General features: G+C 42.6%; 1 long non-coding RNA gene across 4 annotated transcripts; it reads right to left on the bottom strand.

Moving 5' to 3' along the window:
- Positions 1-32,467: 32,467 nt before the first annotated feature.
- LOC108383571 (uncharacterized) lies at positions 32,468-132,264 on the bottom strand. 4 transcript variants are annotated; one of them, XR_005058212.2, is made up of 8 exons: positions 132,187-132,264; positions 56,496-56,697; positions 42,132-42,271; positions 40,695-41,069; positions 35,792-37,433; positions 35,431-35,528; positions 35,047-35,161; positions 32,468-34,243 (listed from the first exon to the last, which is right to left on the bottom strand). It is a non-coding gene; the product is annotated as an uncharacterized lncRNA (long non-coding RNA). The 4 variants fall into 4 exon arrangements; XR_001849803.3 differs by lacking the exon at positions 35,431-35,528; XR_001849805.3 differs by lacking the exon at positions 35,431-35,528 and having other exon boundaries at positions 35,797-37,433.
- Positions 132,265-144,179: the final 11,915 nt, after the last annotated feature.

The raw sequence follows: 144,179 nt of genomic DNA, 5'->3' as shown, positions 1-144,179 counted from the left end.
TTTTTTAAAAACTGTTTGAACATACATCTTGCAAATAGCAGGGACCACACTGTGCCACCCCCAACCCCCCACCCACAGGATTCTCTAAGTACTTAACTATTTTCCTGGTGACTTGAGGCTTTTCTTGCCTTCCCCATCTTTTACCAGTATCTCCCTGCATAGTGCTTTCTTTCTAACCAGCACTCACTGAGCTTTTTCTTTGGGTTTTTCCAAAATCCCACCCATACAAGGAAATTCTGTGTAGTATAAGGATGTGAATATGGGGGTGATGCTGAAGAGCAGGCCTGGAAGTGCTACAGTGCTGGCAGCACGTGAAAGTGAACAGCAGCTACGCCCCTCACCCAGGTAAATGAGGACTCTGTGTGAATTAGAACAAAAGCTTATCTTCCTTGAGAACTGTATCATCATCTGCTGGGAAATTGTTTACTAACTATGTGAACCAGGAGGTCGATCTCTCTCCCTGGGGCTGTGCAGTGCACAATTGACACAACGGGATGAAGCAGCCATTCCTGCCACTGGGAGCTTCTCATTGGCCATTGCTTTTACTTAGGGCTCAGTCTTGCATCTTCATGACTTGTTGTCTCTCTCTCTCTACCCTCACCCCCATCTGTGTCTTCTGTTCGTCTCCCTTAGATCCTTCTATTCTGACACAGTGGAATCTGTGGCGCTAACCACCATGACATCACAGAGAAATAGTGTAGAAGTACAGGGTTGTTTTAGTTCTCTAGGTTATCGTGGTTAACTCATTAACAGGATGAAATCGTTTAGAATGGACACAACTCTAGAGTATGTTTGTTCCTTCTATTGATACTTCGTAGCTTCAAAGTAGTTTCAAAGATATTGTTTTCCTATATCCTCCTCAGAACCTTCAAAATAGATATTATCTGCCCTTGGGCCAGGTAGAAAACAGATTATTTTTCTCATGGATATTCATTTAACAAATGGCTTTTGAGCATCCACTCTGAGCTGGGCATTTTGCTAAGCACGCACTAAGAATCCTGATATTGGGTCACAATCTAATATATCCTAAAAAACAAAACAAACATAGCGTTATATATTCTGCTCTAAATGTTCCATTGGAAAATATTTAGTGGGCATCTACTATATGCCAGGTTCATAATACGAAATCTGTTAAAGGAGAGTTAGGAGGTGCTATGGCGATTGTAACAGAGAGCTAACCAAGTCTTTTTTAAAAAAAAAAAAAGTAATGTGGCCTGGAGGGATAGAAAGTTAATATAAAAAGCTGGAAGCTGAAATCCTCAGGGAATTGATAGCACATTACTACAATGGGCCATTTCAGGAGTGGGATGGATGGGAGAGAAAAGTAGATAATCAAATATTAAAATAAATAATTTATGTGCTGCTATTTCATAATAAAGTAAGAATTACACATTTCTTGAAGGAATCTCAAAATAAAGAAAGCAAAGGACCTAGAATAGATCAGGAAGAATCTTGTATTCTACACTAAAATATTCCAGGCCACACAACCTCCCAGTGGGGGATGGGGACCCGTGGAAGACATCGCCGGAGGAGCAGGGAGACTGGGTTTGTACATCGTGCCCATTGGCCAGGTCTGCATCCTGCCTTGGCTTTGTTTTTTTGTCCCGTGCCATTCTTGTAGCATGACTCAATGTTTCCACATATTTCCCCAAAACATGAGGGAGAAATGTAGGTTTTTGTCTATATTTGTATGATGTAGATATTTCAACATCTCTACAGGAACTGAAGGTTTTGTGTGTGAGACTAGAGGGAGTCACGTTGGAGAGTGCACAAACCTCACTCCCCAAATCCCCATTCCCCCGTGCCCTTCCTTTGGTTGCCAACAGGTCCCCATCTCTCTCTGGAGCCTCTCCCTGCAAAGCCCTTAATTTCCTCTGACACTAGGTCTTTACTCAGCCCTTTTAAATATAATAATAATAATGTGGCATGATTATTCAGGAATCATGCTCCCGCTCTCCTCTATCTCAGCTACTCTTCCGCTTTCTCATGCAGAACAGTTCAGCACTATCCTAACCCATCCATTGCATCACCACACACACACACACACACACACACACACACACACACACACACGCACACAGAAACAACATCCCACCCTGTCAATATCAATACCTTTATACACCTTGAAAAGCATCAGGGAAGACTAATGATATTTTTTAAATGTCAGTATTATTTCTGATGTATCTTTAAACTCTCACTTTGGATGCAGTATGACCAACAGATTGGGCTGCGGATAGAGACTAAACACGGAGAGACCAGTAAGGAAGGGATTGCATTAGCACTGGAGAAATACATGGAGATCTGAGCCAGCGGCTGCTGAGATCGAGGGAGGTCGGGGCAGCCATGACAGCGATTAGGAGGTAGAATCAAGCGGACTTTGCCACTAATTCAGCCTATTGCATTCACGGAAGCTAGCAGTGATTTTCCCTCTGGTAGGATAGGATTCCTTAGGATTCGGGAGAAGCAACAGTGTGGTAGGAAATGAACTGAGATGCTGCTAGGGGGATCCTCCTCTCAACTCCCACCTCAGCCATATTGGATGTATAGGAAGGATAATACATTCTGAGACTGATGTTTGAAAATACTGGATCCCACGCGTCTGAATAGGTGCTGGCCTCTAAGTCACCATGGGCAACTGTCACTTGTTCCAACAATGCCATCATTGTTGAAATCCTTTCTGAGCTCCTCTCTGGCATGTGCATTTGGAGCCAGGATATGAGACACCCAATTGTCTAGCCTTGCAATTTGATGGTGACTTTTTATTTTTCCTCTGGATTTAGCCACCATGAACACCCAAATTGCCTTCCAGACATCAAGACCCACCCTTCGGCTGAGGAAAATAAACTGGGATATGAGGCTGGAAGAGCTGCCGCTGAGGCTCATGGGTGGGAAAATGACCACAGCCAGCATGCAGTCTGGTGAAGAGATGCCAGAGCCAGTCCTGCCTGCCTCTTCACCTCCAACTTCCTGAGCCCCACACATCATCAGCGGGTGACCCGGGCACCTGCCCCAGGTGTGACACTTCATTCCTGGGATGAAAGAAACAAAGGGATTCAAAGAGAAGAGGAAAGGACAAGGAGCCTGGAAATGAGCTTTCCTTAAAAGCGCCTCTGCTGATTTTCAGCATAATGAGCCTGAATATGTGTTTCCCTTTAGTAGACTCATTGCTCATCTCCAGGGTCTGCTCAGACCAGAGAAAGGTGAGCATTTTAGAACAGTCCAGGGTCAGTGGGAACACCAGGTAGGTTCAGTTGGGGCTGCACAGACATTCTTGCTTGTTAAAAAGAGAAAAGAAAAGAGTGTCAGAAACCGTAGGCTATTAATGAGTAAGTACATGTAATTCCAGGGGGGAAATCCCAGGGCAAAATACCTTTGAAACCGAAATCAGTCAAAGGGAGAAATAAAGTGCAAGAAATCTATGCATTGCCTACAAGCAGTCATCTACTTTTGCTAGCCCACGTCTCTCATGACTGGGCTGCAGAAGAAGGGACCCCACTCAACTTCCTCAGTCCAAATATACCCTCACTCACCACCCTGTAATTAACTATTGATATAGAAATAGACTACTTCTCTCCATCCCTGGGAAACACCTATTGATATGGAGATGCACTCAGGCCAGGCGAGAGATTCTGGAAATATTGCAACTTTACCCACAGTGTATCAGATTTATGTGAAGTGACTAGTATGATGCCAAACAACAAAATTTGTTCAATTGTATCATATAAATGATCAGGAAAATCATGGGGATTTGTTGTTGTTTAGTCTGTTGTTTCCCAGTGGAAAAACAGTTCATAAAGCACCATATGCTGACTACAGGTCCTACTGCTTCCAGGCAGCTGCTGATTCCAGATGATAGCCTTTTATTCATTTAACATAGATGTAAAAGTGCTTACCATGTCCCAAATACTGTTGTAAGTACCATACAAATACTAATTCACTTAAACCTGATACCAATCTTGTGAGTTACGTACTCTTATTTTTAATCTCTGTTTTACCGATGAGAAAACTGAGAGGCCCAGCCAGTTTGAATAACTCAACCTAAGGTCACTCAGGTCATAAACAGTAGGGATTGTGTTCCTCAGGGCCAAGAGTCGCTGCCTTCTGAAAGTCAGCTCTGGTAGCCTTTTCATTTCTAGTGCCCCAGCCGTCAGCCTGCAATCCTTTTTCACCCAGGGGCTTTCTGCCACGGGCCAAGGACAAGGCTGGGCCTCTGGGCTCCCTGAATAGAACAGGCAAAACTAAACTAAAACAATAAAATATAGTTTATTAGAGCGGACAATATCATGGTGATCATTAGCTCAGGCACTGTCCAATGCTTTTTTCTTTTAATAAACCTTACTTTTAGAATAGTTTTAAGTCTATAGAAAAATTGTAAAGCTAGTGCAGAGAGATCCCATATATCCACACACAGTTCCCCCTATTTTTAACATCTTACATCAGGATGGTACATTTGACACAAGCAAGGAACCATTGTTCATAAGTCATTACTAACTAAAATTCATATTTTATTCAGATTTCCTTATTTTGTTACCTAATGTCCTTCTTCTGTCCCGGGATCTCTCGGCTAGTCCCCTAGGGATGGTGGCGTGAGTGCTCTGGGACTTCCCCCAGCCTCTGCTACTCTCGCCCTTGAACAAGGTCTCCATTCTGCTACCAATGTTCCTGATTATTAAGGATCTTTTGTTATTTTGATAAAATGTGACTTCACGAAGACTTCGGCTTTATAAACTGTTTCTGATGCGAGCTTTGACATCCTAAAGTTAAACTGAACACTGATAGTTTCTTTTAATTTTAATTTCTGCTGTAACATTCTCAGTGCCCCAGGAAACAATTTGAGTGCTTTTGAATGGTCAGGGGAGAAGTTATGGATTCATATAAAGAGGTGTTGACACATAATACAGAGATATCTACCTTAAGGTATTTTTCTCTATATTCATCTGGATGCTGTGTGTGTGTGTGTGTGTGTGTGTGTGTGTGTGTGTGTGTGTGCGCGCGCGCGCGCACACACGCACAAGCTCTGGCTCGAGGAAATCAAGGGGTCCAGAGCCATGAATATCAGCCTTATTTGTTTCCATTATTAGAAAGACAGCTCAGTCAGAGCAGGAACTTTGGTTTTGTTTGCCACTTTATCCCTGGTGCTTAGAACAATGCCTGGCATACAGCAGAAACTAAAAAAATGAATTATGAACAAGTAAATCCTAAGAGGCCCATGAAGCACTTGCAAGAAGTGCCACACACCTAACTCTTCCATTTTACAGATTAGGACTTGAGGACCCAAAAAAGAGAGGATTAACTTGCCCAGGGTCCCTCAACATCAATGGCAGACTGAGGCCGAGAATTCTGGGTCTCCCATTTCCCAGTCCTGGCCTCTCAATAGGAATGGATGTCAGCTTTTGCCTCTAGGTGACATTGTGAAGGTCATTTTCAAAAGGTTACCTCATTAAACTGAAGGTAGAAAGCTCAGCCATGCTTCAAAATGTTACCCCAATAAACTGAGGCTGTGGTCCCACTAGGGGGGGGACACGATGAAGACCTGTTTCCTAGTGACTGGGGAAGTCAAGAGGAAGGGCAAATTCTAGGAGACTTTGCGAAAGACGCTTGTTGAATAATTCAATGTGGTGCTTAAAGGGTCAAAAGGGAAAAAGTCAAAGTGATTTCAAGGAGTTGTATTTATCGTTGTATCTTCCATAACAGTACTTAGCACATACAGTTTACCCTTGAACAACACAGAGGTTAGGGGTACCAACTCCCCTGTGCAGTAAAAAATCCTTCCATAACTTTGACTTTCCCAGAAACTTAACTACTAATAACTTACTGTTGACCAGAAGCCTTACTGATAATAGAAACAATCAATTATTGTATATTTGGTGTGTTACATGCATTATGTACTATATTCTTACAACAAAGTGAGCTGGAAGAAATGAAATGTTTTTTAAGTTGTTATAAATCTCCAAAATAATCTTCCAATATATTTATTTTTTAAAAATCCATGTATAAATGGACCTGCACAGTTGAAACCTATAGTGTCCAAGGGTCAACTGTAGTGGGTACACCACAAATATTTATTACCAGTCATAGGAAGGAGGAATTTCAGAAGAATCACAATTTATGGTTGTTCTAATGAGTCAGACTTTCTGTGTATAATGGGTAAGGGAACAAATTGGGGCCAAATACACCTGGGTCTAGTCTCATCTTCCTTACTTGGCAGCCAGGTGATGATCTTGGGCAGAAAGCTAGTCTGTCCAAAACTTAATTTCCCCATCACTAAACTAGACATAATATACAAAGGAGAGGGGGAGACTATATACAATTATGTGTCTAATGTGCTCACTTAGTTCAATGCTTGGCCCATGTGCAGTGCCTAACCTTTGTTTATCTCACTGGCTTCTGGCTTCTTTTGCAACCCATGCCTTTCATTTCAGGATCTGCAATATTCAGTTTTTAGTTCCTATCCCCTCCCCTCTTCTCTAGGGAGTCTAGAGAGAGAGGGCTCCTGCTGTTGAACTTGGGTCCTCATCTCTTAATTTGGGATCCATTTGGTAGTGCTGTCACTCTGCTGAGCTGGCAGCTTTCTCATGAGAGCCTGGACACCTTATAAATGTGTGAATCACTTCAGTTCTGCTGAAAAGAGTCATGGGAGCAACTCAGGAATCCAGATGTGAATTAGAGACCAAGGGTGGGGCGGCTCTTAGTGCTTCCAAGAGGGGACAATTTGCCCCATTTCCATGCATACCTCCAGTGTTTTGTTAACATCTCACCTTTGATAATGGCGTTGATTTCAGAGAAATAACTAACATCTTAACTCTCATCTCTGGGCTCAGAAGAGGTGGGAGGGCCTTGGTGATCCAGCTTCAGATGAAGAGAGAAGCCTGTGTTTGCTCATAGGAATGGCCCACATTTGCCCTTCACAGAATCATATGCTGTTCCCGTCTGAGGCCTGCCAGCTTCAGAGGTTAAGTCTCCCAGACTAAAGGAAAGCGGGGGCTGCAAGAATTTTGGACAGTGTCCAGGGCTGCCTGGGCAAGCCAACCCAAATAATTCAGGCAAGCAAAAAATTTGCTTAGACCTGAGCTGGCTGTCTAGACGGTCATGATTGCACATAGGTATGACCTTGCACTTCATTTGGCCTGTGTTGAACTTGTTTAAAGGTGCCTGTCAATGAGTGTCTCAGTTTAGGTTCCTATAGAAACATGTTCAGAATGAAGCATTTCAGTGCAATTAATTTACTTAGGGACATGATCTGAGAGCATATACTTTTAGGGAAATGAAGAAGTGAGATAGAGAAGAGAAAGAAGCTAAGAAAGAATATGCTGTTCAGCTGGTTACCACTGAGGGCAAGGAACTCAGTCTTCTGGGTGACTATTGACTTCATGGTAGAAATGCCACAGAATCACAACCCAAAGAGAGGGAAGGAAGCTGGGGTGTGTATACATCGTCAAATCTTCCCTGTTTTGGGTTGTAGGTACAGTTGGCCTGTCAGGAAAGCAAAACAAGCTCCATCCTCTTAGACCAAGAGTCACAGGCATGCTTGGTAAATAACTTTCAGCATGTGAAGGAGAAGGCCAAGGGCGCATAGGCAGGACATGGTCAGTGTCTACAGCCAGTGAGTCAAAATACAAAGAACATCTAAACCATTGACCACTGAGGCCCTATCCCACGCCTCCTACAGACTGTTGAATTATGGTCATTGAGAGAGAGAAGTTAGAACATAGGCAGATGATTTTTCCCTCTACAAGGAATCCCTTCCAAGTAATAACTACATGTATTGAGCACTTACAATGCACCTGGCACTTAAATCATCTCATTTCACGTTTAGAACAACACTAGGAGGTGAGAACTGTTAATATGATCACTCCTGTTGCATGGATGAAGTCACAGAAACTCATAGAGTCCAGGGGCTTGCCTAAGATCATATACTCAGGATGGAATGAGGCCAAGCTTTGAATGTGGGCCATTTAACTCAAGAGCTCTCTCTCAGTGCCTTCCTGCTGATGTCCCCAAGTAGCCCCATGTCAGGGCTCCCTCAGGCCCAGGGCAGCATGTTCTGCTCACAGAACTGCTTGTAAACAAGCCTGTTGGCTGGTTCTTACGTTGAGGAATGGTTTGCCTATTTGCATCTTGTTCCTTTCAGGCTGCAGGGAAGACGGAAGGCGATTGGCATTTGTAGGTCTGCTGCTGAGCACTTCCTCATACCAGCTCTTCTGCAATGCTCAGAGCAACCCTGGGGGTTTGTCAGGATCCCCCTCACTACAGGTGAAGAACTAAGCAGGGTTTGAGAAATGAAGTGACTTGTCCACACCCCAGCACTGAAGAGGCAATGGAGTGAGGCAGAGGGAACGTGGGCTTGCCGGGGCAGCTGCCTATCAAAATTCAGGTCAGGCGCCCCTCCTCCTGACCAGGTGGAAGGAGAACTTCCCTCCATTCTGAGCCACACATACTTTCTACCAGAGCACCCGAGATGTTTTATTGCACACCAATTGATATACCAATGTGTTCTCCCACTGGGAGTCCTCTGACAACCTTTGAAATGCCAATTTAAATACTTACGTGTTGAACAAATGTATCTGAATGATATATGAATAAATGGATGAGCAGAGCCTAGGTTCCAATCGTGGAACTGCCTTTTTTCTAATGAAAGCTTTGAACTCAGAGAAGCCTGCACTCGCTTGCCCTGGAATGCCCCTCCCCACCCAGCAAGCCCAGAGCCCCAGGCTGGTCCTTGCCCAGCAGGGGGCTCCACTAGGCTACCCCACCGCTCCTCCTTCTGCCACCCTCTTGGTGGGATCTCCCTCCTTCCTCTACCACCTTTAAAATGCTCTTTGTTTTTTGTCTTATTCCCTCAAGGTTTAGAAAACTAACTGAAGCTTCTTTCACAAATCTATTCCTACTAAAATGTTGATGGCTGCTATGGGCCCAGGGTACTGTCTTCGTATGGGAATTTATATGTTAACAATGAACACCTACACACCCATGCCTAATTAGCTCAGCAGAATAATAAATAAAATAACAATTACTTCTATAATTTCTACTGTATGCCAGGTACCACTTCAAGTGCTTAACAAGGTTAATCCTCACACTAATTCTATAAAGTCCGTTGTTAGAATAGACTCTCAACTTTCTATCAAATGTCTTCCCACGTGCCTGGACTAGTGTCTGAAATCTTATAATCTGATGTTCTTCAATCAGTGAATCCCTACCACAGAGCATGGAATATAGCAGGTGCTTGGGTTCCCCAGAAGTGGGCTCTAGATAAGGATTGGAGTGGAGGTGGGTCATTTGGGAGGGAGGTGCAGAAACACTGCTAGGAGCTGAGGAGGCACAGAGGGAAGGGAAGGCAGCCTGCACAAGGCTGTGTTATCAGACCAGCTAAGTTGTGCACACTGAACCTAATCCCATGGAGGAACACTGGGAAATGGTGCAGGAAATGTGCCTTAGTGCTATCCCACCCCAAGAGTGAGGCTGCTGAGGTATATAGTAAATCTCCCATCCATCATTGGTGGGGCACTCCTTCCAGGGAGCATTAATTCTTTATCACTTCATCTGTCAGTGAGTGCAGGCCAAACGGTTTTGGAGAAGTCCCTCAGGTAGATGCAGGTATTGGCAGAAGAACTTGGCCTGAGTGCATCAAAGTGGTAAGGTCCAAAGGATATGGGCAGGCACCACCAGCATCTGCTATAGTGTTCAGTAAGTATTTGTTGAATGAATTAATAAATAAATGAAAGAGATGATGGTGGTGATGAGAGCAAAGATACCCTAATTTTCCTTGGTTTGGTATGACTCTTAGGCCTGCTTGCCATTTTAGTGATTTTCTCATCATTCAGGTCACTCTACTGCAGAACGCCCAGGAGGTCTGATCTTGTCAGTAGCAAGAGAGAAAGGTGCATTACAAGGGTCCTGAGAACATGGACAGAGTTTTGGTTTCACATTGTTCAAACCCCGTATGACATTTCCCATCATACCTCTGAAGCTTTCACCATAGAATGCCAGGGCCTTTGCAGTAGCTATCAGGAAAGCAAAAAGACCTCAAAGGGGAGATGTCACCAATTTTTCACTTTCTCTTTAGTGAACCCAAACATAATTCCCACCTTGGTAGCACAAGGCCAGTGGAAACTATGTGCAGTGCATGTTTGGATTAAATTCTTTGTTGATTTCTCTTGATTTATAGGTTAAAACCCAGCCAGTGCAAGTGTTTCTCCACCCTACCACTTTCTGCCTTGAACTAAGTGTTAAATATTTTGTCAAACTCTGATTTTCGTTATTTTTAGTCTCATAAAAATGATTGAAATTTAAAAATCCCCGCACAAGATTAGAAAGTAGTTTTTCTGGTCTTGTTTCCAGTAATATTTCACATTTCTGAATTAACACAGCTCCAAGTCCCAAGAATCACATGATCTCAAGGCTCTTAAACACAGATTTCTCGTATTTATTTTTCATAATATGTCAAACCAGAAAATAGCACTTTAGATTCACAAGCAACACATATGGGGATGGCTCAAGGGTCAAAGTCAAGAAACAACTGCGATATAATCCTCTCTGGAAAAAACTACCTACCCTGGGAAAGATACATCTTTCTTTCCCCCTCTTCCTTTTCTACTCCACCTCCTCATCCTTCTTTATCTTTTTCTTTCTTTAGTTTCCAAGTGGAACTGTTTTTGGGAAAGACCTAAGATGCCTTGAATTCCAAGCTCATGTCTCAGACAGAATTTAAAAGTTGCTGAAAAGAAGAGCCCAAGACAACTTCTGTTGTTTTGCTAAAACTGAGCAGGTTTCAGCTTCTCCTGATGGGATTGTGCCCCAGGCACTACCACTAGCTCTACAAACCATAAACTAAGACCGCTGCCTGGCCGCTTTGAGGTCCTCATGTTGGGAACCAGCACGCAAAGGGGTGGGTGCTGTACTGGCCAGGTTGATTGACCCTATCAAGGGGAAATTGAGTCACTAATACACACTGAGGGCAGGGAAGAATGTCTGGAATTCAGGCAAACTTTGGGACATCTTTTAGTAATACCATGCCCTGTGATAAAAATTAGTGGAAAACTACAATTCAGTGAAGACAAGACTACTAGTAAAATTAGAGTTTAGATCATTCCATTAAACGAGGGACTATGACCAGCTGTGGGGCTTCCTGAGAACAGAGCAAATACAGAAAGCATAATGGAAGGAGGAAATTATAAATACCAGCTATGATAATATGACCAGTTGCAGAAATGACAACTATAATAGCTATGAGCATTTATTCTTTTCTGTGATATGTTTGTATCTGTATGTATATATGTGTATGTGGTTATAAGTATTGTTTTTCTTTCTTTTTCCTCTTATCCTATTCATTTACTATGTAATATAAGATGTGATAAAAATGGTAAGCTTTATATTTTGATATTTAAGTTACAAGAAATTAAAGAGAGAGTATGATACAGGTTGTAGAGAAAGCGAATGTAACCCAGGGATGAATAAGTGTTTACTATCTTGGAGAAAGGTAGCCTGTTTTCACTTGCATGATGGGTAATTGCATTATGTTAGAAGAAAGCACGATCACACATTGTCTTTGTTTGGAAATTAAATACAGAAATAAAAAGAGATGTATTTAAGTTGGTAAGTGTTACATTGTTCTGAATCATTCCATTGTCAACTTGGTGAACTAAAAACTTTCTTAAAACTCCCTTCTCTTCTTTTCTCTAATCTGCACGGTTCTAGGTTAGAGTTGGCCAAGAGGAACTTGTTCAATATTTTGAAGGTGGAAGTAAATCAGAGGCCACTACTCTCAGCAGCTATGCCTTGAGTATTCAGATATGGTGCTGGAGAGATGCAGAGATCCTCAGCGGGTCCTAGCTTGTCTGCTCTTCTTTGCTCTGAGTTCAGCTTATATTCTTGATCGCTGACCTACTGACCCATTTTCAGCTGTGGACGCAGAGATTCAGTAGCACAAAGGGATCAACTTCCCATAGACTCCTAGAACTCCGCCTTTGCTGTCCACTGCAAAGGCTGCAGGTACCCGGCTTCTCACAGCTCCTCGCAAGTGTCAGCATGTCCACTCACACCTGTGCTTCCTGGTCAGTGGCTCTTTCTTTGATTTGTTTATTCCTCTTTTCATACCTTCAGTTTCCCAGTCTCTCTCACACCTGTGGAAGGTCTAATTCCCATGATAAACCCCATTTTCCCATAATATTCTTTGTTACTGTGCATCCCTGATTGAACCCTGACTGATACAACCTACAATCTAGATAGAGATACAAAAGTTATTTCCATGAAAACAGTTGTCTCTCCAAACAAGGAGAATAGTGAGGCTCTCAAGTTTGCAGTGCAGGATCACAGGTGTTGGCTGTGGAAGTGCAGGAAAGATCAGCATTCAGCTGGGACTGACAAGGCAGCTAAACATGAATGGGATCCCTCAAGTCTTCCACTAAAAAAAAATCAATTCTCTTAAACATTATTTTCACCAAAGTTTCCCATTACTATTTATCTCTTACCTTCCCACTGGCAGTTTTGGTATATTAAAATATGCCACTGTGGCCAGCATGTGCCAGGCAAAGACATGATTCAGTAGTTAAGCTGTGGACTTCAAAGCCAGGTGTCCTGGAATTACACCCAAAGGAAACACGTAAATGGACAGTGAACTCGGGGCCACCTGCATCTGAAGACTTTCTCCATCCACCCCCATGGCAGCCCCTCCAGCACCTGAAGATGATACCCAGACTCTCTACCTTATTCTAGTTTGCAGTAGACTTTCAAGCAATTCCAAAGCTGTGAAATTCTCCTTCATTACTGGCCATCTTATAATTCTGTAGTGAAATGTTACCAACCTTTTTGTGGCATATTCTACCAATCACTGGCAAAGAACTTGGGTTCCTCATGATAGAAATAAAAAGCCAACTTTTTAGCAAAGGACTCTATAGGCTTTCAGGCATTCCATTGCCATATTGATCATTTACTATGTTTTCAGGATGTTAATGTTGTGATAGTGATATTGGGAGCACATTTTGCTGCTCTGACTTTTAACACAAGGAAGTAGAAATAGAAATTCTGTGTCCAGTTGTAAATAGTCTTGAGCACATGGCATGTGTGTGTCCTGCTGAGACTTAAATGAGTCCTATAACTAGTGTCATACTTGCAGTCAGCAGACAATTAATTATTAGTACTTATTCTGAAATAGAAGCCTGCATCATACTGTGTATCAGTGATTGCTTCATCCCTTGGGGTTGCACATTCCATTTTTGAGAACCCTGACTCATGTGAAGAGATCTCATCCTCTGAGGGGGCTTTTGAGGCAAGTGGGTGGGAGGATGAACAGAGGCAGATATCCTTTATATACTTGCTTATCCTTTAAGTTCTTTGATTGCAGACAACAGAAACAAATTTGGTCCAAAGCAAAAAAGGAGTTTGGAGGAAAAATAAGAAGCAGTTCAGAGAACAATGGTTCAGCAGGGGAAGTAGGAACGGTGCATTAAGGGAGTGGATACAAATGGGCAGCATCTTCAGAGAATCAGTCTGCCTGATTGAACCAGTCAGCTCCCATCTTGTGAGCCGCTCTGCTCAAGACGCAGATCCAGGGAGAAGGGATTGGCCCTGCTTGAGTTTCAGGCTACCGGAGGCAGAGGAAAGTGGGGATCTTGATTGCGTCAGGCCCTTACGGCTACAAGCATTGGGAGAGAGATGGTTTCCCACCGAGAAATCAGGACTTCCTTACATGATAATGAGATCACTGCATCATGAAAAGATTTGCCCACCGACACTGCCTGTACAGGTAATTTGAGCAGAAGATAGGGTGGTCCAAGAACAAACCCTTATTCTCAGTGTTATGTTTCGGTTTCCGCTTTCCCAACTCAGCACCCTTGGTTCTGGGGGATTATCTGGACCCAGATGGTATTTGTTTTTCCAGAGCCCCTGCCATTCAGAGTCTGACATAGGCCACACTGGAAAGTTAAGAAAGGGAAGCCAAATGACTATTGGGACAAATTTTTCCAGACAGCTCTATCTAGATCCCAGTTACAGGGAGTCTGACAAGTCCCATTATCCAGGCAGAGAAATCACCCCAGGGAAGTTTTCTAAGGCTGCTTAATTTCTTTGTTGGCCAACCACCACTCAAATCTCAATCCCAAATCCCTTCCCTCCAGTCAATGCATTTTTTGGCCCCAATCCGGGCCCCCACTTACATGGTTCCTAATATCTGGAAGAACCTCACAGCCAAGCCAATGAGTCAGTTTTCTGAGTGTCTTCAGATCCCTAGAGATTTACTTCCAGAAGCTTCCAACAATGCCCTTAAGATATATTCATGTCTGAACACCTCATTAAATGTACATAGATTCATTTATCTGCCTTTGTCCTGTCTCCCATTTTAGACAAGAGGCGTCCCGAGGAGAAGGGTCACATCTGGTTCCCCCTCTTGGCTCTCCTCCTGTGTCTAGCAGTGTGCACATGCAGTCAGCACGGTCACCAGCTCACGTAAATAACGTGGTGCAAAGGCAACATATTGGGAGGCAGAGAATCACAATAGAGTCCCAGTTTTACAGTTCGCTAGCTGAGTGACCACAGGCAAGCCATTCAACCTCACCAACCCTCAGTGCCTTCATCTTTTAAAAGGTGGCCACAATTCAATCCATGTTTATGCCATAAGGTTGCTGTGCTCAATTAAGAAAGTGATTTATATCTTGGCCATAGACATGCCACATGGTTATTAGGTCACCCCACCGTGCCAGAGATGGTCCCAAGGAAAACCCGAGATGTTCCCCCAGCCCTGGTGAAACTGTCATTCTGATTCTTCCAGGACCGTGTCATGTTCCACCTGTTGGGAAATAGATTAGCTATGAGGCCATGGAGCAGAGCCTGCCATTTCAATTCCAGCACAGCACTAAGTTGCACAGCAAGTAAGGCCTGCTGAGCGCCAGCGGCGATGAAACCCTTTATTGAAGGACATTAAAGAGTGAGGCCCTTCCTTTCTCAGTGGTATTTCTCCAGCGTCTCTTTTTCTATCTGCCCCTGCCACGAAGACACTTGTTCACACTCGGCCTGCTTCCTGCCTGGATCCCTGCCACCTTCTACTGCCTGGCTTTTTATCTCTTGCCTGCTGACCCCACTTAAGTGCCGGCCGGCCCAGGAGGCCACTGCTCTATTCAGTTGGAATGGACTTCTGCACCGCCTGCCTTTTCTGTTTGGAGGAATAGAGATCTTCTTAAAAATTGCCTTTCCTATCATCCCCTTGTTCCCTTCTCCTCCTTTCTACCCCAGGGCAGCATTGTTTGCTTCTCCTCCTAAAACTGCCTGCTGAAATCAAAGGCTCAAAGCAGCTGCTTTACCTCCTGTTTTGTTTTTTCTTTTGGTTGTGTTTAACATAAATCAATTTCTCTGTCTCTAGAAACTAAAAGCCACATCTAACCAAAAGCCCAGCACTGAAAGATGATTTTTGAAGTTTTGGCTGCAAGTCCTAGGAGATTCACATGAAAAGGAGCTCTCCTACAGACATATGCGGGCGAGCCCCCACCACTCAGTAATGCACCCCCAGCGCCGAGTACTGTGATCTCTTGGTGAAAAGCTATGCAGGAGTTTCGCTCCCAGCTTTTCTCCTAAACCTGAACCGAAATTCCTTTCTTTCTGACCATCTGGTCTCCTCGTTTAACTTAGCCAAGCACAGCTTGACAACCCTCCCCCACTGTGATGGCAGGAAGGGAAGAAAAGGAGACCTGAAATCAGCCCGATACAGTCTCAGACTTCAATTCCATGCTACTTAAGGTGAAATAAACCATCAAAGTGATATATTAGGGAACTATATGAGCAAAGCCATGTCCATTCAAAGCTAAAGGCAGGGAAGAAATGGATTTAGAATAAATAGTTATGGTGCTTTGGGAAGAAATGACTGGAAATTCTCTCCTACTGGGCCTTACTTCAAATTAATAATGGCCAACAGCATCTGCGTTACTCTGCACAGTCACCAGAATGCTTTTACAAATGGGAGGACATCAAAGAACAGCAGAATACTAATTTATATTTGACTCTCTCTATTTTCAGAGCCCTTTTAGATTGGATACCTCCATTCATCCTTTCTTGAATTTTGAAAGACAGGTCACATCAGGATTTATCCATCAACATTCATTAATTCAACTTATGTTTATTGGGTGGCTATGGGGAATGCCTGGCACTATTCTGGGTCCTAAAGATAGAGAGCGTTGAATAAAATAGATGGAGTCCCCTGATCTCAGTGAGCTTTTGTTCTAATAGGAGAAAAAGACAATAGGCAAATGTGAACAGATACAGAATATATCAGATGGGATACAGTGGGGATAAAAGCAGAACACAAAAATAAAGCAAGGTGGGGGAATGGAGAGTCTTAGGGGAGGGGTGCACTGTTTTCTGTAGGGTGGTCTCAGATGACAGTGATATCTGAGCAGAGACCTAAGGAACTGAGGGGCTGAGATGAGAGATGCCTGGGGGAAGAGGCTTCCAAGGGCCCAGAGGGAACATTAAGCAGGAATGTGCTCAGCCTGTTAGGAAACCAGCAAGGAGGCCAGTGAGGCTGAAGCAACATCAGCAAGGCAGAGCGTGGTTGGAAATGAGGTCAGAGAGATAAGAGAAACAAGACATATAAGGCCCTGTCAGACACTGCAGAGGCTTGGGCTTCTAGCCTCAGTGACTGGGAAGCCTTTCCATAATTTGAAGCAGAATAACATGATCTGACTTACATGGCAAAAGGGTTACTCTTGCAGAGACTGCACACCATCCCCCAGTATCCATTACCCCTTCTTGCATAATAATGGAAAACCCAAATATTTAGCTGGGTACATGGCATCCCAGAATAAGGACTGTATTTCCCAGGTTCTCCTGCAGGTAGGCATAGCCACATGATTAAGTTTTGCCAATGGACACTAAGCAGAAGTACGGTGTGGTGTTTCAAAAAAATCATGCCTAGAAGATAGGCAGTTTACACTTGTTGACCCTTTTCTTCTTTGCTCCGTCCTTCATCCTCTGTCTGGAATATAAATGTGATGGCTGGAGTGCTAGCTGCCACATTGGATCATGAGGACAAGGGCTACTCTTCTGGATGGGATAGTGGTGAGCTGGTCCCCAAGGACTTTACAGAGTAGATCCATACCTGCCTATACAGGCTGCCTCCAGACATTTATTTTGTCTTTCTTTCTGGCAGCTGAGTCTAGTTCTAACTGATACAATCTTTCTGGCCACTATGTGGAGAATAAACTACAAAGAGAACAAGGGCAAAAACAGGGATAATCTCTGTATCATAAATGAGAACCGTGAGGCTTGAAGAAGCCCAGTGAAGAACATCTGGATTATGGCTAAAAGTATTGGCTTTTCAAGTCAGGACACCTGCCTGTATTTAAATCCTACCTACAACGCTTTCTAGCCATATAATGTTGGGTAAGTTCCTTAGCATTTGTAAGCTTTGATTTCTTCATCTGTAGTGTGGGGATGATAACAGTATTAACTAAAATAGTGGGAGAAGACTTAACATGGCCTGGCACAGAACCGGGTTCCTCTCCTGCTGGTTCCCTGTCCCTCATTCTCTGCTCTCTACCTTCCTGCACCTCCTGGGGACACCCAGGCAATAGCAATCCTTCCAAGCTTAGTGTACATTACACACCATTAAGACGAAATACTTTCGTTAGTAAGAGAGGAAGAGAGAAGGGGGTGGGGAGAAAAAGCAGCCTTAGCACATGGATAGGGTGGACTTTCAAGTTCTCAGGGGCTCTTCATTCACAGGAGAAAAATGTCCACAGTGGTCCTGGATGTGCCAAAAGATCTAAGCAAAGAAGGCCAGCATCGCCCTTCAGCCTGAGGTCTGGTGGTATTTTCAGGCTTCTGAGCTGTGCCCTTTCTGACCCCCTTCATTTCGCTCTCCTTCTCTATCACCTCTTCTCTTTCCTCTTCCAAAATGAAAATAGGAATAAATAGCAAAAAGCTTGGTAAACCATCTGGTTATCAGGGTGTTTTTCCCTGAAGGGACTGACTTTTTTACTGGTCTGGCAGGATGTTTTGAGACTGTGTGGAGAACACCCTGCATTTTTCTTCATTAATCTGAGTGCTGGCTGGGCTTTGGAATGCAAAGCCACACACACATGCTTCCTTTTTGGTAGCAGATTCTCTTCCCAATTCTGTTTTGCTTAGGCTAATATTAAAATGAATTGGCTTCCTCTGACAACAGTAAGTGTAATAATACCAGGAAATGAATGAGAATCACACAATAATAAAAATAGAGCTGGAGGGGAAACAACAAGACTCTTCGAGAACATTGTGCTGCTATACTTTTCAATTTCATTCCCTTCAGGTCCATCCCATCCCAGTTCATCCATCTATCCATCCACTCATAAATTCAGAAAACCATGAATTGATGCAGGAAAGTATGTTTATAACGGGTGAAGCTTGATGGAGAGCCTGAAAAATTCAACTTTTCTTCTTATATGAGAAGTTTGTGAAACATCAAATACCAAAAATTAGTTTAGACAAAGATATGCATGTCAGTTTTTGTATAAAGCATGACCTGTATTGTGCCTGATACAACTCTTTTGTGAGAACGGTTGAGTCAAAATAACACACTTAACGTTAATTATATTCTACCCTGAGGGCTCTGGTGAGTCCTGTAGAAAAGCAACCGGGCTCAGTATGTCTAACCTAGTGAAGCCCAAGTTCATTTGACCATGGAACTTTCTCCTTTTTTTAATCAAATACTTCTGAATTTTGGAATTAGGATTATGGAATATAAATCTTTCAAGGTTTTAGTTCTCCAGGAAATGTTCTACTTACGTTCTGAATGTTGCATCGTGGCATTTAATCTTAATATAATGCTGCTTAATTCTGTTAGCTGGTTGTTTAGGCCCCCCTAAAGGGCTTATTCTCTTAATAGTAGTATATTCTGTTCTTCAGTATACTTAATTCACCAGAAATTGGGAACATAAAATGCCTTAGCTTTTCAAGCTGATGACCATCATCTTGACTTTATCTGGTTGGCTGTGCAATCAGGAGGAGAGAAAGGGGTTATCTGTGCTCCAAAGCACTTTCTTCCTTTCCTCTCTGGGCAGGAAGTCCTTGGTCTCATTTCTAACACAAGATGACTCTGAGGCCAGTTCCCTTCAATCCACACATAGCCCCTCTTTGTTAAGGAGAGAGAGAGAACCAGTAACTCTGTCCTCACTAACCTGTATCTGGGGAAAGGGAGATCCAGTGTAAATCCAAAAAGGACTCACATCCAAAAAGGGTAAATGGATGGGTAAAGAATCTAACCTGTGTGTGTATTAAATGAGGTGATAGAAGACAAGGCCTAGGTCAGAGTTCAGGGAAAGCTGGTTTGAACATGCTCAGTTAGCCCAGGTTGATTCTGTAGACTTGGTACCCAGCAAGCAACAATCGATGAGCATATTTGATTAATGACAATTGCCAAAAGGGATCATGCACAGTACCAAAGCCAACGAAGACCAAAAAGGGGCAGCCCATGGACACAAAGGCTTTTTATTAGGTGAGACATCTATTGTGATCTCTGCTGCCAATTAGGTTGACATTAGACTCAGCCAACACTTATCGAGAGCAGAGATGCCATTGAGAGGAGACATTAACACCTTTACCTCTAACTATAAATCAGGGGCTACTCTGGTTGTCCAAGAGCATCTACAAAAACTTCTTGCCCTGCTTTTCCAGCAAGGGGCTCTCCTCTGAAGGAGGCACAGCCTGAGTAGCTGTGTAAATACCCTTCACTGGGGGCTCAGAGACAGCTTCCAAGACAAAGGTAATAAGCTCCATGGAAAGTTTTATGCCAACACGTTTGTGTTTTTTTCTTTCTAAAATGATGTACACATATAGTTGAAAATTTAGAATGCTACAGATATCAAAGGGAAGAGAATAAAAACCACCAGAATGTCATAATCCTAATATATCTCCTTCTAACCTTTCTTCTCTGCATTTGCCTTTTATTTTTAGAGTTGAAATTATGCTATTCCTGGTATTAGAGTATTTGTCTCTTTCCATTGCAGCCACTCTAGTCGCCTGGAGATTCTCCCAAAACTCCAGGCATGCTTGTACCTCAGGGCCTTTGCACCTGCTGTTCTCTCTTCATGGAATGTTCTTCCACTGGATACTCCAAGGACCAGCTCCCTCACCTTGTTCATTTCATTGATTAGATGTCCCTTCTTCCATGAGCACTTCCTGACCACACAAACTGAAATAATTACTTCCCTTTGTCATTCTTCCATTCCCTTGCTCTGCTTTATTTTCTTTCAATGTGCTACATTACCTGATACCATATTATAGAGTTGTTTATTATGGGTGTTCTCACTGAAGTTAAGCTCCAAGAAGGCAGATGTTTTGTTTTGTTCACCATTGGATCTCCACCACCTAGAACAGTGCTTGGCCTACAGCAAGTGCTCGATAAATATATATTAAATGAGTGAATAGATTTTGTTTTGTAACTTGCTTTCTTTCCCTTTGGGAATATTGTAAAAGCCCTCAAGGTCACTAAAAATTTTTCAGCAAACCATCTTTTAGGACTGCATCATATTCCACATAATGGCTCCATTATAATGGGCTGAATCAGTCTCCTATGGTTGACTATTTAGGTCAAGCAGTGCCCCTCTCCCTGGCCCTACCCCCCATTTTTAAATATATGTTGGGCATTGAAAGTATTTAAATGATTTATCTATGCTGGACAAAACTTGACCTTAAAAACCTAACTGGAGGCTTGAACTGGGGGAAGCAATCATCAATAAGCTCTTGACCAAAGAAGGAATTATACTCCTCTGCTAGCAAAGGTGAGGAAGATGGGAATACTGCCTATCCAGCAGGATGGGTCCCATCAGCCTTGGGGGTCAGTGACATGACCATCAACTCCCACGTGGTTTTACACAAGAACTTACATCTGGCAGTGAAGAAGAAAGTACACAGAGATGAGTTGGTGTTATAGACCGAGTTGTGCCTCCCCTGCCAAATTCATATGATGGAGACCTAACCTCATAATTTGACTGTATTTGGAGACAGAGTCTTTAAAGAGTAATCAAAGTAAAATGAGGTCATGAGGATGGGCCCTCATAATCCAGTGTGACTGGTGTCCTTATAACCAGAGGACATTGCACACAAAAAGAGACACCGGGGATGTCCCCAGAAGGAAGAGGGCACAGCAAAAAGGTGGCCTCAACAAGACAGAAGCCTCCAAAGGGATAAAACCTGTCAGTATCTTGATCTCGGACTTCCAGCCTCTAGGACTGTGAGAAAATAAAATAAATTTCTGTCGGTGAAGCCACCTAGTCTGTGGTATTTTGCTATGGCAACCCCAGGAAATAAATACAATAGATAAATGCAATGATGTTAAAATGCCCCTGAAAAGATGCTGGGGGCTTCCTAAACATGCTTTGTATTGCATATTAAAAGTCAGAGTTTTCTATGCAAGCATTTCTGAAATTAAAATAGAAGCCATCAGGGACATATGAATCAATAGTCACTTGCCTGACATACAACTTCTTCTTGTGTGCTTCGTCTTAAAAAAATTCAGTAACAAAAATTAATGCTTACGTCTCAAAGAAATTAATGTGAATTTCAAGACTGCTGATTTCTGTGCCCCTCAGGGTATATTTCATTTCCCCTTTTCTTTATCCACCCATTTAGTCTTTAATTAATCAATCTGTTTAATATTTAGTGAGTATTCAGTATTGGCCTGTTCCTGGGGATACAACAGTGAGTGAGACAGATACCTTCCTGCTATCATGAAACTGAAAACTACTGAGGGAAAGAGTTAAAATAACAGGCAATTAGAATATGATACTTCCTCCTGGCAGAGTAAGGCTTCATCTCCTTAGTCAGAGGTTGGCAAACTTTTTCTGCAAAGGGTTGGAGAATAAATAGTGCCAGCTTTGTGGGGTACATTTCTCTTATCTCAACTATTCAACTTGTAAAGTGAAAGCAGGCAGAGACAATATATAAACAATGAGCATTACTGTGTTCCAATAAAACTTTATTAAAACAGGATGCAGGCCAAATTTGACCCGGGGGCCATAGTTTGCTGACACCTACCCTAAGTTCTATACTGGATGACTGCTTGACCACATTTTCAGCCCAACACACTACCACTTTGCATACATGTCCTGTCACGTGAGGTGTGTCCAGTAAAGTATGAATATCCTTAGGCTTTGAAGCATACACAAGAGAACAAATGATCTTGTACAATCTGTCTGAGACCCCAAACTATACAGAACATGGACTCACAAATTCCAGATGGCTCTGCCATAAATACAAGGTCTGGTACCTGGGCTTATGACACAGCCCCTCCCTTCCCGCAATTCTTCAGAACATGGACACCACCCTTTCATACAATTCAAGCCAGCGATGCCTGGCAGTCGTACCTAATGTTTGGGGCTGGGCTGGCAGCCTCCAAATATAACTGTCCTCCATTAGGGCTTATGCATGCTTCCTATCCAAGTTTCCAAAGCCTTCACTCTCAAAACAGTACTTCTCAGAAATCATAGTTTGTGGCCTAACTGCTTGTACCACACCCTGAAGTAAAACTTCCAGACCACATTAAAACATGGGTGTGCACCGCTTCCCAAAATTTCTATGGAGAGTTGATCCACCTGTGTACAGATGTGACATAAGGTCTTCAATCTTATAATTACAGGCTCTCCAAAACTCTCACGTTCTTGTATAAAACAGAACAAGGTTCAGAATCACTGGATGCTGGGTCCTAATCATGAGTTGGGACATTAAGAACATCATTCCACACAACAAAGTTGCCACATCAGAATCAAGGACAAAATGTAAAACACAGAGAACAAATGATTTTTTTTATGATTGAGGAGTTCTTTCATGCATTCAACAAATATTGAGTCACTGCTTGCTATGAACCAGGGACTGTTCTACGTATTGGATGAGACAAAAATCACTGCCCTCATGGCGATTACAGTTTACAACCAGAAAAGTTTCCCTGATAGAGGAAACTTTTGGACTGGGCGGAGTCTTTACATTCACAAGGCTTCAGGCGTTGCCTTCACATCACTGTCTATGTCAATGGCACCCCCTGTGGTTATGACATGTACAACCTGTGGCATCTTACATGGCAACGATGACTTGATTCTTCAAGAACTAGGTTTTTAGTAGGTACAAAAGTAGAAGGAGGGTAGTTCAGGTAGAGGGAGATAGTATGTGCAAAGATTTCAACAATCACTTACTTAGTGACTACTGTGTATTGACTGTAAGCCCTGGGCTACTGAAAAGTAAATTCTTATTACCTGCATCATAAATCCATATCACTCCTTCAGCCATAAATTTAAAAAATAGTTACTGAGCACTTACCATGATCCAGACTTTGCTGTAAAACATGGGTATGTAGCAATGAACAATCAGAAGTGGTGTTCAAATTCGTGGAATTCGCAATCCAAAGACCTCTTGAATAATCGCAAGAATGAGGTGCATTTCAAAAGTAAAATGCCAGTTCTTAGGAGCATTTATAACTGGGAGGACATACCTAGTTTGGGATGGGAGAGAGTGAAAAGAAGGGGATAAAGTATGAGAGAGAGGAATCGATTTAGAGTATTAGGAAATCAAATGTAAAACAAAATCAGAAGCCAAACAAACCAGGAGCATCTTCATTGAAAATGGACAGCTCAAAAAAAAAAGAGATTTAATACATTGCCTTCTTGCTATTCCCAAATATTAGGTCGTCATGGAAATGGGTCAGGGAGAGAGTTGACCTTAGCATGCATTCTGTGGACACATGACCTTGTTTTTCTAGATCACAGTGTGGGCATCAATACACAAATTACTAAGGGAACAGATCTAAGAAGAGCAATAGTCCATGCTTCCACCCCCAGTCAGAGGAACACAACAATTCTTAAAAGTCTAGTCTCTTCTTCTCTTGGTAACGTCCAGCAGAGGACCCCCCACAAACAATCTCTGTAAGGAGGGGATGAGAGTGGTCCATTGATAAACCTGGGAGCTGGAGACAAGACATGATGTGCTAATGCAGAAACTGTGGACTGGGGCTGATTTTTGAGTTCAGGCTTCTCTGACGATGTCTGACATATGATCCAGAAGCCAGCAGAAGGAACCGCATTTCATTTATCTCGGAAAATGAACCTCAAAGTACAGTGCCCCTCAAGAGGTTCCAGAGTCAACATGAGCAAGCAACAGTGGCTTGGGTCAGAGGAGAAGTCCAGCCATCTTAGAGCAGTTCTCAGACTCTGGCATATACCAGCATCACCAGCAGGGCTTGTGAAAACAGTGTTGCCAGACTCTGCCCCCAGAGCATCTAAGCCAGGAAGTCTGGGATGGAGGCAGAGAATTTGCAGTTCTTACAAGTTCCCTGGTGGCGCTGATGCTGCTGGGCGCATTTCCAGAACCGCTTTTCCTGCATATATCCTGAGGCTTTTCAGGATCTGGGCCCAAGTCTCTTGCCGGTACTTGCTCGCCATTGTTGGATTCATGCACATCATGCATGCACCTGATCAGAAAACAGGTTTTTTTCACACAGCCAAGACATACATGAGGTCTCTCCCCTGTTTACCATCTTCCCTTCACCCTTAATTCCTTTTCTCTGTCTCATGAAATCTTTCAAAGACCAGCTTGGATACTGCTTTCTCCATCAAGCTTTCTCTGATCTCCCAACTCCAAAATGAAACTTCTAAGTTCATCTAGTGTTCTGTGCACTAATCTCTGGTAGATCATGATCTCTCTAAAGTTAGATACCTTGTCATCCAGGCATTCATTCAATAAACAGGTATGAGGTGCCAGTGGGGTGCATGTGCCTGGTCTCCGCTGGGAGCTAAGGTTGCAGTGGGAATGATGTGAGCTCCACACCTCCAGGAGCTTATTTCATGGGGAGAAAGACAAGGAAACTGGTAACTACAATACACAGTGATCAGTACTGAAAGTTAGTTAGGAGAGCACTTGGGAAAGACACTCAACCCAGTGTTGGCTGGTTCAGAGAGACTTTCCAGAAGAAATGATTCCTTTCTGACATGGAAGGATGGGTGAGATTTAATGAAAAGAGGAGTAGGAAGAGAAAAATAGGGAAAAGAGAAAGGCTGATACAAACCAGAGATGAGAGTCAAATCTGAAGAGAGGAGGGATGAGAAATAAATCCGGGGGAAGCCAGGGTTGGGTTGTAAAGATCCTTAAATAACAAGGCTAGCAGTTTTGATCCAATCTGGAGATAGAAACCATGTGATAGGTTAAACAAGGGAAATTAGAGGCCATAAGCTGATACCTGACCTACCATATCCGAAAATTCTAAATGAATGATCCCTTTCTTTTCTCAATATATGTCCAAGAAGGAAAAGCAGCTCTTTCCATGAATAATTATCTTTTGAGTTTATCTATTGCATCTACTTATACACACAACAAAAACACCTCCACCACATTGAGCACCGAGTTCAGAGCTTATTTACAGCTAAAGCCATATTCCAGGCTCAGGACTGGGCAAAGACGGACTGGAAGTTCCTCAAGCCAAGCCTCAAGGAAATTCGTCCAACAATTCCAATTCCAATGAAATCCCAAATCTAAAAAAGGCAATTCGTGCAGTGCCCATTATGGTTTTATTATGGAAGTTTCTGTACAGCTGTGGTCAGGGTCCTCCCTGTGCTCATGAAGTGATGAATCAGAGAACAAGGGAGCCTGCATTAGTCCAGAAGCCTGACCATATGTTTCTGTGTGATACTTAAGACCTTTCATGTAAAATGTACATTAAATTTAGACATTATATATATATTTGTATATAGAAGGTTTTGTGGAATAGTGAATAACCTCCCCTTGTGTATGTCATAAAGGTTTAAAAGAAAACTGAAATTAACTCAGTTCTGCCCCTTTAGAATACTTGTTGGTTATAATAGAAATCTAGTGATTAAAAAAAAATTGAATCAGAGACTGTAGCAAATAGTGCAGTTCCCTTATCTGGCTGGGAAAGAAAGTAAAAGGTTGTGAGTAGAAGGAATAAATCACAGAACACCTTGCTTAGAACCACTAAAGCTTTGACAGAATCTTTGGAAGCCTCCTTTTACACTTTTGAACTGCCTCCAACTTCCCGATTGTCTTACTTTCCTTATCCTGCACTTAGTCCCTAAATATGGCATAGCTGCAAGTCCCAGCATCAGCTTTCTCATCCAATACCCTTCTTCCTCTCTCATGTCAAAACACTGATGTCTTCAGCTGTGGGGCATGAATTCCCAGCTTTGGAACGCCAGTTCCGTACTTTCAGCTGCTGATTTATTGCAATGAGCCGTACTTCCCATCCTCCACTTCCCCTCTCAAAGGATCACGCCTCCCCTAGCAAGTTAACTGGTTAGTTTGCTTTTCTCCAAGTCTCTGTTCTCGGCACATGGAGTTCCCTAAATCTCGTTCTTGTAGACTACTATTTACCCTTCAAAAAAAAAAATATCATGCCTCTACATCCTTTGCCATGTGATTATGCAGGACATCCCCTAGAGGGGCTAGATTACATTTCCCCACCACCTTGAGCTTAGGCTGTGCCACGTGACTTGTTTTGGCCACTGAAATGCTAGTGGCCACGAAACAAGGAGTTTTAAATGAGCCTCTTGGGCTTCGGCCATCAGAGGAAACGAGAATACGTTATGTGGCTGCTGGTCCCAGAATGAGCCGCCTGGAGCGGACTTGATCCTTACCTGTGGCCTGGGGCCAGGTGGGGCTGGTGGGAGAGATGACCCAGTGCATCCGCGTAGATACACACTCATAATCCTGACTATGGGGTTGTTTTCATAGATATATTCACATGTCGAAACGTATCAAATTTTACACTTTAAATATTTGCAGTTTACTGTATGCCGATTATACCCCCAAATGAAATGTCTCCATTTTTAAATGATCAGTGATTACACAAAATTTCAAAATTAATAATAGGGTTTTGTCCTATGCCTGAGGGATCCATTGCAATTGTTCTTCATCTGAGTTCCAGATTCAGTTGGTTTCTTTTCATGACTTTACTTACAAAATCAGAAATATGCTAAAAAAATTTTTGTACCTATTGACTTGACGAGTTACCCATGATATACTTTTGAGTAATAAAAAGCAAGGATTGAAGTAAAATGTATGGTAAAATGTCAGCCTTTTGTTAAGAATAAGAAAGAAAAGAACATATGTGTCTTTATTGACATACTAGTTTACGTGTCTGAGCAGAGAGGAAGGTGGTTGGGCCTGGCAGCAAGCATCTAATAATTTGGCGTATCTAGTTGATAAGGGTATCTTATCTAAATGCTGGAAATGGCCTTTTTCAACTTGGGAGATATTTATCAGTCAGTGAATTCCTAAAGCACCCATTTTGTTGCTGTCTGCTCTCAAAAATATTTTTTCATGATATGTTGGAGCATCTGGATGTGGTTTGAAAATATGACCAGTAATATGTCATCGATGATTATCTTCCACACATGAAGAAAATCACCAAGCACTGGGAATGAACCAAATTCCCAGTGACGGAAGTGCCTGTACTAGTTTGGTTTTCTTGAGAAATCCTAATATCTTATTTAATCCTTGACATTAAAAGTCATGGCATTTTAAAACTGATATGGAGTATACATTGTTGAGATAGTCCACTTGAGCAAGCCACTTGAAATATTTTTAAAAGGGTATTTGAGTGTCACGGAAGAATGTTTCTTTCCTTCTCATCCTTCATTTGAGAAAAAACTTACAAGAGCACATTCCCCCTCAAGGGCCAGCATACTGTAGTGCCAAAAAGCCGAATGTTATACGTGCTGCTCAGTTAATAACAAAAAGCTAAAAAGGACATACACTCATTAGATAGGCTTTGCTTGGACTTGCAGTGATTACCATTTCTTTCAACCCTGACTCAGGAGCAGGTAGCAGTGTGTCAGGGTCACCTTGTTGCACAATTTTGGAGGGTAACAGTGCCATTGTCTTCCTCCAGCACAAAGTCAATACTGTTTCGTGGAGTTGTCCCTACTAGTTCTCTTTAAATCCAGCAGTGTGTGGGCCAGCACTGGGTGTGGGCTTTTTTATTCACATAGTAATGCCATCACTACTGATTTTAACCACCTTTTGCAGCCTGCACATGAATCATAAAATAACTGCTAACTGCACGGAAAATGTCTTCTCCCATTGCAGGGGCTTTAAGCAATTAAATGGAACGAGGCGTTGTCCTGCGTTTTCCCCTCATATGTGTCCTACATAAAGGCTAAGAGCTAATTCATTCTCTGCATATAATAGATTCATCCAAACATAAAGCAATAGGGACCTCTTTTCTTGTGTCTTAGCATGAATAGTAGGTCCAAAAATGTCATTGGATGAAGGAATCCAGCCAAGCCTTGTCCCGATTTCTTCCAGGGGACAGTATCTTTTAACTCGAGGCCAGTCTTATAATGGTCTTGGCCACAATGTGACTGAGCTGTTTTGCTCCAAGGAGTATGAATTTGAAGGATACTTTAAGAGCTTTGGTCTGTCTCTTCACTGTCCTATCTAATTCGCCAATTTTGTATTGGAAAGCATTATGTTGTCCTTGTCCTGGAGAAACTCAAATGTTTAACAGTTGTACCACTTGGTTTTGTTTAAAATTAAGTGAAAATGTTGACTTTATATGCATACTCTACAAAATTTCAGAATAGATAATACCCTGGGTGTTAGTCATACAATTGAACTTTCAGATACTCACACATTCATGCATTATTAGTTCATTCATTTTGGAAGTCAGGTTTCTGTAGGTATAATTTCCTTATAGTAAAATACACCTTCAGATATACATTTTGATTCTGCTGTGCACACATTTGAGGGAGAGAGAGGCTGTCGAAAACATACCACGTTAGCACACATAGCCCCTTATCCCAACACATACATGTTCACATGCATACTGAGTCCTGTTTCTTGTTTATAACATTATTTTGAGCTGCAGTAACTACACACCTATTTTCATCACCAACATTACACTCGGCAAATCACTTTTGAGCCATTGATCTATTTATAAGAACTGTAGACATAAATCCACATAATAAAGATGGAAAAACGAAAATCAGGCAAATGTCAAAAGTAACACACAAATAAGGCAAAAAAAACCCCACTAGTCCAGTTAAGTGAACATCAGCAAAAATAACCTTTAAAAATATAATGGAATCCCTGTTGAAAACCACAATTATTTTCACATTTTAAACTTGTGAAAAAATATGCATAAATCTAGGTCATTTTTTCCTTGGAAACATCAAATCACTTCTAACTGCTGGTAGGACAGCACTTCAAGAAACACAATCATCAAATGCCAACCATGTTGAATGAATGAGTGAACTGAATTAAAAGATTCGGAGAAACAAGTTGCCAGGTTAATTCATGTCATAGTCCCAGTGAATGAACACAATCTTTCAAGAATTGAAAGATCAAGAATTTTCTATCCAAATGGAGTAGGCCATTGCAAACTGATGGAAGGGCTAACACATATCAGTAGAGAGTTACCAGTAAGGACACAAATATGGGATACGAGAAACTCCTTATTCTGAGCTAACTATTTAGGCAGGTTTTAAGAACTCTTCCGGATCATTCTTAACGGTTGAGTAAAACAGCAAAAAGAATGGCTAGTTAGGAAGGAATATGTACATTTTTCTTACCTTAAGTGACAGAAAACAGTTGCCCTGTGAATTCTCTATTTCAGGCCACAAAATCTAGATGGACTTTTTGAGCAATGAGGCAGGGTCTTTTCAAGTGTACGAACATCCGTTTGTGGATGTCTTCCCAATGGGTTTCAGCCTCGGGCAAGTTCACTTTTGATTTGGTGATACCAAAAATGACAACGGAATGTTCTTGGGGTGAAAAGGTTTATACCCAACTTTATTCCCACGGTGGCAGGTCAAGCGCTAGAATCCTGTTCACTCAGAGTGAGTCTGCATGCAGCAAGCCGGTCTCTGCCCACACAGCCATCTCAGTCTCTGTCCCAGGCGCTACCACCACTCCAGCCTCTGCTCTCCTGCAGCTGTGCAGCCCAGGACACTGGGCAGAGCTCTTTATATAGAGTCAATAATAAACATATTGCCCACACGTGTGCAGTGGGCCAGCCGACCAGGGTCAGATGAGAATCCTGGCCATAGGATTTCATTTTCTCTACAGTGAACTTTTAGGTTGCTTCTATGTCTGTTTTTTCTTTTAATCTGATTACAGTTTGCAAAACACTGATTTATACTTTTTTATTAGCAACACTCACTGTCCGTGATTACTTGGAAGAGACAGTGCAACTATAGATATTTATTTCACAATCTGGTGCACTCTGTTTGACTTGGGATTTTTTTTCACCCACTCTGCAAGATTCAACCTCAGTACAAGTGAGGAGGTTATTTTGTTTCATCACCAAAACTCAGTTTCCTTGGGGTGCCCCTGAAGCAGCTTCCTAGGTCCTTAGCCTTGACTTTAGAGGCTTCAGACTGGCATTGTTCTAGAATGATTTCACCTGCAATGGTAGAAAGTTTAATTCACTGCAAAACAAATCGAGGCTGTTTTCCTGACATAACAGGAAGTCCACAGATAGGTGGTGATGGAGGTCAGTTCAGTGGGTCTACAATGCTGGGGCTCATTGCCCTCTGATTTTCTTGGTCTCAAGATTACAGCATGGCTGCTGCACCTCCAGGCAAATGTCATATTCAATAATGGCTGGAGACAGATGGGAAATGGGGGAATGCCAGCTCTACCTGTCACTTTTTAAAAAAGAAATCAAGAGCTTCCCAAGCACCAACTTGTCTCTTTGCTGGCTTCCACTTCTAACCCTTTGCTCCAAATTGTGTCTCATGGCCTTACCTGATGCAAGGGATGCGGGGAGATGAAGTGCTTAGCTTTCTAGTCTCTTCAGAGAGGAAGATCAGGAGAAGGGGCCTAGGAAAGTGTGTTTGGAGAGTCCAACTATAATGTCTACCAGGCTATCTACCACCATTATGTTGTTCTAAGGAAAGAAGAAAGAACACAACAGAATGGAAGGGAAAAGGAAAGAAAACAAGAGGGGAGAGACAAGAGAAAGAAATGGAAAGAAAAGGAAAAAGAGAAGAAAAGAGGGTTAAAGTTTAGTCCTGGCTCTGCCACTTCCTTGCTATTGGAAAGCTACAACTTTGGGGAAGTTATTTAATGTATCAGTGCCTCAGTTTTCTCATCTGTGAAGTGAAGATAGCAATAAAAACTATCCCATAGAGAAGCTGCAGAAGTAAAATATGCTTTATTCAAAGAGCTAAGACCAACACCTGGCATATAGCAATCATTCAAGGCCACTACCACCACCCACTGCTATTTCTACTCCTGCTCATAATAATTCTGCTATAGATCATCATCATTATTGCTGTATGTGAAAATATTTCCACTCAGGTAAGGCAGTCTATAAGCCACAAAATTTACAGACCTTTATAAATTCTCCCATCTCTTCCCTTTTAATCATTTGGTGACAGGACATTGTTGCAAACATTTAAAGAATTGCCTTTAACCTTGGGGTTTCAGTCATTCACTTGATGAACAATGATTTATGGAACACCTGCCCTGTGCCAGGCACTGTGCTGAATACTGAGAATATTATGGTCTCCAAAAATAGACAAGAGTCCCTGTCCATATAACATGTACGATCTAATTGTTGAGACAGTCATTAAATAATCATAAACATGACAGCATCCTTAAAACTGTGGTCAATTTTAAACACTGGGGTTTTCCTCTCTTAAGAACACCGATGTCTTTAAAAAGTCCATAAGTTGAGTAACTTTCAGACATCTGCAAAAGTCACTCTGAAACTCTGAAACAACTTGAAACTCTGCCTACTTTTGCATTAAGGGCGTTTTGAAAATTAATTCCTATACTTTGTTAGGAATGTATTTCTTTGTATGAGAACTCTATTTCTTGCAACTGGAAATTAATGTAAGATGTTGGCTGCCCTGGAATGGAACAACCAACTGTCTGAAATCATTTTGTGGTTTGATACTTCATTATTAGCCAGAGGAGTCTCCCCCATTCCCCTGCCCCCCAACCTCCTGCCACTGCAAATAGCAATTAGTTCAAGTAGAAAAGATTACAGCCAGGTGCACTGTTTGAAGTTTGGGATGTTTTTTTTCTCTTTTAGTTGTGGTGGGGATGGGAGTGGGGGTGGGTGTCAGGGAGGAGAAACCCTTTTTGTTAAGTATTTGCAGTCTGTGGGCAACCTGGTAATTCAACAGGCATCTGTGGAATCTTAGGGCATTGGGACCTTTTGTGTTTAACCATGGAGCTCTAACCTCAAGGGCGTTTGCTGTGGGTTGAAATGGGAGTTGTGAGGCTTATTCACTGATGTGCAAAATGACATGATCCTCTTAAGAGCTGGAATGAATTTCCTTAGATGAAAAGCAGGGACACAGTTGAGCTTAATATTTATAAAGCAATCCCAGAAACTGAATTATCTTTTTATCAACATATAAGATGTGACAGATAAATCTGTTTACCATCCCAAAAAAAGTATGCTTTTTTTATTACTTTTTTTTTTAAAAAGTATGTTTGCATGATCACCTTTTTACATCCCCAAAAAGAAGATGGACAGACACCTGTAGCCTCTTTTCTGGTTTTATTATTATTGTTGCTGTTGAGTTCTTTAGAATTCTTGGTACAAAAATTTACAGAAGTTTGAAACTTATCATTGAATTGAAAGAAATATATTGAATGATATTAGAGAGGTTTTCCCCCAGGATTCTAAAATTCTTCCAGGGTGTTATTTATTACATTGGTCCCCCAAACTCCACAGGCAGGACAGAGTGACCTCAAGCAATGAATCCTGAGCACAGAATGAAACGTGGGGTCAGTAGGCTCCGAATGGCTCTGCACAGAGCTAACTGGGGGCCTCAGTCTTCTTATTTATCAGGAAATGGAAACATCATCAGGCTTGCTTTGGTCTTGGCATCGTGAGAATGAAACAGAGGCAGTATCTGTTTTTCTCTAAAACAAAGCTCCTACTGCCCAGCTACCAGGAGAGCAATAGAACATCCCCTCCTGTGGAGCCACATATCCTTAGGCCTCCTTCTCTGGATTGAAATCTTTAGGGACAAGGTCTTACTGGTTTCTTGTTCAACCATAAATTTTGATCAGATGAAAAAGGCTTAAAAAAAAGTAGAAGGCAAGGTGATATAAAGAAATGTTTAGAAAAGTATGAAATCCACAACTTCCACATTGGCGACAAAGCACAAATTCATTCAAAACAGATGGTCACCCTCATAGGAACAGGATCTGCCCTCAGACGGTCCTTGGGTGCAAACCCAGCTCCGCCTCCTCAATTTCCTCACCTGGAAAGGGGACAATAATATCTAACTCACAGGGATGTTGTGAAAGTTAATTGAAATACTGTGTGTAAAACTTCTACACTCATTAGGAATAGGTTTAGCTGCCTATAACAAAAAGTCCGAAATAAGAACATCTTAATGGCACAAGGATTCATTTCCACATGAAAAAGATTTCAGGAGATAGCTGACTACAGCTGATACGTTGGTCTCGTGAAGTCCCAGGGAGCAAGGAGCTGCTATCTGTTGGTTCTGGCATCTTAGAGAGAGATTGCATCCTTCAAGGGACTCTCATGGTCCAAGATGGCTCCATTGTGAGTGTCAGAAATAGGGGAAAGGGCTTTCCTCATGTTGCCCATCTTTTAAGAAGCCAACATCTTTGTTCCAGGCCATTGGTTAGAGATGGGACATGTGGCCACACCCAAACCAGCAGAGACTGTGAAACATAGACTTGCCCATCATTACCGCAAAGAAATAAGGGTTCTATTTGTAAGGAAAGAGAACTTGGATGTTAGCAGGCAGCTGGCCGTCTCTGCCTTAGGACCTGGTGCAAAGCAAGTGGCCAGTTAATGAATAAGATTGCTGCTGCTGTCAGAGATGCATCAATAAAAAAGTCACTTTAGAATGCACCCTATTCTTCTGTACAACCACTAAAGCAGGAGGAGAGCTGCCTTCAGACACCCCCATATCAGAGCCCATACGTGCCTCCCGGTTAGTACTGCCCTGCCAAAGTTGCCACCAGCGAAGAGTATAGATCAACTATTTCAAAGCTGTTTTTGTAAAATTGCTTCAATCCTTAGACTTGGTTATTATTCAACTATTAAACGCATACTTATTTAGCACCTAAATGCAATGCTAAGTGATGAGGATATAAAAATGCAGGACCCACTTCCCCAAGATATCACAGACCCGCAGCGGACGTAGGCAGTAGAATATCACAAAAGTGTCAACAGAAGTAAACACCAGGGGCCCAGTAGCACGCTGGCACTGGAGGGACCGCAGAGAAGATAGGTCCTTGGGGGGGCAGAGGATGAACTCCAGAAGAGACGGCTGAGCTGGTCCTGAAAGACAAGTTGTGCAAATACAGAAGGGAGGGAGAAAGAGCCCAGAGGTGGAGGAGCAGTGAGCCCACACACTGTCCCCAGAAAACAGGAACTATGTTAATATTCTCCTCCTCCTTTAAGATCTGATTAACTCCCTGCTTTTTAATTAATCCCCTCCACTCTAAATATTTCCCCAACATAATCCTCTCCTCGTTATCCCCTCTGTCATTGTTTTGGTCTAAGCCTTCCTAAGCCCTCACCTAAAGTCAGCCATTAGCTTTCCAACTGCCTTCCCTGTTTCTCCCGTCCCCTCGCCCTAATCCGCTCCAAGCCCTGTCCCTGAGGGGTCTTCCGTAAAGAGAAGCGGATGACTTTTCTCCTCCGCTTAACCTGAGGTTGCGGTGAACAGCCCAAATCCTTCCCTTGGAAGAGAAATGAAGTCCCGGCCCCTCTCCCAGGCTCATCGCTCCCTGCTCCCATCTTTGCCCTTGAGGTTCCACCCCAGTTGCCTCTCTTGCTCCCAAGGTCAGCGTCTAATCCATCCCCAAACCCTGTCGGAACATATCCTCGCTCTGTCCACTTTCCCCATTTCGGCTCCTGCTGCCCTTGTCTAAGCCATCATCTTCGCCAGCCTGGAACATTCTGCTGGCCTCTTCTCTGGTCTTGCTGTTTCCTCTTTTGCCCTCTACAGTTCAGGCTTCACACAGCAGTAAATAAGCTCACACCATCTCTCTGATGTTCCATCTTATTTGGAATCCAAAGTGCTCACATGGGGGCTACAGGACCCCACACACTCTGTCCTCTGGTTCTCTCTTCCTCACCTCTTATATCCAGATCGCATCCTTGGTGTTCCTTTAACGCGGGTGAGAAAGCTTCTCTTCACAAGCTTTGCATGTGCTTCTTCCTCTGTCAGGAATTCCCTTCCTGCCCTCTGCACTGGAATATAAACATCATAAGGGCACTTATTTGCTTTTATCTCTATACCCCTCGCATACAGAACACTTTCAGCACAAACTAGGTGGTCAGAAATATTTAATGAACTAACAAAAAAAGTTGCATGTTTTGCTTTTTTTGTTTGATGCTTTATTCCAGGCAATGTGGGAAAAGTCAGACCTGGTGAGTTTGAATCCCTGACTGTCTTTAACAATGTAACTTTTGGCAAGTCATCTGAACTCTATTTCTATATATACAAAATGGTAACATACTCAGAAATATTATGAGATTAAATCATATGGTGTTAATCTCTTGCTCTTGGAAATCTGAATTGATGCAGTCTGGTGATCCTGTGACATTCGGCAGCATCCTAAAAGCACAGAAATGTGATTTCTCTGTTGAGCCAGATAGAAAGTTTGGATTATTAAATCTACACAGCTGGTTCCAAAAACAATATAACTGAGGTTTCTTATTCTTTAAGAGTTTCATTTTCTTCTAGGAATTTCTTTTTCTTCTAGAAAAAAAAATGAATTTTTTCTTCCAATTCATCTCTACTTTGTAACAAAAATACATTATGAACAATACACCGGTAGGAAAACTACATATTTTTAATATTCTTTCTTGTGTCTTTACCTGACCTTGGCCATTATGCTTTATGCCCCTCAATGGGAAGGAAAGGAGTGCTCATAGACTTTCTTCTCTTGTCACATGTATTTTACTCATTCACTCCATTCTGATCAACACATATTCAGAAGTTTCTGCAATGAGTAGAGATATGATTGCAGCGATCCTAGGTCCTAGCTTACACCTGTTGTCCCACTGCCATGATTAATAGTGTCCCTTTCACTCTCAAACATGTCTTGGTTTGGACCATAAATTATGTTGTCACCTGACATAGCCCATGTCTAAAGGCACACTGTGACCAGAATAGATTTCTAGGGCCTGTTGCATTTCTTTTCTTTTTGTCTTGCTTTCTTACTTAGATCTGGCAATGGTTTTGAAATAACACTTTCTAAGTGTTCCTTTGCTTATATTGCAAATTGAACTTCAGGGCTTTTTTTTATTCTTATAATATGTGATGTCCCCCATCCTGCTTTCTTCTAAATCTTTTCCCCAATACAACTTTCTCATTAGCTCATTACCTGTAGCAACGTTACATAGAAATAAACCTCATTCAGACAAAGGCTCATGTTTACTGACCTGATTTTTCCCTCTGAGTAACCAATTCCTGACTCTACTAGTCCAGGAATGGTCCACTTGGACTAAGGCATGAAAGTGCACAGAGAGGGTCTCAGAGAACTGGCAAAGAGGGTGGCATATGTGGAAGGCATAGCATTGTGCATCAACTTTCATATTAATACGTCTATTCCAAAAAGAATATGTTAGGTCAGCTTAACAATGATAGGTACACAGACTGTCCAAGCTGAAAGAAGGATTGGATATCAGTGACTCCCACCTCACCATCTTAAAGATAGAGGAGAAACACAATGATTAACCACAAACAATTATGCTCTGATGGGAGAGAGGGCTAGATCAGTTAGTGTTGGGATGGCAAATGCTGTTTGCTTGAGTACAACTCCATTCTACAACTCCGTTCCAGTGGCTGCTTAGTTCATATTTTGGAAGGAGCCATGAGGCAGAGTCTGGTCTCAGTCAGAAAGAGAGGCATGGTTGATTAGTGCTGTCTGCCTTGGGCATAGGAAGGAAAAGTGGATGCCCCGAGATCCATGCATTAGCTGACCCTGTTCCAGGGCAAGGGGTTCTGCAGAGAGATTAATGCCATATTAACTGGTGCTAGATCAGCAGGGGCAACTCTCCATTTTATCATTGGCACAGCTATGGCCTCAAAAGGAGAAGTAACTTCACTAAAGTTCTTCAACTTTACTAGTGGCCTGGCCATTAGTAGCCAAGGACCTGGCCCATTAAAAGAGCAAAAAAAAAGAAAGTACAAAGAGAAAGAAAGAATGGCGAGGGCACACTGCCTCTACTTCCCAATTTTGCTGCAGGTTATCTCCCTATATAAGAAAGCAAAAATAAGACGAGGCAAAGCAACAAACAAACATGAAGGAGGCTCATTTTTAATGGGCCAAACAGACATTTCTAAGTTCAAAAGCCATGGGCAACAACCGATAGTCCCTTAATAAGGAAGACTTAACTTAAAACAGCTGGTGACAGCCTTGCGTTGAACACAATCAACATTTTTCCTCCAGGGATGAACATCAGGACCGTACAAGTCAGGCAGCATCCAGGGAATATGTCCTCTGCTTGGAATTTTCTGGGAGGGGTTAGAATGAACGGTAACAGCTGTGAGTGGCTTCAGAGAACTCCCTGCAGTCTTGCTGCTGAATTCAGTTGTGTGACCTGAGTGACTGCATTTCTGTTTAAAAGCAGTTTTGTGCTAGCTTTGCTACTGAACGCAATTAGCCTCGTTCATGAATTTATTTTTGCTGTGTCCCCTGCTTCCTGGAAATAAACCACATTGAGTTACATGCACACGATGGAGGAGGCATTGGGGAATGAACACCTGTACTGTCACTTCTGTCTACCCTCAAGTCTGGTGTTTTCCAAAGCTAACCATCACAAATACAAGGTAGCTTAAAAAGGAAAGGGCGCATGTGATGAAGCATTATGTACACTGCCTGATTTACAGTAAAAAGACCTGTTTGAGGACCATGCTTAGAATCAAGACTTACTTTCCACCAGGTTTAAACACCAGTGTAACTTTTTAGTCTGGCTCAGTAATCCATAGGCATTTTCTAGGCCTCAAAGTGTCTAAAACTGTGTATCTTTAATAAAACACAGTACTGTGTGTCTTTAAAAAGACAACAGGGAGCATCTGCCACATGTCTGGAGCCAGTATTTAGTTAATTCCAAATGAAAGCTCCATTTGAATACTGGAGGTGCCTTTTCAATTATTCAGTGTCTGATGACTCCCCTCAATTAAACTCTTGTTTGAGTGGCACATTGCCCTCTGATGATGTACCTAGCTCCAGGCAAGTGGCAGATGGCTGCCTACTGTCCTCTTAAAGACACCCAGAACCAATGTATTTTTATAGGTCACCACCAATGTCAGAAGCAAAGTCAAGAAATAGGTAGTCCTAGGAGCCCACTTGTGTCTACCCCTGGGATCGTCCAACCCTCTCCTGAACATTCCTACCTTTCTGCTCCACAGGCACCTAAAACTCAGCCTGGCTCTAACTGGGCCATTTATCTCTTCCCTCATCCCCAAACCTGTTCCTGGAGTAATTTTTATGCAGATGAACCATGCCTTCATTTTACCAGTTGGGGGGAAAATTGACTTTCCTATGGCCAGGATCCTCACCCGAAACTACACTACTTGATGGTGTAACCCGCCTACTGCTAGGCTACTGCTTCCATATCTGTAGGCAATGAGCTGTTACTGACTGAGTCACTATATAAAGAGCTCTCCACAGTGCTCTGGGCAGAGGCCCAGATGAAGGAGGGTTACAGACCTGCAGACTGTTAGATGCAGATGTAATTCTAGTGCTCCACCTATGGCTGGGAGAACAAAGCCGGGTAATAAACCCTTCTACCCCAAGAAAGTTCCATTGTCATTCCTCAGTCTCCCTGAATCCATGGTGAACTTGCCTGGGGCTGAAACCCATTGGCAAGACACCAGTCGACTTAATTTGAACTGTCTGAAACTTCCTCCTCCTGTCTCTTAAACCCACAGCCAATTGATCGCTGAGTCTTGTTGAGTCTCCCTCGGAAACCTCTCAAATTTTACTCGCACATCTCCGCAATCACTGCCTTGTGCACACCCTGCTTTTTCTCATCTGAGCTGTTGAAGTTACTTCTTTATTGTTCTCCTTAATTCCTCTCTCCTTCCCTCCCATGCATTCTCACACCAGTCTGAGGGACCATCCCAGCCTGCAAGAATCCTTAAATTTATTTTATCTGTACTTTCAATGACTTCAATGTTTCTCAGCAAGTTCAGTGTCCTGAGCAAGACCTTTCACCTCAACCTGCCACCCACTATTCCTCATCCGTGCCCCATCGTCCACCCCAACATCACTCCCTAACTCTGTACCTGCTGGCCAGCTATTGCACAACTTGAGGCATGTGCATATGCATTATTTCTATTTGGTATGTTTCCCCATTTGAAAAATTCGTATTTATCTTTCAAGACACAGATCTTGTGAAGTATTTGTAGACTCCTTTGAGCAGGTTTATTTGTTCTCTCCTGCGGAACCCAAGATCTATGGCCATCCCTCAATCTCACCCTTGAAATTCAAAGCTTTCAAGTCTGTTTTCCCCACTATAGGGTGAGATCCTAAAAATATGGGGCAATATCGAATAGACATTCACATCCCTGGTGAATGGTGCCTTTAGTGCTGTTGAATAAATCTATCAAACATCCATCATTCAACAAATACTCTAAGTGCCTGCCATATGATAGTCATTCAACTCAATACTTGGAACCCAGTGGTGAACAGAAGCAGATACAACCCCTTTCCTTGTGAAGCTTGCAGTCAATTGCAGAAACAGATGTTTATCAAGCAAACACAGCAATACCTATACAATTCAAACTGTCCTAAGCATTATGAAGGAAGATTCGTGGCATTGAGAATGAGGTCTGACCTAGCCAGGGAAGTCAGGCAAAGACGTGAGCTGAGCTATGCTCTATGAATAGCTGTTACTTGGATGAAGAGGTGAGGGAAGACCAAGCAGAAGAAACAGTGTGTGCAAAGTCCCTGTGGCAAAGGGCAGTCTGGAAAATACAAGAAACTGAAAGATGGATGTAGTGGCTGGAGTAGAGAGAACAAGGTGAGCTTGTTGGGATATGAGCTGGAGAAGTAGGCAGGGTCCCTAAAAGGCAGCCTCATGATAGGCCTTTAGATGTGATTGTTTATGTTGCTAATTACATCACATAAAATAGAAGGCCTATGTTACTTTGTGGCTTTTTACCTGTTTGGAATATTTATATTTCAACCACAATATGAAATCAGTTTTCATTGATTCTGCTCCTATATGGCATCTGTACATATATAATTTGAAGAGAAACCTGTTCCTTTTAAGAGAAGATATCGATGTAATTTTGCTCTGTTGTTCAGATTATGTCCGTATTGCTTTTCATTTTAGCCACATTACATTTTTTTAAAAGGTGATTTCACAAGGAGAGCTCTCTCAAATTTTAAATGAGGGGAAACCAAATTAAGCCTTGCTGAAAGATCTTTGTCCTATGTAGCCTCTAAATAGGAATGTCAAGGAAGAAAGGAGAGTTGGGCTTTCACATGAACAGGCAAAGAGGTCCAAAGAAAGAGAAAGAAAAGTCAAACTCTTCCATGCTTATCTGCTCCATCTACTTCTTGCCTATAATGTACATTGTGGGTTAATTCCTGGGAGGTAGAAAAAAAAGATTCATCTTGCATTAAAGTTAAACCTTGTGGAGAATAAGTAAAACTCCAAGCAGATTCCAAAGCAATGTACATGGAAAGAGCAGAAGCCTCCTAAAAATGCTGCACACTGATGTTTGAGCCTCTAGGAGGCCTGAACTCAGAGGCTTTGGACTCACAGAGCTGAAGAGCCAATGAGAAAGAAGTCCAGATTTAAATGGATCGTCCAGTCCTGCAATTAAATTGGGAAAATGAAGCTGTTCCATGCCTTTTGCTCCCTTTGATCCTTGTTATTTTTGTGACTAATGTGTAACTGGAGCTGCTTTCCCAGGCAGGAGCCTCGCGGGGCGGCTGCTGGATAGCGCCAGCCGGTGTCCCGTGGTCAGCCTGCAGGAGCTCAGGGCAGGGAGTGGCGGGCCAGTCCCAGCAAAAAGGAGGCCTGAAGAGATGCGCCGGCACCGACAAGCCTTCCTCTGTTTACAGTTTCTTCTGGCACATTTTTCCATGCACGCTCTCCTTCTCAAGGCCTCTCAGTGGGAACTGGTAGTTTTTTCCTTGACAGGAAGGGATGGGAGCATTTTAGTGACAGTGCAGAAAACTGTCTCAAATCACCAAGATGACTGCTGATGGCTCATTAGTTTAAATTTCTCTCCCTTTGGTACCTCATCCACTTTGATTCCTCACCACTCCCCACCTCCTCTATGTGTGCTACACACACACACACACACACACACACACACACACACACACACACTGAGCATGAGCAGGCACGCACACAGCTGGAAGTTCAGGGGATCCTTCTAGACTAAGGACGCTCAGTCACACTGAAAAGAACAATCTATTCACTAACACACCCTTTTTCCCATTTCCCGAGGGGGTTTCCCTTGCTGATTCAATAGAACACCTTCCTGTGACATTCTGTGGCAATACCATTTGGGACTTTGAAAGGATAAAACACAGTGTGACACAATTCAAACAGCACTTTTGTCTTCCCACCTTTACTTCTTGGGTGGGCTCAAAGCTGAGAACTACCACGGGAGGTATTGAGATAGCACGAGACCTTTGCCATGCCCCAAATGTGTCCAGGCGAAGCCTGGGAAGTCTCAGACTTGAGGCTGGGTTTGGGTTCTGAGTCTGGGCCTTGAATGCTCGCTCTCAGCCACGAGCTGAGACTGTATGGAGGCCAAGTGACTGGAGAAGCAGCTGTGTGACTCTCTCTGCCTTACTAGAGAAGTGGTCAGCATAGACTAAGCTGACCTCCAGGCCAGCAGTCTGATTAATTAAAGCTGAAGAGTTCATATTAACTCAGTGTTTCTCAAAGTGAGGTTCAGGGAACTCGACCACCAGAAGAGAAGTGTTAGCATTTCATATTTCCAGACCCTCACTCTGTACCTGTTCAGGGTTTCCAGTCCCTTTAGATTTTTTCCCACAGACGCAGCTGCCCATGTCCCCCACCACCCTCCACATAAAAGGGCCAGACTTGTCTGTTCTACCCGCAGTGCATCTCACCAGCAGAGAACGCACTGGTTGGGGGCTGGCTTCGGGGATAAAGAGCTCTGCCTAGGAACCTGGCCATCCAGCTGGGAGGAGAGAAGGGTGTCAGAGACTGAACTCACCTCTAGAGGGCGCCAGCCCTGATGACTGCAGAGTGCACTTCGCGTTTCTCCTGCCTCTGCAGTTTCTAGCTGGGAAATCCTATGCAAGTTCGTCTTGTGTGCTTCAGTTTTCTCAGGAAAGTGGGTACTGATATTTGTGCCTGCCTCAAAAAAGACATTATTATGACAATTAATTTCTTAGAGTCCTGAGATTGGTGGGAAGATCCGGTCCTCAGAGATAGGTGTTGTGAACAGTGGATATGAAGTTACACAAAAGTCTTCCACAAGCTGGGGCTGCATTAGGGAAAGGGAATACCTGGTGTTATTAAATATATAAGTCAAAATAAGTCAAATACGGTTCATGAGCTCTGAGCTCCCCTCCATCTTATCTCCCACCGTCCTTTTTTTTCTCTGTCCCATCAAATGAGGCTTCTTCTGTTCCTCGAATCCAACAAAATTGCTGATCCTCATGAGGAAATGAAGGCTGGAAGTGGATGTTCCGAGGTCAGGAAGATGGCATGCAGGCCTCCTTCCTCTGTCCTGGGCGTGGGACATTGAGCGGTCACTCATATGGCCATTCTTGGCAAAGGGTGGGATGAAGTGGGGAGAGGCAAGACGTAAGCGTTCCTTCCAGCAGATGCTCAAGACCCAAGGGAGGCCATGAGTGGAACAATGAGGGCTTAACTCTGGCTAGGCACACGCGGCTTACGCCCAACTCTGCTACAGACCAATTATATGAACTTAGTTCATATTCTGAAACTCTAAGCCTGTTTTCTCATCTTTAAAATGATCCTAAATAATATCTACCTTATAATTGTTATGAGGAGTAACAGAGATAAGACATGTGAAGCAAAAACACTGTCTTGTGCAGGTAAGTGTTCTTCCCCTATGAATTATTGTGATTGGGTTTTAAGGGCCACATTCCTCAGCATATGGCTTTAGGGTCAGGGCAAGGCCTCTCTCTTGATTTATTTTATGTTTTCCTGTTTGTTCCCCTTTCTGACTTTTACTCCCCTCTCTCCCTTCTCCTCCTTCCTGGGATTTCATATATATCCTTAGATTTTTATGTGTGTTTGAAAACCAAAGCTTTATTTTGGGTGTATGTTAAATTTTAATATCCTTGAATGGTATTGTGCCATAAATCGTTTTCTATCTTTTGCACTCAACACTGAGATTTTTAGAGCTATCCATAGTACTGTTTGCCAATGCTTCTCAATTTTATTATATAACAAAATCACTTGGGGAGCTTTTGAAAAATACCAATATCTGGATCTCAAATCCAGCGATTCTGATTTAATTTTTCTAGGGTAGGAGCCGAACCTCAGGTCATTCTCAAGGGCAGCCAAGAGTCAGAACCACTGCTGCCTATAAAACCAGCTCGCTGGCCAGGACTTCTCAGGCAGTGAGGGGACCATGGTCCCACCTTTTTCTGGCCTCAGCAAGTCCCAACAGTAAAATCAAGTAATAATGACCCTAAAGGTAGTGGCAACAGGGAAAAGAGGAGAGGAAAAGGGCAACTTGCAGCCTAAAAGGTATATCAGGAAGGGTAGAATCAGCCCTACATCTCACCATCTTTGTAGGAATCATAAAGTGATATGTGGTTGATTGGTCTGTTGCATGCAGCGCATGCAACAAGATGGCAGGGAGCCCAGCTTTTGAAATATTGTGTTGCATATGGCCCCCAGAACACCAGAACAGTGTTCACGCATCGTATTTTCTCTTGGAAGGCCCAACAGCACTCACAAATGGTTATTCCAGTCACCATCACTGAAACAGCTATTAGCTGGGTGCTACATTCTTTCCATACATGAAGTATTCCAGAGAATAACCTCTTACCTGGCATTACTTGGCACTAAGAGTTAGTTGGCTCATTGGAAAAGACATGGCTAAATCTGGGAATCATTAAAAAGGGATGCATACATATGTTAAGCATTTTATTTTAACCTAAAACACATCAATGCACATTCATGAACCAGATTTTTGATGTAGAGCCAAGGCATTTCTTTGCCTTGAAGTTCTCTGATTGGAGTTCCAACATTATCTTTAACATCAACTACACCCATTACATACATTTTAGGATTTCTAGTTTCTATTTTCTTATGGTAGAGCAGAACATAATTGCTCTTCTAAAGAAGCCTAGGAGCAAAATTCCATTTAAAAAATATATTTCAGGAATTTGTCATTGAAATTTTAAGTGTATAGACAAGTTGAAAGCATGGCATAATAAACACCAAAATATCCACTGCCTAGATTTAAAACTTGTTAATTTATTGTCATATTTGCCTTACTTTTCATAATATATTTAGATCTATGTCTACATCCATTTATCTATTATCTCTCTATATTTATTTTTGCCAAATATTTAAAATTAAATTGCAGACAATATAATACTTCCCCCTAAATACACAGCATGAACCTCCTGAGGATGAGAACATGGTGCTATATCATTTCGCACTGTGAGAAATACTGATAACTTCATACTAACATCTGATATCCAGCCTTCAAATTTCCCTAGCTTCACAAGATTGTCACATGAAGGTTGTTTTTTTTTCAACCAACATCAAGTCCTGGTTCATCCATTGCATTTGGTGTTTTATTTTTTGCCTCTCCTTTGTTTTGCTGTGCTTTTTTCCTCCTTGATAGAAACTTTTTAAAGAATTCAGGCCGTTTTTTCCCATATCTGATATTCTGGATTTATCTGAGGGTTTGTTGATGGTATCATGTCTTCTCATTACCTTGCATTATTATAAAATGGAAGTTAGGTTTAAAAGCTTGAATAGATTCAGATTGAATATTTTGAGCATGAGTCTTCACCAGTGCGGCTGTGTTCTTCATATGGCATCATATCTTCTGCAGGCATTTTTAGTAAACAGATGTAAGCGTTTATCTTGGGTACATACCTGTAAGTGGAATTGCTAAGGGTATATATACAACTGTTGAGTTTTACCTAGTGGTTATACTAGTTTACAACTCCTAACTTCTAATGGCTTTGCATCTTCATCATTTAAAATTGTCATTCTAGTAGATTTGTGATGGTATTGGATTGTGATTTTAATTTGCTGTCCTCTGCTGATCATGAGAACTTCTTCATATGCGTATTGATTATTTACATATGAAATGCTTAATTCTTTTACCCATGTTTAATTTGGCTTGTTGTATTTAAAAAATGATTTGTAAATTTGGATACTAATCCTTTATTAGTTGTACATATTTAAAACATCTCCCACTCTGTGGTTTGCATTTACCCTCCCTGAATGGTGCCCTTAGAGGAACATAAGTTCTTAACTTTAATATATTCCAGTTTATCAGCCAATTCCATTACATTTATGATTTTATATCCTGTTTCAGTAATCTCTGTTTACCCCAAGATCATGAATATATTCTCTATGTTATCACAGAGAAACTTTTTAAAATGCATTTTCTATCACATTAAGATGCACAGTCCATCTGGAATTAATTTTTTTGAGTATGGTGTGACACCATAATATAATTTTGCCACTTGATCAGAACATTTTATTGAAAAGATCTTCCTCTTTCCACTGCTTTACTATTCCCCTTGTCATAAATCAAGTATTCATATGTGCTTGGGTTTCTATCTGGATTTTATTTTGCTCCACTGTTTTGACCATTCTTGTGCCAATAATACCATGATGTTTTAATTACTATAGCTATATAGCTCTTAATATCCAGTAGTATATAAGATTCAAACTTGTTCTTCCTCCTCAAGATTGCCTTTGTTACTGGGAGGCTTTTACATTTATGTATCAATTTTAAAAATTAACTTGGTAATATCCAAAATATGCTACTAGACCTTGATTAAGATTGTACTGAATCTATAGAGCAATTTGGGGAGAAACCATGTGGTATATTTATCTCTTTATTTAAATCTTAATATTTAATTTCTCTTAATGTTTTGTAGTTTGTTTAAATTACTAATTGTAACTTATTATTTGTATATTATTTTGTATTTTCTACATACACAATCATATCATGCATGAATAACAGTAATTTCCTCCTTTCCATTTCTTAATCATTTATTCCTTTTTCTTGCCTTATTGCAAATGCTAGGTCTACCAATACAATGCTGAATGGTGGTAATATAATAGTGATATACAATGGTGATCTCCAGCATTTCTTCCTCAATCCCAAACCTAGGAAGAAAGTTTTTTAAAGTTTATCATTACATATAAAGCTTACTATAAGTCTGTATTGATATTTATCAAATTAAGGAAGTTCTATTTCTAATTTTACCATGATTGTTTTAAGTCTTGTATGGATTTTTGAATTTTATCAAATATTTTTCTACATTTATCGATATGATTATCTACCTGATTTCTCTTCTCTTTTCTATTAATGTACTGAATTATGTTGGTGATTTTCTAAAGTTAATCTTTGTTGTATTTTGTTGGGGAAAAAAACCTGACGTCATGACATATACCTTTTCAAATATATCTTGCTTGTGCATATTTTAAGATATCATCATGTATATTCATGAAAAAGATTGAATTCTCTCTGTAATATCCTTGTCAGCTATCAAGGTTTGCAGGCCTAATCAAAGCTGAGAAGTATCCCTTCTGCTATGATTCTCTGAGAAAGTTTATCTAAGATTAATGTTATTTCTTCCTGAAGTGTTTGGAAGAACTCATCAGTAAAAATCTCTGTACCTGGACTTTTCTTCATAGGAAGATGTAAATTATGAATTTATTCTTTTTAATAGCTATAGAATTCTTTAAATCTTTTTACCTTCTTGTGTTTTTCCAAGAATTTGTCCATTTTATCTCAGTTGACAAATTAATCAATAAAAAAATATTTACGATGACCTATAACTATCTTTTTAATGTCTGTTCCCTTCTTTATACTGGTTATTTGTACTTTCTTTCTCTTTTAATTATTTTCTTTTAGGGGTTATCAATTCTATTAACAGGAAACAAAATTTGGTTTTGCTGATTTTCTTTTGAATGTTTATTCTATTTCATTAATTTCTTCCCTTATCTTTATTATTTCCTTCCTTCTACTTTCTTTGGATTTAATTTGTTGGTCTTTTACACCCTTTTTGACAGATATTCAACCATTGATTTTTGTTTTTTCTTATTTTATAGTATATGTATTTGAGTCTCTAACTTTCCTGTCTTCTCCACTTTATCAACATCCCATGTTTTGTTTTCTTAAAGAGAAGTTTAGGGAGTACTTTTCATGGTGAAAATGTTCTCAGAGCTTTACTTCCCAAGGCCCAACATCCCCTGAGGCTCTACTGCAGAGTTCCACTAGTCTTCTCTGTTCCCTCTCCTACATTAACAGGAGAATGTCTTCATGCAAATCTGTTTTCTGGATATAACTGGCCCAGTCTTTTCCTGTCTAAGATTTTGAAAGTTAGTAGGAGAAACAACCAATGAACAAAGGAGGGAAAGGTAGGTATCTCGTACATTATCATTCAATTTAAACCATTTTTTCATTCTCAAACTCATTTTTAAAAACTTTGACCATGAATTATTTAGAAGTGTACCCAGGGCCGCATTTCTGGGTATCTTTAAATTTCTAGCTTAGTTCTATTATGTTCAGAAAGCATTCTCTGGGTAATTTTAATTCTTTCAAATTTGTTGAGTCATGCTTTGTAGCGAGTAAATAGTAATCATTCTATGTGCATTTGAAAAGAAAGTATGTTCTTTGGCTTTGAGGTACAGTATTCTATATATGATGGTTGTTAATATTCAAATCTATATCTTACTGACTTTTTCTTTGGTCTTCTATCAATTATTATAAGAGATATGTTAAAATCTCCAACTATGATTGTGTATCAATCTATTTCTCCTAGTTCTGATAATTTTTGCTTTAGTTTTGATACTTTGTTATTAAAGTTAGAATTATAAATTTCAGATAAAGGGAAGCTTTTATTATTACAAAATGTCCCTTTTATTTCTAGTAATGTTTTTTTGCCTTAAAGTCTACTTTAGGTTTGTGGGTAAAATTGCAGTATTTCCAGGATCTCTTGCCTGACTTTAGTGCATCTCCATACAATACGTGTTTCTCAAGGGTGGAGAGAAGTAGTCATCTCCATATCAATAGGTAATTACAAGGGCAAGCAAGTCTGGACTGGAGAGGTTGGGTGGGGCCTTTTCTTCTGCAGCCTGGTCACAAGAGACATGGGGGAGCAGAAGTGGACTGCTTATAAGAAATAAATGGTTTCTCCCACTTTATTTCTCCCTTTGAATGATTTCAGTTTCAAAGGTATTTTGCCCCAGGATTTTCCCTGGAGAGTTACAAGGTTGGTGTTCAGATGGTTTACATTTTTTACTTTCAAACTGTCTGAATTTTTGCAAGCAGTCTGACAATTTTTGTGTTTTAATTTATTAATTTATCTACCAATGTAGTCTACTTACATTTTGTGTGATTACTTAAAAGTCAATTGATTTCTATTTCTCACAAAAATATTCCTTTTTACCTCCATTCTTGATTACTTTTGCATTTATCAACAATGTGTTAATATTAGTTTTCCTCTATGAACTTTAAAGAAATAATTTTCTGTATAAATTTACTGAATTCCTAATTATAATATCAGCAAGAAAGAAACTACTGAGGACCAGCACGAGTTAAGGAGCAATTACTTGGCAATTTCTTTAAAAACATACCCATCAGTTTACATAGTTACCATGTGTGTATGTGTGTCTGTGTTAAGAATTACTCTCTAAGCAAATTTCAAGTATACAATACATTATTATAAACTATAGTTACCATGCTGTGCATTAGGTCTCCAGAACATATTCATTTCATAACTGCAAGCTTGTACTCTTTGACAGTATTTCCCCCAAACTGCCTTTGGTAACTCTCACCGTCTTACTCTCTATTTTTATGAGTTTGATTTTTTTCTTTTTTTTATGTTTCTTAGATTCCATATATAAGTGAGATCATGCAGTATTTATCTTTCTGTGTATGGCTTATTTTATTTGCATAATATTCATTGAGTTCATTCATATTGTTGCAAATGCAGGATTTCCTTCTTTTTTAAGGCTGAATAATATTCCCTTGCATTGAATAACACACTACACTTTCTTTATCCATTCATCTGTCAATGGACACTTAATCTGTTTCCACATTTTGGCCATTGTGAATAATGCTGCTATGAACATGGGAATGTAGATAGCTCTTCCAGATAGTGATTTCATTGCCTTTGGAAATATACCCAGAAGTAGGATTGCTGGATCATACGGTAATTCTATTTTTAATTTTTTGAGGAACTTCCATGCTTATATTGTTTTCCATAATGGCTGTACCAATTTTTAGTTCCACCAACAGTATACAAGGATTTTCTTTTGTCCACATCCTTACTAAACTTGCTATCTTTTTTTTTTTACTTTTAATAATAGCCATTATGTTGTACGGTAATATCTATCTTATTGTGGTTTTGATTTGCATTTCTCTGATGATTAGTATTTTGAGCATCTTTTCATATACCTGTAGCCATGTGTATGACTCCTTTGGAAATATATCTGTTCAGTTTAGGTCCTTTGGCCATTTCTTAATTAGGCTGTTTGGGTTTTTTTACTATTGAGTTGTTTATGTTTCTTATATACATAGGCATTAACCTCTTATCAGATACATGAGTTGCAAATATTTTCTCCTATTCTTCAGGTTGCCTTTTTCTTTTATTGACAGTTTCCTTTGCTGTGCAGCAATGTTTTAGTTTGATGTAATTTAGTTGGCTTTTGCTGCCTATGCTTTAGATGTCAAACCCAAAACATCATTACCAAGACCAATGTCAAGGACCTTTTCCCATCTGCTTTCTTCTAGCAGTTTTATGGTTTTAGGTCTTACATTTAAGTTTTTAATCTACCTTGAGTCAACTTTTGTATATGCTGTAAGATAAGGGCCCAATTTCATTCTTCTGCATGTGGCTATCCAGTTTTCCTAGCACCATCTATTGAAGAGGCAATCCTTTCCTAATGGTGTCTTCTTACTACCTTTGTCAAAAATTAATTGACTATATATGTGTGAGAGTTTATTTCTTGGCTCTCTATTTGGTTCCACTGATCCATGTTTGTCACGAGACAAGAAGGAAGGCAGTCCCAGGACAGAAAGGCACATCATTTTGGAGTCAGTGCAGACTGGCTCTGAGAAACCATGCTAGCAACTCTCTCTGGTGTTCTCGCCTTAAAGAAAATAGGAGATTAGGTGTACAAACAGTCATAGCAATAGAGGACTTCTACTCAGGCTGCAACAGGGTATCTTAATGCCCCCACCAAAGTGGTTTTATAGAAGGTCAAACCGGGAACCAAGATTTTCATCTTTGCTGGCCAGTCTTTCTCCCTTCTCCCCTTCAACACATGGGGGAGATTTGAGGGATGGCTGGGGATGGAGAGCAGAGAAAGGACACGATAAACAGACTGGAGCAAAAATACATCCCTTCTTCCCACCCTCCCTCTCTTCTACCCGTTCTCCCTTCCTTCCTTTAGTCATTCCCTTCCTTCCTCAACTAAAAAAATCAGTTATTCAAGACAAAGGTGATATTGTATATTTCTTATCAAAACAACATGAGATCTTTTTCATTAATTATTACCTCTTCTTAAAAATCATTGAACCCCTATGGGCAAGAATAATAATCATCAGTTCCAAGGCAAAGTCTTGGGCCCTCTTACTTGACCATCCAGTTGTACATGCAAGATAAAAATGATTCTCCCCATTTTACAGAGGAGGAAATGGCAATCTGGGAAAGTAAAGCAGCCTACCCCATATTTGAAACCTAGAGCTGCCTGAATGCAAAGGGATCTTGTCTTAGACATTTCTGCATACTCCATAGCACTTAGCACAGGAGTGCTCCATACAGTGATAAAAGCTTCATAAAACCCTACTCTCGTGAAATCTTCCCAATTTCATAAGTAGATTTGCTGAGTGATGGCTACTGCTTAAGGTGTAGGTCTGAATAGGAAGCTGCAATGGGCGAGAGAGGGTCAGAGTGAGAGAAACCCAGGGGTCCTATCTTCCTAATCTCTAGGAATCATAATAGCTATTGAATCATAAGGGTTGTGGAGCCTGAGCCTGCATCAGCTCATCTCCCCTCCGAGCAGTCCATTTTGAAAGGAGCAGCTATCTCCATTTCACAAACAGAAGCCAAGACCCAGGGACTTTCACTAACTTGCTGAAGTCACACAGTCAGTATCAGAGGCCGACTTAAGCCCAAGAGTTTGGGCCAGGACTTAATCTCTTACCCCAAGGTTAACACTTACTTCACCTGTAAGCATGCACCAAGTACAGGCTGCAGCCCCTCACGGGCACGACCTGACTCAAAATGCTGAAACAGCCCTAAAAAATCAGTACTGCTTCAACCATTTTACAGCTGAAAATGAAGGCTCAACAAGGTGAACTGAGGAGCTGAAGGTCCTGAGTCAGCAAGTGGCAGAACCGAGATTTGAAAGAGGTCTGTCATCTGAACGTGACGTTTAAACCACTTGAATACCCTACTTCCCTGCGTGCAGAGATTACTCTGGAGTTGGATGTTGCCCAAGTGCCTGAGACCTGGTTAATTTGCAAGGAACCAGAGATCATGACATTTTCCTTGAAATAATTGTTTGTTTGTTTTATAGGATCCTGGTGTGGAGTCCTAGGATCTGACTGCACCCTGGCGGTTCGGGAAGAGGGCCACTTGCTCAGCTTCGCACAGCATGGTTTGCATGACTACCCCCATTTAGGACATATCATTGTCCCTTCATTTAAGCCTGAAGGCAGTTAGGGTTAGTGGAAAGTACATAGGATTTAGAGTCAGTCACCTGAAATTAAGAACAAAGCCACATTGCTTTAAGTCTCTGCTGTAGAGCACATTAGATGGAATCTTGAATTATAGAACGAGAGGGCAGATCCCCCCCTCACAATTTACCCCACTGCCACGTTGCCTCTCTGTGACTCAATTTCTTCATCTTAAAAAGGAAATGATAATATCAGTGTGCTTGTCTCCTGGTTGTGAAAATGTAGGGAAATCATGTGTGCAAAGCTCTTGGAACAATTCTGACCCAGGGGAAGTACTGCACTGATTTCCCCTCCGGCCTTTGGATGGTACCTGGAAACTAGTACCAGCATTTCTGAAATGCAGGAATTGGCTAGAGTCTATTTCCTCCTTTACAAAAAAGCAGCTATGACTACCTACCTCTTGCAACTGGTTTTTGAGGATTGCCTCAATTCACAGATATAAAAGCACCTGGGACCTTACCTGGCATAGTGGGTACCCAAGAAGCATTATTACCCATTTATGATTCAAGGCTCACCTGACTTTTCAGCAGAATGTAGCCTCAGGAAGCCTGCCTGGCATAACAATGTAGGTCAAAATGCTGTGTAAGCAGTGAAATACCACCACCCACCCTTGCCTCCATCAGGAGCACGTCCCTTCCCTGTGCTTCCTCAGCCTCCAGCCACTCCGTCTCTCCCTTTCCGGTTGGAGGCAGCCTTCTACTACCCTCTGCCTCCTGGCTTCACCCATCCCTGTTATTTTCCAGCAGTCCCAGCATCCCACTCCTTCCCTGCGTAGATCCTGTCCCCACAGACATCTGTTCTGCCCTCCAGGCCCAAGGCAGCCTCCTGCTCCTCTCCCTTGCCCTCCGGGAGGCTGACAGGAAACCCTTCCCTCCACCCTCCACCCTTTTCCCTTCAGTAACACCCTGTGCACATGGGAATTATTTCTCTTGGCAGCAGGTGTCCAGCTGTCAAAGAGACTAATCAGTGTTAGCCAGAAGGAGGCAGGAGGGGAGGCAGAGAAACGAGACCCAAATGGAAAAGGCCCCCATCCAGGAACTCCAAGCAACGGAGGTGTGCATAGAATTCACTGAACCCAGAAGTCAAAGATCTTTATCTGAGGATCCAGACTCCCCCAGACACCCACTCTTGACTCAAACAAGTACCAACAAGCCCCTCTCAAAGCACAAGTAGGGGGCAAGAAGGTGCTAAAGGAGAGAGTAAGGGAAGATGCGAAAATGAAAGGTCACCTGCTCTGCAGACTCATTTCTAACTACTTTTGCATTTGCATTCAGTGCTTTCAAAGTATAACATAGGACTGTCACAAAGATCAGAGTAGTCAAAAACTAGGGACTGGAACGGTGCCTGGCACATGGTAAACACCATGTAGGTATTTGTTAATTGTAGTGTTTTATCATAAGTAATGATAAGAATGCATCAAAATTTCCAGGAATAGAGAGCATAGATTTTTGGGATCAGAGACCTTGCTCAAATTCCACCCTGGCTACTTCCTGGTTGAGCGATGTTTTTGAGCCTCGGTTCTCTAATCCATTAAATTATACCAATATATTTTCTTTGCTGCTGCAATCAGAATTCTATCTCCCAGAATTCATATGTTGAAGCCCTAACCCCCAATATGACTGTATTTGCAGCTGGGACTTTTAGGAGTTAAGGCTCCATGAGGTCATAAGGTAGATCCCTGATCAGACAGGATATACTGGTGGCCTTATAATAAGATGGAGAGAGATGGCACCAAGAAAAGGCCATGCCAGGGCATAGCAAAAAGGTGGCAGTCTGCAAGCCAGGACAAAGGCCTTCATAGATCCCAACCGTGCTGGCATGCTGATCTCCAGAATGGTGAGAAAACAAACGTCTGTTGTTTAAGCCATCCAGCCTATGACATTTTGTTATGGCCGTGTAAGCAGACTAACACACTTGCCTTGTCTTGAATGGCAACTGGGAGGTCTATCTTCTCTCTCTGTTTCTAAGTGGAGGAAATAAAATGAGAGATGAGAACAGGTGACATAATCTGCTATGGTGATAATCCTTTCCAGAACTCAGAGTTTGCAAGAGCCCATGGCAGCTTCCAGGGCACCACCCATCTTTAGCTAGTCAAGGAGGTGAGCAGAAAAAGAGGGCAGGCTGTCAGAGAGATGGGTCAAACAGGGACAGTGGGAATGAGGTGTTGCCTCAGTTTCTGAAAAGAACTCCAGCTTTAGAGTCAGAGGATCTGGTTCAAACCCAGCCCTGCTGTTTACTAGTTATGTGTCTTTGGGCAAATTATTTCATTTTCTTGAGAATCTACATTTTGGGGGAAATCAAATGAGGAAGCACATATAAGCCTGGAGAATTAGCTAAGACCCTTCTGTGTCAAGGGGACAGAAATAAACTCAAACAAGATTAAAGAAAAGAAGGGGCTGCATGGGCACAAGGCGTAGTCAGATCTCCCAGGCGGCAGGCTCTCTCCACCTCCTGGAATGCTCTTTCCTCTTGGCTCTAACTTAAGTCTTTCTCCCCTCCTTCCTTGAGTTCATTTTCCTTCACCCCTTTTTTCCACGTCAGCCTTCAGTTGTTGCCTCCATTGAATTTATTCAACTTCCTTTGCTAAGCTCTGTTTACTTTGAAAACTCATGTTTTCTTTCCACAATTCTTCTGCAGCTCCCCGCCTCCCACCATACATTTGGTTCCATGGAAAAGACAAACCACGGAAATAAAAACCTCATAAAACCTTGACCAGGACTTTGACAGAGTGACTTAGAAGTTTTGAACCCTAATCTCCAGTCATTTCCAAAGTTTATTCTTCCAGAAGGTCAAGCTACATATAATGGATGTGTATTTTGAATCCAAATTCCTGAGGGAACCAGTGACTAACATTTAAACATCATCTTCTTGAGAAGTTTCTAGAAGGAGAATCAGATCCAAGCTAAAAGATATGACATTCCACTTCCCACCCCAGATTCCGCTCTGGAAACTTGACTTCAGTCTCCCTGGTGAGTTTTTCTCACTTCTCTCCCTTCCTATTCTATGCCCTATGTGATCCAGACCCCAAACATACACTCATGCAAAAGACCCTGGGTCTCTAGCTACACAGAGCTATTGTGGGTTCTGGAAACATACCGTGCACTCTCATCTCCTTCTCCAGCAAAAAAACTGATCATCCTTTAATTCCTGGTTCAAGCAAAGGGTATCCAATGCATCTTCCAGGAGATTTGTCACTGTTCTCTCATCTCATGACACGTTGCCTCCACATACCAACCACACTGTGGCCATTTGTTTCAGTGTCTACAGTTTTTCTCTGATTATGAACCCTTCAAGGTTAGAAACTATCTTGGTCACATAGTTCCCACAGCACCTAGTATGGTTCCTGGCACATAGTAGGTGTTCAGTGAATGTGTGAAAAATGAAAGAGTGTTATATCCAGGAGGTCATTACATTATCTAAGACCTGCTGGTAAAGCCATCTTATTCCATTTATCTACTGCTACATTATAAAACTCCCTAATACATACTAACTTAAAACAGCAACAATCATTGTCACAGTGTCTGTGAGCAAGGAATTCAGGAAATATGTGGCTAGCAAGTTCTGATGCAGGGTCTCTCACTTGGCTGCAGTCTGACAGTGGTTAAAGCTAGGGCAGTGTGGGGCTGGAGCAGATGGGGTTGGGAGGCTGGAGCATGGTGGGGTTCTCTCCATGTGTTCTCTGCTCTGTCTAGTTTGGGCTTCCTCCCAACATGGCACCTCAAGGCAGTTAAACTGCTTGCATGGATACGGGAGCCTTCAACATGAATCACTAGACTTTGACTTGGACAAAGTCCTGGAAGGTCCACTGTACTCTACTGTCCAAAACAGTCCCCAGAACCCATCCAGTTTGAAGGAGACATAGACCCCACTTTCCATAGGAAAAGTAACAAAAAATTGCAAATGCACTTTAACACTATTACACTTAAGCACAATGTGCGTAGAATAAGGACAGCAGTGGAAACACTGTGGAACTGAATCAAGTCTAGAGTTTAGCTGAGAGTAATGCACCAGTGCTAATTTCCTCGTTGTGACAAATGCACCACCGTGATGTAAGGGAGTAGAGGAAACCGAGGGATGGGTCTATGAGAACACTCTGGAATCTCTTTGCAACTTTTTCATTATTCAAAAATAAAAAGCTGAATTAAAAAAAAATGTTACATGCCTCCTTCTCCTCACTCTAAGAGCTAGTAGAGAGAGAGTCATGAGTCTTAAAGAAGCTCATGTGCATGTGGTAACTAAGAATCAAATCTAGTAATCCTCTCCAGCCTGGTCAAGCAGTATTAGCCACACCTTCTACAGTCATACTGTCCACAATGTTCTATAATCATCCACTTGAATGCCCGTCTCCCTTATTGGATCTTATGCTCCCTGAAGGATTTTTCTTTTTATCCCCAGTGCCCAGCACAGTTTTAAAATAATACAGGAGGTGCGACCATATAAAAATGCCAGTTTTGTAGCTCAAAACTGTTGAATAGTGGCAATTGATCTCTGAGCAAAATTGAATGAAATGAACTTTCTTTATATTGGTCCATGCTTTTCTCAAAAGGAGTAACAGAGTCCAGCATTCCTGAAGGAAGAATTATTTCAGAACAATGAGTGTTGGCCCACATTTTTCACCGGGAGCTCCACAAAGACCTGGGAATTCCTTACCCACTGGCTTCTTGAGACCTCCCTAACTTCTTGCTTCCAGAGCCAATGCCTTCGCTGGGCTGAGAAAGTCTGCCTTGCTAGGCCGACAGCCAGCAGGCGCGGGGCCTCCAGATGCAGACATGAACGTGCAGGGTGGGGTCCACGACAGCACAGCATCCAGGCCCAGCTGGAAGGCAGCCACGGGCGCCGCTGGAGCAGGAGGCTGCAGGAAGTGGAGGAAGGAGGAAGTTATCTTGTTGGCAAGTCCCACCCCTCTTCCATTTCCCAGGAGGTCAAGCAGATGTCATCAGATGATTTTTTTCCATCCCTGAATGGAAGCTCTAATTGGATTCTAACAAGAGACAGTGGGGGTTACATTTGTGCCACTTTCTTTCTTTCTTTCTCTCTTTTGAAACATAGACGTAGGAGCGACGGCGGCTGACCTGGTACTGAGCTGGGCTGAGCATCACTCCCCCAATGGTCACCAGCAGGACCAAGGCAATTGGACAGGCTCGTGTCACATGACTTTGTCCAGGACAGGATTGAGACCTGGCCTCAGACCCATCTGAGGAGAGAAGGTGGGCAGAGGGGCTTGGTGGCCAAGAGTTCTGCCAGCATGATGGCTTCCAACCGGTGGCTGAGTCAGAGCCAGACATGTGTTTCCTGTTTCTCTGTTTATGAATGATCCTTCCCTGAGCAGAACAGCTGGGGCATTTTGCTCTCCATCCTTTGACTATGGCTGGGCTTTCCAATTTCTTGTTCTCCATAGTTGAACACACAAAGCAATAAAATATACCATTTTCTGTGGTATTTAGTTAATGATGCAGTATCTGGCAGTCTCTCCTCCTTCACCAAAGCCATCCTTGGGAAAAGCTCCCATTCAAACTCTAGAAGTTGTTTTTAACAGGCGAGTCCTAAGACTTAGACATTTTGGGGGCAATCTGGTTCTTATTTTAACTGAAACTAGTTTATTCCCCTAAAAACAAAAGAATGCCAACAATTCAGCAGTCTTTTGCTCTACTATGTCACCAGCCAGAGTCTTGGTGTGGCTTTGGGAGATGAGAAATAGAGAGAGGTCCTGGTGGTTGTGCAAGGCATCTGTTTTTAATTGGTCTTTCTTTATTCTATGCAACCATGCAGCCAGGAGTTTGCTGAGAGCCAGTGTACATCACAACAGAGAGCCTTTGGGGCCAGACATGATAACAGAGGTGTAAGCCACATTCCAATGAGAACCAGGATGTGGTTGATACACAGCTAGCGGGGGAGACGGCCTTTTTTATTAAACACCAGGAATGCAATACTGCATCAAGGGCCTACTTGCAAAAGAATCTTCTTGAAAAGCATCCCTAGAGTCTATCCTGCTCAGCAGACTATAGCACCAAGGAGAATTGGAAATACCACACTCAGGGATTAACCTCATGGCCACTTAAAAAAGAACAGGATGCCCCAAAACTCCTGGATTGCATTACAAACCCAAACTGTGTCTGTCCTTTGTTGTTGTATCTCAGTTTTTTGGAGGCTTTTGAAAGTCTTTATTTTTCTAGACAGAAGAATTTTTATTATTTTAGGCCATCTCTAGAGATGACCCATTATGACTCATTTAAGTTAGCCTCATCCTAACTTTCTCCAACATTTTTCCTCCCCTCCTCTTCTCTCCCTTCTCCTCTCATTTCCCTCATTCAGTTGGTCAACATGGAATTATGTAGCATTCAATTATGTGCCTGATTATCTTGGGGCACCCAGGGATATAGCAATGTATCTGTCAGAATGGGCTATGTTATGTTGCAGTAACAAATAATCCCAAGAACTTAATGTCTCAAAACAACAAAGGCTTATTCTCCTCATGCTTCTTATCCATTGAGGATTGCAAGAAGTTATGCAAAAGCAGGAAAACAAAGAATATGTATTGATTATATCCTCTATACTGACAGAGTATTGCTTCTTCTGTACACATTATCCCATTTCATTTTCACAACTGCCCTACAAGATGGGCAACTGAGGCACAGACACAAATTATAACTTAACTTGAGATCTGTCACATAATAGATGCTCTGTAAAAATCAGCTGCTACTATTATCACTGTTAGTAGTATTATTATTGCTGAGGAGGAGAGCTAAGTAAGGTGTGTTCCAAAAAAGTAAGGGTATCCCCTCAAGCAGAGAGCCTTCAACTCTTAGAAGGCCAGGACTCCTTTGAGACTCTGATGAATACCATAGACCCATTCTCTAGAAACATTTACATGTACACAAAGTTTTCACAAATCTTCAAATTTACAGACACACCAAAGCCCATCCATGGATTCCAGCATAATAAATACTAATGATGACCATGTAATGCTAACTACATGCCAAGCTCTAAACAGTTCACAAAAACTATCATTTAATCCTTAAAGCAACTGTAAGAGGTTGCTGCTATTATTTCCTCCTCTGTAGATAAGGAAAGTGAGACCAAAAAGTTTAATAACTTGCCCAAATTCCCACTCAAGTCTGAGAGTGAGTGACATTGCTGGGACTTGAACCCAGCAGGCTCTAGAGGAAGTATACCAACCCACCACACCCCACAGCCTGGAGGGTACCGAGCATCCCTCCTGCATTCAAAGGAGAGACTTGCTCTTTTAAGAGCAGACTATCTGACCAATCAAACAAAAGCATGGGCCACCTGCTCCTCTTTCCTGGCACCTGCAGACCAAGGTCCTTTCCCAGCATGACGATGAAAGTAAAAACCCTTTGATTCTATGGCCATCCTGACTGAGTAATAACCAGTTCCAGAGATGTTACTGAGGCCCATGAAAATCCTTGGAAATAATGAGCTGCCTCACCCAAGCAGAAACTCTTTCCTCTACCAATCTCCTCATCCCCTCTCCTGAAGGGTGTGCAAACATTCCTGCTCACCCCAGAGTATCGGGTTTCTTTACGGCTGAGGCTCTCACCACACTACACCCTCAGGTATGCCACCAGTTCTTCTCCATCAAGCCCCGTGGCAGACAAGAGAGGACAGGCCGAGAACTGCGGGAAGGTCCCAACCAGCAGAGACAGGTAGCACGCCCACAATTAATTACACACACTTATTGCAGAGCTGGTAAGCAAATCAATGTCATTGATGATTTATTCCCTAATTTGCTTTGAGTACGCACCTCATAAATCAATAATAGAAAATGGCATTAAAGCATTGGTGTTAACTGTCAGCAGAAGGCAGTGTACCAATTCTTTTAATTAAAAAAATGTGTGTGGTGAATATGTCCATGTGTTATATTAGATATGGTACATTTTAAAATTGCCTTTTCACATCAAAAGAAATGCTAGGAGTTGGGAAGAGGACAAAGAACTGTAAATTCACAGTAAGTGGCGAGAGTGCCAGGGTTCCTGGGTAATGTATGGTAACTTGATATGTAGCCCCATCCAAGGGCATTCTGGGGATGGAGGTAATGTCCTCTGGGCCCAGGCCAGGCTGAATGAATCCAGAATAAAAGCCATTGCTGATACTCCATCAGAAAGACATAGACAACAATGAGATGTGGCATTGTATCCTTTTTGGTTCTTTCTGGAGGTATATAAGGACTATGGAAATTAAGTGGCCATCCAAAATTAAGATAGTCAAGATAAGCCATGCTTTCCCTCTCCTCCAATATTCTGAGGATTAAATAACATTTTTAGATAAAGAATCAACAAAAATTAATATGAAAAATCACCCTATTTGCCTGGGTGAAAGAAGAGCAGAAGCCATTACAATACAGCATGAATTTCCATTTCAGTCTTGCCTGAAAACACCAGCTGTTGTTGAAGTGGATGGCACATAGAGGAAATACACTTTCACACTTGACCTTAACCAAAAGGCAAGAAGTGATAAGAAATACAATAATGAAAGAGGAACCTGTTACTTGTGTGTAGGCACATTCAAGTCTCCAGGAGAATACAGACTAGCCAATCAGTGCTTTTAGGCTAAAAGTAATCAGGCTTCCATGAAGGAGAAGCTGTGGGTGAGAGGCATTGTAGCTGACTAGACAGGTGTACAGTCGAGTCAGGTAGACATGGGGTGAAGGCCTGGCTCACCTAAAACCTAGCTGTGTGAACTGGAGAAGAGAACTTTCATCTCCCAGTGTCTCCATTTTTGCATTTGTGAAAAAGGCATATGAATACATACGACTTACAGAATGGCTGTAGCATTACAAGAGATGATGCATGTAAATCAATTAGCACAGCCCTTGGTCCATGGCAATGATCAGTCAATCATCAAAAACAAAATAAAATACAGCAAAACAAACATACAAAAAGCAAAGGTGGGGGCTGGGTAGGGAGACTAGATGCACATTATAAAGCCACACAGTGAGTAATGAATGGGTGTGCCTGCCTGAAGGTAGAGCAATTTACTGGAGCTGTTGGGTTGAAAGAAGGAAGAAAGAGGCTGGGGGAGAGAATAAAATTCCTGAGTAAAGGGCTGTATGACCTTGGGGTGGTCACTCTCCACCCGGAGTTTCAATTCATAAGCAATAAAATGGAACCTTTAGGCTGGAGGATCTCTGGGTCCCCTCCACCTCTGCAGGTCTAGGAGTGTTAGTCAGAGATCACAGGGGGCTGAGGATTCTTCCTGACTTCCAGGGTATAATATATTTAATTCTGTCCTTGCATTTGAATCAGTGTTAGTCACCCATTTCTTCAACTAGACTCCTTTCCAAAATCTCATTCCTCAAACTAGGAATAGGAATAAAAATGGGCTAGGAGGCCAGTGGAGACACACTGTTCCCATGTGGGAATAGTTGCTGGATTTGTTTTTTTGCTGCTCAGGGTTGTAGAAATGAGACCCTAATGAATATTCAACAGCTAGCTACAATTCACTCGCAGAGGCCTGCAAGCGCACCTTGTGGTGTTGAGGATGCCAGGGAGAGGCAGGCAGGCAAGAGAAAGATCTGGCCAAGTCCTCTCAAATAACCACTCTGTCTCTATTAACTCCTTTTTCACACCCCTCTCTTGCCTGAATGCCCTTACCCTTGATCTATCTCTCCCTGCAGAAACTCTTCCATAGTTCTTTTAGGCTCTGCAGGAAATGGAACCCCCTCTCCCCAACCCCTGGCCCCACAAGTCATTTATGCTTCTTTCATTCAGTTAGATGCAGCCTCGACAGCACAGTGTACCTCTCTGCTGGCATTCATTGAATTCTTGTTTGCATTGCAATCCCTGCCCCAGTGCATTCTGTAGATTTATCCAGTGCCTGCTCCATGGCAAACCTAGAGCTCATGATATTTCCCTGCAGAGTAGAGTGGCTAAGAACTTTGAAAAGGGACAAACTGGTTCTATCATGCCTAAATGATGATCTTGAGCAAGTTAACTAATTCCTCATGCAGTTTTATCTGTAAAAATGGATATAATAGTACCCCCAATTTGGATCAGATACCCTGTTAATGCTCTCATAGTATATACTTTTTTCCTTTGTGGCATATAATCACAAATGTAGTTAATTCATTGGTTAGGCAGTTAACACTTTAACATATATCTTCTCTGTTGGAATACAAGCTCCATATGCATTATTTACTACCTTATTTCAAGTTTCCAGAAGCTAGCTGAATGAGCAAAGGAATGAATGAATGAATGCATGAATATAGGAATGAATGAATTATTTATTTGTCATATTCTCCTACTAGACGATTAGTGCCTTGAGGAAAGATTGCATCTTTCTCATCTTTACATCCCTTACAGTACCTTACATGGAATAGGTGTTGAACACTAAACAGAATTGAATTGAAGGGCCAGCTCTGTGGAGGGGCAGGTACACCCTTGGGAGCAGTGAGAACTCTCCCCATAAATGCTGTGTCCTTCTGAGGTAGACCAGTTGTCTCCCTGCTGTTTTTACCTTAGCTTCTCCATCTGTGAAAGCAGAGTAATTGGCCCATGACATGCAAACACTATATCACCAGACCTCAGGCTGTTAGCTTTGAACCTGGAGCAAAGCTTCTCTGGTTCCCATGACCTCATCAGACAAAATCACAGGGCAGGGTAGACTGCACCCTGACTTTAGTTCACTGGCATGAACACAGCAGACATCAAGGCTTGGACTGTCCTTGCTATTCAGTGAGTTGCAACCTCAGCCATACTCATAGGGTTTTACAAAAGGGATTTGTGTTGATTTAACCTATAGGTCATTGCTTTAAGTAAACCCACCTCAGACATACTGGATCTGAGAATCTGGATTTAAAGTACATGGATTTTAAAGTTGGGGTTCTTTTAGAAATTTTGGATGTGTCGTATCTAAGCATTTGGAAATAAGTTGGTATTTATTTTTCTTTTACATAACTGAATAAAGCACTGAACCTGAAACCTGCAAAAAATCTCAAAAATCATGTATATACAAAGTTATAAATATATGGTGGTAGATACATTTTCATTGAAATATGTTCTCTTTACCCACTCAATGTCAAGCATGGTGCTGTGTGTGCTAAAGAGTACAAATACAAACATAAACATAAAACACACCCATTCCCAGTGATCTGAGAGATCAGCAGGGGAAATGGTATCATAATAACCCGTATCAATTAACATGTCTTTGAAGGCAAGTAACAGAAAATGCTAATTCATACTGGCTTCAGTAATTTGGTAATATAGCAGCAAATCCAATGGTGGAATAGGTTTTAGAGTTAAGGAGTTTGTGGCTCACAATATCATGAAGAAGCCAGATCCTTTCCATTTCTCTGCTCTGCATCTTCGTGTTACCTTCCTTCTCAGTTTATGAAGTTATTTAATTCCTCTGTGTCAGTTCCAGATACAACATCTAGACATGACAATTTCCAGAGGCAAAAACAAGACTCTCTTTTCTGTTGTCTTCTTTGAAAAAGAAAGGATACCTTTCCATAAACTGCCTCCTCCCATCTCATTGTCCAGACCTGGGTCACATTACCATCCCTACCCCAACCATTGGTAAAGTGGGTCTGAGACCGCCATGGTAAGGCCTTATTCCTCAGGCATGGATGTGGTCGGTGTTCCCAGAAACATGTGAAGGAGGTAGACATTGAAACATAATTAAGGCTCTGTAACTCAGGGAAAAGGGAGGCTAGATGGCAGGAGGGCTATCACAGCATCTGCTAGAATATTTAATACTAACTTAGCATTTGATGGTATTTAACTCCTTTTCATACAGATTATTGCTTGAATATTAACTCCATGAGCCCAGAGATCTTTTGTATGTTGTGTTCTAGGATCTACCAGAAACATCTAGAAAGCACCTCACCCATAGTAAATACTTAAGAAATATTTGTGGAATGAATGAAATATTGACTACAATATTGCACTCTTGTGGAAACAAAAGTTGAAAGTGGTATGTGGATTTTCCAATCATCTAGCTATAAAATGTCAAAAGAAGGAATTGAACTTGTATTTGCTGGACTTTGAATCCAGTGTTTATTTGAATCACTGTAGCTTGGCTGCCTTATTTATTAGAGAGGCAAAGCATTCTTGAATTTCCAAGGACATAGGTATTAATTCTTATAAGGAAAGTTAGAAGACTTCATGGAGAAGACATGTATAATTTCTATATGGAGTTCTAAATACACACAATCACCCAGATAATAACAAATAAGTCTTTCTAGTTTGGATCAGATCCAAAATTCTAACTTTCCATGCAATAATTACAAGGAGTGAGGGGTTAGAACACTGGCAGGAGGTGAGGTCCGAGGTCCCCAGAGCATGCTGATCAAGGCTCATAGACTTGGCAGGCATGGCCTGTGGCAGGGAGGTAGAGGAACGTGGCTGCCCCCTCAAACCAGCCTCCCTGAATTCCATCCAGGGGAGAAGGCGCATGCACAAAGGCCACCGTACAATACCTGCACAAATGAAATTACTCCCAGCTCAGCATCTGAGAGAAGCCATGTGACACAGTGGTTACAAGGCCAGACTGGGGACTCAGAAAGGCCTGTGACAGAATTCAGGTTCTGTCATGTACTTGCCATTACGCACTTTGTCCATGGGCAAATTATGTAATCTCAGTCTGTTTTTTCATCTTAAAATGTTATTATCATACCTACCTCATACTGCTGTGAAGACTAAGCGAATCACGCATGTAATGCAATTAAAACAGTGGCTGGTATGCAGTGGGTGCTCAATTAGAGATCACTGGGCAGTTACTACCATTATTACTGCTATGACTCACTGGTATTTATTCAGCGTAGCAGACACATTCACTAGGCTTGGCTTTTCCCAAGCCAGGCTAACTGTTCAAGACTGCAAAGCGTCTTCCCAGAAACATAAACCGTTTGCTCTTGTGGAAAAGTCGACGGCGTCCCTGAGCGGCAGTCTGGCAGCCGCACGAGGTGGTTGAGAAGCTGGCATAACTGTGGGAATGAACAGAGGTGGGGAAGGGGAAGGAACAAACACCGGCTCTGACAGCCCTGCGATGCTGCCTGGGACCCCACCCTCTTAGCACTCCGAGAGCAGACTTCTCCCTGCATGTTCTCTGAGGAGCCAAACAGGACTCATCCGGACAACACATCCTGTGGTTTGGGCCAGGATGGAGGCAAAGCAGTGGGGAGCACTGTAGGGCCTGGGGTGAGTGCGGCTGACCTTAGGGAGGGAGAACTACAGGCCGCCTGACTGCCAAGCCCTCTTGCCTCCCTCCACTGTCTCCAGGCAGGGGTAAAGGGGGCCCATTTGTCTTTCTTAAACTGGGTCCAAGGAGCCTCACCCTAATGGAGAGGGGATGACTGTGTACCTGGAGCAACTGGGGCATCAGGCCAGAGGGGAGGGACGGTGGGCAGGCATGAATGATACAGAAGGGATGCTGCAGGGGTGCAGTTTGGCAACATGTTAGGGCAACATGGAGTCAGACGGGCATCTTGTGCTACTACCTGGTCCCAGGCCCTTCCTTTCTGACTGAAACAAGGAAAAGCAACATGTTTTATTGCTACTGCACTGCTTAGTTCAAAAGCGTATTTCTTGGGCTGTCTGTTATCAGGAACCTACTGTGCCTCATGTCAGTCTCCTGGACTCTCCCCCTGACTCCTGTGCCTGCTACATAAAGGTTCAGCCCTCCCCAGGTCCCGAGCCAATTCTGACCTCTGGCGGTTACCTTTTAATGAATTTTAACAAATATCTGAGACCTCCTGACACAGACTGGCACAGGGCTAGGCAGCAGGAAGGCTAGGTGCAGGCAACAGCTCCACGTCATGCCTCAGCCTGGTCTCACTCCTAAGAGCTGCACTGGCTCCACAGACACATGCCCTCCAGTTCAACGGGCTTCATATTAGGCTCTAATTTCAACCTTAGCACTACCACTGGCCAGCGGGATGACCTCAGGCAGGGAATGTATTCTCTCAGAAACTGATTTCCCATCCACAAAATGGGGATCGTTCCTGTCCTGCCCACTTCAGGAATCCTTGAGACGACAGTCATGGAAAACTTTAAAGAAATTAAACATCACACAAAACCCAGACACCAAGAAGGGCTCAAAACTCCTCAGCGGACATGAATAGCAAATATGGGAGGCTTAAGGCACAATGCGATGCTCCTCACCCCCAAGAGGCATCCACGGTGGGGTTCTAGGAGCCCACAGGTCCTTCTCGGCTTTATTCCAAAGTGTTGATTAAATTTCTTGGCCACACATAAGCTACGAAAACCAAAGCAAGTAGCCCCAAACACCCACACAACTTCCTTCCTGTCTCTCCTCAAGTGACTTGTTTTTACTGGAACCTGGTTTCCTCTTCCTGTCTGGGAAACTCTGTTTACAAAACCTAGCTTGGTAAGGAAAGCAAAAAGAAAGCTCCTTCCACCAACCAGCCTTGGAGTTTCAACGGAATACCCTTAGAACCTGAACCAAAATAGGCTGTGATTCATCGTTTATGCTTGGGGATCCCAATCCCCATTTATCTTCCCAGGAGAATACATCCTGTATGATTATCGGTAAGAAGCAAGCAGTAGGGATGCTTCTGCAGGGAAAAAAATAGGGAAAAAGTCCTTCTGGGAAAATCCATCCTCAGCACACGTACTTAGAATTCCTAAGCTCCCAGGCAGGCCGTTCTCCACCAACTTGTCCCTGCCCAGCATTTTAGTGTCCTCCCCACCATGTCTGCTCATCCAAGTCAGAAATCCCTTCATCACTAACCTTCCATCTCACATCAGCAAATTCCTGGCTATGTGACACTAGACACAGTCTTGCAAACTTTAGTTTCCTGACCTGTAACATGGCTAATCACGGCAGTGCTAGCCTATGTTGACAGAGCACTTTGTGTTTGCCACATATTAATTCATTTCATCCTCCAAAGAATCCTATGAGGGGGAAAGTATTAGCATCTTCTGATTACAGCAGTGGACACTGAGTCGCATAAAGGCAAGTAATTTGCCCAAGATAATACACAAGGGACAGAGCCACTACTGAATTCCCGGGCGTCTGGCCCATGGTTTTAACCAATACACTACAGCCAGCTACCGAATTCTTAAGCCTGCCTTGAGGGTTGAAAGAAAAAACTGGACAGTAGTAAGCATTTAATAAATACTGTTGAACTATTGGACTAAATCATAGGCCAAAACACCTGTTACAGTTGCCTGATTCATAGCAGACTTTTCAGTTAGGTTGGTTCCGCCCCCTTCTGACATCTTCCCAGGCAACCACCCTCGGCCATCATCTTCCCCTCAGGAAACTCAGAATGTACTGTTTGAAGGTTACTCTTGACAGTTATACTGGTCAGTAAATTTTTCCTCAAAATAGAGTCTTCTGACCTGATTGTTTATAGGTCATAACGCATGATCAAAACCGAAAGTTTCTGTGATGAATGCCCTTGTACTGTTCACCATGTAAGAATTTATTCACTATGTAAGAATTCGTTCACCATGTAAGAACTTGTTCGTTATGCTTCAGAAGATTGGAGACTGATGAGAATTAGGCTTGGGATGGATTAATGATTGTACATTGAGTGTTGACCCCCCTATACTGAATTTTATTGTTGTTAATAACCATTTGATCAATAAATATGAGAGATGCCCTCTCAAAAAAAAAAAAAAATGAAACTTTCCCAATAAAAGATAAAATATTTCTAAAAAAAAAAAAAATACTACATCTAATATGATTGGCAAAGGTGAAAATGTATATTTAACCACTAATAAATAGCAGACAATTTGAATGTAAAAAAAAAAAATAGAGTCTTCTGAGTAATCAAATCATTGCTGTGGGATCTGCCATGTTCTAGAGGGTACTTTAGTTCAAAGGCACTCAGTCATGGACACAAGCACCATCAGTGCAATGTGGAGTTTCTGTAACAGTTTCTAAGAAACCATGATTCTTGGGGAGAAATCATGGACTCCCAACAGAGTAATAACACCCCTGCCCTTACCCATCATCCTCTCCCCTCACTTTTCACCAAGGGAAGACGAGAGAGCTGTCTAACGATGGGGCTAAAAGGGCATGCTGATCTGGGGATTCTCTTTTCTGCCTGTGGAAAGAGAGCTGTGGTCCCCTGGCAACCTGGGGAAAGAGAGCTGTGGTTATCCAGCTCTGCCAGTGACTGTGAGGATAAGTATCTAATTCAGGGGGGGCATTGAGCTCCTGCTGTTTCTCTGTATCTAGGCAGAGCCAGTCCAAGTTGTATCAGTCATAAAAATCTTTGTTGACTTCTGTGGCAGACATCAGTGTTGTTCACCAAGCATTTCCTCTTCTCTCCCTCCTGGACAGAGGCTTGGAGGACACTTCCTGGACCTCTTGTCATCATCCAGGTCATGTGACTGGTTGTGGCCAATATTTTGGAAATGGAAGTTTTGGGTCAAATATGGGGTAAGGATTTAAAAGTCAATGCAGACTTCTGGTTTCTGGTCTGACATGCCAAGAGCTTAGAAGTCTGTAGTCTGTCCTAACAATAAGTAAAAATCTGAACATCCTGACAAATCAACAACTCTTCCTAGACCTTTCAGAGACGGGAACTCCCAGGCAAACTGCTGCCCCTGCAATTGGGGAACAAACGGGTGGAGATGGAGAATAACCATTTGCTGGAGCAGAAACATCCATGGGAAACAGCTGAACCCTGACACATTGCTGGAGGCTCAGTGTGGACATCCCTGGGAGAGAAAAACTCCAGGGGAACCCAGTCAGAGCAACGTCCTCACACTCTGATGAGTTTTATCTCCAGGGATTCTGCCAGGCCCTCCCAGTAAATATTGAAGAAAATATTCATGTTTTCAGCAGGGAGAGGAAAGAAGAAGCCACTTTGAATATGCAGAGCATTTGGTTCTTCTTAACTAGGTCCACCCTCGGGCAACACCATTTCCCAGCGCCTACCCTGCTGTGTTTAAACCAAAGCCTAGTGTACCTGGGCAGGTGAAATCCCAACCGGAGCACCATGTCCTTTGATAGGTCATATTTTGTATCCTTATTTGCAAGCACTATTTGTCTATTTTAATATAAAGGGCTGTTTTTTATTTAATAAGGAAATATAAAGCTTAACTGAGTGGAAAAGAATGCTTCCTCTGACCAATTCATTCTTCTTAGCCATAGAAGTCTAATTATCCAAACGAGAGGTACTAATTTCACTACCACCTACTTTCTCCCTGCACTGATAGAATGTGCAATGTACAAGCCTCTGAGTGTTCACAAACCTGGGAAAAGAGAAAGGAAAAGCAAAATGAACCTTGCTTTAGCTTCCTTAGTGTCCATCCACCTTTATGCTGTCAAAAGCTTTCAGATTGTTTTGTGGAGAATGAACTGTGCCCTACTCATAAGCTCTGGGCTCCTGGAGGGCCACCCCAGCCTCTCCTACCACCCCCCCTCCGAGCTCCAGGGGTGGGCAGATGACCTCAACCTGACTTTCTGATCAATTACCCAGCTTCACAGCACAGTTGTTTGTTCTGTACCTGATTTATTCTGCTTTTTATGTTTTATTAGAGCTAGGGCAATGTAACTTAATTCTGGGACCTTCTGTGGAAATGTTGAGAAAGAAACATTCTTTTCTGAACTGGAGCTACTGACAGTCACCTTGTCACACCAAGAGGCAGTTGGCCTGAGAATGTCAGTGATGCAGAACAAAGCCATAACTTCTAACAATAACATTTAGGTTTGTAGAACCAGCCTCTCTGGAACCAAAATCTACTCCAAATTATACAGGTGGTCTAACAAATTCCCTTTTATGCTCAGGCTGTAAGTTTGAGTTTCTATCATTTTCAACCCAAGAGTCCTAAAGAGAAGGGGACCAACAGTTGCTCTGCCCCACTTGTCTAGGGAATATGATATCACTTAACTGTCCCAACATCCTTAGGAAGCATGTATTAGTCTTCCCCACTTGAAAAACAGGAAAACTAAGACCCAGAGAAGTTCAAAAACTAGGCACACATGTCTGGGAAGTAGTTGAACTTGGATTCATTCCTCCTTCTCTCTGGCTCTAAAACCTAGGTCCTTTCCACTACTGAATAGAGCAAGAACAAATTTCTGTGATAAATTCCCCTTTCTAGTGGGGTGTGTGGAAAGCACGCTGTGGATAAAGTGAGGGTTCCTACGGCCAGGATCCTCACCTGAACCTGAACTACTTCATGATGGAACTGGCCTGCTGCTAGGCTCCTGCTTCCACACCTGTAAGCAATTAGCTGTTATAGACTGAGTCACCCTGCCCAGTACTCTGGGTGGAGGCAGAGATGAAGGAGGATTATAGACCTGCAGACTGTTGGATGCAGACGTAATTCTAGTGCTTGACCTATCACCAGGAAGAAAAGCTGGGTAATAAACCCTTTTACCCCAAGGACATTCCATTATCATTCCTCAGTCTCACTGAATCCATAGTAAACTTGCCCAGGGCTGAAACCCATTGGCACGACAATTGGTGATGTCAGCAGGTGTCATTGTTGACCAAGGAAAAGAACAGGCTGCCCTTATGGGAGGGGTGCTTCAGCGGGCTGCCCCTATGAATAGGGAGAGCCGATTGTCCCCTAATGGGTATGTGGTCTGAGCCCCACCCCAGGACCAGAGGCAGGTGGAGGTGATAACTGAGGCAGTAGGGGTGGCTCTTGGTATAGTAAGTAGGCCCTTTGAGAAACAGAGTGCCCGTGAGGCAGTGGGGACTGTGGGTTTGCTGCTTCTCACAGTATTAAAAAAAAGTCTACAGATGAGAAGAACATGCTCCTGAAAGAGACATAAGAAATGGCAGCATGAGACCATGAGCTGCGAACTGCTGTGGATTCCCTGAAGAATGAAATGGCGCTGATACAAGAGGAGGCAGCACAAGAATGCCAGCTGCGAGGTGCTATTGAGGAGGTAAAAAATTTTTTGGTGACTGAAATGGCATCAGTACGAGGTACTGTGGAAGAGGTAAAGGACATGAAGGGAAAGGGTGGACCCCTGAAAAATATCACAAGACGCAGGGCAAGGTCCAGAGTAGGAGGTACAGAATTCCTCACAGAATGAGACAGCAGTGCTGCCAGGTGCTCTGAAGGAGGAGAGGCCATATAGGAAACGGATGTACCCCTGCAGGATGCACGAGAACACCAGCTGCGAGGCATCGGGGTGAAGGTAAGAGAGCCGCTGAAGACTGAGCTGGCATTGCTGCGGGGCCCTGAAGAAAAGGTAAAGGATGTAGGGGAGGCACTCGGCGGAGAGGACAGATAGGTGCCCTGGAAATGGAAGAGCTGGTAAAAGATGAAGAGGTGGTGTCGGGGGCACTAACCCCTCCTCTACTGAAAGCATGCCCACTGGTTGTGAAGAAAATAAAGACAGTGCAACTGAGGGTTCCCCCAGGAGAGGTGCAGCCCCCTCCCCAGGTCGTGGAGCACTCTATTTTCTACCCCTATACTCAGGCTGAGCAGGTGGATTTGGGCTCCCAGTTTAGGCAGAAGCCTTCAGAGTCAATATCAGCTTGGCACCTGCATCTGTGGGATTTAGGGGTGGATGGAATTGTTCTGTCTGGATCAGAGATGGCAAAGCTGGCTTCCCTCACAGTTCATCCTGCATTGAGGCAGCAATTGCAAAATGCACATCAGACCCCAGGAAATCACTCCCTCCTCAATTGGCTTATGGCTGCACTTTGTGCTGTGTGGCCCAATCAGGGTGATCTACCATCCTCCCCTGCTAGTTGGTAGATATATGCTGAGCTCCAACAAGTGTTATGAGAGCTAGGCATAAAAACTTCCATCTATAGTCCAGAGAATCATGGCCCAGATGCAGAGCCTTTTACTGCAAGGATAAGAAATGTACTTCAAACAGCTCCCACATCCCTCTTTGGGTCTCTAGTGGCCATTCTTGCCCCTCACTTAGGGCAGCCCATAAGCAAAGTAACCTATACAGTAGCAGACTTAGGGGAAATTGAAGCAATGAAAGCAAAGAAAGAAATAAGGTCTGCTACTCACAGCAAGAATTTAAAGAGTCCCATGAAGGTTATGAGGACCCATATGTGGGTTGATTTAATAGAGGCAGGAGCAGATATAAGGAAATTAGACAGGAAGTCAAATAAGATCTTACTAGAGCTATGGCAACAACTGAAACTAGAGCAGCAGTTCCAGCCATTAAGAACAAAGAGACAGGAAGATGATTGGGGAACACGGTTTGGTTGAGGGGAAGGTCAAGCTTCCTGTCCTGAGGGACCAGGGGGGGACCAGAGGCCACATGTTGAAATAGCTATCCATTGGTCCCCAGTGAACATACAACATGTTCTGGCTCTGGTGGACACAAGGGCTGAATGTTCACTGATTTATGGTAACCCTGAGCAGTTTCCCAGGACCCCCACTATTATAGATGGATATGGGGGGGTAAGGCTATCAGAGTGAAACAAGCCCAAATAGCTTTGGGAATAGAGCGTCTACCCCCAAAGGAGTATACTGTGTATACCTCTCCCATCCCTGAGTATATTTTGGGGATTGATACCCTGCAGGGTCTATGGTTGCAGACTACTGCAGAAGAGTTCAGACTGAGAACACATGCGGTGAAGGCAGTTCTGAGGGGACAAGCTACGCACCCACCCATAGCTTTGCCTGTGCCTCAGAGAGTGACTAATACCAAACAATACAAACTGCCTGGAGGGCATAAAGAAATTGTAGAAACCCTCAGAAATTGGAAAAGGTGGGTATTATAAAGCCCACCCATAGTCTTTTCAATTCCCCAGTGTGGCCAGTAAAAAAGCCAGATGGCTCCTGGCATATGACCATAGATTACAGAGAATTGAATAAAGTCATACCCCCTATGCATGCTGCTGTCCCCTCTATTGCAGACCTGATGGATACCCTCAGCCATGAACTAGGAACATACCATTAGGTGGTAGATCTTGCTAATGACTTCTTTTTCATTGACATTGAGCAGGAAAGTCGGGAACAGTTTGCCTTCACATGGAAAGGATGGCAATGGACTTTCACTATCCTTCCACGGGGCTATCTCCACAGCCTCACCATCTGTCATGGACTTAAAGCCCACGACTTGGCTACATGGGAGAAACTGCCAATGGTGCGGCTGTACCATTATATTGATGATGTCATGTTCATGTCTGATTCTCTTTCAGACCTAGAAGGTGCAGCACCTAGACTGCTGCAGCATCTACAGGAGAAAGGATAGGCTGTGAACAGCACCAAGGTTCAGGGACCTGGTTTGTCTGTTAAATTCTTGGGGGTTGTCTAATTGGGTAAGACTAAAGTTATACCAGAAGTCATAGGTAAAGTCCAGGCCTTTCCTACACCTATAACTGTGGCATTGTTACAGGAGTTCTTGGGTTTTCTAGACTACTGGAGAGTGTTTATCCCACACTTGGCACAAATTCTGAAGCCCTTATACTGGTTGATACGAAAAGGCGTCAGGTGGGACTACATTGAGACATGTGCATCTGCTTTTACTACAGCAAAACAGGCAGTCAAGGCTGTGCAGGCCTTGAGTGTGATAGACCCATCAAGGCCCTGTGAGCTGGATGTTCCTGTGACTGAAGATAGTTAAGGTTGGGGTCTCTGGCAATGGCTTGAACAAACCCACCAACCTATTGGGTTCTGGTCACAACTTTGGAAAGGGAGAGAGGTACAATACACTTTGATAGAAAAAAAATTGGCTGCTGTGTATCACACCTTGCTGGAGAATTGTAGCAAGACTTATGAGCCTGTAGTTGGACTAAAACAGTAAGAGTATATCATGTGACAGGTCATTTGGTACTGGCATCCCCAGTAAATGATGAAGCAGATAAGCTGGCCCAGATACATTGGTTAGAAGGAAAGCCTGCCTCTGATATAGCCCAATGGTTATATCAGCATTTGTTGCATGTGGGACAAAAGACAGTGTGGGCTGTAGCCCATCAGTGGGGCTTGCCTTTAACCTTTGAAGAAGTTAGTAAAGCCTTACAGGAGTGCGTTGTATGCTCTAAAAGGGACTTACACCAAGTTCCACAGCAACATGGGACTATAGCTAAGGGGCCAATATCCCTCATCAGGTGACAAATAGACTATATTGGGCCTCTGCCTGTGTCCGAAGGGTAACAATATGTCATGACTTATGTGGACACAGCTAATGGACTTCTGGTTGCTTTTCCTACACATTGTGCAGAACAATAGACAACCAAAAGAGACCTGGAGTGTCTCTTTGCAGCCTATAGATGACCACAGGTAATTGAGAGTGATCAGGGCACCCATTTTACTGGACATGCACTGTAAGAATGGGTACAACAGTTGGGAATCAAATCGAAGTTTCATGTGCCATATAATCCTACTTCAGCAGGCATGATAGAGAGGTACAATGGCTTGTTAAAATCTGGACTGAAGTCATACACCAATAGTCTGCAGGGATGGTCAGTCCACTTATGGACAGTGCTGTGACATTTGAACCCTAAAAGGGAGCCCTGTGCCCTGTAGACATACTAACACATATTGCTGCCTCCCCTATAAAACTGCAAGTACAAACCAGGGAAGAATCGAAGCCAAGTTTCAACCACCAAAATAACATCTTGCTGCTAGCACCAACTGCACTAAACCCTGGAGACTCCATTGAGTGGACATGGCCTTGGACCTTTTGATACATGGACTAATGATGGCTGGCTCTTCTGACACCTTGGGGACAAAGCCTGGTAGCTGGCCTCCTGTGTATGCCTGGAGTAGCAGCAGAGTGGCCCCCAAAGATCACAGTGGTATATCCTGAACATCCAGAAGGTAGGATTATCTTACTGGGGAGTGTTTTTTTAATCATTATGGTCAGTGCATGCACCTCCAGTAGCACTATATATAGACCCCTCAGTTCCCCCAAGGGAAGAGGAGTAAAAGTATGGTATACTAGACCTGGAAGGGATCCCTTCCTGCTACAGTCCTATCACAGGACCACTCTCTTGCATGCATCCTACCTGATGGACAAGATTTGCCTGTGTTGGTGTCATTAAAATGTGTCTTATCGTGCCTAAGGTCTTTGTGCATTGGGCACACACACTGGCAAAAAACCTGCTACTCACTGGGGTGCATGGAGCTCCCTCTCCATACCACTACTAAGTGTGAGTCATGAACTCTTCTGAGTAGAACTGATTTTGAATATAACTGAAATAACCTCCTCTGGCTTGAGGATTATTATAATTAAGCTGTATCAAAATCTTGTATCTTAACTTTTGTTATTATCTCTATGTTGTTGTTACCCTCTGTTGCTGTTGTGGTTACAAATGCTCCACTTTTCTCGCACAGGGACCATTGTCAAAGATTGAAAGCGTGAAGATTGTGAGGGGGGAATCCTGGAGGGGTGGAGTGTAGATAAAGTGAGGGTTCCTATGGCCAGGATCCTCACCTGAACCTGAACTACTTGGTGATGTAACTGGCCTGCTGCTAGGTTCCTGCTTCCACACGCATAGGCAATTAGCTGTTATAGACTGAGTCACTATATAAAGAGCCCTGCCCGGTGTTCTGGGCAGAACCAGAGACAAAGGAGGATTTACAGACCTGCAGACTGTTGGATGCAGATATAATTCTAGTGCTCAACCTATTGCCAGGAAAAAAGATGGGTAATAAACTCTTTCACCCCAAGAACATTCTACTGTCATTTCTTTGGTCACATTGAATCCAGAATGAATTTGTCTGGGGCTGAAGCCCATTGGCAAGACACACACTAAACAAGGGAAATTGATTTCTGGATTTTTTCCTGCCTGGCTCACTCATCATACCTTTCATATGAACTTGAACACTTCTCTTCTCTAAATTGTTGGGGTGGGAGGATAGGAGGGTCATTTTTGTTTCTATTTTTTTGGTGTATAAAATCATGAGGTTCGGACTAGATAGCCCCAATTCAAGCTCTCTCCAGGCATATAAATACACAATGTCAATTCTTGATGACTTTCTTGAAATTTCAAGTTAGGTAGTAGAAGAACCAGACATTGAAACAAGTCAATAAGCAAAGGTTCCCTCCGTGAACCTTCTCTCCTAATTTGGGCAAATGGATGAGGTATGTGTAATTAAAATTGCAAAAATAACAAGCTTCTGGCCAAGTTCTACCCTCACTTAACCACACTCTTGGGGGTTGATTTCATGGAGGGGGGAGGAGCGGATGTCGAACCCAGGGTAGAATTTGGCCTGATATGTGGATTCTAATTTCCAAATGATGTCAGTGCACTTACCGGAGAGACTGAGAAAGTGCTGAAGTTCGTCTATTCACCTCCATAAAGAAAAACTGGAAACTGCTGGGCTAAGGCCAGTGTCAACCAATGTTATAAAGCTAAGAACACTTTGGGCAGTGCAGTCATTCAGGGATGACAGTACCCAGTTCGTGTCAATTTATGGTTGTGGCCTTTCTTTCTGATTGATAGTTTGTTCTAAGACAGGGAGTATCGGCCCTGTTTTCATCAGCTGTCTCAGAGAAAGTGGATCTGCTAAAAAGTTCCATCATCAGTCGATCCCAGAACCACTGAGGTTACAGAAATTATAACAGCAGCTTAAGAGGGGCCAGGGGCCAGAGTTAAGAGGTCATTCAGAAGAAAGTCAGCAGGCTATTGAAAAAGATCTGTCTAGTTAATGCAGCTCAAAATAGAGTTTAGGTTCCAAATAAACAGGTAATGACTTTGCATTCCTGTGTCCTTTTGCTTTTGAGTTGGTCTCTATTCAGAGTTCTAGAAAAGGTTCTGGGATATTCCAGGCAGAGTTCTAATAGCGTATATGTTCCAGGGGACCCAAGAATTCCAACATTCTGCCTTTATCAGCACCCATCTCCTCCCCTAAACAGTTCCTAAGATGATACCACATAGCAGGAAAGAGTAGAGTGGGATGGATGAGGTATGTGTAATTAGAGCCAAGCAGCCTAGGTAAAAATCTTGTTCACTCACCAGTGAGAAAATATCAATTTTTTCACCTGGAAAAAAAAATGGGATAGTAGTTGCTTTAGACAAAACACTCACTGCTTGGCACATAAACATATATGCACTTGATAAATGCTGGCTATTAATCCTGCAAATGCTATACACATGGAAACAAGACCCAGTATATGCAAGGTTAGATCTCATTTTCATTGGAACCAATGTCTGATACATCCAGTGTGGTGCTCTGGTAAGACTGAAGGGAACTTGCAAGCTAGTCTAATTGCCTACAAAGACCCCTACCTCCCAAATGCAACACCTGCATATTATCACCTTCCGGCTAGACCATACTATCCAGGGGACCAGAGTTTTCATGGCAATGTTTAGAAAGGCATGCAAAGAAAACAAAAGGCATGATAAAGTAGCAGACACCAAGAGGTCATGGCTCAGCCTAGTGATGTCACATCAAAGCAGCAGCAAGAAGCAGAAAAGATGGTACAAAATGCTACTCGACATTTTAAAATGCAATAATCACGTCCATTAGTAAATACAGCCTGGTCTGTGTCCCAGAATCTGGCCAATTGGGTAAGCAACTCATCCTCTAGAGGAGAAAGGGGGAAGGAACAGGAAAGGAAAGAGAAAGGGAATTAGACATCCTTCCCCTGCCGAGCCCCCTTACTTTAGTGACTCTCAAACTGTGATGGGTGTGTCATCCACATCCAACTCACCTGCAAGGTTTGCTAAAACACGATTCCTGGGTGCTAGCAAACAGACTGTGATAGTTAATTTTACACATTAATTTGACTCAGCCATGGGATGCTCAGGTATCTGGTTAAACATTATTTCTGAGTGTGTCTGTGAGGGTGTTCCCAGAAGAATTTAGTATTTGAGTCAGTGGACTGAATAAGGCAGATAGCCCTCTGCAACATGGCCAGGCACCTTGATCCACTGAGGGCCTAAGTAGAACAAAAAGATGAAGGAAGAATTCTCTTTCTTTGCCAACTAGAACATCTCTCTGAGCTGGAACATCAATTTTCTCGCACCCTCACACTGCGACTTAACACCAAGGCCTTTGGACTCAGACTGGAACTATCCCACTGGCTTCCTTAGTTTCCAGGTTGTAGATGGTAAATTGTGAAATTCCTCATAATATAGCTTATAATAAACCAATATCTATCTATCTATCAATCTATCTATCTATCTATCTATCTATCTATCTATCTATCTATCTATCATCTATCTATCTATCATCTATCTACCTATCATCTATCTGTCTACATCCTATCAGTTCTGTTTCTCTGGAGAACCCTGATAATACATATACTGAAACTGAATCTTATGGGGTGAGGCTCAAAACTCTGTATAAGTTCCCAGGTGAACACAAGTTTAAGAATCATTTCTTTAATTCACAACAAAGTCATGAAAGAGTGGAGGCGTAATTGTAAAATGCTTTTAAGCAGTCATATTCTGGCAGGAGGGCTACTTTAACATGAGGCTGTAAGGCAGCCACTCCCCGCAGTTAGGGTGGAAATAGCATGGGGCTGGCTGGGCCAGGTTCTGGCCTCCACCTGGGCTCAGCCATTCGAGGACCTGGACAGATCACAGGACTTGTCTACTCTCTCCTCCCTTGCTCATCAACATGGAAAAGAAGCTCATTCCCTTGTTTTTTTCCTAAAGTTCTTGTGAACAACAAATGAGCTGATGTGTGAAAAAGCCTTTAAAACTTAAATAACCCAAGGAATTATTTGTTCCCATGGACTCAGAAATAACTACACTTACCCACTTTCCCTGGAGTTATAGGGAATCAGAGGTTTGTGCTTTCCCCTCAACAGGCTCTCCACAAAGATCATATTCACCAGATAATTGCAGAGTTCATTTTATTCAACTTGTGGATTCAGGCACAGGGCGGATGCCCACAACTAAATGGGAAAGCATCCCACCATTTCAGGCACAAACTCTCTAAAAATCTATCTTCTCTTATTAATGTCATTTAAAAGCTACTGCATTTTAACTCTACCAACCCCTCTTGAGGTCCAGGCCTAGATTTCCAGGGTGGTTTCGGTGTCACGCCCTGGATGTGCAGCTGCCAAACCCCAGAACCTCTGTGTCCCAAACTGAACTTCTCATTTTCCATCCTGAACCGATTCCTTCTGTTGAATCCTTCATTCCTAGGCATGGCTCCCCCGTCCTCACAGCACCTCCGAGGAAGGCCCCAGAGCCAACTTGGGCCCCTCCACATCTGACCTCTCTCCGTCTGGAGAAGGTGGTGGTGTCTCATTCACCGTTTCTTTCTCCTCAACTGCTGCCCTCATTCTGGCCCTTGTCTGTCACCGAAAGCTCATGGCTGTGCACTAGGAAAAATGTTGTAAAATAAAGACCAGCGAGTTGGCTCAGAGATGAGTCAATCTTAAATAAGTGAGCATAACAATAAGACAAAAGATACGATTTATATTGATTCATATGGGCTTGCTAGTTGACCAGCCCCAGGAGAGGATTTGGGGTCTCCTCCCCATGGAACCTCTGCTTTGGAACACACGGAGGGAAGCTTCCAGCTGAAACCGAGAACAGCATCTCTCCTGGGAGCTGTGAGATACACTGAGAGATTTTGCTTGTTTATCTCACCATCGTTGTATCCTTTCCTGAAAATAAACCACACTCCATGGAGATCTTTGGGGTTATATTTTTGACCTGCAACAACCCTCTAAGGATGCAGAGCCGGAAGATGGAAGGAACTGGTCTATAACAGAATCCCAGAGCCACTATCATGGCCCTGGCCTGCCTCCCACTGGTCTTCTGGTGGTGTATGAATGACTCCTTTACTCTAAGCCGTCACTGCTCAACTTTTCTGTTGTTTGTGACCAAATGCGATCTCAACTGAGAATGAAAAGACGGAGATGGAACTCAAGCCTAAATCTGTCTGATGCCAACACCTGTTCTTAACTGTCACTCGAGGCTATGGCTTATCTGAAGCAAGAGCTGTACAATTAGAGAAGAAATGAGATGTCCTAACATGGTCAGAGAAGGCTTAATAACAGCTGATATATTTCAGTATCTGCTTTGAAATCTCCTATTTGGATGGCCAGTCTGGAGGCACCATCCACAACCCACCATCTCTAACTTCGGGGCAACTGTCAGCATGCATGTTGCTAATTTCTGTCATGTCTTAGGGTTGGTGTTGGAGTAAGATGCTGATTTGGTTTCCAAAACTTGCCAGGGGCTATTCCGTTCCTTTGACTATTCCCCGGGCCTTCCAACTTGCACCTCTGCCTCAGGAAATTTCATGCAACCAGGACCTCCATAATTGAAGGCATGGCCTGCATCAACATTTGAACCAGATGTCCTTCCACTCTGGGTGACAGAAAGGAATCCTCTTTGTCTCATGTCCTAGGAAACAAGAGGCCCTCATCTAATTTGATCTGTATCTGTATCCTGTGGCCTGGCACCAAACTAGAAACACAGATGAAAATAAAAACATAAGGTAGGCAGTTTCATACTAATCAGAACCTTGCTTCCAGAGCATGCCTAAGGGGTCAGAATGAAAGAAAATATCATAGCAGAAAAAGAGAGGGCTGAGGGAAGCTGGAGAGAGTGAGCAGCCAGCTGACTAACAGCTAAGGAATGCACCATCAGGTTTTATCAGGTTTGACATGGCATCCATCCTCTGCAGAAGGTCCCATTCTCCAGTGCTTATATTTGTCACATCTCTTTTCCTTCCAAACAAAAGATGCTTGACAGTCCAAATGGATAATGTGCAAGATGCCAGGGTTCCTCAGCCATCCGTGCATATACATTTTTGGATGGGGAGGGGGCAAGTGGAAGGCAATGGCCACATTCTGGGGACAATGAGGTCACGATAGCTTTGAAACCTGCCCAATGCAAAAATAACCAAGAGCCATTGTCTCCCTCATGCAAAACTAAATGAGTGACTCTTACCTGCTGCAGAGGCCATGTGTTCTGGAGCTCAAGACTGCAAGAATGAGGCACAAAACAAAGTTGCAGGAAAATATAGTGATTTTGACTTTCTGCACGGGCTAATAAAATTCTTTGTTTGCAAAACTCTCATGTCAGTTTCGGCGGCCCTGGCCTCATCGATTGCATGAAAGGGCAGTTCACATTTCCCCCCTCAGGTGATGCGTACAGTTAGGAGTTTGCTTCTGTTTTTGCACCAGACCTAAAAGGAGTCTGTGTGTGCGTGCAGCATGAGCGTGGGGCACGAGGCTCCATTAGGCCCTACATTCTTGATTAGAGTTTTGACCACAATAGCTGGGCTTGATCAAGTTTTTTTCACTTTTGCAAATAACCTCAAACTGTAGATTAGCTACTTAATTTGTTTTTAACTGAACCTGCCCTAGGAACACCAAACTTCCTTAGTTCAGCCCATCAGCATATTTATTGCAGTTCTTGTTCTGAGAGGACACAAGAGATGACAAAGATAGCAACCAGTAGGTCCTTTAAAGTGTGACAGTAGAGATAAGGAGAAAAAAAGTGAATGCAGTTTCAGATGTAAGTGCATGTGTCCACTTTTTCTTGGAAATGACTCTTTAACTCGCCCCAGATTCACGAAAGGATCTGAGATGCAGTAAAATGTTATAAGAGGATTGCCTAATAGGCTCTGGAGGTACCTGGGATGCTTTGGTGAGGGTTGAATCTCAGTGAACCTTAGCTTCCTCATCTGTGAGATGGAGATGCTGTCATGTACTTGGTATGAGGATTAAATAATGTATGAAAACATTTAGTGTGGTGCCTGGCACATAGTAGGTCATCAACACATGCTAAGTATCCTGAGGAGGGAGGAGAAGAAGGAGGAGGATGAAAAGGAAGGAGAAGGAAAAGAAGAAGAAAAAGGAGAGAGATAAAAGGCACAGGTGTAGGGAATTTTCTACATACACTTTGGGAGTTCCAGGTGCTCTGGGGCTGGAGAAGTCAAGGAAGGCTGCCTGGAGGAAGTGAGACAGGATTTAACCCTTGAAGAACAAAAAGAATTCAAATTGAGAGAACTAGTCAGTGTTAGTGTTACAGCTAGAATAGAGTAAACGTTAGGAAAAGGATAGAAACTGGGTTAAGTCTAAGTTAAGGTTTAGTCTTAATGTTAGCGATCCAGGTTGAGGGAATAGTAATATTTCAGCATAGAGGATTAGCAGAGTCCAGCCCAGTACACAGTAGCACGGAGAACTGGCAAGGGCAGATGGCCCATGTCGCCTGAAAGCAGGAGACAAGTGAGCTGAGAGAGTGCTGGGTCGAAGCAAGCTCCACCAACCCACCTGCCTTTGTTAACAGGTTTGTGCAAGTGAATCCGGGTTCACGCCATGTGCTCATTAATGACAAAGCCCATGCTTCTTTCATCTCCATCTTCCCAACTCTCAGTCCAGTGCCCCACCCTTAGTAGTTGCCCAGTCCAAGCTGAAGTCCAAACTAAAGAAGTCTTAGATACCTGAAGGGAAGCAATGTCACTGCCCGCAATAGCCCCTCCAGTTCTCCTTCATTAGCATCCTACTTTCTTCCCCAGGATCATATTCTCCATTGCTCTTGACCTTATTTTGTGATATGTTCGCACAGAGAAGACGAGAGGACAAGGTGTGCCTTCTCTCCTAAATCTTATACTTCCTCTTCTAAAAACCACTTTTGGGATGCAAGTTGGTGTTCTCAAAGGACTAAAGAAATGGTGACCTTTCAAATCCAAGCTCTACTATCTCTACACGTTTGACTTACAGTCTTTATCCCTCTCTCTGCTGTGTTTTGTTCATGTGTAAATTTTTTGTGATAATGACTACTTTATAAGTCTGCAGTGAATTTCTGATGTTACTGTTTCTCCTCCTTTCCTAAAGGTCTGTGTATCCTTTTCCTTTTTGGGAAACCTTTCCTTTCAGTTCGAAGAATTTCATTTGGCATTTTTTATAATGCCAGTCTGGTGGCAATGAATTTGCTTAGCTTATCTTTATCTGAAAATGTCTTTATACAGCCTACAATATTGAAGGTTTTATTTGCTGGATGTAGAATTCTAGGATGACAGATTTCCTTTCTTTTAGCACTTTAAAAATGTCCTTGCACTATCTTCTGGCCTCCACGGTTGCTGATGGGAAGTCCGCAGTCAGATGAAACATTTTCTCACCTATGTAATGTCACTTTCTTTTCTGATTTTAGCATTTCTTCTTTATCTTTGCTTTTCTGTTGTTTGACTATGATGTATCTAGATGCAATTTTCATTGTTTTTATCCTGTTTCAGTTTTCTGAGCTTCTTCCCAGAACGAAAGTTCCATCAGGACTGGGATCCTGTCTGTTAATTTCACTTTTGCATTCTTTCTACCTAGAAAAGAGCCTGGCTCTGGTGGTATGAGGCTCAGAGAGGTGGACCTTTCTGATGTCATACAGCTATCGGGTTGTAGGAGTCAGAATCTTGAAACATTTCTCTTTGCTTGCCTGTTTGTGTTTCTTGCTACACTTAAGGCAGGCCGATCTCACATTGTGTTTCTCATATTACTCGATGTGCCTTCTCTATAGCTGACATTCCCCGTCAGGAAGTTTGAGCCATTCTCTCCCTTAGCCTACTTCTGGAAATAAGCCCTGACTTTAAAATATTTAATTTGCATTGAATTAACAGTAACCTTAAAATGGCACGATCAGCTCTTCTCTGCACAAAAATATTAGCTGCTGTAAAAGGAATCTAGCATGGGAAAAATTCTAGTCTAATGGAACTTTACTATGAAAACCAGCAGAAGAAAAAGTTTTACAGTCATGTTAAAATTTATCTCTTCAGTTACCAAGAGGAAAACTTGTATGGAGCCCTTTTTATTTGTATCAGAATGTACTTAATAAACACCAATTCAAACATAACAGTTTTCTAGATAAATCAAATGAGCCCCATGGCTAAGATTTTTCACATGAGGGTATCAGGTACAATGGTACCAAAACTGAAATAGTTAATTGAAACATACTCATGGAATACCACATTTCTAAACATCTGCACAAGTTTTCTAAATGCACTTTTATGCATTGTCTCACTTGACCTTCTGATATTTTTGTGTGAAGTATGTGAAACCTATTATTATTATTAAATCTATTTTTTACATTTAAAGTTTGGGGAAGTTATTACTAATAACTGGAAGAGCTAAGATTTAGATTCAATCTTTTAAATCTAAATCCTATTTCCTTAGGGCTCACCAGGCAGCTTAAAGCAGTTGTACACATAAAAGGTAAAATATTTACTATAGCTAAGACTAGAGTGAGTAATTTGAGTATCAGACGGAGGTAGTGCTATTCAATGTTCATATTTACCTAAAGTGAGATTGACTTGATTGAGAATACATGAGTGCATGTATGAATATTCAGTGTGCATATGATAATATATACATATACATACGCATATATTTTAATCTATGTACATTCACACAGGTGTGTATGTGTAATATACTTGGGGATACACATATATACATATATACCTGCAGTTGGGGAAATCTTAAAACAGGCCAAGGGGGTAAAAGTGGTAAAACTAACACAGTATTGTACATCAACTACATTCTAATAAAAAATATTCATAAAGCAAAAAAGTAAGCATGAAGATATCATAAGCTCATTGAATGGAGAAGAGATGAGTGGGATAATTTTGGGAGAAGAATCCGAGAACAAAAAGGAAAGGTTTGAAGAAGAAATGAGAAGTGATGCCTGCTGCCAGTCAGTCCACTCAACGGGCATGTATAGGATCTAGTGCTCAAATCACCACTATTACCTGTGCACCCATGGCAGCTTTGCTCATTGGTCGTAGCACTCTTTACCACCTGATCCCGAGACAACCACAGTCCTCCTCAAAACTGTGCTCCAAGCCTCCATGGCCAGTAGGTCAGAGCTAGTACCCGACAGGCCTTCCCAGCACTGCCTGAAGAATGGGGAACTACTCACTGATGTTATTCTCAGTGGTATTTTCATTCAAACAGTCAGTCATGAGGTCCTCCCATTTGGGTTCATTTACTCAGTTCATATTTGAACAGTCAGTGTGCTCTATTCTAAAGCTAGCTCCTCCTTCTTCGGGCCTTAGACACCGCATCCTCTGGGAAACTTCCTGCTTATAGTACAGTAACCCTCCCCTCCCCATTTCTTAATCTCAGCACCCTGTTTGCTTCCTTCACGGCATCTACTTAGTTGTCTCCTGAGTTTTCTGTCCCCTCACTAGACCGACACTGAGGGGTGCCTGCTGAGCTCCCCCTTGTATCTCTAGCACCATGGATGTGATTCAGTGATTGCATGAGCAAAGGAACAAATGCATGAGTACTTGAGGCCTGACCTCAACTGGCTCAGAGTCTATGGTGAAAGGCTCTTATGTGAGCCCATAAACAGTGCAGTCCACAGTCAGCAAGCTCACAGGCACACTGAGCAAAGTGCTAGGAGAGAAGAAAGGGCAATCGGAAGACTTCCCTAAGAGATGATCCTTGAAGGGTGGGTAGGAGGGTTAGCAAAGCACAGAATGGAGAAAGGATATTCAAGTTCAAGGGGAAATTTAAAATGATAGCCTTGAAAATGAATCTGAATTTGGATGAGAATGAAACAAAGGGAGGTATCGTGTGGGTGAGGATGATGGATGGGTGGCCAGTGAGGAGGCGACAGAGGACAGCGGGGTCCACATCAACAAGGGCTCCCAGCCGCCTGCCTCTTCTGTCCCCTCCTGCCCAGCTCCCACCCCATCAAACTGCCTGGCTAGGAATCCGTTCATGTTTACAATGAACATGCTTCTCTTTGGTAGACAGTCTAAGCCTAGAAATGGAATAAGATTATCTTTGTGTTTATTTTAGTCTCACTTTAAGGATCTTATCTCTAGCAAACCCACCATCACAGCTCACCACAGCAGAACACGATAGGGAGAACCACTTTCAAACAAAAAAAAGCAATTATTTTCTCTAACCCCATTAAACTGTCATGAAGTTATTCCTTATTTACAAATGCAGTTTCATTGCTTAAAGTCCACAGGCCCCAAGAGAGAAGGGCAGAGATGAAATCCGGAGGTACATGATGGTTTTGGTGTCTGGACTTTGGGGAAAATTGTTCAGGGTTTCATGAAGAATTAGCTTTCATACTAAAGTTTATTAAATTCTATTCCTGAATTCTTTCCTCTTTGGAAAGGACCTTTCAGCCATTAAGCCTGGAGAACAGCCCATGTCAGATGAATTCCAAATTAAATGTAATGGAAGGTCTGGAATCCTCTGAGCACAGAAAACAGAAGTCTCATTAAATGTGTGTAGACACTCACAACAAAGCCCAACTCACTTATATCCCGAGAAAGGAGAAGCTAACAAGGGTGAGCGCTGGTGGAGGGTCCCATGGGCACACACAGAAGACTGTAAGGAGAAAGCAAACACCACTCCCCCTCATGAAATTTTCCTTGGCCAAGTGCAAAGGGAAAATTACTTGGAAAAACCAATTAGCATCACTTTTTTTGGTCCATTTTAATTCCTTTTCCCTTATCAAATCAAGATCTGTGACTGGTTAATCTCAACTCAAACTCTGGGTCAAATATTTACAGGCCAAAAGTGATCAAAAGAAAAAAAGACTGAGTGAAACCCTAGCTTGGGACCCAAGTATTTAATGTACCTTGATGTAAAAAGTGCACCGGTAATATCTTGAAAAAAAGAAACGACGTTCTTAGACAAAATGAGCAATGGTCCCATTTTCACCTTCTGTATCCTTCCCAGGAAGCAGAAATAATTAATCCTTAGCTGCCAGAAATATAGAACAAGTATTTTGGAGCTTTTTTTTTTTTGTCCTGTTTTCAACAGCAGTTTTTCCTTAAAGTATAGCAAATGTTACACACAACTAATAGGCAAACTACTGTTCTCTTTACAGGCTCAACAAGCTCAGACCAAATATATTCTGTGAAGTTTGATTTTAGCCCAAAAGAGCAATCTAGAAAGTCATGCACAGAAGGGAAAGACTACATGGTTGAAAGCTCCTTGGAGGCAGAATGAATCAAGAAAAGACTCTGGCTGAATCAGTACTGCCCTTTGCTGACAATCAACAGTACCTATTAGGATGTGTAATCAACTCTCCCACCTGCAACTTTTTCACATTTTAATGTTTCTGGCATTGAGATGTGTCTGACAATTCAAATGCTCATTTGTTTAGTGTAGTAGGGTTTCTCCTCTTCCTGCAAAACTATTATTAAAATGAAAGTATATCTTGTAATAACTAACACTTGGATATTGAGGAAATTATTACTATTATATACATTTTTATTTTTTATTAGGTACAGTGAAGAAATTACACAAGGAAACATCACATGGGAAGGGACTCTGCCTGACGGATTAACAAATGGACAATTAAGTGACCAGACTGTGAAGGCTCTTGAGTGCAATGTTTAGCAGTTGTCTATTTAGTAGGAAATATTTCATGTGCTTGGGGCAAGGGAGATCTTTATAATGGTGATATTGAGCGATGAGAGAATGGAAGAATTAAATGTTAGAGGAAGGGAGAATAAAGGCTCTTGAAAATGCTCCAAGGGGAGCTAAGAGAGCTGGAGTAATATTAGAGCCCAGATGGAGAGAAAGAGCAAGGTTTAAGGGATTTTTGGAACATAGAATTGTCACAGTTTGGTGACCCACTAGATGTGGACAGGCTTCCTTGATTTCCCAGTTCATATAGACATGGATATTGAGTCTCCTCAGGTAGCATTAAGTTTAAAATGGAAAGCTCCAACTAGGCCTCCAGGCCATGGGTCTAGAACATGCTTTGGAAGCCCTGTGCTCTGCAACACACACTAAATCTCTCAACTATGCAGCCCTGGGTCTCTAAGGTAACAGCAGGTATGCCAACACAGAGGCATCTTTGAGGACAGAGCAAAATGGCTGCACCTGCAGCAGAGACAAATCTTAAAGGCAGCATTGCTTGTGTCACAGGAGGAGATGCACAGAATGATATGCAGAAAATATCACCTCCACCCAAACCTCACCAAGGGCAAGATCACATTTAAAGGTGAAGAGGGTTCTTAGCTCTCAAGGAATTGATTATGTAGGTCTAAACCAAGTAGGAAAACTCATCACTCCATAAGTTATCAGGCCTTTCCTATGAAATTCAAATTTCTTAGCCCTATATTCAACCCATATTTCTGTCTTCCACTGCTTTATGCACCTTTACAAATAATTATTAATGACAATTACCATCTCCTAAGTATTTACCGAATGTGCTGGGCATTTTGCTATGCACTTTACATTAGATCATTTGATCCTCAGATTAACTTTATGTGATATATTATGGTTATTATTATCCCCATTTTAAAGCTAAAGATACTGAGGGCCCCAGAGATTAAATTTGTCTGAAGTCAAGATGTTAGTAAGAGGCAGATCTGAGAATCAAATTCAATTCTAGTCTACAATATAGCCAAGTAGCTCCTCTAGGAGCAACCCTCTCACAAAATACAATGAAAATCTCTGAAAAAATTTTTATTTTTTAATATTTGAAGGCAATATGGAGTAAATTAAAGCAAAAAGATACCAGAAGAGAAGGAAGCTCACACTCAGGACAGGCTAAAATTCCAATAGAAAGCCCAGTATTACTGGCTTAAAAAAAAAAAAACAGAGTTTGGAGACACCCCAGTCACTGAAAAGTGTGAGGGACAATTCCAGGAAGGAGAAAGCTAGAAAGAGGGAGCCTTAAATTTGATGTATGACTCATCTCCAAATCTCTGGCAGAGCCATGAATTATCAATAAATGAGGTATAGTCCAAGCAGACCAGGAAAGAATAAAAGATTCAACTGGCATTAGAGCTGCCACCCACGACAGGGGAGGCAGTGTTTGTAGTTGGCATCCAGCCAAGCTAAGTGTCCACTATGAAAATGGCAACAAAATCTACTTTTTGGCAGAGTACAACCAGATTCAAATTCTCTATCACACAGTATTCACAGAGTCCAGAATACAGTCCAAAACTGGTCAACCTACAACGAAACAGGAAAATGTGATGCATTGTTAGGAGAAAAGCAGATTGAGGAAGACCACCTTGAGGTGACCCAGATACTGGGATTATGAACTAAGGTTTTTAAAGCAGCTATTAAACCACACTTACGGATATGAAGAAAAATACACCATAACAGGTAAGAAGATACTAAACCTGAATAAAAAAACCGGATGCTTGACATAAAGAAATAGAAAATGTAAAACTGAAAAATAAAGAATTTGAAATAAAAAAACTTTCTGGATATGATTAGCAGTAGGATATGAATATAAAAATAGATCAATGGAAATAATCTCAATATGAAGAACAAAGAGAAGAGTTTTCCAGAAATGAGAGAGAGAATCATATGGCTCTATGAGAAAATACCAAAAGGTCTAACATGAATACAGGGAAATTCAAAAAGAAGAGGGGGAATGGCAGGAAAATATTTCTAAAGAGATAATGACTGAAAAATTTTCAGTTTTGTGAAAGACATGAATGACAGATTTAGAAAGCTCAGTGAACATCAAGCAGGATAAATACAAAGAAATGCATGCATGCTTACGAACATCATAAACTGATGAACCAATTTTAAAGAGAAAATCTTGGAAGCAGACAAAGAAAAATGGCACATTACCTAGAGGGAACTGTAATTCAACTGAGCACGAGCTATTCATCAATGGCCAGAAGACAGTGTAATAAAATCTTTGAAGTATTAACAAAAAACTACTGTCAACCAGATTTCTATATCCACCAAATATATACTCAGTAATGAAGGCTAAATAAAGACATTTTCAGATGGAAGAAAACTAAGAAAATTCATTGCCAGGAGACTTGTACAACAAACCAAAACAAAACAATAAAGAAATTCAAACTGAAGGGAAATGACACCAAATGGAAATGTTGATCTTCAGAGAGGAATGAGTAGTATCAGAAATAGTAAATATGAGAGTAAATGCAAAGGATTGTTCTTGTCCTTTTAATTTGTTTAGGACATACAATTGTTTAAAGCAAAAATGATCTTTTTTTATAAAATAAAAAATGGGTTCCTAACAACTGTAGACATAATACAAGACAACTACTGCACAAAGGATAGGAGAGTGGTGTGAAATGCCACAATATTAATTCTAATTATACTGTTAAAAGTTAAGGATGTATAACTGTAATCCCTACAAAAATCACTTTTAAAAAAACTCAGATACAGATAAAAAGCAATACATAAAATGTTACTCTGAAGGCATTCAATTAAGCCAAAAGAAAGCAGGAAAAGGAGAAAGAGAGGGGAAAAAAATAAAAAGGCATAAACAGAAAACAACCAGTAATATTAGAGTACCAAATTCCACCATATCAAAAATTAATTTAAATATTAGTGAACTAAAGACTCCAATTAAAGGATAGAAATTTCTACAACAAATTTAAAATGCAAGGCCCAACCATATGTCGTCTATGAAAGATCAACTTAAATATGAAGACATAGACTGAAAATAAATGGACAGGAAAATATTCACCATGCATAACAGCAAGCATAAAGAGGCTGGAATGGCAATATTAATGTCAGACGACATTGTTTTCAAAACACAGAACATTATAGAGTCGAAAAGGAATATTTTATAATGCTGACATGCCCAGTTTTTTAGGATGACATGAAAATCGTCAGTGTGTATACACATCTCATAACAGAGTTTCAAACTACATGAAGGCAAAACTTGATAAAAATAAAGGGATACACAATTCCACAGTTGGAGATTTTAACACATGCTTTTCATAAATTGATACAACTGGAAAAAAATATGTAAAGAATAGAAGATGCAAGCAGCATTATTAACTGACTTAACATTGTTGGCATTTATGGAACACAATACCAGCAGCAGTAGAATGCATATGCTTTGCAACTGCACATGGTATGTTCAACAAGATAGCTCATACATGAGGCCACAGAACAAGTACCAATAAATGTAAAAAGACTGAAATAATGCAGGGTATGTTTTCTGACCACAGTGAAATAAAACTGGAAATTGAAAACAGTAAGCTATAGAGAAAAATCCCAAATACTTAGAAATTAACCAACACACTTTCAAATAAACCATGAGTTAAAAAACAAATCATGTGGCATGGGAAATGAAAAAATATTTGGAATCGAATGAAAAACAACATACCAAAATTTGAGAGCTGGGACTCAGAGAAAGATTTATAGATTTCAAATACATTATAAAAACTGCTTATATTTATATTTCTTATAAAAATAAACCTGTTTTATAGTATTTTTTTAAGTGTTTTAGTTTGTTGGATTACCATAACCAAGTCCACAGACTGGTTTAAGCAAAATAAATTTATTTTTTCCTGACTCTGGAAGACAGAAGTCCAAGATTAAGGTGTCAGCATGGTTGGGGGCCTCCTTGGTTTATAGGTGACCATTTTCTCTCTGTGTTTTCACATGGTCTGTACTCTGTATCCACCTGTGTCCTAACTTCTTCTTATAAGGGCACTAGTCCTAATGAATTAGGGCTGCCCTAATCAACTCATTAAACCTAAATTTCCTCCTTAAAGACCCTACCTCCAAATAGTCACATTCTAAGGTACTGGGGGTTAGGACTTCAACCTATGAATTACGGGGAGACACAATTTGGTCCATAAAAAATGGTCTAAAAATCAATAACCTAATGTTCCAACTTAAGAAACTAAAAAAATAAAAGAATAAAAAAAGAATAGATTGAACTTAGAAGAAAAGAAATAATAAGGATAAAAGAAATCCATGAAAAAACACCCAAATAACAGAGAAAATCTACAAAGCTAAAAGTTGAGTTTTTGACAATGTTAAAAAACTGATAAATTTCCGGCAAGACAGATTGGGAAAAAAAGAAAGACAATGCCAAGTCCTAATATGAGCAATGCAGGAGAGATAAATGCATTATGGATCTTACAGATAAAAAGATGATAATAATGCAATTTTATGAGCAACATTATTTCAACAAATATAACAACTTAAATGAAATCAACAAATTTCTTTAAAAATACAACTGAACAAAACTGATACAAGAAGAAACAGAACATTTGCAGAGTCACAGACCTATTGAAGAAATTAAATTCCTATCAGAGAACTTCCAACACACAGAATGCTAGGTCCATGGTTTCAATGATGTATTACACCTAACATTTAAGAAAACAAAAAAAGCCATTAATCTTATACATACTTTTTCATAAAATTGAAGAAGAATCATACTTCTCAAGTTATTTCATAAGGCCAGCATCACACTAATGCAAAACCTGACAAACATATTACCAAAAAGAAAATTATGACCAACATTCCTCATGAACATAGATGCAAAATCCTTAACAAAACATCATCATATTATCAAACAGAACCAGCATAGTATAGAAAAGGGATAATACATCATGTTCAAGTGGAAATTATCCTAATAATGCAAGATTTTAATATTCAAAAAGTAATCAAGGCAATTAAACATACTAAGAGTAGAAAGGAAAAGATTGTATGATTTTTAATAGATACAGGCAAAGCATTTGACAAACTTTGACATCTTGATAAAAATTCTCAGGAAATTAGGGATAGAAGGGACTTTCCTCAGTCTCTTAAAGGGCATTTATAAGAGACTGATGGCTTAAATCATACTTAAATCACTAAGTGGCAAAGTATTAACCCTTGTCCTCTAATATTCGGAAAAGACAAGAATGTATCTCTCACCCTTCATATTGAACCATTATACTGGAGGTCCTGGCCATTGTGAAACGCAAGAAAAAAATTAAGTGTACCAAGTTCAGAAGGCAAGAAGTAAGACTGTCTATTGGCAGATGGTGTTATTGGACATGCAGAAAATTGTCAGGAATCTACAAAATAACTCTTAAAACAAATAAATGGAGTAAAGTCACAGGATATGAGATTTTTATATAAAAAACATGTATATTTATATACTAGCAGCAAACAATTATAAAAGGAAATTTAAAATAAAAACAATTACATTTGCCAGGAGTGTTAAAAACCATAAAATACTTCAGTGTAAATTCAACAAAGGACATACAGGTCCTCTACACTAAAAACTACAGAACACTACTGAAAGAAATTAAATGGGAGCTATAGTGCGCATTTTTAGGGAATGAAAAGCCCCAGTAGTGCTGAGATATCCCCAAGTTGATTCATAGAATCAATATAATCATATAATAATCCCTGCAGGTGTTTTGTTCTGTTTTGTAAAAAAAAATCAATCACCTCATTCTAAATTCATACCTAACTCAAGTTTGAAAAGGATAAAGTCAGAGGAAATGGTATGCATCTTTGTAAAAAAAAAAAAAAAAGATCTGTCAGCTTCTTAAAGACTAAACATTAACACCTGCAAAAACTGTGAAGTGTCGGAGATTTCACTGAACTTCAGTCTAATAACTGAGCCTTCCCCGTTTGTTGGATGCTGGCAGGGGTCATGAGACTTGGCTAAGAGACAAAGGATATTTATTACTCACAGCTATACCAGTAGTCAGTGTCAGCCAGTGCCCGTTCTCCGATCTCCAATTCCCATAGGGTGATGTGAAGAGGACCAAGTGACATCTACACACATAGCGGTTTGGATTATAGCAGAGGAACACTTTAGGGAGGACCTTAAAGAACCCAAATCTTTTATAAAGGACAATAAACCTGCTTGACCTTTACCCTAGAGAAAGACATTTATTATACTAGACAGTAAACAAAGTTACTCTTTGCTCTGAAGAGAGGCACCATATCTTTCAAGACTGTTCACAATACAAATATCTTCAGCAAAATAGTCTGAATGAATGTAGTCAGTTACTATGTTCATCAGATAGACAGGAACGTGAGAGAGTGTGTTATCTCCCAACACCACCTAACATATAGAATAGACCCAGCAATTCTACTCCAAAGTATCTACCCAAGAGAAGCAAGAACCTATTTCTGCTAAAACACTTGTACAGGAATGTTCATAGCAGCCTCATTCATAATAGTAAAAAGCTAGAAATAGTTGACATGTCCATCAACAGCATGAATATATGAACTGTGGTATATGCATACAAAAGGATACTACTCAGTAATAAAATGGAATGAAGTACCAGTGCAAACTATAATATGGGTCAATCTCAAAAACATTGTATTGAGTAAAGAAATCTTACACAAAAGAATACAAAGTACACAAATCATTTATAAAAATTCTAGAACAGGCAAAACTGATCTATGGTGGGAAAACGTTAGACAAATGGTTGCCTCCTAAAGGGTGTGAGAGCAGGGAATGATTGGGAAGTCATGAGGGAATTTCCTGGGGTGATGGTAATGTTTTATATCTTGGTAGGGCACTAGATAATACATTCATCAAAACTCACTGAATGGTACACCTAAGATTTATGCATTTCACTGTATGGAATTTTTAACTCAAAAGGAAAATTCTTAAAAGAATCACAAATATTAAACTCATTAATGGCACGCATCCAAAGGATTTAGGGGAGATTGTACTGTACTGATGTCTGAAATTTACTATGAAATGTATTTCAAAAAATGGATTGGTAGATAGATACGTCAATGGTAAAAACAACTGTAGTAAGCTGTCAATTATAAAATCTAGTGGTATGTATTCTCTGTAAAATTATTTCAACTTTTCAGTATGTTTGAAATTTTCCTTAATAAAATATTGGGGGAGAAAACAGAAGATCAGTATGTGGCTAACCAAGAAAAAGGGAAAAAAACTCAAGTCTGGCTCCAAAATCACTCAACTATTACATGCAATTTCACGTGTTATTCCTTCTTTATGAATTAAATTAAGCTGAGCTACTCCTGTTCCCCCATCAACCCTACATTTTCTCACCCACCTCTTTGCCTTTGGTGGTGGAGTTTCCACATCTGTAAAACTGATTCCAAGATTTCATGAACAAACCCTACAGACCTATGAGCAGATAAGCTCTTCTCCTTTCAGTGATTTCCTCTTTTATGTTTTCCAGAAATCCCAGGGACCTTTACAGTCCACAGGAGTGTCCATCTAATTTCCCACCTAAGTGGGCAGAGAGGACTAAGGACTGAGTCTTCTGCCATTACGTTGCTACTGAAGAAAGCCCTGTAGGCCCTACACCTGGCAGCTATGGAAGCTCACGGCAGGCACTGGGATTCTGTGCGGCCGGCTGCTCCTGCTCTGAAATGCTTAGGTTTACAAGAAGGAACTCTGAGCCTCAGCTTTTCAGGTTATTTGAAGTCTAAACCCTCCTAGAAGAAGTGAGTTAGGATGGCATATGAGATCTGCCAGCTGTTGGACCCAGAACTGCTCTTTTCCCACTACGGTCAAACAGGTTTTCTTTTAAGTCTTCAAAACACAAAGAATCTGATTAGCTGTTGGACCCAGAACTGCTCTTTTCCCACTACGGTCAAACAGGTTTTCTTTTAAGTCTTCAAAACACAAAGAATCTGATTATACCCTTTTCCCCAAATTGTTGATCTATCTATCATCATTTCCCTTCTAATTGAGTAATAATAATCATGATACTAGTGCTATTACTACTAATAAAAATTCTTGGTGACTCAAAAGTGATTTATTTTTCCCAGAGAAATGTTCCAAGTGATTTTGAAAGTCCCATCCCGACCCAGCAGGAAGAATTGTGGGGAAGGGAAAAAGGGAGATGGGTAGGAGACACCACCTTCAATGATGCCAAAACTAATATTATGACACTTTTCACAATGAAAAATAATTTTTAAAACAGAAATTTTAGTTTCTCGGGGAATATTCCACTACTTGTATGTATGAGTATTTTCAAATACATGTTGATGTTATGGTGACTCATAAAATACAAATTAATTAAAAGACATCATTAATTCATGGTGACCTTTGTCATTTCCTATCTATCAACAAATGGGTATCAAATGTCCAGCAACTTCCATGTTTATGAATGGAGTTGGGGATGGGTGATAATAAAGCAAATCTGAGGATATTAAGATAGTGTTTACACTCCAAACATTTGTGCCATTCATATAATGATTCCACTTATTTCATCTCATGTCTTTATTCCCTTGTTATTTTTTGAGCCTCTCCCATGTGTCAGGCCCTCTACGTAGGTGCTGCACATACAGTGATGAGAAATACGGACATTTTCCCTGATTTCAAGAAGTCCAAAGGCCAGCTGGGGCAGCATGATTAAGCTGTCACAATATGAGGGGAAAGCACCACTTGAGAGGAATACAGGGTACCAACGAGGGGTTGTCAGAACAAACTAACTCACCAGAGGAGGGTCCAGCAAAGCTTTGCAAAGAGGGCCATAGTTAAGTTCAGGCTTGGAGGATGTGCAGAACTAGCCAAGCAAGGAGAATAGGCAAGTATATTCTGGAGTAGACCAAGGGCAGGCTTGGGTAACGGCTAGAGGCAAAAGGAGGGAGGGAAAACTGAGTTGAAAGAAGCTTTATAAAGCTCGGCTCTGGTGTGCTAAGGATGAAGCGGGAGAAACGGATAGTGGCCCAGTAATGAGGGGCTCTAGGAGCCATGCTAAGCATGCGATAACTGAGCTCCAAGCTACACTAACAAATTTGCTCAAGGATGCAGAGCAAATTAGTCACAGAGCCAGTCTAGATTCCTGCCTTTCCGAGTTTTAAACTAAAACCTGCCCATTGATTTCTCTTAGACAGGGTGGCCACTTTTGTGGAATGAAGATGACATGCAGGGGACCTGAGCCCAGGCCTGTCGGTGAGTAAGTACAAACAGTAGGTGAGAATGCATCGGTCCTTATCACCCTCCTGGGACGGTCGGGGCTCATTAATCATACTGACAGCTCCCTGGATGCAGTCAGAAGAATTATTTTTTTCCTGAATGCTGCTATTTTCACCTGCCCGAGGCAAGACTTCATTTTATGACACCAGGACGGAGCCTTGTTGAAAATGATGAATGCCTTTTGGAAAAGAATAACATTTTGATAAAGGCGCTTCCAATCAGCCTCCAGGTTAGAATAAAGTGGTTTTCCTTGCATGTTTTCACAGTCATCTTACAAGAAAGTCAGCTTTATCTCTGGGCTCCAAATCAACTAATGTAGAGAGGCCTTTCATCATTAAAAATCAAATAAATAACTTGCCATAGTACCTGGCTTTTCATGAGTAATTACGGCTGGAGCTGCCACTTGGATTCCAACTTTTCTTCCAGAGCTTTGTGTGTATCTCATTATTCTAGTTTCTGACTCCCCAGCAGCTCCTGAAGGTCATGTTTAGGTTTAAACTCCAACCAGGGTCCTTCCATTGCCCAGAAAACAGATGTTATAAGAGCTTTGGAGATTTGCTGCCTAGTATATTTTATCTCTGCTTTTTGGCATTACATTTTACCTTTTCCTCCTTTGGATAATTCTCCATTTTCCTGTTTGGAAAATGCTTCGGTGTGAAGGGGAAGAAGAAGAAGAGGAGGAGAAAGAACAAAGATATGGAGGAAGGAGAGAGAAGGAATAAAAGCATTTTGGAAGCCTCCTAATGAGAAGAAAATGCCTGCTTTGTGTTGCATACGGGCAAAGGTGCCCCCACCCCCACTCCGCCCCAGATCTGTGATCTTCCAGTTACTCCTTGGTAACCTGAATCCCTTCTAGTGGGGGTTGAGGAAGAAGCCAGGCATGTCCCATGAGAGGCCGCACTGGCAGAGAGCAAGCCTCATCTCCGCTCAGACTTCAGGGCTCTTAACTTAGTTGCTAATTCCATTGGCCATTACTGGAAATGCAGATTCCAACATGGGAGAGCAAAAATAGATGTCAGAAGCCAGGGTATGGGCCAGGGTTCTCCAAACCAGGGCCAAATGGAGGGTCAAGACCAGGAAAGGAACTGACTTAGAAGCAGGGACTGCTAGCTTTGTTTGCTTACATGGGCACACCAGCAAAACATACCACACACACACTGGGCTCCAAATCAACTAATGTAGAGAGGCCTTTCATCATTAAAAATCAAATAAATAACTTGCCATAGTACCTGGCTTTTCATGAGTAATTACGGCTGGAGCTGCCACTTGGATTCCAACTTTTCTTCCAGAGCTTTGTGTGTATCTCATTATTCTAGTTTCTGACTCCCCAGCAGCTCCTGAAGGTCGTGTATACCAGAGGTATACCAGAGGTATACCAATAGGGCCTAAAATACAACAACTAGCTAATACATAGCATGATTAACTAAGGATTGGATTGAGCCTGCCTTTAACTATATCCCACTTCTTTGCCACCCATTTTATTTTTTACAAACAATCTACTTACATTATAGAATCACTACTGGTTACTATTAGCACACCTAGATGCTTTTTAAGAAATCTTTGAAAGCAAAAAGGGAAACAATACCTTATAAATGCATATATTCTTTATCCCAATAATTTCACTGTATACTAGAATTTACACTAAAGATGTAAGTGAGCATACCCAAAGTTTCACCTACCAGAGCACTGCTATAGACTAAAAGTCTGTGTCCTCCCAAAACTCCTATGTTGAAACATAATTCCCAGGTATGGTATTTGTAGGTGGGGCCTTTGGGAGGTGGTTAGGTCATGAGGGCAGAACTGTCATAAATGGGATTAATGCCCAAAGAGGTCTGAAAGAGCTTCCTTAACCCTACCACCAACCGAGGACACAAGCAGATGTTGGCAATCCACACCCTGGAGGAACGTCTCACCAGAGCCGAATCATGCTGGCCCCTGGATCTTGGGCTTCCCGCCCCCAGACTGTAAGAAGTAAATTTCTATTGTTTATAAGCTACCCAGTCTGTGGTATTCTGTTATAACAGCCTGAATGGACAAGCAGTAATTGATAGTAATTTGTAATTGGAATATTCAACAGTTCAAGATGAGTTAAATCATGGAATATCATAAAAATCAAATCTTACTGAGCTATTAAAAATGACATTGTTGGAGAATATCCATTCTTTGGGCAGACAAGAAATTTGGCACTAACAGTGTATGAAATATGATAAACAAAGTGGAAGAAACCGGCAATTTATAAAATTGTAGTCATACTACACTTGCATTTTCTTATAAGTTTATAAATATTTGTATTAAGAAATGTCTGAAAAATGGACATTAAAATGTCAGCCAGTATTAGATTGGTGGGGTTACAGGCCCTCTTAATATCTTATTTGTATTTATAGTGAACATACATAAATTACAAAATCAGAAAAAAGTTATGCAATTTTTTCAGTTTAAGCTAATCTTTTTGTTTCCCCAGACCCAGTAGATCTGATTTTGACATGTGAATATCGCTAATATTAACAAATTCTGGCTAAATAATAAATGATTGGGTTTAGAGGTTTCCATTAACTGCATCACCCCCAGTTTCCATTATTCTCTTTTTCTGATTTATCACATCCACCTGTTTGCACGTAGGGTTCAAGAGTGCTCCAGTATTATCTCCACGATTTTCTTCCAAACCAACCACCGACACCAATTCTTCCAGTTCTGATGCTGGCACTTTGACATTTGCTCATACACTGGCAATGACAGCTACATTTTGGCTACAGCCAGGCCTATAGAAATTATAAGAGGCTGTCAATTGTCTGATACAGCCCAGTTACAGAGAGATCAAATCTGTTAAAATGTGCATTTTAGAAATCTAGTAAATATATCATAAATGTTTGCCATGCCATTTAGTCATTTCCTGTGATTGGCTTAATGATGACTACAACAGCTAACATATATTGAAATCAAGTGCTTCCTATGTCAGACTTTGCTCTATGCACACCAGATTACATAATCTAATTCACAACACTATAAAGGATGTACTATTATTATTCTCTTTTAACAAGATAAAGACATTGAGTACAGTGGGGCCCAGTCACATGTTCAGGGGACCCCAAATAGTGAACAACGAAACCAGAGAGCAAATCCAGATGTTCTGAATTCAAAGTCCACTGACCACCCTAAACTATTAGCCATTCTATAAAGCGCATAATCTACTAAACCAATCACCATTTCATAGATATTGATGTTTGTTTCCATTGCACAGAATGAAGCAATGATCACTCTTGCAGATAAATATCATCATCATCTTATTTTCTTAGGATAACTTCCTGGATAGGTAACTGTTGGGTGTAAAATTTTTTATGTTTAAGGACAAAGTATCTTCCAGATTGTCCCAACTATACATCTACCAGCTATGTATGACAGGGCCCAGTTCCCCATAACCTTAAATCTTAGGTGTTCCTGTTTCTTTTTAAAAATCTGTACCAATTTGATGGGAAGTAAACGAACAGTCACCCCAGTCTTCTTATCCAGCCTGTGATTTTGTAGTAATGCTGTGCATGTTTTCTTATGACCCTCAGCCACGTGTGGTTCTTCTGTGACAGACAGGTGTTCTCTTTAAGATTATAAAAACTTCCCCCAAATCCAAAGATGCTTAGGTTCTGAGCAGCTGAGCCCTCTCCTACAGCCCTCCAATGGGAGTTCCCAGATTTTCCCAGGTTTAGATGAATAATTCTAAGCCTTGACCATACATTGCAGTGACCAAGGGAGCTTTAAAAATACTAAAGCCTGGATCTTACCTCCAGAGTTTCTGATTTAACTGGTCTGGGTGCAGTGCAAGTATCAGGGTGTTTTTAAAGCTCCCCAGGTCATTCTGATGTGCAGTAAGGTGGAGAGCCACAGTTTCAGAGAAAAGCCCCACTAATGGTGTACCAGTGAGCATCTAGATATGCAGAAAAATTGCTTTCCATCATCTGCACCTACTGGGAAGAGCAGGAAGATGAGGATGCATATGAAAGGTAGAGGTGAGGAGGGGAACAGATTCATATCCAGCGTCATCTCATTCATTCAACAAACTGACTCAATAAATACTTGAGCGCACACTATGAGAAAAATGGCGCACATTTATTCAATATTTACTGTAGGCAGGTTCTAAGCCCTTTGCACATATTCCTTCCAATAACCCTAGGAGGCAAATACCCTCCTTATCCCCATTTTATAGGTGAGGAAACTGAGGCACAGTGAAGTTTAGTCACTTGCTTACAATCACACAGCTACTAAGTGGTAGGGGGAGGATTTGAACACCAACAGGCTGGCTAGCTCTGGAGCCCATGTCCTATCACTGCTTGCCTGATTCTGTGAAAGCTGCTGCCATATCATAGTAAACAAACAGGTGACACTTCCTGATTTCACATCACTTCAGGTTACTAGAGGGTTAGGAAAGTAAATGAATAAGCACACAAGATCTGAGGGAAAAGTACAAAATGCTATAAAGGTAACTACATACTCATGTTCATAGCAGCATTATTCACAATAGCCAAAAGGTGGAAGCAACCTATGTCCATCCATGAGCAAGGGGATAAAGCAGAGTGACAAGTACATGCAATGAAATATTACTCAGCCTTAAGAAGGAAGGAAATTCTGACACATGCTGCAATCTGGATGAACCTTGAGGACATTATGCCATGTGAAGTAAGCCAGACACAGCAGGACCAACATGTATGATTCAACTTGTATGAGGAGTAGAGTGGTCAGACTCTCAGAAAGTAGAATGGTGCTTTTGGGGGTCAGAGGGAGAAGGGGATGGTGAGTTATTGCTCAGTGGGTAGAGTTTTCGTTTTAGAAGATGAAAAAGTTTTCTGGAGATGGATGGGAATGATGGTTGCACGAGAATGTGAATGTACTTAATGCTATTGAACTGCAGGCTTAAAAATGGTTAAGACAATACATTTTAGGTTATGAATCTATTACCATAATTTCTAAAAGTAAAAATAAACAAATAATAAATAATTCTTTAAAAAAGATGATCAGAAGCCCCAAATTACACTGGGGAGGGGGTCAAGGAAGGTCTGTTTGAGGAGGTAACATTTAAACTGAGACTTGGGGGTCAGAAGGACCAGCTAGGTGAAAAGTAGAGAGAGGCAATTGTGAACAGAAGGAGCAGCATATCCAAGGGCCCTGGGGCAGTAATAATGCTAAGGGTCCTAGTAAATGAAGGCAGCATGGTACAGGGTATGACCCAGACAAGGAGCTTGGAATTTATTTTAAATGCTCTGAGAAACCACAGGTAGGTATTGAACAAAGACACTATGACAAGATTTGCTTTGTTTTATAAAGCTCCATCCATAAGCCCTAGGAGAGTAGGTTGGAGGAGGGCAAGTTAGAAGGCAATCACTACTGTGTGAGTGTAGATGCTGTAACAGTTGAGCTGAGGAAACTGAGATTCAGAGAGGTTAAGTAACTCACCTAGGGTAACACAGCACACAGCTCTCAGAACTCAGAACCAATGTCTCTGACTACAATACCTGCATTCCTTACACTTGTAGATATAAAAACAAGAAAAAGAAAATAGAACATACAGGAAAGATACCTCATAGTCCAGACCCTTTTGAGAGTGAGAAGCACCATGCCACTGCTTCTCCACATATGTTTCCTATTTATGGATGTGAAACCAAACAATTTGTCCATAAAAAGGGGTGGGGAAGGCAGAAAGACACACAGGGAGATGGAAAGGCAGAAAACAAGAAGGGAAAATGAGAAAGGAGTATACCCAGGGATCCTGAAACACTCACTCCTCCAATCTAGGTCCTTTCCAGGCCAGATATCACAACTTTCCTGGGCTCCCCTGGGGTGTGACCAGCCAGGTAAGAGCCAAGGGAGAAGGCCAGGAGGTGCCCACATCGCAGCCTGAGGCTGCGCACGTGCCGGAGCACACCTCATCAACAGGAGCCCCGAGGCCCCCCGGCAGCTCCTCTCTGGAGAACCGCAGGCCCAGGGCAAGCTTGTAAAACTCCGGGGCCCTCGGGCTCTTGGGGCCTCCTTAACTGCTTGAAGATGTCAATGGGAATAACAAAGAGAATTAAAGACCCCAGCGCTTAAAAAATGAGGAAAATCCCTAGCTGTGCTGAGTACGCCTCCCCAGATTAGGTCCTGTCCCAACACACACAGAGCAAAACCTCACGAACTTTACTGCAACCCACCAGCCGGCAAGCCTTGATTAGGGCAATCCATGACCTGAAGGGGAAAAGGCAAATCCTCTACAAAATAACAATTCACGTTAGAGATTTAACCAAAACACCTCCCAGGGGCTCCAAGGCTCAATTTAGCTAAAGGTACAACATAGAATCAGAGTGGGTTACAACTGAAAGAGACTCCAGAAGTTTTTCTTGTAGAGGCAAGGAGCTGCAGCTCCACAGAGGGAAGCCGCCTGTCCAGGTCACGTGATTTTCTGCTGGCGACACCGTCTGGTGCCCCTGCTAATACACTCTCCATCCACGCCCCCCTCTGCCTGCATTTGACCCATAACCTATAAACCAGCGCAAATGCTGACCCCCGCCCATGCAACTCCACACTGCATAAAATATGATCTCTGTGGATTTTCTTGGTTCTCTTGGGAGGGAGAGGGGTTGACAGGACAGAGCCGTGTCCTCACGTGTCTCGTGAGTGTCTCTGTGCAAAGCCTAACAGGCAGTGGCTCCCAGGCATGGAGGTGATAAAAACAGCTGCCCTTTGTCCAGTGCTGACACGGTGCTACACCCTGGGAGCTGAGAGCTTGACCTGGGCTATTTTCTTTCTTTCCGAGGTTTTACCACCAGTTTATCACCCTCTTTCACAAATGGAGAAACTGAGGTTTGGACCCACTCAGCGACCTATAAGGATCATAGTAGGTCTTCTCATAAGGGCCAAGTCAAGATTTAAGCTCAAAGTCAGAAGCCGTAATCTCCTTTCTTTAATACGGTACAAATCTCCCTCTCTCTCTCTCTCTCTCTCTCTCTCTCTCTCTCTCTCTCTCTCTCTCTCTCTCAGGCAATGAACTTGATGTCTCTGACAAATGAGAACTGAATGCTGAAGGCACAGGGATAAGGCACAAAAAAGCAAGGCCCATGAGCCGTCCATTCTGCTCCCATCTAGTGTCCCTCCCTCCGTCCTAGAAATGCGCACATCTGAGCTTCTCAGTGAAGGAATGGGCTGAATAACATACCCTATAGTTGTTGCAAGAGTAACACAGAGGAACCTGCTTCGGCAAGGGAGGTGGTGGTGGGTGCAACACAAAAAGCTTAGCTTTTAAAGGAAAACACACCTGCCTGAGTCCTGGAGGCCTTGTTTCAGGCAGGCTGCCTTTGAGGTTTTAACCTTCCTGTGCTTCGGTTATTGCATGGATAACATGGGGATGGTATCCCCTCTCTAGAAGCATTTTGGTATGACCAGCTGGCTGAGATTTATTCGTATAGCTAACACTCCGCGTACACCACCTCCTCAGTATGAGACGCAGGGCAGCATGGTACTCATCAGTGCAAGCACTGCGATACCACATCCCAGAGGTGGCTTCCATCTTTGTACCTCAGGTTCCCTTATCTATAAACAGAGATAACCAGAAAACCTGCCCTCTGCTGCTGCAGCCAAACTAAATGAGCTGCTCCGTGAGAAACTTCCAGGGCAGAGACGGGTGCACGCTGCGTAGGAGTGAGCTGCTGCTCACGTTCCTTGCAGGTAGATAAAAGCCTTAGCTTTCATCTGTTAAGATGTAAAGTTTCTATCTTTAGTTTTACATAGATACCTAAGGACAGAAAGAGAAGCTGGTTAGAAGAGAAGAAGGGGATCGAGACAGGCAGGCCTGTGGAGGGGCCGGAAGACATGCTTCCCACTCCAGGTCCATTCACCTGGCGGTCACCTGACAGGGAGAAGATTGGGAGGTAGAAGCTAACAGGGACAAGAGACCTGCTCTGAGGGTCCAGCTGAAAAGGGAGGCATCGAGCTGGGAAGGAGGTTCCTCTCCCCAACTCTGCAAAAATAGCCCAGCTCTTTTCTGGGGTAGCTGGGTGCAGACTGACATAGCACCGGTGGTACTCGCTGTGGGAGAGCTGAGAGAACTTTCCTGATGGCTGGGCAGGCACAGACCAGTGAAAAGGTATTGGAGCAGAAGAGCAGTTACAGAGAGTTCCTGGGGCTTAGACTCTGTCCTGCCTGTAGGCAGGGGAGGGATGTGGAGGTGGCAGGAGGTGGAGATCTGCTGTTGTGGATATTGAGGAACGCACTCTTTACCAGGTGACTGTCATGGCATGGGTGCCTGCTAAATAATATGAGGGCCAGGGCATCTTCCACAAGGAAAATCAGTATTCCTGATTCACCCTGAATCATGAAAAAAAGCTTGACCTGGAGCCTGTCTTCTGGATAACTGAGGTGGTGGTGTAACATATGAAAGATTTTCATTCATTTGGGGGGGAAACCAAGGAAGACACAGCATGTGTTTGCTGAACATTTTCAAGCATGGGAAAAGTTGGAATCCAGCAAGGGCATTTTGACAGCACTGAAATTTATGGCTGGCTAGGAGGAGATAGTACCCCACATTTTTAAACAGTTTTGGTCAGAGGAGAAAAATGTAAAATCGGTTTCTGGATAATGAGGCCTGATCTCCCTTTTATGGTGCTCTAGTATGCAATTAAGGTTAGCTTCATGTAAACTGCCAGCACGCTCAGACTTTTAACGGCCTTATGTATGTCAGAATGGAAAATAAATAGTCCCCTGTTTGTGCTTTATGCAGGGAAATTATTGAGATAAACAGCTTGGGCCTGACAGGTGTGACTTCTTGCGGCTTAACGTGATGGATTTGCCAATGGCAGCCGGAGCTGATAGCACCAAACTGTTGATGGAAGAAAACCATGGTGAAGGGTCTGACAGTTCTGTAAGTGCCAGCGCCAGGCAGGGTTTGGCTTTTGACTGTGAGATGCTGGACGCAAGCAGAGCTGCTCTGAGGGCCCCACTGCCCTGAGGCAGCTAACACACAGGAACTCAGACTGCGCATTTGGGTTGTGGAAAGGACTAGAATGCAGAGATGGAGGGGACTGGTCCTGCAGGGCAGGTGGAATCCTAGACCTCCAGAGGCGTGTAGAGATGGGACAGTGAGATCTAGAAAGGTTCAGTGACTACCCAGCTGTTCAGAATTGGACCCCAGTTCTCCTGACCCGTGCCATTTCTGCTCTTCTGAACTGGAACTGTGCCGCATCATGAACTCATGGACTCACACTTGAAAACCTCTGTTTGGCCCTGCTTTTGCCCCTCCCTCCTTGCCTCTGGTCCCCCCTTGTGTCGCGGCCACTGTAATCCATTTTCTTCACCATCACTAGAATTTCCTAAAATGCAGATCTCAGCATTTGTCACACCCTCTCCCTCATTTAAAACCCGTTAGTAACTCCCCTCCTCTATCGGGATAAATTTGTAACATGGTTTACAAGGACCTTCACAAACCTGGCCTAGGCTTTCTTCTCCAGCTTCATAATCCCCAATTCCGAGCCACCCAAACCTCACACTCCAGTCATTCTGAATTATCCACTCTTTCCTCAGATGAGATTGCCAGATAAAATACATGATCCTGGGTTAAGAGTAAATTTCAGAGATGCAATAATTTTTAGTATAAATATTTGGGATATACTTATCCTAAAGTAGTATTCCTTGTTTATTGGACATTCAGCTGTGACTGGAAGGTCTCTATTTTTGTTTGCTAAATCTGGCTATAAATCTGGCAGCCCTACTCCTTTTGGACCCTGCTTTTCCTTACCTCTGGACCTTTTTAAATGTGCCATCCATTATCCAAAACACAAAGACTTTCCTCTGTCATTGCTTGGCTAACTCACTGAGCCAGGGGTACCAGAGTTTCATGTTCACCTTCCACAGTGTGAAGGTATTGCTAGGCTGTAACCACTAAGTCAACAATGATATTTCCAAGACCCCTGCACTCAGGTGAGGCCATGTGACTAGATCTTACCAGTGGACTGTGAGCATAAGCAAGTCTGTCCCTTCTGGGCCAGAGTGCTTAAGAAGTTAAGAAGCAGGGATATTGTCTCCTCCCTATTTCTTCATCTGATAACTGGAAGTAAAGGACATCAGTGTCCTAGGGGAGAGTGCAACTGAAAGATGGAAGGAGCCTGGATCCCTGAATCACTGTGAGGAAGGCCACCCACAGACCAATCCCATTAGCAATTACATGAATGAGAAATCAACTTCCAGTATGTTGTCACTGCAATGTGGAGGACTGTTTGTTATAGCAGCTAGCATTATTTTAGCTAAGATACCCATTCTGTGGGTCTTAGTATTGATATCTCTTTCTCATAGATGGTCCCTCAGACTGGGTTTGTGGCCCATTTCCGTGCTCCCACAGCACATCCATTTCTATTTTGTCAGCAACACCTACCATGCTGATAATAGACTCTGTACTTGTCTATATATTTTTCCTCCTGGACAAAATGATTCTTGGAGGTAGGGACTGTGATTTGCTTGGCCACAGCCATATCTGCAAACATAGCATTGTTAATGAATGACTAAGTAGAGTCTCTTCAATGCTATTGGGCTGTTTCCTGATTTTTTAAATTGAGGTGGCAGACAAATGATTTCTAAGATAACAACACAAATCTATAACTCGGGAGTTACAAATATAACTGAAGTGGAAACCTGCTGTTTTTGACTTCCCAGAACCCCATTTTCCACTGCGGAACGGCACTCCTTTCATTCTATGTGGCTGATGTGCTGGGAATATTGTGATTCATGGTACCCACCCCCAACCTTTCACCACCACAGAAGTGGGCAGGTGGCCCAGGCTAGACTCTATAGTGGTCTTCCCTCCTACAGCAGTGACTGGTAAGGGTTGGGAACAAGACCTAACCCAGACTTTTCCCAAAGAGTGTATATATATATATATATATATGAAACATGGAGCTGTTTTTTCCCACATATTGCTAGACAATATGTCTAGCCAGCTGCAGCCAACACACAAAGGAAATCAGAGCAAAAACTGAAGAGAAAAATACATTCTCAATAATATTTTCTAAGTTCCTGAGTCCAGCTGTGCCTGAAGCCAACCACCTCTGGACTTCCCACTTATGTGAGCCAATAAACTCTGATTGTGGCTTAAGCCAAATCTTAGATTCTGTCCCTTATATCCTAAAAAGTCCTAACTAATATAAAAATAGTAGTCTTTGAGAATTAAAATAAAATGTACCCAGACCATAGACTGTTTTGTATGGAGAAGGTATAATATAAACTTCATTGAAGCGTGTCTCAATATGGGTATCTTAAAATGTGTGTCTTAACATTAAACATAAAACATAAAGCATGTGCTTGTCCTATTGTCTATAGAAGTGAATGTACTTAGAAACACTTTTTTAAAATTCCATTTCATTCTGTAAAAGCAAACCTAGAGCGTAGTTAAATAACATAATTTTAAAGATGTGGAGAGCCCTTGTCAGTAGGCACTTGCTCGCCCCTCATTTTCACACTGTTCTGGAGGAAGGTAGTTTTTAAACAAAATATCTAATGATTTGCTGTAGGGACACCAAGTTGAGGGAGCTGCCGGTTTTGTGACAATTCCCCCGGCAAGCAAATCTGTGTCCCAGCCTGTCTCCAGCACGGCCAGCGGATCCAGGCGGAGAAACACCTCACCAAGCGGAGGCAGTCAGCTCCTGCCTGCCTAGAATTTGAAGCTTGAACAGAGAGACACAGACCGGAAATCAGGGCCCTGAGTCACAGGGAGGGTCCTTCCAAGTGAGAAGGAACACACACTTCTGTTTCAGAGGATGTGCTTGTTTCTGCTCTTCTGGTTCTTGATTATTTATAACAACCCTATGAGTTTCCCACCATTATGCCCATATGTTTTTCTTCAGTTAGGCAGTGTTGGGTTTTGTTGCTGACAATTAAGGAAATTTCACTAATGTCCGTGGGATGAGAGAAGAAGACAGTTTATAATGGATACCAGATATCATTGCTCCCGAAGTCCACAGCTGCTCCCTCCTGCCAGCACCCCGCCTCCGACTGGAGGGGCCCTCTGCTCTCTGTCTCTCTGAAGATCAGCCCACCTCCCGCCATCACCAGTGTCCGGAAATCCAAGCCCCCAACTCCCCTCAGACATGTACTACTTTCCAGAGTTGCAACTTGTGTTATGTTATTCTACATTGTTATGCAGAATAGTCTAGCTATTGTGTTGAGCTTCTGTCTCAAACTTCTCCAACCTAGAGTAGGACTTACACTTGACTTTAATGTACTCCAATTTTTTATGCTTTTCACAAAATAAAAGACCAGCCTTACTCCAAAGATCAATTCTGCTTCTATTCTTACAGAGAAAATAACTGGTGACAGCATTAAAGTATCAGTTTGTGGCTGCTTCTAGCCTTAAAGATTTCAGCGCTATTGGAAATCAGACTCACAGTACCCTCTTGCATAGAAAAAGCCTGTTTGCATCCTTTTCTTGGAACACACAATGGCCCCGAGAGAGGCACACCCGGTCGTCTTGCTTCCTAAATTTCTTAAAGGTTGTTTCCCTCCATTGAGAACTTCTGGCTTCTCCTATATGTCACATGACACCATGCATTATCCTGACCTTTTGTTTCTTTCCATGCTCTATCAGTAATTCAGAGCCAAGGAGAATAATCCAGAGGAGAGACGTTACTGTCTGTCTCCAGACTCTTTCCAGGTATCTGACATTCCTTAGGCAGCTGTTGTAGATGGACTGAATGGTGACAGGCAAATCGGAAACAGACCTCTGCTCTGGTGGTCTGCTGCTCTGTGTCCATGGTAGGCCAAGAAGCAATAACAGCTGTCCAGCAAGGAGGCCAAGACATCGCCAGTGCAGACAGTGACAAAGCCATCCTCCCCCGAGGCTTCCAGGACACCAAGCCTTCTTCCCACAGAATCACCCAGCTGGCTGCCAACAAGGAGGAGGGATTGTCTTTCTTCATTGAGTGGGTCACATGGAGTTGGCCAAAAAAAGCCACCCAAAGGTCATGTCCACACTTGGACGGTCATCGTAGCTGAGAGGCCAATTAATCTGCAAATGGGGGATCTTACTCAGACATCCTGGAGTTTGGAAAAGAAAAGGAAGCAATGAATGGCTTAGTGGCTACCAGAGTATATGCCAAAGCCATAGTGTAGAAAAGCTTGGTGCAGTAACTCCTCTGTTCCACCAAATGTATGGAAATCATTTCCTATACTGAGCCACTTTCCTGACTATAAATTGAGATGGTTGGACTAGATCTTAGAATCACATGATATTAGAGAATGACTATGAACTAAACCGGCCCCTCATATCACAGACAAGTAAACTGAGGCAGACTCACATTTCAACATACATTTCTTGAGCCTACTATGTGCCAGAGGAAGTGTTACATGCTAGGGATAAAACAGTGAACAAATGTACATACAGCCCCTCCCCTGAAAGTGCTTGCAGTACAGCTGGGGAGAGAGACATTGATTAAATAATCACATGTATGAATATTTAACACAAACCAATGAGTTCTATGAGGAGGGCTGAGGTATAGTAAGAACATATTTCAGGCAGACATGCCTTAGTCAAGGCAGTCCTATAAGAAAGTCCTTTCAGATCTAAGACCCAAAGGAAGGAGAGGGTTTAACTAACAAAGGTGGAGTGATGTGTGAGGGAAGAAAGAGGCAGAGAGAAAACATATGCAAGGTCCTGACACTAGCGAGAACAGGGGACTTTCAGGAACATGAAAGCAGCCAGGGGCCAGGAGGCTAGAATGGAGAAAGACAGGCAGAGAGTGGCCCAAGATGAGACCAGAAAGAAAGTCAGGGCCAGTCCAGACGGCTGTCACAGGTCCACGTGGTGTGCAGAATGTTAAGATGGTATGCAAGATTCCAATGCCCCAGGTAGGCAGAACATGTGGATATGATGGAATTTTACTCCTGCAATTATGTCACGTTAAATAGCAAAAGAGATGTGCAGGTGTAATTAAGATTACTAATCAGTTGTCTTTGTGTTAGTCAAAAGGGAGATTATCCTGGGGGTTCCTGACCTAACCATGTGAGCCCGAAAGGAGACAAGGATCAGCAGCACACACTCCCCTGCTAGCCCAGAGGAAGGGAACTGGCCATGTGATGAGTTGCCTATGGAGGGCACCATAAAGCCAGGTCCTGAGGACAACCTCTAGGAGCTGAGAGTAAGCCTTCAGCACCAGCCAGCAAGAAAACGGGGACCTCTCTCCTACAGCCATAAGCAAATGAATTCTGCCAACAGCCTGAATGAGTTTGGAAGAGGATCCTGAGCCCCAGGTGAGACCACAGACCCAGCCAACATCTTGATTTCAGCTTTGTGAGAACCCTAGGCAGAGAACCCAGCCAGCATATGCTAGACTTATGACCCATAGAAACTGGGAGATAATAAGTGGGTGTTATTTTAAGTCCCTAGGTTTGTGGTGATTTGTTGTCTTGCAATAGAAACTAAGGTATCTCTTTAAATATTTTGATATTTACCTTTAGATGACTATGAAGTCATTAACAAATTTTAAGGAGGGACCAGGAGTGAGCATCATATGACACTACATTTCTGAAGATTCCTTAGGCTAGTGTAGGAACAATATATTCGAAAGGCAAGAGTCCAGTAAGGAGGCAAGCAACGATGGTGGTTCTGGTCGTGGGGGAGTTGTTCATAGAAAGAGGAAGACAGATAGAAAAGATAGTCAGATGGTAACAGAAAAAAAAACCCTTCAACTCTTAGAGATATATATTGAAATATTTGCTTCAAAATAATCTAAGAGGTGGGTAGGAGTAAAGGTGAAACAAAATTTGCCATGTTTTAATAATTTTTCAGGCTAATAGGTATTTCAGGTTTGTTATACTATTATCTCTCTTCTGTGTATATATAAATATACTGATTTTTAGTTGAAGTGTATATACAGTGAAACACACAGATCTTAAGAGTACAGTTGGATGAACCTTGACAAAAAGCATATGCTTACATGAGCCATAGTCCCTATCAACTCAGAAACTTCCCTGCATCCCCTACCCAGCTAATCTCAATCCTCTATCCTCAGGCAACCACTGTCATCACAGATTAGTGTTGCCCATGTGAGAGCTCATACATGGAATCACACGACGTGTTTCACTTCTTTCACCCATTATAATTCACCTGTGCTGTTGCGTCTGTTAGTAGTTCATTCCTTGTTATTCCATTGTATGACTATATTAGTTTGTTTCATTATTCCATTGATGGGCAGACACATGGGCTACTTCCCTATGTCAGCAGTTATAAAGCTGCCATGGAATATGCTTATGCAAGTCTTTTTAATATATGTTTTAAATTCTCTTGGTGAATTTTCTGGGTAATTGGTAAATGTATATTTAATTTTATATCAGAAACGGACATACAGGTTTCCAAAGTGCAGGTCACTTCTTACACTCTCACCAGTAATTTATGGGAGTTCCAGTCGCTTCCTCTAGAATAACAGGAGGAAAGCAGAGGAAGGAAGAGAGGGCTTTCCCTGGTGATGGTCAAGTAGATCCTGATGTCATCTGCTGAAAGTGAGGGAGAATGGGCACATGAGGGGGTGTAAGAAGTGTAAGGAGAGGGGTGGCTTGCATCAGTCACTGAAAAAAATGGAAGGATGACCTGATGCATTTGGATTGCTGAGACAGTGTGGAAATCCATTTATGGTTGTTAACTGAATTCACAGTGGTGTCACGCTGCCTTGTTTGCCACCTTTTCCCAGCATTACACACAGTCACTTGAATTTTGGCACAAAGTAACTAAATGTGTGGATTTATCCAGGGTCTGGGTGAGATATATAAGCAAGATTAAAAAAGAAAAACAGAGGGGCAAAGGAGTTATGGGAATGATGAGCTAAGGCATATATGCTGGCTTCAGCTATATATTAGTAAGGACTACCTTTTGTTGTAGGTAAAAGATGCCAGAAATTACAGGGAATTAAACAAGAGAGAAGTTTGTTTCTGACTCATAAAAGAAGCTGGAAGTAGACACTGCAGGACTTGTATCCTTGATGTGTGCCATCACTATGGAAAGGAGTATACTTTAGTAAACATTGTCTTTCAGTAATATGAACCCAAAATACCCAGTATGGAACTTATCCAGACACTATCGTTACAAAGGTCATATATGAAAAGATCATATACTCAATGGTGAAAAACTGAAAGCTTTCCTCTAAGATTGAAAACAAGACAAAGATTTCCTACCCTTGCCACCTCTATTCAACATAGTACTGGGAGCCCTAGCCAGAGCAGTTAGGCAAGAAAAAGAAATAAAATACATCTAAGTCAGAAAGGAAGAAGTATCTCTGTAGGTTATATGATTTTATATGTAGAAAACCCTAAAGACTCCATTAAAAAAAACTGTTAGAACTGCTAAACAAATTCAGTAAAGTTGCAGGATACAAGATCAACATACAAAATCCAGTTATGTTTCTATACACTAACGATTAACTATCCAAAACAGCAGTATCAAAATGAGTAAAATATTTAGAAATCAACTTGAATAAAGAGGTAAAAATCCTGTACATGGAAAACTGTAAAACATTGATGAAAGAAATGAAAGATACAAATAAATGGAAAGACTTCTTGTGTTCCTGAATTAGAAGATTTAATATCTTTAAAATGTTCATACTACTTAAAGTGTTAGACAGCTTCAATGTAATTCCCATCGCTTATCAAAATTTTAAATGTACTTTTTGATACAAAATGCCCAATTTTGGAACTTATCCTATGGAGATAATACACAAGCACATGAAGATGTGTGATCATCACAGAATGTTTTTAGAATGGGGAGAAATTATTTTTAAAATCTAAGTATCCCTCACAATGGTATAATAGGATATTATGTAGTCATTAATGTGCTTGTGAAGTTCTACATTAATGCATTAAGATGTTTACAGCAAATTGTTGAGTGAAGCAGCAATTACAGAGCATAAGGTACAGTATGTTCTCACTTACGTTAGTTTTTGTGTCTCTATATAGGAATATTTGCATATCTACCCAATTCCTAAAATTCTGGGAGTTGGAATTTGTGATCTCTTCTTTATAATTTTCCATGATTTCCACACTTTTTTAATAATGAGGATCAATATGTTTTGTAGGCAGATAAAAAAGTAAAGTGATTTTATGTTGGAGCAAGTGAGCAAAAGGAATGGATTGTGCAAGAAGCATAATTGGAATGTGACTCTTGGCAAGAATAGCCCCAGACAGCAATGGCGTGTGAGCCTCGCCATGTGAGCTAGGGAGGGTCTACTGAGCAGACTAGCTAGATCTCGCCTTTCCAACTCTATCCACCTCTGCCCTAGTTCAGCCTCAGGTTCCTCTCTTGTGAAACAGAATTTCAGTAACTTGCCTGTAATCGTGGAGGTGACAGGTGGAAAACACTTGACCTTTGACCCAGGTAGCTGACGTAGAGGCTAGCATAACCACTCCCCTAAACATCCTTGACTTTGCCAAGGAGAGCTGACCAGCCCCACCTTGGCCCCCTCTCAGCCTCATAGATGCTTACAGCCCCTGAAGACATGGCTGCAAATTTCTTTGTAGTCAGCTACGACTTTTGGACTTGTGCTATCACTTGTGGCTACTTATATTGAAATTGATCAAAAGTACATAACATTGTAGAATTCAGTTCTTCAGTTACACTTGCCGCTTTTCAAGCACTCAATAGCCAGTGCCTAATACACTGGAGGACACAAGCAAAGAATAGTTCCATCATTACAGAAAGTTCTGAACTCTGAGAGTCCAGGAATGGTGCCCAGTTCACCGCTGTGTTCTCGGCAGCTAGTTGAGTATGAAACAGCCAGAAGGACCTCACGGAGTGAGTGAGGAATTAATGATTCAATCTATTAAATCCCAGCAAATTGACACTAGGTGGGAAAGGCATTTGGCAGGAGCCAACGTTTCAGCTAAGTCCCAAAGGCAGTTACACAAATGGGTGGGTCAAGAGGAGGGTAGAGCATTCCAGATGGGAAAAAGACATTGACTTAGTGAGAAATGTGAAGGGAATTGGCACCAGAAAGCTATTGTTCTCAAGTTCTTTTCTCATTGCCAATTAAATATCATCTTAAGCGGTGTTTTCTTATCAGACTTCCTCCCTGATTTGATATTATTGTAAGGTTTGCTTTGACTAATTGGGCTCTTGGCAGTTCAACAGTCAAGCAATATTTTAAGTCTTACAATTTATATATTTTGTTTCATTGTTAATTTTTTATTGGAGGTGAAAGCATAGACCCCAGAAACTACAAAAAGGTTTCTAGGAGACTTTCAACCCAAATGCCCACTAGTTCAAATGTTCATTATAATCATTATCAAAGCGGATATATCTTAAATAGCCTTAGGGTGTAGAGGAGAGACTGCTGAATTAATGTGGAGGGTTTTTTTGCTATCCCCCAAGCAAGAGATGCTAAGCCAGTTACTGCTGGAGCCATAAAAACTGAGTTAGTCTCAAACTAATTCTAAGAATCTTTTTTTTTTTCAAGTTTCATAGTTATCCAAACTGCATGGGGTTGAAACCCAACTTTACCACTTACTAGATAAGCCTCAGTTTCCTCTTCTATGAAAAGGTGGTTATAAAAGTGTTAGGAATATTAAATAAGCTAATGTATGTAAGGTACTTAGTATAATGCCAGGTACATAATAAGAACTATATAGGAGTTTATGAAATACATAAATAATAAATAACTCAAATTTATATGTTTTTGCCATATCTCCAAATATATTTCTGCAACTAGTGTTCTTGGGAATGAAAGTCATACTCTTAATCATAATTACCACATTAACTATCATTCATTATGTTCCTACTGAATACTAATGTTTACAAAAACCTGGAAATCCATCACCCCATCCATGATCTCACTGCTACCCTGATTCAAACCACCATCTCCCTGGGCTTGGACTAGTGCAGTAGCCACTTATCTGGTCCCCTAGTGTCTACTCTGACCTCTCATATGGTACTAAGGGTATCTTTTCAAATGGAAAATTTGAGCCTATCACCTCCCTATCTAACACTCACAAGAGGCTACTCAACAAGACAGCAGAGTGGGGATTCAAATTTGTCAACAATAAGAGCAGTTTAAAAATTCCCCACATCCAAAGCATCCTGTGTCTTATAGTATCATTGTCCTTTCAGAAAGGTGAGGAGACTCAGATTCCGAGAAAATTAGTAATTTACCAAGGGCTGCCCAGCAGTTAGTGGCAGAAGTGGGGTTTGAACACTATCCACAACTCTTGCTCTTTGTTTTTAAATTTTCTTTATATTTTTAAATGCCCACCCCAATAAATACAGTTACTATTTCTCAACAGAGAACATACAAAAAACATACAGTATTATTGACTATATTCTTTATGCTATACTTTCATCCATGTGACTAATTTAAATTGTACCTGAGATTTTGTGCCTCTTTATCCCCTTCACCTATTTCACCCACCTGTCCAAACCCCTTCCCCATGGCAACCACCTGTCTCTTCTCTGTGTCTATGAGTCTGTTTCTGTTTTGTTCATTTGTTCTGCTTTGTTTAGATTCCACCTATAAGTAAAGTCATATGGTATTTGTCTTTCTCTGCCTGGCTTATTTCACTTAGCATAATACCCTCTATTAGTATTATAATACCAGCTACTATAATATGATTCATCCATATTGTTGCAAGTTGCAAGATTTCTTTCTTTTTATGGCTAGATAATATCCCATTTTATATATGTGCACATCTTCCTTATCCATTCATCTATTGATGGACACTTTGGTTGCTTCCATATCTAGGCTGTTGTAAATAACGCAGTGATAAACACAGGAGTGCATGTATCTTTTCAGGTCAGTGATTTTGTTTTCTTTGAGTAAATTCCCAGAAGTAGAATTGCTGGGTCATATGGTATTTCCATTTTTAGTTTGAAGAACCTCCAACTGCTTTCCACAGTGGCTGGACCAAATGACATTCCCAACAGTGTGGGAGGGCTCCCTTTTCTCCACATCCCCGCCAACACTTGTTATTACTTGTCTTTTGGATGGTGGCCATTCTGACTGGTGTGAGGTGATATCTCACTGTGGTTTTGATTGGCATTTCCCTCATGATTAGAGATGTGGAGCATCTTTTCATGTGCCTGTTAGCTGTAAGTGTGTCTTCTTTGCATAACTCATGCTCTTAATCACAGTGATGGGTGGGTAGTCCATAATCACTGTACATAGAGTACAAGGACCTCAAAATATATGTACCCTCTTCATTCCAAGCCCAGGATCCTGGGAAGGGTCCATGTTAATCTCTTGATCACCCTGCCCCTTGAAAATACCTTTCACAGAGAGGAGGAAGGATATGAGGTGTTCTCCTTGGTCATAGTTCCTATTTCTAAGACTCAGTCCCTAAAGAGCTCTTCTGCAGACCCCCAAGCCCTCTCTCAGCTTGACATTCTCACTGACCCTCCTCTGTACTCCTCCTTCAGAATGTTCTTAGGCTTGTCATGAAGGAAAGCCTACACCATGGCTAATATCCATTTGAGATATCTAAAATTCTGTGTTAGACACACTGAGACATGGACATACCACTGACCTGGGTTTTACTATTCCCCTTGCAGACAGACCAACTCAGGATTAAACTATTCCAACCTCCAGTGTATAGTTTCTGCCATTTTGGTATCCACTGAACATTGATCTGTAATCAACATCTCAGAATATTATGCATTCTTCATTCCTGAATATTGCTAATAACTTAATTCCATCATATGCATGATTACAGATGCATATAATTTTGTTTAAATATCTGTGGATTCTTATATAGTTTCTGTGTTGTATATATCATATATTTTCATGTCTATGCCTGTATCATCAGTTACTAGCTAAATGCTGACAACTCCCAAATTTATATTTCCATTCCAGACATTACTGCTAAGTTCCAGACCCATTTATCCAGAGCCCGCTCAGCATCCCCACTTTCACATCTCACAGGCACACAAAGTCAGCAAGTCCAAAACTAAATTCCTGATCTTTCCAGAGTCTTATCATCCTCCCACACTCCTTATCTAAGTAAATGGCACTAACCAGGTGTTCAAGCCAAAAACCTGGAAGCCATCCTTGACACCACCTCTCTCCCTATCTACCAGATCCTTCCATCCCAAGTCCTGACAACCTAACCTGTTAAAGTCACTCACTAATGATTTATTTGATGATTGACTGTATGAAAAATGGGTAATACCATGGTAAACAATAGATATGGTCCTTTCCTCTCAGAGCTTATAGTCATAAACCACAATAGCACATTTGATGGAATAAATTAATAATGTGCATACAGGAGATAGTTTATACAAGATAGAGACTTAGATAATTTCATTAATGTGCAATTGCATAGTGTGTACTAGATCCCATCTGTGGTGTCTCAGGGCATGGAGTATAGTGTATATGCAAAATCAGACAGAATGGTTTGGCCAATCAGCTGATAAATTATCTATTACACAACAACTACCTTAATCTGTTCAGGCTGTTATAAGAAAATACTATAAACTGGGTGGCTTAAACAACAGACATTAATTTCTCACAGGTCTGAGGGCTGGAATGTCCAAGATCAAGCTGCCAGGTGATCTGATTCCTAGTAAGAGCCCACTTCCTGGTTTGCAGATATCTGCCTTCTTGCTATATCCTCACATAGTGGAGAGAGAGAGCCCTGGCGTCTCTTCTTACACAAGCAGGGATCCCATCACAGGTGCTTCACCCTCATGATCTCATCTAAACATACTTACTTCCCAAAGGTCCAACCTCCAGAGGCCATCACATTGGGGATTAGAGCTTCAACATATGAAATGGGGGGAGGATTCAAACTTTCAGTCCATAACATCGACTATGTGCTAAGAACTTTTCTAGGCATTGGGACTTCAGCAAAGATCAAGAAAAGGTTCTATACCCTCAGCTCCTTGGAAAACTTCCCCACACATTTTGATGGGAGGAAGAAATTTCTTCTCACTATAGAAGCCATATACTCCTTTTCTTGAACTCCCTTGCAGCTAAATTGCAGGCAGGGAACCTGGGCTCAGACTATCAGAAACCTCTGTAAACTATTTGATGCAAGGAATATGACACCAGGAAAAATCTGTTTAGATCTGTAGTGGCACCTACATTCAGCTCCCAGAGGCAGCAAAGGAAAAGGTCCCAGCATGAGCAAATTAATGGTGATGCTAGCAACATAAGCTGCTGAACTAATTCAGTGGTGGGATTTAGGATGCTGTACCAGGCTTGGTTCTCCAGGGTCACTCTATATCTTTTATGCAATTAACTCCTTATTTAAACTAACTAATGTTGGGTTCTGTTGTCTCCAATTAAGAATCCAAGGTGATACAACTGGGTTGAATCTCAAGTCCTGAATAATTAGCTGGGTGCCTCTGGGAAAATTAACTTCTTTCAGCTTCAGTTTCCTTATCTACAGTTTGAAAACCACTCAGTGTAATAGGTCACAAGCTTGTTGGGAAGGTCAGTTGTGGTTTTCATTAAGGCCTTCCAGCTTTGATATCTCAATGATCTCTAATGGAATAATCATCATTCTAAGAATTCAAGGAATCGGCTTCCATTTCTCCCCCTTTTATGTTTCCTTCCACTTCTTTCCTGTGCAAAAAGGGGGAAATATTCCTACTATCTGTTTCCTTGATATAGCATTTAACAGTTTGCTTATGTATTTATATCATATTTGATCGTCACAAAAACCTTGGGAGAAGTATGTTAAGACAGTCATTTTAATTCTCATTTCATAAAAGAAGACACTGAGGATCAGAGAAGTTGAGTCCAAGTTGGTACTTTTTCTGGTATTCTTAACTTTTGGGGTAATCAGGGCATTTCAGTTACACCTTTTGCCTATTGGCCCAAAAGTTGTGATAATAAATTAAAGCTGCCTAGTTCTCTAGCCTATTAGACATTGATCTTTGAAACACCTTCCTACTTTTAGAAAAATTCCCTACTATGTGATCCCACAAGGAAAGCCAAAGAGGACTCTCTTTACTCTCTGGTACCTGGAGCCAGGAATGTGACCTAAGATCAGCCGACAGGAACTTCTCACCCAGGCCCATGACCTAGGACCAGTCAATGGCACATTCTGACTCTGGCCCTTGAATACTGGCAAAAAATACATCCACACAAAGACAATTGAGGGTTTTTATCCAGTAGCATCAGGATGAAATGCTGGAAGACTCAGGGTCCAGTGGTGACAGCAGTGACAAGAGAGTGAGACAATGCTGACAAGGGATTTCATCTGTGGCTCAACCTCCCTGGATTACACACATTTCCTAAACATCATTCTCCAGTCTTCCCGCAGTTTTGGAAGCTGCTCAATATCTTTTCAATATATGCATTTTCTGTTAAAATCAGTTGCTTTCTTCCAATAATCCTGAGTGATACCCTTAGGGAAACATCCACATGACATACTGAGACATTCTCTTTCACACCCTTGGCCTTAGAGTTGGATTTCTAGGCCAACTGGTCCAGCTTGGGCTCCATCCAATTTCCAAAATCTGGAACAAAGAAGCGTTGAGCCACCTACAGGGTAGATTCATAACAAATGCCACAAAGACATGAGCCAGTCAGGCTCCTATGTCCTATGGATTTCTGTCCACACTATAAATTCCATGGCCATGTATAGGCAACCTCAGTATACAAACAACCCACTACAAACCAGGACCAGTCTGAAAAGGGAATGGCCGAGAGGGTACTCTGAGAGGACATTTACAAAATTACCTTAATGAGAGGCTACCACTGAGAAGAAAATGGGCACAAACTTGGAGCAAAATAAAGGCTAATTAGAAAGTTTAATGACATCTGTTCAAGAAGAACTTCCTTAGGCACAGCAAATGCTGAGCGATTTCTGTAATTTCAGAGTCTTCAAATAAGTCCTGCTCTTTATCAGAGGAACAGACCCATCAAACTCTTCAATTGACCTTCAATGGGATCCTCCCAAAATATTAAAACCTATCTACCATGTGTCTTGCAGGCCTGTTTCATGCATTGGATCGCTTACCTCAAAACACTTGTGTGAGATCACTACCATCATTTCTACATTGTTGATTTTGCACATAAGGAAACTGAAAATCAAAGAGGGTAAGTGAGTTGCCCAGGGTCACACAGGTATTGAGTGGTAGAGTTGGGAGTAGAGTGCAGGTCTGCCTGGCTCCAAAAGCCACATTCTTTCCACTAACCCACGGTGCTGTTTTCCTTTCCAAGGTGATTGTCAAGATCCCTTGCCAGAAAGTGTTGATAACAACTGTCTCTGACAGTGCAATGACAGGAAGTCTTTTATACACCCGGGTGACAGGTGGGAGTGGCTGCCCAGGAGATACGGGTCTGCAGGGATGGGATGGGCTGTCAGAGAGGCGGGGTGATGTCTGACGTGGTTGTTTTTCTTGGGAAGTCCTGGTCGGGTTATTAATTGAGGAAGGGTGAGGAAGAGAGAGTGGGTTTGAGGGTTAAGGGAGGAGGAGTGGGTGCAGCAGGCTTTGCCCTCATTCACATCCTGATTGCTGCCTGGAGGAGTCCATGGGCCCCAAATCTAAAGCGGCCGCTCCTCCCTGGAAGCAGCTGGTGCCCCTTCAGCAAGCCACTCACAGCACCAAACCTCCCCTAGCTTAGAGGCTCCGTCCTAACTGGCTCCCATCAACACTCTGGTTTCTCCACGGGGCAAGAACCCCTTTGGAGCTATATCAGACAACAGAGCTAGATATTATTTGGGATAGGAAGTAGGAAATAGAATCACTTGTTAGCCTTGAACAGAACGCCCATGGAAGTGGGTTACTTAACATACAATGTGCTTCACTGCAGAAGCTTCTGAGGGGCAAACATTATCCTGCCCACCAGCAGCCCGAGGAGAGCCTCAAGAGGAGCCGTGGTCCGGGAGGGGCAGCCCTGAGGGGAGAGCCACAGCCCACACTGGCCTGGGACTATGCAAAAGCATGAGGACATGTTCTGGGAGACAAGTGTTCCCCACTTTAGGTGTTTACTGTGATGAGGGGAGTTCCCCTGACCACGCCTGGCCTGTTGGTCCACCTCGCCGTACTCTCCAGGGAAACAGTGAGTTACCTGGCTGATGAACAAGAGCCCATTGTCTGTCTCTTGACTGGGTGGTTCTAATCTCTCGAGGCTGCCCAGGAGGGGGTTCACCTCCCTTCCCTGTCCTCTGCTTCCTAGTGGAGTGTGCTGCTTTGCGGACTCCGATCTGCCCTCGGTTGGTTGCTCTGAAGTCCAGTCTGGGGTTGAAGTGTCAACAGCCTACTTAGGCTCTCGCTCAAAAAACTTGCTTCAATCATTAAGGCAACAATTTGGTCCCAGCTGCTCCAGCCTGTGTCTTGGTTCAGAATCAGAAAGGGAGGAGGAGATACTGATGATGCCCAGCTGTCAAAAATGGCAGCAATTATTATTAATATCATTTTCTTATTTCTGAGACAAATTTGTTAATAGTGAGAATTTAGGATTTCCATCTCCACTGATTTAGTCAGAGATGTCCCAATACCATGGCCAATGGCCTCAAGATCAGCACCTGTCCCCTCTCTCCAGCTCCTCTGCCCTGCTCACCCCAAACACCCATCCACCTCTCCACATCCATATATCTTCCTATCTACTTAGCACATAAGCTCTTCCCTCAGAAACAGCATACCAAAGTCACTTACGATATGAAACAAGCTGCCATAAATAATGTTAAAATCCTCATTGTCCCATTATCCCTGGCCAGGGCCTAGTTAGGGCAGCTTTGCAAAACCCTGCCAAGCATCTAGGAGAAGGAAGGGTCTTACCCACAAGCCTGCTCAGTCCCTGCAGCGCTTGCAGACGCTCCTGTCTGATGATGTAAGAAACTGGACAATGATATGGCATTAAAGGTATGCAGGAATATATGTGCACCTGCTTATAAAAGTGTATGAGTGTCCACACAAGCCCAGGCATCTACATCTGTCTGTGTCCAGGTCTCTGACGTGTCCAGGTCTCTGACAAGCCCAGTGTGCCTCAGTTCCCCACTAAGACCAACTCTGAGCAGCTTGTGAATTAGCAAGGAACTGTAAGGAGGAAGTGATTGCTGCAGAATGCCTCACGTGGAGCTGGGGAGACACCTGATGCTGGGAGGTAGGGGGACTTGAGGATGTGTTTACACAACACCTTACACAACATTGAGGAGGAGCTGATTGTACAAAGAACATGGAGTGCTGATGGACATTACGGGGGTAACCTAAAACTTCCCAGTGCCACGTTGGCCTTTGACATTCCCACCACCTGAGGGACCCTTTCCAAAGCAACTATGTGCTTTCATTCTACAGGTGTAAATGCCCCCTCTTCCATTCTTGCCTATTTCTCTTTATTTGATGTGTTTTCTATCTGTGCTCCCTTCGCCCACTGCCCACCATTTTGTTTATACCACTCTTTAGAACTTAGGGGCTTAGGATATTTTTCAAGGGCAGGGATGGGTCTGAGTCACCTTGTTCCTCACCACCCAGCAGAGCCTGGCACAGTATAGATGCTCAAAAATTGCTGGTTGTAGAAAAGAAGCATCTTGCTGTCTAGAGTGTGGAAATCCTCTCCTAATCAACAGCACATCATGTCAGACTCTCCCTGGAGGCTCCATAGTGAATCATGTGATAATATAGCTCCTGCTAAAAGCCTGGCTTATCAAGGCTTTTGCAGAGTTTCCACCATCACAAAGAGGAAAGGAGGTGAAATTATGTTTTATTCAAGAATTTTCAGACATAACCTAAAAAGCATTCCCAAACCCATTACCCCATAGAGTCATTACTTGAAGAGTTGACATCTCATTTCACCCTTGGCTTGATTAAGAGCCAATAAAACAACCAATAGTTCATGGATTGTCCCTGTATTAAGACAAAGTATTGCTATTGTAGACACCATCCATTATGATATCCAGTGTCCCATTTCTTTTGCTTTAGGCAAACCTATACAGAAATGATGTGAATCCACATGGTGTGGACTGGGAGACCCCAAGCTAAGCAGCCTAGCAGAATTCAAGCAGGTGCCTGTTGATGGCAGAAGTTGTTCTAGTAGCCAGACAGAATTTCAAGTGCAGGCAATGACAATACTTAATCAGAAAGTGATAGGTGACTGTAGAAACACCAACCAAGAGAAAGCAAGGAGGGCTTCCTGGAGAAAGCTGCAGTTAAGAGAAGACCATGAAAATTGCCTAGAAGTTAGTTGGAAAGGGGGTGGGATAAAAGCTCCTGACAGAGGGTCCAGCATGAGAAAGAGCAAGAAAGAGCATGGCCCATTTGGGAAAAAGGAAAACAGTTCATTATGTCTGAAATAGACAAGGTGAAAAGTGAGATCAAAAGTGTAAACAGGGATTCTCAGAATAGTCAGAAACATTTAAAAAGGATTTTCCAAGGGCAAAGGATGGCACTGAAGATTTTTGATAGGGCAATTACTTAACCAGATAGCTATTTCCCTAGCAGCAACGTGGACCACCAGTGATGGGTGAGGCAGAGGGGATGTGGGGAGACCTAGAAAGATACAGTTGCTGTACTGGCAGTGATGTTATAACGGCCTAGACTAGCAGGGTGGCAGAGGGTGTGGAGAGAAGCAAATGGATCTGAGAGATAGTCTGAAGGTAGAACTGGTAGGACTTTCTAAATTATTGGGTATGGGACTGAAAGAGAGAAAGGAGTCAAGGTCAGCTCCCAGCTTGTGATACTGGAGACAAGACATTCCCTGGACCATGACTTCCTGTGGGCAGGGCCACCATGCAGGTTCAAGGGCAGGACCCAGGCCAGGCATGTTCTCCTGTCCTTCCTATACACTGGGCTGAGCCACATTTATCTCACCAGCTCTGTTCCAGCTTCGCCATATCTGCCACCTGATGGATAAGCAAGTGAGCTCCTTTTACAGATCTATCTCAGCCCGGCTGGGAGGCAGCAGGGCACTTGCTTAGGCTTGCAGGGCTCATTCTTGTACCCCAGCCCGGCTCTCCAGAAAGCTGTGATAGCGGCAGGTGGGGGCAGTGTAAAGAGGGAGGGGCTGTGGAGGACATGTCTGAATGTGACCAGAGCTATATTTTGTTCCATCCAGTACTTGTCCCAAGGGCATTTCAGTCTCTCCATGGGGAAGTCAAGAGGCACAGACCAGTGAGGGTGAGGTTCACCTACCTAAGCCTTACTCCAAATTCCCATCATTATTCATCTTCAGGACCTGGCACTGCCACGAGGTAACCCTAACGCTGGGGTGCTACTGGGAGGAGCAATGCACAGAGAGGGGTAGGGGGCTGAGGAAAAGGGGAACATAAATAAAGACATCCTCAAGGCACAGAGCAGGGTGGCCCCAGTTCCCGACCCAATCCCAAGGGTGGATGGCCCCTGGCCCCGTTTGGAGCACAGTCCCTCTTCCAGCCTTACAGCAAACATTCTAACTCTCTGGCTCCCCGACATCTGTTTCCACAGCAGAATTCTTGATGAAGCCCCCCGGAGTATATTCCTTGGATCCAATCCTAGCTCTTAAGGAAATCGGTGCTTAGTCCAACCACTTAAAAACAGGAAGGCTGAGAGAGACAGGGGGTGTAAAGAAGGGGGCAGCTGCTGTGCGGCTCCACCCCGGAGGGCCCATTCATGCTGTACCCGTGCGAGCAGAGCCCTGTGGAGTTGTGCGGTGCTTGGCAGCCCAGCTTGGGAGGCAAGAAACCCAGCCCCATTCCTGAACGGTTGTCCTATCGGCATCGTTCCCCCTCCTTGTCCCCCACCCACCCACACACCTCCCAAAACCTCAAGCCTCTCGCCTCTAGGAGTCCAGGGCACTGGATTCCATTCGCAAGTCCCAGATACCACTAGTGCTCCACTCCTAAAATACCAGGGTTTCCTGAGGCTTGAATTCACAGCACTTACTCGTAATGAGAGGAAAAGCCCACAAGGAAAAACAAATGCAAAATGGAAAAGCCCAGGCTTGATGAAGGAGCCAGGGAAAAGCAGCGGAGCCACTTTCCCGAGACCCGGAAGCACTCCTGTGCCCACCACTTGGCTGTAAACTGTCTACCAAGCCCAAGCGTGGATGGCTCACCCCGCCCCTCCCAAGGCTGAATGACTGGGTCCCCTGCTGAGCCTGCCAACCCCTCTCTGCTCCCCCACTCTCCCCATCACCAGGGTGCCTTAAGGACTGCCTTTTTGACGTTTATCTCTGGGCCACTCAATGACATGATTACAGGAGAAACAAAGGAAGCCTGTTTGTGATAAATCCTGAACCAAGAAAGGGAAGTCATTAAGAAGCTGGGTTTCTCCCCAGTACCGTGGCAGAAGGAAGCAAAGAGAAGGAGATATATGCTGGTTGGTTTCAGCATCTTTAATTCGCTCCCTGCTCTTCCCGGTGGGACTGCCTGTTTGCGTCTGCCCCAAACCTCGTATGTTGAAGCCTAACCCCCAATGTGGTGTTCTTAGGAGGTGGGGCCTTTGGTTGCTGATTAGGTCGTGGGGGCGTAGCTTCATAAGTGAGATCAGCACCCTTGTAAGAAGAGACATGAGAGAGAGGACCTCTCTCTCAGCCATATGAGGACGTAATAGCAGGTCCTCACCAGATACCTAATCTTGCCAGCAGCTTGACCTTGGATGTCCCAGCCTCCAGAACTGTGAGAAACAGAGGGTTATTGTTTCAGGCACCCCATCTATGGTATTTTCCAGAGCAGCCTGAGCTGATGAAGGCACTCCCCAACTCAGCCTGCTGGCCCATGGGCCTGAGATTTGCCCCTTCTCCCAGCTCCCAGAGGCCTGAACTCCGAAACTCCACCCAGATTCTAGCTGGCTTTTCCCAATGCCTCTCTGACTCCGACCATGCACACAATAGGTGCAGGGGTCAGCGATTTCCTTGAAAAACTATTGAATGAATGATATCATCCACCTGCAATGTGGATTGATATGAAGAATTCTCATTCTTTCCGTCCAGTCTTCATTCCCCAACAGAGGGCTGAAGGGCTGCGAATCTTTGTTAAAACTTAAATGACTCTTAACTGGGGAAACACGAAAAAAATTGTTCCATTGGTTACTTAGAGCTGTAACAAATGATGTTTGATCTGTATTAGGCACCTACTATGTTACATCAACTCTAATCCTCACCATTGCTTTACAGAATGAGTTTTATAAATGTAGGTTCCAAGGCTCAGAGGATTAAAGTCATACAGCTAATAAATTGGGAGGGAGGTCCTTGAACTTGCGGATCTTCGGACTCTAAACCCCGTGATACTATACAGCCTCTAAAGGCAGGTTTTCATGCGGACTGAGAGGAGGGGAATCTGTGTTTGCTGTGGGCTTGCAGGGTGACAAGGGGCACAGCAATGAGAGGAGAAGATGAGGAACTAGACCCCAGAGGTGCTCAATTTAAAGCCATAGGCCTTCAAAGCATCTGTGGACAGAATTCAGGGGACCATGAACTTGGGGGAACCTTTCATCTTTATTTCTACTAATTCTAACTGGAATGTGTATAATTATAAATGTGGACCACAAACCACAAGAGTATAAGCGGTTCCTGTGACTGTACGTGAATAGAAACCCCAGATTTTTTAAAAATCACTTTTCAGTTGTCACAACTTTTCAGAATATGACTTAGAGTCATTGCTACTTTGAAATTACATTAGTTGTTAGACCCATGCCAATTCTTACAATATGTTAATAAAGAATAGTACTATATATAAAACATTGAGTTTTTAATGTTCTTACTGCTGTATTTCAATATAATTGGTTTCTTCAATAATCTTATATATTTAATTTCATGCATTTAGGACCCATATTCTATTCTATAGGTTTCAACAATTGCCTAAGGATCAATGGCACAGAAAAATTAAGAAGTCCTGGTTTAGAAAGTCGAGGGTGTGGTTTGCCTACTTTAAAATTTTACGTACATCACCCCTTCAATCTGTATTTCATTAAATGCAGTCTTTGGCCATCAGTTACCCGGGAAGTTTGTTAAAATATTGATTTCCAAGACACATATCCAAACTATAAAATTAGACTCTTAGGATTGGAACCTAGGAATTTTGATCTCCACCTTCTTCCCGGGAGAGCTGCCTTGTATGAAGTATGAATGGATGTGGCTCCTTGGGCAGCATGCCTGGGAGTGAGCTGGACCCATTTGTCCAGGTGAGAATAGCCTTCACAGTCTTACCTGGAGCTCTAATCCTTCAGGTCATCCAAAACTCACTGGAGTTTCTCAATGAAGGGAGAAAGCTAAAATCAGTGTTTTGGGGGGATTTGGGTGGTTTTTCTTCTTTTTTAGTTTTAGAGGGTGTATTTGTTTCTTAGGGCTGCTGTAACAAATTATCACAACTGAGATATCTTAAAAAAAAACATAGATTTATTCTCTCACAGTTGTAAGTCCAAAATCAAGGTGTCAGAAGGATTGGTTCTCCTGAGGGAGGATCTGTTCCACGAGTGTCTCCTAGCATCTGGTGGCTGGCGGCAGTCATTGGTCCTAAGCTGGTAGGTGCATCATGCATCACTCCAACCTCTGTCTCCATCTTCATGTGGCATTCTCTCCCGTGTCTGTGTGTCTGTGTGTCCAAGTTTCCCACTTCTTATAAGGACACCAGTCATAAGGGACTTAGGGCCCACCCCAATTCCATAGGACCTCGTCTTAACTTGACGACATCTGCAAGGACCCTATTTCCAGATAAGGTCACATTGACAGACTCTGCATGGATGTGAATTTGGGGGCAGTTACTATTCAACCCAGTACAGCCAGGTTTTTTGTTTTTTTGTTTTTTTTAAGGCTTATGCTAACCTTCTTCCCACCCCTGGAAAAGAACTATTAATCTAAAGTGGTTCTCAAAGTGTGGTGCCCAGGATCAGCTTCACCTGGGAACTTGTTAGAAATGCTAATTATCAGGCCTCCCGAATCAGAAACTCTGGTCGGGGGGAGCGAAGTGATCTGCATTTCAGTGAGTCTTCCAGAAAATTCTGATATCTGTTCAATTTTGAGAATCTTTTCTTTATGAGTAGGGCAGAAAGTGGGTGATATGTGTGGTCTTTCCCACTTTTTTCAATGACCCAGGATACTTGTAAACCCCACTGAAGCCAAAGATACCTGGGAGAAACTCACTCCTGCTTAAAAATGGCATATGCCCAAGATGAGTATAGTCTCCTTATCTATTACAGTTAAATTTTCATAACCAGAGCAAGAAAACCAAACAGGCAATTCTCCTTGTGTGGTTATGTCTCACCATCATTGTGTCACACATTTCACATGCCCAAGATACATCTGAGTATATACTGTGGACATATAACAGGAAGGCCAATTATTTAGGGTTGGAAAAGAAAGCTTGGTTCTTTCAGCCCCTCCTAAATCCTTCTCTTTTACAACCATTCAGTTAACCAAACATTTTTGGATATCTACTGGGTGCCAGGTACTGGCCCAGTTGCTAAAGACACTAAGATAAACAAACGACAGCCCTGTCCTCAAGAATGGGGAGGCCATGGGCATCCTCACAAAATGCATGGTCTCCCACCAATAGCCATGCTTTGACTGCTGACTCCAGGCCAGGCTCTACACTAAGTGCCTGATATAGGTCATGTCACTTAATCTTCACAATATCCTGCTATACAGAGCCATATGCCCCGCCTTTAAAAGAGAAACCGAGCCTCAGAGAATTTAGGCAATTTGTCCAAAGTCACAGAGCTGGAGTGATGATAAAGTCATGGAGAACTAGCTCTATCTTGTTCTTGGTAGACTCAAAGAATGCAAAGACCATTTTTCTCCTTTTCCAAACAAATAGCCAAGGAGAAAATCTAACATACAAAAATACCTCGTTTTATTGCATTTTGTAGATACTGCGTTTTCTACAAATTGAAGACTTATGGCAACCCTGCCCTGAAGTCTACTGGCTCCAGTCTTCCAACATCATTTGCTCATTTAGTCTCTCTGTGGCACATCTCAGTAATTCTCATAATATATTAAACTTTTTCATTATTATTACATTTGTTATGGTGATCTGTGATCAGTGATCTTTGATGTTACTATTGTAATTGTTTTGGAGCTCCATGAACCTCCCCCATGTAAGGTGGCAGACTTAATTATTTGATACATGTTGTGTGTATTCTGACCGCTCCTCTTACTGGCTGTTCCCCCATCTCTCTCCCTCTCCTCAGGCCCCTTGATTCCCTGAGATACATCAATATTGAAATTAGGCCTATTAACAACCCTACAGTGGCCTCTTAAGTGTTCACGGAAGATTTGCACATCTCTCACTTTAAATCAAAAGCTAGAAATGATTAAGTTCAGTGAGGAAGACATGTCAAAAGCCAAGACAGGCCAAAAGCTAGGCTTCTTGCACCAAATAGTTAACCAAGTTGTGAATGCAAAGGAAAAGTTCTTGAAGGAAATTCAAAGTGCTACTCCAAGGAATACAAAAATAATAAGACAGTGCAATAGCCTTATTGCTGATACAGAGCAGTAAGTTTTATTGGTCTAGAGAGATCAAACCAGCCACAGCATTCCCTTAAGCCAAAGCCTAACCAGAGCAAGGCACTAACTCTCATCCATTCTGGGAAGGCTGAGAGAAGTGAGGAAGCTGCAGAAGGAAAGTTTGAAGCTAGCAGAGGTTGGTTCACGAGGTTTAAAGAGGGAAGCCATCTCCACAACAGACAAGTGCAGGATGAAGCAGCAAGTGAGAAGCTGCAGGAAGTTATCCAGAAGATCTACCTAAGAATTCATGCAGGTGATTGCACTAAACAACAGATTTTCAATGTATATAAAAACAGCCTTACACTGAAAGTAGATGCTATCTAGAACTATCATAGCTAGAGACGTCAATGCTTAGCTTCATAGTTTCAAAGGACAGGCTGTCTCTGCTTAGGGGCTAATGCAACTGGTGACTTTAAGCTGAAGCTAACATTCACCGGCCATTCTGAAAATCCTAGGGCCCCTAAGAATTAGGCTAAACCTACTTTGCCTGGGCTCCATAAACAGGACAACAAAGCGTGGATGACAGGACACCATGTTTACAACATGGTTTCCTGAATACTTTCAGTAATTTTTCTACTGCTCAGAAAATCCTTTCCAAAATGGCCCTGCTCATTGACAGAGCACCTGATCATCCAAGAGCTCTGATGAGATTAATGAGATTCTAATGTATTAATGTTTTCATACCTGCTAATGCAACATTCGTTCTGCAACCCATGGATCAAGGAGTCATTTCAACTTTCAAGTCTTATTACTTAAGAAGTACATTTTCATAAGGTTGCCACAGGTCGTAATGCCTCTAATGGATCTGGGCAAAGAAAATTGAAAACCTTCTGGAAAGCACTCATCATTCTTGATGCCATTAAGAACATTTGTGATTCATGGAAAAGTTCAAAATATCAACATTAATAGGAGTTGTGAAGAAGTTGATTCCAATCCTCATGGAAGACTTTGAGGGGTTCAAGACTTGAGTGGAGGAAGTTAATGCAGATGTGATAGAAACAGAGCTAGAATTACAAGTGGAATCTGAAAATGTGACTGAGTTGCTTCAGTCTCATGATAAAACTGGAAGAGATGAGTAGTTGCTTCTTATGCACCAGCAAAGATAGTGGTGTCTTGAGATAGAGTCTATCCTGGTGAAGATGCTATGAAGGTCATTGAAATGACAACAAAGGATTTAGAATATCACATGAATTTAGTTGATAACAATTACAATAGTAACATCAAAGATCACAGAAACAGTTTGAGGGTTGATTCCAATTTTGAAGAAGTTCCACTGAGGTAAAATGCTATCAAACAGCATTAGACGCTACAGAGAAAGTCTTCATGGAAGGAAGAGTCAATCGATGTGGCAAATTTCACTGTCTTATTTTAAGAAATTTTCACATCCATCCCATCCTTCAGCAGCCACCACCCTGATCAGTCAGCAGCCATCAACATCGAAGCAAGACTCTCCACCAGCCTAAAGATCACAACTTCCTGAGAGCTCAGATGGTGGTTAGCATGTTTTAGCAATAAAGTGTTTTTTAATTAAGGTATGTACATTGTTTGGACATACTGCTATTACACATTTAATAGACCACAGCATAGTATAAACATAACTTTTATAGGCACTGAGAAACCAAAAATTTCATTTGACTTGCTTTCTTGTGATATTCACTTTATTGCAGTAGTCTGGAAACGAAGCCAAAATATCTCCAAGATATGCCTATAATTTGTTTGCTTGCTTGAATTGGTTTGGTTTCCTGCTTTTCAGGTTTGTTCATTTGTTTTGTTTTAAAGAAAGACTTGAAGAGAGGAGATAACCGCAGGGCCCGACAGGGGAACAGTTGTAAGGGTCGGGAGGCAGGAGGAGTTACAATCCATGTCTTCTCTGAGACTGGGAAAGGGACAGCGGTTTGAAAGTCCATGAGGATGGAGACCTGCAGCACTGGATGGGGGGATGCCTGAGGGGGTGCCACTAGAGAAAATACAAGGCCGCATGCCTTGGGAGCCTCTGCTGAGACCCCTGACCGTGCTTGGGGTGGAGGGAGATGGGAGGCTCCTTTCAAAATGGTGCTTGCAGACCATGAGCCAGGATTTCTCCGTAGTGGACCCCAACGCTGGAAACTTGTCCCTGAATCTTGCTGAATGACCCAATTCCCAAGGTTTCCTTAAGTTCCTAAGGAAGAGAGAAAGAACCCCTCACCAACCCCCCACCAAAGAAGACACCACAAAGAATAGGTTCCTGCCAGCCCTGGCAGGTGGAGCACCAGGTCAGATTTATGTGCTTTAGACAAATAAAGAAAATGTGACGCCGCTCACACCCAAGTGTCTCGGAACAAATCCACACAGGTTCCAGCTGGTGAGCAGCAGTACAGGGAATTTAACCTGCCCCATCCTCCCTCAGAAGATCAAGGGGTTTCCAGGGCTCTGCCCCAGCAGAGAACCTTCCCTGCTGAAACCATCCCTTCTGGCTGAGTGTTAGCAAAGGCACAATGCAGCTGGTGAAAGTACAATAATAAACTCAAGTGCGCCTGAAAGATGATAACAATAATTTATATTTCTCTACCACCCTCCACCTCACCCCCCCACGAGCTTTCCAAATTTCATGGCCGTGACTCACCTCCGCTGCTGCTGCAGGCTAGCTCCCAGGGAGGAGGAGCGCTCGCAGCACACTGAATTTAGGCAGAACATGAAAGAAAACACGCAGGCTAATTACAAGAGGAACGCTCCCTGTCACGTGCAGTCCGGCTGACTTCATGCCTGGGCGGCAGAAATGCGATAACACTCCCAAGTTGGTCCTTATATGTTTTAGAGTCAGATTGCTCAGCCATGATCTCACAGTCGTGCACCCCAGCCAGTGGCCCTGAGCCAGTCTTTGAAATATGACCTCAGAAGGGGCTGGTGATGGAGTGGCCTTTCTGGTATGGTTCATCATGACTCAGTTTTCCCATGGGGTCTCATCCTTCTGGGGGTGCCCAGAAAGGCCTCCCCATGAGCAGCTGCTTGCTTGATGCAGTGAGACCACCTGCCAGACCCACAGCAGCAGCTTCTCAGTGAAAGACCACTCTTCTCTCGATGCCTGCAGCATCCCTCTCTGCACCGGCCACTGGGCACTTAGTCGCACTGGCTCCTGTGTTGCTCGCTGTTCAACCCCATTTAATCAGCTAATGTCTGCTTGGAGGCATAGTGGCTAAGACGCAGTGTTAAGATTAAGAAATACCACGGGTTGGTATTCCGCATCTCTCCATTACTAACTGGGGCAAGTAGCTCAATCTGAGCCTCATTTCCTCATTTTCCACAAGGAGGAAATCTCATATATTCCCTCGTGGGATGTGATACAGGAATCAATGCCTGATAGCAGTGAAGGCGACAAATGGTAGATTCCTCCCCACCAAGACCAATGGTTGCCTTCCGGGTGGTGAACACCCATGTAAGAATCATTCCAATTTCAGAGCAACTAGCATGTCTGGTTTAGCGGTCCAGGTGATTGATGGCCTCTGATGGTTCCAAGCTTTGGGATCATGGAATTGCTTGGGAAGCCACTCTGGTGACTCCTCAGCTATCTGTATGACCAAATACCTCATGAAGATAATTTCAGAAAAAGGAGAGAGTCCTGGCACCAGCTCATACTCTCAAAATACATGACTTTCTATCAGGAGTTAATATAGAAAGCTCTGCGCCCCATCTTTCCAGAACTCTCCCAGTTCAGTCTGACTTGAGTTAGTGGAGAGTGTGGAGGTATGTGGCATGGGAGACGGATCCAGCACTGGACTTGGAAGCAGGAGCTCTGAGTTCAAGTCCCAGCACTGCCACTTTCTAGCTATGTGATCTTTTGGAAGTCACTCGGCCTCTCTGAACCCCAGCTTCTTTATCTGCCTACAAGCTTATCAAACTCTGCCTTCCATGGTCCATGAGATGGTCAAAGGTAAAAATGAAAGAAAAATCACATTATGTCATATCAATTAAGAGAAACAAACTGGAGTGGCACCCACTCCCCTGCAAAGAGGTCGCCACCTCCTTCTGAGTATCTCAGTTTAAATCACCAGTGGTGGTGCGAACTTTGAATTAGAGACACCAAAAGAAGGATTTCAGGGCTCTGTTCCCAAGAACATATCAGACAGAATAAGAAACTTATCCCAGATGCCGTCTAAGCCCCACCAATCACCTTGCTAATAAAAAAGGGGGAGGTGTTTGAACTAGCCAGAAACCAGACTCCGTGCCTCCGTGGGGACCGAAGCCTCTCCGTGACCCCTGCAGATTGCTGCCAGGTGAGCAATTCACACCTCTTTGACCGCCCACACCTGCGTCACATGGGATACCATGGACCAGGAGCTAGCCTCTTGGAAATGCCTCTTGCCCCTAGAATTTCATCATCACTAAAGCTTTGGAGAATCCCAGGAAGAAGAAACACTGTGCACGTAGGATTCCACCACATTCTGGTTGCCCTCCACAACCCCCCTGGTACAACCACAGTCATCCCTTTGTGTCATTTCAGGTGTCGCCCCCTCAGCATCAGTCGCTGAAGAGAACGTACCAAAGCATGTTCTCAACAAACATTAGCTCTGCGTGTGAAGACTTCTCGAGTCAGAATCTGAGAAAATAAAACTTCCTCAGAAGCATTACTGAAGTGATGAATCCCTAGAGCAGCTGCAGGATCTAAGTGTCTTGGAAAGGTACAAGATAAGGGGTACAAAGGTGCAGAGGTGACAGTGAGGGCCCAGCCAGTCATAGCTCAGGAGCTGTGTCTGTGCCAGGCATTGAAGGACAGAGCAAATGTGGCACCCTCATCAGCAGGAGCAGCAGGACTGAAGGCTCAGGGGCAGGAAAGTGCAGATATGTTCAGGCAGCGGTGAGCGGGTAAGATGGCTGCGGTACTGAGACGGAAGGTAGAAAAGGAGAGGGTGGTGCAGGGCAGAGCTCCAAATGCCAGCACAAGGGTATGAACTATTTTTGTTTTAGGAAGAAGGATCTGGAAGAGTGACAGACAGGACTGTAATGAGGAGAAACAGGCACCAGAGATCCCGTGAGGAAGTTGCACCAGCCACACAGAAATGAAAAAGGAGGGTCTGGGGCTGGAAGCAGGACAAGGATGAAGGAAATGAAATGATGGGATCAGAGAAAACAAAACACCAAAGACGGGCAGCTCAGCTTCCGACAAGAGGAGGGGAAAACCAGGACAAACCCGGATTTCAGGCCGCAGCAGGGGAGAGACGGGAGCGTTAGAGGGCATCAGTTTGAGGACAGGAAAGAGGAACTCCGGGTGTGGGGCAGAGTGAAGGCTGGGAGAGGAAGCTTCTCCTGCCCTAGGCCTCTGCTGGCCCCTAAAAGCTTACGCTCAGGACCGCCTTCAAGCCCAAAACCAAAGGCCAGGACTGTCTTGAAGCTAGCCAGACTGAGGAACCCTGGGTCCTGCGTCCTTTGGCATCCTCTGGAGGTGGTCACACCTGTGGCGCTAAAGGGGGGCTTGACCCATCACCCAACCCCCTCCTCCCTTGAGGGAGTAATGTATGAAGATTGTCCCATTCTCTCTGAACCGGGCATTCTCACCTCCCCTGTCTAGCCCAGAAGGGAACTAAGGCTGTGAGTGTCAGGCCTGTTGCAAGTCCCACACCAGCAAGCAGCATGAGCTCCCAACACAGGTGCTCCAACACACATCATGCAGTGGGAGAAACTCAAGGACAAAAGATTGAAACCTAAGGCTGGTCCAGTGTTGAAAAGCCCTAGTGTAATCATTGTCCAGAGCCTAACAACTTTATGTCAACTTCTTATGGTGAGTGAGACACTGGGTTAGGCTTCTTGGAGGAAGCAAATTGTTGCCTGAGATCTCTGCCCTCAAAGCACCTGTAGCTTCACAGGGCAGCCAAGACTCCCAGCAAAACCAAACACACACTAGCATGACTATGTGATACTCATATTTTCTTCATAGCACTTAACTACTTGGTAGTTTGCCTGTTTACCAGGGGTCTAACCCCCCAGGCAATGACATAGGGTAGCTATTTCTAGGGACTCCCAATGTCTAGAAAGGTACCTGATGCCTACTAGGCACTTAGTAAATATTTGTTGAATGGATGCTAAGAATTTAGCCAGGCAGGAAAATAAGAAAGAAACTGAGAGAAGCAGAAGGTAGGCCAAAGCTTCACAGTGAGGAAGGGTGTAAAGGATTTGGAGTCCAAGAAGTAAGACAAAGTGGAGAGATAGGTGCAGGAAATAAATGTAGGCCTTTGGGAGGACAACGCTGGTTCTCTTTACCTCTGGTCTGCCTATCTCCAATACACTGATCACTAAATCCCTTCTCACTCAGCCCAGCTCCACTCCCAAAGAGGAGAAATGTTTATGAGATATGAAACAGTGTGCACTAGGCCCACCTAAAAGGTCAGGAACCAACAGTGGAGTGCCCTTTGTGTTTCCCTTGCTTCTATAGTTGCAGGGACCTAAGACACCCTCTCCACCATCTCTCAGCAGCTGGTGCTTCCTAGGAACCTGGAGCCCAGTGCCCCTCAGAAAAGGTCATCTTCCTCTCCCTTTGATTCTCTCCAACACATTTGGTACACTTCCTTTGGTACATAAGCCAGTGACTCCCTCTACCATCACAGCAACAGTGAGACTAGACTAGTTGAGAGCAGTTCTGCTCCAGCACTGGGGGTCACCATCTACACTGTAGTCTCTCTAGCTTCTCTCAGCTTGATTGTCCTTTACCCTGAACCAGTGAAACCCAGATTCAGGTGTGGACATGGATAGGGTAGGTGCTTTTGCTAATTTGGTGCAGTAGTCTGTTTTATATCTGGTTCCCTGGAGGCAGAGCCTGAGACAAGGATTTGGATACGCATGATTTATTGAGGAAGTGAAGAAAGCAGGATAGGGAGGGAGGAACTAAGCCAAGCTGTGGTCTCAGTGAGAGTCTAGCTTAAGTCCAATGCCACACAGAACTCTGGAGCATGAATTACACCTCAGAGTAGATCCCCCTCTGAAACAGGGGTCAGCCTTTTGTACCCCTGTTGGTTACTCACTGGATGCAACCTGCAGTAGGCAGGTGGGGAGTAAACATTCTCCCACACAAAGAGACTCCTGCAGGCAAAGGCGAATCTCTAGAAAAAGGAGTGGCTGTGAACTCTTAGCAGGCAACACTCAGAGCAGCTAGAGTGGGTGCACCAGCTGGTAACAGGGATCTAGGTGTGATATAAATGACACCCACTCCAGACTCCTCAGCGCAACTTACCTAAGAACATGAAATCTCCATGTGGTAGAGCCTGGTTCTACTGAGGTTTGGAGGCAAAGTTTCAGCAAATTATTCAGAGTTGCTTTGCCTTGTTTTGTTCTGTAAACATTTATTTCCACGGAGAGCTATCCTGGAGGGGTCCAAGTGCAATGGACCTTTGGCCTGACACTATCTTAGTCTCATCCCCACCTGTGGTACCATCAGAAGCACCTCACTCTGATATTCCTTCTCTGAGAAACAATCCTAAAGAAACAAAATAATGTGTTCTCCACTGCCTGTGAAATCAATGTCCGTGAGGCTTGAGGAGAAGTGGTACATGCTCGACAGGCATTCTCCAGGAAGCCCTCGCCAGAAGGTCTCTATGCACAGGAGCGTGTGGAGACCTGACTACCATGGGGAAGAAAGCACCAAAAAATTGTCATTTGCAGAGGTTGGTTTTTAAGGGGAAATTCTTAACCTTCTAGAGAAACTATATAAATTGATTAAAAATGCCCCACTCAAAAAATAAAATATGTGGGGAACTAGTACGTACTTTTCCCCAATATGCTGTTGCAGCCCCCCTGTCAGGTCATATTGGACCAAATAAGGAGAAAAAGAAGTACAACCTCTTGAAAAAGAAAGCTGAGAAGGCAGAGAGGGACCTGGGAAAAAGGCTGAAGCAGAGGGAGAAAACGGGTAAACTAGCAGTGACAGGAGTTTCCAAAGAGAAAGATTAAGATAACAGAAGCCAACAAAGGGCCTGCGGAGCGCGAGTGAGGGGCGAGACTGAGGCGGCAAAGCTGAGGAGCAGGACACAGACACCTGGAGGAGGGAAGGGGGTCCCCTCTGGCTAAAGATAACAATGGCTGTTCCAAGGATTAAAAATAAACCACGAGGTGTGAAGAACAAGTGCCGGGAAAATGAGGTCTCAGGGGCTCTATTTTTGGCTTAATACCCAGTGGTGATAGGGCCGTCTGGAAATGTGACCAGATGCCCAGGAGACTGAGATTTCCACCAGGAGAGGGGCAGTCGAATGTCAGCCTCGGTTGGCCCACTCTTCCCTAATCCGGGGTTCAGATTGCCAGCTCCAGCAGAGATGGGTTTATTCCATTCCCTTAGGGGCTGCAACTTGGTCCAAGGGCTCCTCTGGCCAGTAATGTTCAGGTCACTAGCTGTCTGGACGGCCAATTGGAGCAGACCCACTGGAAATCAAAGACCAGGGGGATGGTGGTGGCTGAGTGGCCAAGTGGACACCTATGGCTCTTCCCCCAGTGACCCTGACCCTGGGCTATCAGGACAGCAGGGACAGCTCCAGAACCTACCTCCAGGGCACCTCTTGGCCTGGCCTCGTAGGACAGAACATCCCTGTGAAAGTCCCCAGGACTAGCCCCTGAGCTATTGGAAAGACTTGAATTATGAGTCTGTACAGATTGTCCCACACTGGCCAAACTTCTCACCCTGTTATCCTCAAAATTCTTTTACTTTATTCATTCAACCCATAGAGCAGAGCCTGCTTCATCTTTCAGGCTCTGGAGCCAGGCAAAGCTGGGTTTGCACTGTAGTTCTCCAACTTCCTAGCTGTGTGTCCTTCGACAGCTTACACAACCTCTCTGTCCTTGGTTTCTCCTCTGTTGCAGAGAGATAACAGTAAAATTATCTCAGTGGGGTGTTGTGAACATTGGATGAGATAGAGTGCTCTTCCCAGAGCTTGTGCAGGATGAATACCCAGTAAATTACAACTTTTGTCATTGTTATTATTATTTATATGTTTATCATCCATTTCAGAACCGGTAGTGTGGAGGTAGAATCCTCTCCCTCTACTTCACCTGAGTTTCTTCCTCACTCATGACAACGCCTGCCATGTGGGAGATGTCCCACTTTACTTCTGGTTTCTTTCTGTTCCCTCATTCACTAACACCCCCAGAGAAGAAAGAGTGATATTTTTATTCTGGTTAAGTTTGGAAAGAGAAATCGGGGATGCACAGCCCAGCTGGTCCCTGAACTCTTCCTCTTGGGAATGAGCTGTCCGCAAAGGGCATGTTCCGCTCTGCCCCTGCATCCAGTACTTTTCACGAGGGCCAGAGCAGAGTTGCTGACGGAGGGAGATAAGTCTTTCTAGGCTGGGGACTCAGTAGTAAGAAATCTACCAGTCCATGCGTGTAAGTCCACATTTTCCCCTTTATCACTTACAAAGATGCCACTGTGCTTTAGGTCTCCAGCTGCCAAGTCTTTTGCTTTTACTTCTTGATCAGGTCATAACTCTTGTGTAAATGGCAGGTGCTATGTGTGGGGTGCCCCTCAAACGCCAACAATTATAAATCATCATTTGCATTCGCACAGCTGAGATTTGACTCTAAAAAAAATGAAATAATCCCAAGGGAGTGTTGAATTCAAGTGCACAGACTTTTCCTCTCTTGATTCCCGCTGGTAACCCCCATCAACATTTCAGATATTTGATGACCCTGTGATTTCTCACAGAAATTCACAGTGGCATTATATACAAGACCAACACAGGGCTCCTGGTTCACTTCCTCTTCATAACCCATCCACCCACCCCTGACCAAGGTTAGCAGTTTTCATTACCACTCCTTACTTGTTGTTTAGATCATCCTCGCCTGCTGAATTCCAGATCCTTATCCAGGCCCTGGTTGCAGCAAACAGCTTCTTTTATGTGGTTTTTCTTTATGGGTTTCCAGGGTTGAGCTACCTTTGGTAAACTTAAGAGCGACTTCGGCTCCCTGGTGATAACAGGGTTTCGTTTGTGTAGGCCGACTCCTGTTTGAAAACGGTGATTGCATGAAGCAGAGAGATGCTGAGATTAGGAGGGGTCAGAGCATTCCGGCTCAATAAATCAATCCCCTTTTAATTGTGTCCCTGTCAGTCAACATTCTTGCAGAGACTGGAGGGAAGGAGCTTGTTAGCAGAGTGATTCCTCAACTGCTCTTTGTGCGCTGCTCTGATTGTCAATCAGATTAAGCCACAGAAAAGAGGGGTTTTTGCAGAAGCTACCATGTCACAAGACGGAACCTAAATGGGACGTCAATATGCTACGTGGCTCCAACATGGAGCTTCTGAGAAATTTCAACCTGGGTTTTAACCTCTCTGTGAACGAGCAGATTCTAACTCTTTGGTGAAACTGCCCCATTCACACTGTGTAATTCGAGGCCATTATGTTGAACATCACTAAATCACTGGCTACATTTTGCAAGTAACCTGGAAAAGTTGTTACGATAAAGCTTCTATTTGACACCTAAACTTACCTTTCCTCATAGGTTTTCCTGCCCCTCTTGATGCGGCAACATGCTGACAGTTGCTTTTCACCCACAAGGTGATGAAAAGCTTAGCTATATTATTATTAACCAAATTTATTCACAAAAGTTAAAAATTTCAAGCCTTTGAACAGTGTTTGGTTTTTTCTTTGTTTTGCTTTTCAAATGTTGATGCATGTGAGAACCAACTGAGAGTCTGGTGAAAATGTAAACAGTGATTCAGGTCTGAGGAAGACCCCCAGCCATCTGCATGTCTAACAAGCTCCCACATGGTGCTGATGCTGCTGGTCCAGGGACCAGACTTTGAGTAGGAAGGATTGCATGTTAACTTATATGCTCTTCTGGATAATGTTCAAAATCCTTAACAGGTCTCCTTCACCTGGGCTCTGTAGTCTCACAGACCTGGACAGGTTGTTTAAACCTGATGAGCTCACTTTTCTCATTGGTATCTCAGGAGATAATGCATAAAAGTACTTAGCACAGTACCTAGCACACATATGCATTGACACTGTTTGTCAGCATCAGCATTTACATGAGGGCTGGGCAAACAATGGCCCACAGCCTAATCTGTCCTGCCACTTGTTTTTGGAAATAGTTGCATCAGAACACAGCCACACTCTATTTCTGTACTGTCTGTGGCTGCTTTTGCACTACAATGGAAGATTTGAGAAGGTGCAACAGAGACCATATGGAACACAAAACCCAACATATTTACAGTGCGGCTCTCCATGGAAAAAGTGTGCCAACCTCTGATCTATCTCATTTATTCAACAATAAAAAATTTACTGAGCACCAACTGAGTACAGGGTAGCTGGCTGGGCCCTGGAGATAATAAAACATTTCTTGGCCTGAAAGATCTCAGCAGCAAATAAATATTTATTCGATCTCTGTGACATCCCAGACGCACACCTCCAGTCACTCATCTTTAAAATGGAGATCCTAACAGCACCTATGTCAGAGTGTTGGCTGTGTGGACTTACTGAGCTAATGTCCGTTAAATTCTTAGAACAATGCCTAGAACCTACTGAGTGTTCAAAAAATATTAGCCATTATTATCATTCGCGGATGTTTTCGTTTAAATTTTACACCCATGAGAGAGTAATACTGTTGATTTTTATCCTTGGTTTTATTCACCTAAGGCAGTCAGACCACAAAAACCAACCCATCATCCTGTCCACAGTCTGGTCCAAGACAGTCCCCAGACCCGATGCAATAATGCTAAAGAAAATATCACTAATGGCAAACACTTAACTGAGGGCTAGTCACAGGCACCACGTGGCATGCACAGTCACAGTCAATCACAAGCTTTGAGGTAGGCAACTTCTGTTTTCTGCACACACAGATATGAAAAGGGAGGCTTTGAAATGCAATGTCTCACAGCTAATAAATGACAGAGTCAGGATTCCAACCCAGTTCTGTCTGACTAGCACCCACAAAACAACCCCCACACATGACTGTGAACATCAGACAATAAGTGGGCTTGCAAAATACATTAGAGGTATCCTTGCAAAGAGCACATGTCATTGCAACTCTGGAAACAACAGCAAACATCACACCCCAGGAGTCAGCAAAAACCTTCCCAGGCCTTCGATTTGCTGGCAGCAGATGAGTTATTCCAAGAGTTGTATTGATATCTGCTCCCAGAACAAAGCGGAAACTAAAGGTAGAGGATGGCCAAAGCTATCCAGTAGGCTGCGTGGCCCAAGGAGAGAAGCAGAGACTTCACCTTCTGATTCTGGTTGATGAACATTCCTTTACCTAAAGCCTTAGTACCAGGCCTCGTCCTGTGAGCACACAATTACTGGTTGCTGTGCAGGTCGTATGTAAGAGCGTATGGTGATGAGCTTCGGAGACCAAGGAGAATAGGCTGGAAACCTCAGCTCCAGTCATTACCAGCTGTGATTTCTCAAGCAAGTTGTCATTTTGGGACCTTGGTGCCTCTTCTGTACAATGAGGTCCATGACAGCACCAACTTTGTATGGTCATTTGTGAGGACAAATTGACAACAGGGATGTCACATGAGTACCAGAGATGGGACGACCATAAAAGCCCTCAGGAAGTGCCACTGATTATTATTTTCATGACCCCAGCAAGACCCTACCCCCTGGTAGATCACCACCAAATGTCACTTCAATTCACCTCTCATATTCCTGATGAAAACCTGACTGGAGGCACGCAACAAGTCCTTCCCATCCTGAATCAAGCCTTCAAATCTTTCTAATAAAGTTTCCTTTAAGTCTGATTTTATGGCAAGAGAGAGTAGGTTTCCTCTAAGAGCAAATATATTAAAAATATATTGTTGCCCGTAACACAAATATCTGATCCACCTCTTCTCATTGACTAAGTTTTCATTTAGACATGCTCTACTTAATTAGCCGATCAATCATTATTCAATCAGCAAATCTTTACCTAGCACCTACTATGTGCCTGCTCTCAGTGCTGAGGATACAGAATCAAACAAAGCAGACATCAGCTGCCTCCCATGGATTTGACACTCTTGTGAGGAAAGGCAGCAAACACGTAAATCTTGTACCTTCTCCTGGTTAATGCTGGGAGGAGCATAAAGAGGGCTTGCATGAAAGCTACTGGGGCTGGGAGGGGAACTGGCTGCAGATTGTGTGGTCATGGGGACTCTGAATGATGGGGAGAAGCAAGACGTGCAAAGACGGGAAAGCACATTCCAGGCCAGTGGAATGGCCAGTGCAGAGACCACGGGGTCGAGAAGAACTCAGTCTGTTCCAGAAACACACAAATGTGATGGGGGAGCAGAAAGTGTTCCAATAGGAGTGAGAGGAAGGGGTGTGGTCTCAGAGCTGGTGCCACAAGAAACCATTTAAGGGTATAAGATAGGAGAGGGGTGTGATCTGATTTTAGTTTTAGGGCAATCACTTTGGCTGTATGCACAGAATGTGCTGGAAGGGGCCAAATGCAAGCAAGAAGGCCAGTTAGGAGGCTACTGTAGCTGCAGGTAAGAGGAGACAGTGGTGTGGACAAAAGTGGGAGCAGTGGCAACAGAGAGAAGCAGACAGATTTGGGGTGTGTTTCACGAGTCAAGCCAACCTGCCTAGTTAGATGAGATTAAAGAGAGAAAGAGAGCCTTTCACTGGAGTGGATTCTAATGTTTGCACCAATCTGCCATTTGATCATGACTTTGATCTGGCCCATTCCAAGCCCTGTTACCCCTGATCTTGATCTGAGTTAAAAGCATTGGAAAAACTGGCTTTAAATGCTCAGTGATTATTTCAGGCAGGAATGGCCTAAAATGAGAAATACCACTGCACATATTTGCAGACACCAGACACCCAAACACCTGGGTGCCACTGAAGACAGGTGCCGGTCAAGTCTTATGGTTGTGTCTCTGTCTTGGGAAGCCCCTCCACCCTGCAGGTAGCATGATGAAGGAGAAAGAGCATGGAGGTGGTACCCAGGGGGCCTGTATTTTCACTGGGACCTCCTTACTCGCCAGCAGCAGGATCATGTCCGGTTGCTTAATCTCATGAGGATCAGTTACCCCTGGTATCAGTCCAGCCCTGGAATTACTCTCACCACACCTGTCCTTCAAATCCACAGAGCTCCCCGGTTCTTGATTCCTCTGCATTCACTCTACCAGCCCTTCCTGTCTTTACTTCCTTCCTGTCCAGCACAGCCCCCAGGGTCCACTACTTCAACCCTCTTGTCAATTTCCATTTCCTTGCCCAAATGGACTAGCTTTGTCCAGCAGAACCCTGGCTCAAGGGCCATCCGACTGCTCATCATTCCCACTGGGGCCATTGACTCATCTGTCTTTTCACTTAAATGTTGCTTGATGCCCAAAGTATTCCAGTCATTGTATAAGTAACAGAGGTTTTTTTTTTTTTCAATCTATGATCATTTGCTCTTGAGGAGTTCATGACTGAAAGGGGGAGAGCCAGAAAATGCTAAGGTCAGTGAAAAAGTAAGCACAAGGCATTGCAGAGCCACAGAGAGGAGCCCAGCCCAGCCTGGGGTAGAGCCAGATTAGGAAAAATTGCCAGAGAAGATGTCTCGGATGAGTCTAAGAGTGAGAAGTGGAAAGGAGGTAGACAGATAAAGCACAGTCGGGGAAGGGGCCTTCCAGGCAGAGGGGTCAATATAAGCAACGGCAGGGAAGTAAGAACAGCCCAGCAGGTG

This window comes from Manis javanica, chromosome 10 (assembly GCF_040802235.1).
Source record: "Manis javanica isolate MJ-LG chromosome 10, MJ_LKY, whole genome shotgun sequence".
NCBI lineage: Eukaryota > Metazoa > Chordata > Mammalia > Pholidota > Manidae > Manis > Manis javanica.
Note: the sequence above shows the minus strand (reverse complement) of the source record. Positions and strands in the feature narration are given on the sequence as shown.